The sequence below is a fragment of the Mesoplodon densirostris genome, chromosome 10 (assembly GCF_025265405.1).
Source record: "Mesoplodon densirostris isolate mMesDen1 chromosome 10, mMesDen1 primary haplotype, whole genome shotgun sequence".
In the NCBI taxonomy this organism is placed as follows: domain Eukaryota; kingdom Metazoa; phylum Chordata; class Mammalia; order Artiodactyla; family Ziphiidae; genus Mesoplodon; species Mesoplodon densirostris.
The window spans coordinates 38,034,499-38,178,677 of record NC_082670.1 but is presented as its reverse complement, the minus strand read 5'-3'; the positions used below and the strand labels follow the sequence as shown (position 1 = coordinate 38,178,677).

General features: G+C 41.3%; 3 protein-coding genes across 6 annotated transcripts; 1 reads left to right on the top strand and 2 right to left on the bottom strand.

The window, feature by feature from the left end:
* Positions 1 to 27,603: 27,603 nt before the first annotated feature.
* On the bottom strand, positions 27,604 to 48,633 carry PXT1 (peroxisomal testis enriched protein 1). Its single transcript, XM_060110793.1, has 3 exons — positions 48,465 to 48,633; positions 34,480 to 34,610; positions 27,604 to 27,708 (listed from the first exon to the last, which is right to left on the bottom strand). Exons 1-3 carry the CDS (start codon positions 48,631 to 48,633, stop codon positions 27,604 to 27,606), a joined length of 405 nt encoding a protein of 134 aa, XP_059966776.1.
* Positions 48,634 to 64,224: 15,591 nt separating this feature from the next.
* KCTD20 (potassium channel tetramerization domain containing 20) lies at positions 64,225 to 93,116 on the top strand. 3 transcript variants are annotated; one of them, XM_060109618.1, is made up of 8 exons: positions 64,225 to 64,339; positions 79,317 to 79,522; positions 82,119 to 82,392; positions 84,791 to 84,893; positions 85,254 to 85,374; positions 86,472 to 86,669; positions 88,066 to 88,176; positions 89,516 to 93,116. In XM_060109618.1, the coding sequence occupies exons 2-8, from the start codon at positions 79,363 to 79,365 to the stop codon at positions 89,806 to 89,808; spliced, it is 1,260 nt and encodes a 419-aa protein (XP_059965601.1). In that variant the 5' UTR covers positions 64,225 to 64,339; positions 79,317 to 79,362; the 3' UTR covers positions 89,809 to 93,116. The 3 variants fall into 3 exon arrangements, with proteins under 3 accessions (XP_059965601.1, XP_059965603.1, XP_059965602.1); XM_060109619.1 differs by lacking the exon at positions 64,225 to 64,339 and adding an exon at positions 64,346 to 64,564; XM_060109620.1 differs by lacking the exon at positions 88,066 to 88,176.
* Positions 93,117 to 97,952: 4,836 nt separating this feature from the next.
* On the bottom strand, positions 97,953 to 139,333 carry STK38 (serine/threonine kinase 38). Of its 2 annotated transcripts, none has more exons than XM_060109376.1 (14): positions 139,034 to 139,333; positions 134,887 to 135,022; positions 121,970 to 122,021; positions 120,934 to 121,056; positions 119,128 to 119,211; positions 115,129 to 115,252; positions 112,758 to 112,912; positions 108,467 to 108,569; positions 107,543 to 107,604; positions 101,461 to 101,578; positions 100,304 to 100,427; positions 100,039 to 100,134; positions 98,977 to 99,071; positions 97,953 to 98,479 (listed from the first exon to the last, which is right to left on the bottom strand). In XM_060109376.1, exons 2-14 carry the CDS (start codon positions 135,015 to 135,017, stop codon positions 98,349 to 98,351), a joined length of 1,398 nt encoding a protein of 465 aa, XP_059965359.1. In that variant the 5' UTR covers positions 135,018 to 135,022; positions 139,034 to 139,333; the 3' UTR covers positions 97,953 to 98,348. The 2 variants fall into 2 exon arrangements, with proteins under 2 accessions (XP_059965359.1, XP_059965360.1); XM_060109377.1 differs by having other exon boundaries at positions 134,887 to 135,019.
* Positions 139,334 to 144,179: the final 4,846 nt, after the last annotated feature.

Below are 144,179 nucleotides of genomic sequence, written 5' to 3'. Positions count from 1 at the left end.
TTGCACCATTTTCCATTTCCATAATAAGGTTTAAAAGTTTCAGTGTCTCTGCATTGTTGCCAACATTTGTTATTTTTAATTTTCTTGATTATACCCATTTTAGCATGTGTGAAGGCATTATTATTGCATTGTGGTTTTAAGTTGCATTTCCATCATATCTTTTCAGCTGCTTGTTGACCATCTGCATGTCTTGTTTGGGGAAGGGTCTATTTAAGTCCTTTGTCCACATTTAAAATTGGGTTATTTGTCTTTGTTGATGAGTTGTAAAAGTTCTTGATACACCTGGATAAACACTTATCAGATATAAATGTAATGTGAAATTATTTTCTTCCATTCTGTGGGCTGTCATTTCACTTTCTAAATTACATTTTTTTGATGCACAAAGGTTTTTAATTAAAGGAAATCTAATTTTTTTCTTTTGGTTGCTGGTTATGAAGGTTTATCCCTGTTTTATTGGAGATTTTACACAGTCATCCTTCAGTATCCATGAGGGATTGGTTCCAGGACACCCCACAGATACCAAAATCCATGGATGCTCAAATTCTTATATAAGATGATATAGTATTTGCAAATAACCTAGGTATATCTTCCTGTATATTTCAGATCATTCCTAGATTGTGTATAAGAACTAATGCAATATAAATGCTATATAAATGTTGTAGAAACAATGTGAATGTTATGTAAATAGTTGCTGGAATGTGGCAAATTCAAGTTTTTCCTTTTGAAACTTTTTGGCATTTTTTTTCTAATAGTTTTTGATCTGGCATTGGTTGAATCCATTGATGTGGAACCCATGGATTCAAGGGGCTGAGTAAAATTTTACTTTTTACATTTAAGTCTTTTATGTATTTTGAGATGCTTTTTGTATGTGGTATGAGGTAAGGGTCCAATTTCATTCCTCTGCATGTGGTTAGCCAGTCACCTAGCACCATTTGTTGAAAACACCATTTCCCCCCATTTTAATGCTGTTGACTGTAGTCTGAAATCCGTTCATCATAGATGAATGGGTTTATTTCTAGGATCTCCATTCAGTTGCATTCATCTGTATGTATATCTTCATGCCAGTATCACAGCGTTTTATTTAATGTTGCTGTGTGCTGTGTTGATTTTCTTTCTAAAAATTGTTTTAGCTCTTTAGGTTCTCTTGAAATTCCACATTTCAGGGTGTCATATTCTGCTCCCTTTCACATGGATGTACCCCAGTTTGCTTATGCATCACCTACTGAAGACATCCTAGTTCCTGTAAAGTTTAGACATTATGAGTAGAGGTTCTGTGCATAATAGCATCCTTGTTTTTGTTTGGATACAGTTTTCCAAAGCAGTTGTGTGAATACTGGAGGCATGATGGATGGATCTCAAGGTGTGAGACCTGTTTGGCTTTGGAAAATACTGCCAACCTGTATCTCAAGAGGCCGTCTGTGCGTTCCATCAGCAATGAAGAAGAGTTGCTGTTGTTCCCCATCCTCCAGTAATCAGTATTGTCATTTTGGGAGGAGGTTAGCAGCTCTAATAGGTGTGTGGTGCTGTCTTGTTGTTTTGTTTATTTATTTTTTAAACTTATTTATTTTTTTATTTTTGGCTGTGCTGGGTCTTTGTTGCTGTGTGGGCTTTCTAGTTGCGGCGAGCGGGGACTACTCTTCGTTGTGGTGCGCGGGCTTCTCATTGCAGTGGCTTCTCTTGTTGAAGAGCATGGGCTCTAGGCACACGGGCTTCAGTAGTTGTGGCACATGGGCTCAGTAGTTGTGGCTCGCAGGCTCTAGAGCACAGGCTCAGTAGTTGTGGCTCACCGGCTTAGTTGCTCCTCAGCATGTGGGATCTTCCCGGACCAGGGCTCAAACCCATGTCCCCTGCATTGGCAGGTTGGTTCTTAACCACGTGCCACCAGGGAAGTCCCTGTCTTGTTGTTTTAATTTGTAATTCCCTAATGATATACGAAATTGATCATATTTTTGTCCACTTATTTATTATCTGTATATCTTCTTTGGTCAGGTGTCTGTTCAGATCTTTACCCATCTGTAATGAAGGTGTTTACTTTATAGTTGTACAAAATCTTATCAGATATGCATCTTGCAAGTATTTTTTCTCCCAATTTGTGGCTTGTCTTTTGGTTTTCTGAGTTTAAAGTTTAAAAATTTTAAAGTCCATGTTCAAAATGTTATTTCTTTTGTGGATAGGCTTTTGAGGTTTTGTGTTAAAATTCAAGTCCAAGGTTATGTAGATTTCCTTCTGTGTTTTCATCTACAATTTTTATAGTTTTGCATTTTAAATTTGTCTATGGACAATTTTGAGTGAATGTTGGTGTAAGTTGTAAAGTTTGTGCCTACAGTCTTTTGATTGCATATGTTTTCCAATTAACTATTCTGTAACGGTTTTGGAGAAGTCATGGGATATGTGGCTCCATTTCAGTTTGAATTTCCAAATTTAGTGGTTTCTACAGGCTTGCCAGCTGGGAGCATGGGCTTCACATAACTGAGAGGTTGCGGCCTGCACTTCCCAGCTGGCCAGCAGGTGGGGCCAAGCCTGCCTCTCTGACCGTTGAGGTGCATACGCATTCCCTCCCTCCTGTCACAGCCCATTGCCTTTCGACAATGTTGAAGGTGACCTGAAGGTCCAGAAATCCCCTTACCCTCTGTGTTTGGGAAACTGCTTCCCTCAAACACCCTTCACCGCAAAGACTCTGCTGAGACTCAGGATCCCCCCTTTCCTGACCAGGCCACACAGACCCAGTCCCTCCCCCAGCTCATCAGCCAGGAAATGACGTGCTCCTTCCCAGGATCAGTCAGAACAACAGCTGGTGACCACGCATTCCCCTCCTCCCCAGCCCAAACCGTAGCCACTGCCCTCCACCTTGGGCAGAAGCCCTGCTCAGGACATCTCCCCAGTCGGGGCCTCTGATCCACGTGCCATCAGGCCACCTTTCATGCCAGCCCCATACCCAGACCTTTATACTTGTGTTTACACCTCTCCATGGAGAAACCTCCTTTACCCCAAATATCCAGATGTTTACAGACCTTGTCTCTTTTCCTCCAGCTTTTCAGTCTCAGAATTACCTGACTATCACCACTCACAGTCCCTGCAGAGCCCAGAGATTTCTCCTTGAAGGAAAGGTTCTGGAGAAATCAGAGGGATAAATAAATATGCCCAAGAAGGTGAAGAGTGAGTGTTTTCTGGTTAGAATTTTAAAGTCCTCCAACTAATAGATCATTTGCATTCTAATAACATTTTGTTCCTGAATTTTAATGGGGGAAATTCTTTATCTCATAAATATGCCAAGTGGGAAGTCCATTTAAAAAAATGTTATCGAGGTAACTGAGGGTTTACAAAGAATGAGGACACAACGTCCTTTGTTCAGACACTGGCTGAGAGCTTCCCACCAGGAGCCTCAGCCCCTCGGAGGGCGAGGTGGCCATGACCCTCCTCCCACAGGTGGGCCTCCTCAAGTGCACCCTGCACACGGGCCCAACGCCATCACAGAATCCTGGATTGGCCAATGGCAGGCAGCTGGCTAGAGATGCGGACAAGAGAAAACTGCCCGACAGCCTGGGACCACCCTGTGGCATGGCCTCAGGACCCTGGTCCAGCCCAACAGCACCTCTGCGTAGCCACACACCAGGCCAAGAGCTCTTCTGGTCTGGGATAAGGCAGGAAACCGTGAGTTGAAAGGAGGAGGAGATAGCCTCATCCACCAGAGGGCAGACAGCAGAAACAAGAAGAACTACAGTTCTGCAGCCTGGGGAAGGAAAACCACATTCACAGAAAGATAGACAAAATGAAAAGGCAGAGGACTTTGTACCAGATGAAGGAACAAGATAAAACCCCAGAAAAATAACTAAATGAAGTGGAGCTAGGCAACCTTCCAGAAAAAGAGTTCAGAATAATAATAGTGGGGGCTTCCCTGGTGGCGCAGTGGTTGAGAATCCGCCTGCCAATGCAGGACACACGGGTTCGAGCCCTGGTCTGGGAAGATCCCACATGCCAGGGAGCAGCTGGCCCCGTGAGCCACAATTACTGAGCCTGTGCATCTGGAGCCTGTGCTCTGCAACAAGGGAGGCCGCGATAGTGAGAGGCCCACGCACTGCGATGAGGAGTGGCCCCCACTTGCCACAACTGGAGAAAGCCCTCGCACAGAAACGAAGACCCAACACAGCCATAAATAAATAAATAAAATTAAAAATAAATAAATAATAAATAAATAAATAAATAAATAAAACAACTTTATATTAAAAAAAAAGAAGAATAGTGAAGATGATCCATGACCTCGGAAAAAGAATGGAGGCAAAGATCGAGAAGATGCAAGAAATGTTTAGCAAAGTCCTACAAGAATTAAAGAACAAACACCTAGAAGAATTAAAGAACAAAAAAAACAGAGATGAACAATACAATAACTGAAATGAAAAATACACTAGAAGGAGTCAATAGCAGAATAACTGAGGCAGAAGAATGGATGAGTGACCTGGAAGACAGAATGGTGGAATTCACTGCCATGGAACAGAAAGAAAAAAGAATGAACAGAAATGAAAGACAGCCTAAGAGACCTCTGGGACAACATTAAATACACCAACATTCACATTATAGTGGTTTCAGAAGGAGAAGAGAGAGAAAAAGGACCGGAGAAAATATTTGAAGAGATTGTAGTCGAAAAATTCCCTAACATGGGAAAGGAAATAGCCACCCAAGTCCAGGAAGCTCAGAGAGTCCCAGGCAGGATAAACCCAAGGAGAAACATGCCGAGACACATAGTAATCAAATTGACAAAAATTAAAGACAAAAATCATTGAAAGCAATATAAGGGGAAAATGACAAATAACATACAAGGGAACTCCCATAATATTAATAGCTGATTTCTCAGCAGAAACTCTGCAAGCCAGAAGGGAGTGGCATGATATATTTAAAGTGATGAAAGGGAAGAACCTACAACCAAGATTACTCTACCCAGCAAGGATCTCATTCAGATTCTATGGAGAAATCAAAAGCTTTACACTCAAGCAAAAGCTACCAGAATTCAGCACCACCAAACCAGCTCTACAACAAATGCTAAAGGGACTTCTGTAAGTGGGAAACACAAGAGAAGAAAAGGACCTACAAAAACAAACCCCTAACAATTAAGAAATGGTAATAGGAACATACATATTAATAATTACCTTAGGGCTTCCCTGGTGGCGCAGTGGTTGAGAGTCCGCCTGCCAATGCAGGGGACACGGGTTTGTGCCCCGGTCCGGGAAGATCCCACATGCCGCGGAGCGGCTGGACCCGTGAGCCATGGCCCCTGAGCCTGTGCGTCCAGAGCCTGTGCTCCACAACATGAGAGGCCACAACAGTGAGAGGCCCACGTACCGCAAAAAAAAAAAAAAAAAAAAAAAAAAAAAAAAATTACCTTAAACATGAATGGATTAAATGCTCCAACCAAATGACACAGGCTTGCTGAATGGATACAAAAACAAGACCCGTATATATGCTGTCTACAAGAGACCCACTTCAGACCTAGGGACACATACAGACTGAAAGTGAGGTGTTGGAAACAGATATTCCATGCAAATGGAAATAAAAGAAAGCTGGAGTAGCAATACTCATGTCAGATAAAATAGACTTTAAAATAAAGAATGTTACAAGAGACAAGGAAGGACACTACATAATGATCAAGGGATCAATCCAAGAAGAAGATATAACAATTATAACTATATATGCACCCAACATAGGAGCACCTCAGTACATAAGGCAACTGCTAACAGCTATAAAAGGGGAAATCAACAGTAACACAATAATAGTGGGGGACTTTAACACCTCACTTACACCAGTGGACAGATCATCCAAACAGAAAATTAATAAAGAAACACAAGCTTTAAATGACACAAAGACCAGATAGATTTAATTGATATTTATAGGACATTCCATCCAAAAACAGCAGATCACGCTTTCTTCTCAAGTGCGCACGGAATCTTCTCCAGGATAGATCACATCTTGGGTCACAAATCAAGCCTCAGTAAATTTAAGAAAATTGAAATCATATCAAGCATCTCTTCTGACCACAATGCTATGAGATTAGAAATCAATTACAGGGGAAAAAAAAGTAAAAAGCACAAACACGTGGAGGCTAAACAGTACGTTACTAAATAAGAGAGCACTAGGGCCTCCCTGGTGGCGCAGTGGTTGAGAGTCCGCCTGCCGATGCAGGGGACACGGGTTCGTGCCCCGATCCCGGAGGATCCCACATGCCGCGGAGCGGCTGGGCCCGCGAGCCATGGCCGCGGGGCCTGTGTGTCCGGAGCCTGTGCTCCGCAACGGGAGGGGCCACAGCAGTGAGAGGCCCGCGTACAGCAAAAAAAAAAAATAAATAAAAATAAATAAATAAATAAATAAATAAGAGAGCACTAAAGAAATCAAAGACGAACTGAAAAATACCTAGAGACAAATTACAATGAAAACATGACGATCAAAAACCTATGGGATGCAGCAAAAGCAGTTCTAAGAGGGAAATTTATAGCAATACAAGCCTACCTCAAGAAACAAGAAAACTCTCAAATAAACAATCTAACCTTACACCTAAAGGAACTAGAAAAAGAAGAACAAACAAAACCCAAAGTTAGCAGAATGAAAGAAATCATAAAGATCAGAGCAGAAATAAATGAAATAGAAACAAAGAAAACAATAGCAAAGATCAATAAAATTGAAAGCTGGTTCTTTGAGAAGATAAACAAAATTGATAAACCTTTAGCCAGACTCATCAAGAAAAAGAGAGAGAGGACTCAAATCAATAAAATTAGAAATGAAAAAGGAGAGGTTACAACAGTCACCGCAGAAATACAAAGCATCATAAGAGACTACTACAGGCAACTCTATGGCAATAAAATGGACAACCTGGTAGAAATGGACAAATTCTTAGAAAGGTATAACCTTCCAAGACTGAACCAGGAAGAAATAGAAAATATGAACAGACCAATCACAAGTAATGAAATTGAAACTGTGATTAACAATCTTCCAACAAACAAAAGTCCAGGACCAGATGGCTTCACAGGTGAATTCTATGAAACATTTAGAGAAGAGCTAACACCCATCCTTCTAAAACTCTTCCAAAAAATTGCAGAGGAAGGAACACTCCCAAACTTATTCTGTGAGGCCACCATCACCCTGATACCAAAACCAGACAAAGATACTACAAAAAAAGAAAATTACAGACCGATATCACTGATGAATATAGATGCAAAAATCCTCAACAAAATACTAGCAAACAGAATCCAACAACACATTAAAAGGATCATACACCATGATCAAGTGGGGTTTATCCCAGGGATGCAAGGATTCTTCAATATATGCAAATCAATCAATGTGATACACCATATTAACTGAAGAAGAAAAACCACATCATCATCTCAATAGATGCAGAAAAAGCTTTTGACAAAATTCAACACCCACTTATGATAAAAACTCTCCAGAAAATGGGCATAGAGGGAACCTACCTCAACATAATAAAGGCCATATGTGACAAACCCACAGCATATCATTCTCAACCGTGAAAAACTGAAAGCATTTCCTCTAGGATCAGGAACAAGACAAGGATGTCCACTCTCACCACTGTTATTCAACATAGTTTTGGAAGTCCTAGCCATGGCAATCAGAGAAGAAAAAGAAATAAAAGGAATACAAATTGGAAAAGAAGAAGTAAATCTGTCACTGTTTGCAGATGACATAATACTATACATAGAGAATCCTAAAGATGCCACCAGAAAACTTGTAGAGCTAATCAATGAATTTGGTAAAGTTGCAGGATACAAAATTAATGCACAGAAATCTCTTGCATTCCTGTATACTAACAACAAAAGATCAGAAAGAGAAATTAAGGAAACAATCCCATTCACCATTGCAACAAAAAGAATAAAATATCTAGGGATAAACCTATCTAGGGAGACAAAAGACGTGTATGCAGAAAACTGTAAGACACTGATGAAAGAAATTAAAGATGATATCAACAGATGGAGAGATATACCATGTTCTTGGATTGGAAGGATCAATATTGTGAAAATGACTCTACTACCCAAAGCAATCTACAGATTCAATGCAATCCCTATCAAATTACCAGTGGCATTTTTTTAACATATTATTATTTTTATTGATATTAGTATAGTATTTTTTATAAATTTATTTATTTTTATTTACTACTTTTGGCTGTGTTGGGTCTTCGTTGCTGTGCACAGGCTTTCTCTAGTTGAAGCGAGCAGGGGCTACTCTTTGTTGTGGTGTGTGGGCTTCTCGTTGCTGAGCACAGGCTCTAGAGTGCGCGGGCTTCAGTAGATGTGGCACGTCGGCTAAGTAGTTGTGGCTCGTGGGCTCTAGAGCGCAGGCTCAGTAGTTGTGGTGCACAGGCTTAGTTTCTCCGTGGCATGTGGGATCTTCCCAGAGCAGGGCTTGAACCCATGTCCCCTGCATTGGCTGGCAGATTCTTAACCACTGTGCCACCAGGGAGGCCCACCAGTGGCATTTTTTTTACAGAACTAGAAGAAAAAATCTTAAAATTTGTATGGAGACACAAAAGACCCCAAATAGCCAAAGCAGTCTTGAGGGAAAAAAATGGAGCTGGAGGAATCAGACTCCCTGACTTCAGACTATACTACAAAACTACAGTAATCAAGACGATATGGTACTGGCACAAAAACAGAAATATAGATCGATGGAACAGGATAGAAAGCCCAGAGATAAACCCATGAACCTATGGTCAACTAATCTATGACAAAGAAGGCAAGGATATACAATGGAGAAAAGACAGTCTCTTCAATAAGTGGTGCTGGGAAAACTGGACAGCTACATGTAAAAGAATGAAATTAGAACACTCCCTAACACCATACACAAAAATAAACTCAAAATGGATTAGAGACCTAAATGTAAGACCGGACACTATAAAACTCTTAGAGGAAAACAATAGGAAGAACTCTTTGGCATAAATCACAGCAAGATCTTTCTTGATCCACCTCCTAGGGTAATGGAAATAAAACCAAAAATAAACGAATGGGACCTAATGAAATTTAAAAGCTTTTGCAAAGCAAAGGAAACTACAAACAAGATGAAAAGACAACCCTCAGAATGGGAGGAAATATTTGCAAATGAATCAACAGACAAAGGATTAATCTCCAAAATATATAAACAGCTCATACAGCTCAATATTAAAAAAACAAACAACCCAATCAAAAAATGGGCAGATGACCTAAATAGACATTTCTCCAAAGAAGACATACAGATGGCCAAGAAGCACATGGAAAGCTGCTCAACATCACTAATTATTAGAGAAATGCAAATCAAAACTACAATGAGGTATCACCTCACACCAGTTAGAATGGGCATCATCAGAAAATCTACAAAGAGCAAATGCTGGAGAGGGTGTGGAGAAAAGGGAACCCTCTTGCACTGTTGGTGGGAATGTAAATTGGTACAGCCACTATGGAGAACAGTATGGAGGGTCCTTAAAAAACTAAAAATAGAATTACCATATGACCCAGCAATCCCACTATTGGGCATATACCCAGAGAAAACCATAATTCAAAGAGACACATGCACCCCAATGTTCATTGCAGCACTATTTACAATAGCCAGGTCATGGAGGCAACCAAAATGCCCATCGACAGATGAATGAATAAAGAAGATGTGGTACATATATACAATGGAATATTACTCAGCCATAAAAAGGAATGAAATTGGGACATTTGTAGAGACGTGGATGGATCTAGAGACTGTCATACAGAGTGAAATAAGTCAGAAAAAGAAAAATATCGTATATTAATGCATATATGTGGAATCTAGAAAAATGGTACAGATGAACTGGTTTGCAGGGCAGAAATAGAGACACAGATGTAGAGAACAGACATATGGACACCAAGGGGAGAAAGCAGCAGGGGTGGAGGGTGGTGGTGTGATGAATTGGGAGATTGGGATTGACATGTATACACTAATATGCATAAAATAGATAACTAATAAGAACCTGCTGTATAAAAAAATAAATAAAATTCAAAAATAAATAAAATAAAGAAAGGAGAGGTGTTTGCGGGGGTGGGGGAGCTTTCAGCTGAAAATCGTTTCTGTTCCCACCCCTGCCACCGGCTTGGTGTTTGGCCTCCAACAAGCCTCTTCCCTGCTTGGCCTCGTTTTTCTCACCTGGGGAGAAATGAGTTGGATGACAGCTTACTGAGTTTCCTCTGAGTTTGTGGTGCCTCTGCGAGACCCCAGCCCCACAGGCACCTCCCTCCCACTCAGGCACCTAGTGATTTGGGGTCCTCAGCTGATACAATTTTAATAGGTTTCCATCATTTCTTGAGGGAAAAGTGGAAAGGAGGGTGGTTTGTTGCCAAGACGAATCTCTCAACACCTGGGAAGGCAGGACGCTCATTTCCCCTTTAGCTCCGCTGATAACCCTCCACTTTCATCAGCAGGTGAGTGAGTGTGGCTCTTCTTTCCAAGTATGGTGCAAAATGTAGAATTTCTCCCAAAGAAAGTTGACTTTAATGAGAGACTAGATCATAGGAGAGAGTAATTATTTGGATGGTATGCACGTGCCAGGTTAATTTTAAATCAGCTTTTAGGTCAGTCTGTCTTAATTATTCCATTAACTGTTTTCAACTAGCAATTTCAATAATTGTATTAGCATAATGCCTGTGTAGTATAATTGCTTTTTGGATCCTGTTCATTGTGACCTCAGAGTCAGTGCCTGGGCGGTCTCCCCGGGCTGGTGTTAGTATGAGTGTGTGTGTGAGTATGAGTGTGTGTACATGCATGCTGGTTGGGGGGAGGGCTTTCTCCTTATTTTATTTCTACTGTAGGACCTTGTGTGTTTATCTATTTTATATATAGTAGTTTGTACCTGCTAATTCCAAACTCCTAATTTATCCCTCCCCACCTTTCCCCTTTGGTAACCGTAAGTTTGTTCTTTATGTCTCTGAGTCTGTTCCTTTTTATGTAGATAAGTTCACTGTATCATATTTTAGATTCCATGTATAAGTTATATCATATGGTATTTGTCTTTCTCTTTCTGACTTCCCTTAGTATAATAATCTCTAGGTTCACCCATGTTGCTGCAAATGGCATTATTTCATTCTTTTTTATGGCTGAGTAATATTCCTTAGTAGTTATATACCACATCTTCTTTATCCATTCATCTGTCGATGGACATTTAGGTTGCTTCCATGTCTTGGCTATTGTAACTGGTGCTGCTGTGAACATTGGAGTACATGTGTCTTTTCGAATTAGAGTTTTCTCTGGATATATGCCCAGGAGTGGGATTGCTGGATCCTATGGCAACTCTATTTTTAGTTTTTTGAGGAACCTCCATATTGTTCTCCATAGTCACTGATTGATTTAAAGCCAGCTCACCTGACTTAAAAGGCAGGGCTGACTGATTTAAAGTAGTGGGATGGTCTAGGGAGGGGTGATTGCCCTCGGAGACTTTGAGAGAGAAATACCCCCTCTGTAGGGCACTTCATTGCACTTAGAGGGAGAGGAGGTACGAAATCAGGCTGCAGGTGCCCAAGTCGAGTGCAGCCCCCAGGGCTGGGGAGGGAGATAGGAGGAAGGGCTGAGAGTTGGCATTAGAGAGGATGGCCACTAGAGGGCGCCAGAGCACCGGCAGAGCCACCCGCAGCTCCCCGACTGGACCTCCAGGCTGGGCAATAGGGTTGGAGATGGGGTTGGCGGAACCCCAAGGACGTGCCCAGGGAGGAGGGGTTGGTTACCGGGAGCTTCTGACTCACCGGCCCAAATTGCCTCCCCTCACAGAGGGAAGAGAGGTCTGCCTTCAGCATCTGATGGGGGCACTTCCAGCCTGGTCAGGTTGCCCAGTGGTTGGACAGCCTAAAAGGCTGTCTGCGGTCTGGCTGCCCTTTGTGTCTCCAGAGGCGGAACTCTGGACCCAGAAATACCTGGCTTGACTCTTAGGCTTGCAGTTTTCAAGCTGCAGGCCTGTGTGGGTGTAAGCATCTGCAGGCCTGTGTGGGTGTAAGCATCTGGAAAGCGGGGCTGGTGGTTGTGAACATGGAGCATGTAAAAGCGGCATTTGGGTGGGTGGGCTGTGCTCACCCCTGTGCCCTTTCTCTCAAGAGTTCTCCCCAAACTTCCTTCTTCCCTTTCTATCTGAGCCTCTTCCTCCTGTCCCCACACCCCTGCTGGGGGGACCTGACCTAAAGCTGGGTCACATGACTTAAAGGTGTCTGATTTAAAGCCAAATCATGTGACTTAAAGGGTGTGACTTTGTTTTCTTCTGATTTGAAAAGAAACTGGACCATTTTCATGGGCCCCTAAAAGTATCAGGGGCCCTGACACTGTGCGTGCTGCGATGAGTCAACCTGGCATTTCAGTTAGTGTGGTGCTTCTCCTCCCCAGAGCTCTTTATCCCTCACAGGCCCCCAGCTGTGTAAGAGTAGAAGGAGCTCAGGGCTCATCAGGTCCAGCCTGACAGGTAAGAAAACTGAAGCAGAGGAGGGAAGCAACTGTCCGAGGCCACACCTTGACAGTGATAAGGACTAAGCCAACCTCTGACTGACAGGTCCCAAAACAACACAAGAAAGAAAACTAGTTTTCATGTTAAGAAAAAAAAAAAGACATGCATTATCACTCCCTCACTCATTCCACCACTGTCTATTGAGCATCAGCCATGTGCCAGGCACCATACCACTGCTAGGGACACAGCACAGGGTGAAGCTGGCAGGAGGGAGGGACCCCATAGTAACCTATGACTATCTAATGACCATCCTGATCAGCGGCACAGAGGGAAAGTGCACTGTGTTACAAACACAGAAAGCAGAGCAATGTAACCCAGCGTAGGAGGAAGGAGAGGCTTCCGTTATTTATTTGGGGACCTAGGAAAGAATAATAAGAAAAAAAATATCTGAATTGACCCAAAAATTATTAAAGGGGAAAAAAAGGAATAGAAGTGACAATTGGCCTTTGTGATGCTACAAAGCTGCATAATCAAGATCTGATGATATTAACCTAAGATTGACAAGTATCACTGGAAAAGAGGAGGGACCCCATGTGTGTGTATTTGACATTAATTCAGTGGGAAAGGATAGCTAATTTAAGATATGATAAAACCACAACTGGCTCTCTACCTGGAAAAATCTGTATTTGGACCCTCACCTCCCACCAGTCACAGAAATCAATTCTAGATGGATTAAGGCCTAATGAATTGAACAACAGAAACCCAAATAGAAGTGGGAATAAGAAACCATATGACTGAACAAGGGTAGCAGAGACTCAACCATGACAGGAAATGCAGAGACTGTAATAAAAGTGAAGCACACATTTGACTACATTAATTTTTGCATATGTGTCAAAAGATACCATAAACGAAACTAGAAAAGGATGGATTTCGGGGAGACACTTGCAATGCAGATGATAGATAAAATGCCTGTGATAGGTCAAGAGCATCTCTAAATTGATTTTTTTTTAAGACAGAAAAACCTTACCAGCAATTCACAGTGCAGCAGAATTTCTCAGCCTGAGCACTATAGACACTTTGGACCTGACAGTCCCTTGCTGTGGGCGCTTTGTAAGATGTTTAACAGCATCCCTGGTGTCTACCCCCTAGATGCCAGCAGCACCCCTCCCCCATTCATGAGTTGTGACGACCAAAAATGTCTGCAGACATTGCCACGTGTCCCTGGGGAAGGAGAGAAAAACCGCTCAGTTGAGAAGCTCTGCAGTAGAGCAAATCCACTAATAAACACGTAGCAGGATGCCTCAATAGTCAGGGACAGGCACAGAGAAGAATGAGATGTCATTTTAATGATAATATCTACAGCTGGCACTAATGCAAGGAAAAGGATGCATGGAGGATGGAAATAGGAATTTAGAGCCTCAAAGGGAGATCAGTCTGGTGATACACAAAGCTGTGTGGTGTAAAACTCGGAGACTGCTTGATGGTGTCATGCAGGTGTCAGGGGCAAGCCTGCATAGCCAGCCAGGATTTCCAGGGACTCTGGAGACCAACTGCCAATTGCATTTTGTACATGGTTCCCTAATCCATGGTATTTGAGACTATCAGCCTGAAAATTCAAAACTACGATTCCTGAGTGAGAGGGGTCTATTTTCCTGTGTTTGGCCAGAGGATGACGATGGATTCCACACCCCTCTGGCTGTTCTGCCTCCATGAAAACAGAAAAACTACACTGAGAGGGAAAAACCTTGAATTTTGAAGACATGATCAACCACAGATGAGGTCCTGCTCCCAGGTCCAGAGAGATGGGCAGGGGACTTCCCAAGCTGTCTCTGAAGGACCCTGAGGTCACACACAGCCCACAGTAGCACCTGAAACTTTGAAGCCTGTCATCTTTCTGGAGTGCAGTTTGGTTTTTCTTTCATTTCTTCGTGCTCACTCCTACCCTCACCTTTCATCCCCTTGCAGTCAGCTCCTCCAGTCCAGTGATAAATAAAAGGGACTTTTTTAGTCTGCAAATAATAAATGCTGGAGAGGGTGTGGAGAAAAGGGAACCCTCTTACACTGTTGATGGGAATATAAATTGGTGCAGCCACTATGGAAAACAGTATGGAGATTCCTCATAAAAACTAAAAATAGAGCTGCCATATGATTCAGCAATCCCACTCCTGGGCATATACCCAGACAAAACTATAATTCAAAAAGATATATGCACCCCAATGTTCATAGCAGCACTAGTTACAATAGCAAAGACATGGAAGTAACCTAAATGTCCATTGATGATGAATGGATAAAGAAGATATGGTATATATCTACTAAAGAATATTACTCAGCCATAAAAAAGAATGAAATAATGCCATTTGCAGCAACATGGGTGGACCTAGAGATTATCATACTAAATGAAGGAAGCATTTACAATAGCCAAGATATGGAAGCAATCTAAATGTCCATTGACAGATGAGTGGATAAAGAAGATGTGACACACACACACACACACACACACACACACACACACACAATGGAATATTACCCAGCCATTAAAAAGAATGAAATTTGCCGAGAGATTATCATACTAAGTGAAGAAGTAAGTCAGAAAGAGAAAGATGAATACCATATGATATCACTTATATGTGGAATCTAAAATACGACACAAATGAACATATCTACGAAACAGAAACAGAGTCACAGACATAGAGAACAGATTTGTGGTTGCAAGGGTGGGGGTGGGGGAGAAATGGATTGGGAGTGTGGGATGAGTGGATATAAACTATTACATATAGGATGGATAAACAACACTGTCCTACTGTATAGCACAGAGAACTACATTCAATATCTTGTGATAAACCATAATGGAAAAGAATATGAAAAAGGATAGATACATGTATATGTATAACTGAATCAGTCTGCTGTACACCTGAAACTAATACAACATTGGTAATCAACTACACTTCAATATAAAATAAAAAGTTTTTAAAAATATGAAAAAGAATATATACATGTACAACTGGGTCACTTTGCTGTACAGCAGAAATTAAACACAACATTGTAAATCAACTATACGTCAATAAAATTTTTTAAAAAAGAGACTTTTTTTGTTCCTTGCATCTTCAAAGAATATTAAGGTGAAAAGGCTTTTCCCATAGGACTTGAACCCCAGGATGGGCCAGGTTCCAAGCACTGGGTCAGCCACCAAAGTCTCCATCAAACCCAGCAGTGGGTCGAAGCCCCTCACACCAAATTGCTGTTCACTGGATCAGCCACCTAGCTCGGGGCCAAATCCCCAAGCTGGGGTCTGGGTTCCAGCTCAGCCCCTTACCAGCCAAGTCACCTCATTTAAGCCACTCATTCTCTCTCAGCCTCAATTTCCCACTCTGTGAAATGGGATAATAACTCTCCTCCGTTGGGCTGTTTGGGGGGCAGTGTGCTGCAGAGGTTAGGCACCCAGGCCACATACTGTACAACCCAGCATTCCCACCCCCAAGTAAAGACCTAAGAGACATGGTGAGTGCATCCACTGAAAGACATGCATGTGAATGTCCACAGTGACTCTGTTCACAATAGAAAAGAACTGGAAGCATCCCAACTCTCCATCAGCCAGAGAACCGACAGTCAAATCGTGATGTTTTCATGCAATGGAATGCTGCCTGGCAATGAACCAGAATGTACAAATGACTTCGACTCATGACACATGAATGAAGCTCAAAGATGCTGCATTGGAGAAAGAAGGCAGATATAGAAATACCATCAAGAATAGACAGTGCTGGTACTTCCCTAGCGGTCCAGTGGTTAAGACTCCGCGCTTCCACTGCAGTGGGGGCACGAATTCAATCCCTGGTCAGGGAACTAAGATCCCGTTAAGCCACACGGCGCAGCCAAAGGAAAAAAATTCAGAATAGTGGTGGCCCTTGCAAGCAGAATTGACTGGAAAGAAGCACAAGGGAACTTTCTGGGGTGTTGGAAATGGTCTAAATCTTTATCTACATCATGGCTACGTGGGTGTATACATACATAAAAATTAGTGGAGCTGTACACTTAAAATCTGTCCACTTGACTGTATATAAGTTACACGTCAAAAAAAAAAAAAAAAGTAAAAGTAAAAACATACAACAACAACAAAAACGACCAATGATGGTGCCAGGCCAGCTGTAAACATTGAGACCTAAATGACTCCCTCAATTTCCTCATCTTCAAAACAAGGACAATGACAAAAATAGTACCAGCCGCACAGGACCATCACGAGGACCCTACGAGTTAGTCAGTTTAAAGACCAGCGTCTGGCATGCGGTGTGTGCTTTCTGAGGCAGACGGAGCTCTTGTTGGTTGAGGGGAACCCTGTAAAATGCTTGGCACTGCCCAGCACACCAAGGAGCTCAACCAATGTTGGCAAGTGTCATCTAAGACTCCCCCAAGAAGTCTCCCTGACCTAGTGACGGATGAGCCTAAACAGTTCTCCCCTTACCAATCTAACCAAACCTCTGGGACCAGCAGAACAGCCCATGGCTTCTCCTTCTCTTGGTAACAATCCACTGTATTTTCAGTTCCTTCACATCAACCATCTTTGTCTCTCAAAACTCCAGGCAGATATCACCTTACTCTCCCTGCCCCGGGGGCCTGCTCACTGGGGATTTCCAGCTTGGCAGGCTCCCAGCTTCTGGACAGATATAAACAGAGGTCCTGGCTGCCTGCCCAGGACCCAGTGCCGGGGCTCGAGTGTCTCCCTGAAGAGTCAGCACTCCGTCCCCCTGCCTTCCAAAGCACGGCTGGCTCGGGGGGGCCCCCCGTTCCCCCCGCCACCACCACCAACTGGCTCATTGCTGGTCTTCGCGCTTCCTTCTGTACTCACTGCATCCACCACTAGGAGGGCAGCTAACTCCACAAGGCACACACTTTGCCAGTCTCCGTCACTGCTGTTTCTCCAGCACCTAGAGCAATGCCTGCCACATAGTGTAATAGATGCTCAGTAAATATAAATTGTCCAAATGAGTGAGATGAGCAAATCAGTGTGGGGCTGGAAAGGCCTCTAGGCATCCTGACCAACCCCCTCTGTGGACACCCAGATGGCCCTGACCAGGTCTCTCTTCCCACAGCATCCCTTTACTCTCTTGCTCAAGAAACTAACATAACTTCTAACTATCAACTCCATCAAGTCACAGCCCCTCTGTCTTGGTTTCAAGACTCCCTCAAGCTGCCCCTCACCCAATCGAAACTACTTCTCACTACTCTTCACCACATCTCTGCAGTTTACTAGGTCGAGTGACCTCCAGGAGCAAAAAGAGCTGGCAATCTTTAGCAACCTAATCTTTGGTTGCTAATCTTTAGCAACCAAATCAGACCTAACAGCTGGCTTGTACCTACCTATCAGGGTCCCCAGGAGGAATGCAGATAACAATGTAAAGTGCTCGGCTGGCCCCCTAAAAATGGGAGCTGTCACCATCTGATGCTGGAGGCTCTTGCTCTGATTGAGTGACAGCTGTAGGGTCTGCGGGACATAGGTTCAAATCCCAGCTCCACCATTTTGCTGGTGGGTGACTATGGACAAGCTAATTCACCTCACAGGCCAGTTTTCACATCTGTAAGGTGGGGATAATAAAAGAGCCTACATCCCAGAACTATGGAGGAATTTAATTAGACAGCATATACAGTATGCCCAGCACGATGCCTGGTCAAGAGTAAAAACTCAACAAACGGCCTTTGTTATGATTATCATTATCCTCTTTGGGGAACCTACCTGGAAACAGGGACTAGCTTGTTTCTCTGTCATGATGACTTTGTAGCACTACCATTGTCCTCAGTTTCTTGCATGTCACTGCCTATTCAGAGTCCCCTCCAATCCGTCACCTCATTGCTTACCCTGGTTGTCTTGGCTGATATTGCTTTTCTTGGTCATCACACTCAGTTTTATGGTTGTCACCAGCAGGGCCAGCACACACAGTTGTGTAGTGACCTGCACAAGGACACCATCTGTGGCGAGGCTGGGGACAGTGGGGAGGCTTGTCTTGGCTTCTTCCCAAAGGAGAGGTCATTTCCATTTGCACAAAAATGCACACGGTCTAGCCCAGCCCCTGAGTTTAGGGAGGAGGAAGCTCTTTGTCCTCAGATGGTTAGTTTGGGGAATCTTTCTTCTGTTTGTTGTTTGATATGTTCCTTTCATTTTCAGGTGATGACATCACTGTCAATACTCACAGCGTCCAGAACATTTACTTCTAGTCCCCATTCCTCCCCACTCCTCCCCGCCTCTCTCACCTCGCCTGCATCCATCTAACTTACTATTTCTAACATGCCATGATCTAGGACAGTGATTCTCAAACCATTCTGACCTCAACCCGCAGTAAAAATTACATATTATGTCATGACCCACACAGCCATGTATACATAAAGAGCCAAAACAAAGTATTCATGAAATCACTGCTACCTTTACTCTTTATGATGTACTCTGATATATATTCTATTTCTTTTCTTTTCTTTCTTTTTTTTTTTTTTTTGGCTGTGCCACACAGCTTCTGGGATCTTAGTTCCCCCACCAGGGATTGAACCCAGGCCCTTGGCAGTGAGAGTATGGATTCCTAACCACTGAACCCTCATTTATTATTATTATTTTTAACGGTATTTTTAAAATTATGTATGTATATATTTATTTATTTATTTGGCTACATCAGGTCTTAGCTATGGCATGCGGGATCTTCATTGTGGCATGAAGGATTTTTCGTTGCGGAGCACGGGCTCTTCATTGCGGCGCGCGGGCTTCTCTCTAGTTCTGGCGTGCGTGGGCTCTAGAGGGCCCACGGGCTCAGTAGTTATGGCACGCAGGCTCTCTAGTTGTGGTGCACGGGCTCCAGAGCTTGTGGGCTCAGGAGTTGCGGTGCGCGGGGCTCTCTAGTTGTGGAGCTCAGGCTCTAGGGCGCGCAGGCTTAGTTGCCCTGCAGCATGTGGGATCTTACTTCCCTGACCAGGGATCGAACCCACGTCCCCTGCACTGGGAGGCGGATTCTTAACCACTGGACCACCAGAGAAGTCCCTCCCTCATTTTTAAAAAATACATATCTTGACCCACCAAACTGATTTCACCTCCACAGAGAGACTGAAAATCGCTGTTGGGACAGCTGCGTAAAGTGAGATCCTCGGATGCATTTCCAGCAGCCACAGCATCACCCAGCAGTTTATTAGAGATGCAGAATCTCAGGCCCCACCCAGACCTACTGAATCAGAATCTGCATTTCCACAGAACTCCCAGGGGATTCATGTGCACATGAAAATTTGAGATGCCCTGGTCTAAGATACCGGGAAGCCACGCTTGCCAGAATGGTATCTATTAAAATAAGTACCTGGGGACTCTTATCTGTGAAGGATGTGAACTTGAGCAGGGGCACAAAAAATCTGCTGGAGCTCCCCAAGGGCCCTTTCCCCTATTGTACACCACCAGGGAGTTGCCTAGAGGTGCCTTTCCCCTGCCTGTGACATCTGAAAGTCAGAGGTGGCTCTGTATGTCTTTTCATGTGGTTTAGTCACAACTAGGAGCTTCAAAAGCCAATTTCAAGACACAAAGATGTCTCAATCCCTCTACATCCAACAGTGGGAAGTTCACAGATTTTTCCAGGAATAAGCTCCTGGAAAATGAAGAGACTCAGGACCAAGAATTAAGACTCCTCTAAGGTTCTCCTCAGCAGCAACACTCAGGGTCTTCAGGTCTGACCCGAAGTCCTGTTTTCCTCATCACCACAGCTTGAGCCAGGAATGGAGCCCAAATCCTACCCTCTATGTAAGCGTTGCCAGACATCTCCGTAGAGCATTCCTGAGCCCCAAGCTACTGGTCAGTCTTGGCATTTGGACGAAATGAAGCCACAGAGTTTCCTTACAGAGCTCCCTGCCCCTCTCCCCAAATCACACTGCCGCTTCCCTCTGCTGCTCTGAGGTACCAGGGCATCCTCCACGCTCTGGGGTTCTCCTACACTCTGGGGTTCTCTCATGTCTGTGAGTCCCCACTTCCCTCTAACCCTGAAAAGATAGGCTCTGTTCCCCATTAAAAGAATGCCAGTTGGGCCTCCCTGGTGGCGCAGTGGTTGAGAGTCCGCCTGCCGATGCAGGGGACACGGGTTCGTGCCCCGATCCCGGAGGATCCCACATGCCGCGGAGCGGCTGGGCCCGCGAGCCATGGCCGCGGAGCCTGTGTGTCCGGAGCCTGTGCTCCGCAACGGGAGAGGCCACAGCAGTGAGAGGCCCGCGTACAGCAAAAAAAAAAAAAAAAAAAAAAAAAAAGAATGCCAGTCATCTGGGGGCAACAGTGTCATCCCAAGGCCTGTGAAGTCATATACCACATTCTGCTCAATCCTGTCAGCAGCTCAAAAAGCAGGTTGTGTCCAGAAAATCAGAAGGGTGTGAAAATATAAAGCAGTGTTCCAGCCCCTGGGGCAACCAAGCAGAAAGTGACTTGGATGCTTCACAACCCAGGTCAGACGTGCCTGCCCCTAGACCCCCACCCAGATTAAAGACCCCACTGGTGGTCAGCTAGCTGCCTGTCCTATGATTTCCACAGCTTAGGAAGTGCATGTGAACATCTCTTAGAAGATTATCCACAGAACCAAGGTTTGACCTTAGCATGGAAACCTGTGTGATCTTGAGCTTGTCATTTAGCTTTTCCACCTCTCAGCTCTACCACATAAATACATTAATCTACAGCCTGCTCCATAGTTATGAGTTTCCTTGGGCAAGAGCATTACTTAGGAAAATGAAATGAAAGGATATAGCCAATATGTTTCCTGTGGTTATCTTTGAGTGTATTTGATTGTTCTATGTATTCTTATGCTTCTCTGTCATTTCCCTATTTTTGATAATAAGCATGTGCTACTTTTGTAATAACAAAAATTAAATATAATTATTTGGGGGTTCCCCTGGTGGCGCAGTAGTTAGGAATCCGCCTGCCAATGCAGGGGACACGAGTTCGTGCCCTGGTCCGGGAAGATCCCACATGCCGCGAAGCAACTAAGCCCATGTGCCACAACTATTGAGCCTGCGCTCTAGAGCCTGCAAGCCACAACTACTGAAGTCCACACGCCTAGAGCCCGTGCTCCACAGCAAGAGAAGCCACCACAATGAGAAGCCTGCGCACCGCAACAAAGAGTAGCCCCCGCTCACTGCAACTAGAGAAAGCCCGCACACAGCAACAAAGACGCAACTCAGCCAAAAATAAATAAATAAATACATTTTTTAAAAAAGAATAAATTTATTTTAAAAATAAATGAATATAATCATTTGAAAGAGGGTTCTACGTACATACAACTGTTCACTGGTTAGCCCTGTCTGGCTTCCTCACTGGCAACGTCCTCAACTCTTTGTCCTTAGGCTGGAAAGGACCTAATAGCTCATCCAATCCCAGTCCTCCTCTCACCAACCAGGAGACTGCCTGTCCTCAAGCTTGGCCATGTCAGCTGCATTCCCTGCAGGAGAATTCACACTGACCTCCTCTGACTTCCTCACCAAGGAAAGGTTAAAGAAAACCTAGCAAAGGGACTTCCCTGGCGGAACAGTGGTTAGTATTCTGCACTTTCACTGCCATGGCCCTGGGTTCAATCCCTGGTCGAACTAAGATCCTGCAAGCTGCCTGGCGCAGCCAAAAAAAAAACAGCAAAGAAATAGCAAATGGGGACGTCCCTGGTGGCGCGGTGGTGAAGGCTCTGTGCTCACAACGCAGGGGGCCCAGGGTTCAATCCCTGGTCAGGGAACTAGATCCCACATGCATGCCACAACTAAGAGTTCTCATGCCACAACTAAGGAGCCCACGTGCCGCAACTAAGGAGCTGGCAAGCTGCAACTGAGGAGCCCACCTGCCGCAACTAAGACCTGGCACAACCAAATAAATAAATATTTTTTTTAAAAAAGAAATAGCAAATGGGGGAAGGCAATTCCTTAGATAAGAAGTTTATGCATCACATTTACATTCTGTAAAAACATCAGCCTTTCTCCTCCCCTCTCTCACGGAGTCTTCCCAGCAGCTTGTAGATTTCCCCCCTCACCCAGCAGCTTCACTGGAGCTTCCCATCTGGCTTGGGCCTAGGTGTCTGGGGGTGGTGTGGCTGCCTCGGGATTCACAGGAGAATCAGCTCCCTCCTAGAGAGAGGGAAAACCAGGGCAGTCAAAGACGAGCATCTTGGTGAAGGCTCAGTCATCCTTAAATATATTAAGAATTTTTTTCAGAGGGGAGGAGTGTCCATCCCTGTGTCTACCTTACAGGGAGGAACCATATATGTCTTCAGCTTGGTACCATCAACATCTTGTACGCCAGCAGTCCCCAACCTTTTTGGCACCAGGGACAGGTTTCATGGAAGACAATTTTTCCACGGACCAGCGGGGGCGGGGTAGGATGGTTTTGGAATGATTCAAGCACATTACATTTATTGTGCACTTTATTTCTATTATTATTACATTGTAATATATAATGAAATAATTATACAACTCACCATCATGTAGAATCAGTGGGAGCCCTGAGCTTGTTTTCACTTGCCACTCATTGATAGGGTTTTGATATGAGTCTGCAAGCAGTTGATTTATTATGGTCTCTGTGCAGTCCAACCTCTCTGCTAATGATAGTCTGTATTTGCAGCCGCTCCCCAGCTCTAGCATCACTGCCTCAGCTCCACCTCAGATCATCAGGCATTAGATTCTCACAAGGAGCACGCAACCTAGATCTCTCGCAGGCACAGTTTACAGTAGGGTTCGAGCTCCTATGAGAATCTAATGCCACCACTGATCTGACAGGAGGCGGAGCTCAGGTGGTAATGTGAGTGATGGGGAGTGGCTGTAAATACAGACAAAGCTTCGCTCGCTCCACCGATGATCACCTCCTGCTGTGTGGCCTGGTTCCTAACAGTCCATGGCCCAGTACCAGTCCGTGGCCCGGGGGTTGGGGACCCCTGTTGTACCCAGCGGACACTCAGTAAATTTCATCTTTCCAATTCAAGCTTTTCATGCCTCTGCCTAATCCTACCAGAAGCCTCCCCTGACAATACTTGACTTGTAAGCTGGAAATCTGAGAGCCCAGGAACCTTGGTGAGGACACAGGGAACCTGAGAGATCAGGATAAAAAGACCTTCAACCAGAAACATATAAAAAAGCAAATGCTATTTTCAAAAGAGAGAAAGAAAGGATGAATTTCTGAATCCCAAGGTCCCACCAAGGGAAGTCTTTATCTTTACAATGTTACAGTCATCCTGGCCCCTAGAGGTGATTTGGCTCAGCCATCAGAATGAGGGGATGAAAAAGTGACAGAATTTTGTAGAAACAGGGGGCTCCTTGGGGCTCATGCCCCGCCACAGGCTGCCACATTGTGAAAAGTAAAAGTGAAACCAGGGAATTCCCTGGTGGTGCAGCGGTTAAGAAGCCGCCTGCCAAGGCAGGGGATATGGGTTCGAGCCCTGGCCTGGAAAGATCCCACATGCCGTGGAGCAACTAAGCCCATGCGCCACAGCTACTGAGCCTGTGAGCCACAACTATTGAAGCCCGTGCACCTAGAGCCCGTGCTCCGCAACAAGAGAAGCCACTGCAATGAGAAGCCCGTGCACCACAACGAAGAGTAGCCCCCGCTCACTGCAACTAGAGAAAGCCCGCGTGCAACAACGAAGACCCAACACAGCCAAAAATTAATTAATTAAAAAAAAAAAAAAGAAAGAAAGAAACCAATCCCAGCAAGAGTCATTTTCTCACTCTGGGATCTCCAAGAGCATTATGTTCATCTCTTGGTGTCTGAAGACGATGTGCAGTGAAAGACTGTCATCTGGAGCCAGCAAAGCAAACTCAAGAAGCCGTGGCCACTGCAGAAGAGGATTCGACACTTTTGGGGATACTTCTCACTGCATGTCTTGTCTGCTTCCCCCCCCACCCCGTCGCCCCACTTGGTACTGTACCCAGGTAACCCTGCCTCAGAGGTTGCAACCCAGCAGAGGGGGCTTGCCAAGCTGGAGAAGGGGGTTCAAGGCCTAGACTCACCTGGGACTTGCAGGGAGCTCCTTGTCTACTCCTCTGCCCTCTTCCAAGTGTGAGGAATGGGGAATTCCAGGCTGTGACTGCCTGGGAAATGCCAGCCAGGGAGCTGCAGAGAGAGCTCAAGGTTCCACATGAAGGCAAGGAAAACGTCTGATTTAAAATTTAAAAAAAAAAGTGTATGTGGATATGGATCTTGGAGAGAGAGGAATGGAGAAGGACCTTGGAGGTGGGAAGGGGGCCCAGCTCTGGGGGCTTCTGAGGCTCCTAGGGAAATATGTCCAATGGAGAGGGACTGCTAAGGAGAGGAGCCCCTGCGTAGTTGCATCTGCCAGCTGTGAGAGTGTGGCTTGTGCAGGAACTGCATCTGATTGGTGTAGAGGTGAGCAGGAGGGAGGAGGAGCAGTATATGACACAGAGGGGTTTCGAAGGGATTGAGTGAGAGGCTGGAGATGAGTGAGGTGGAGGAGAGTGAGAGGCGGTGAGGGATGGGTGAGGTTTGGGAATGTGCTGGAAAGTGAGATTCCAGCCAGGCAGAAGGTCTGATAAAATGGGTATGGAAATTGAGGTGGTGGAGAAGAGGCAGAGGGCAGGTGGCTCTGTGTGCACACGGCGTGGTTCAGCTGCCAGGCTCTTACCTGCATTACAGATGGAGGTGAGGGAGCCACCCGGCTGTCCATCGTGAGCGCACCGGTGGCTGCAGCTGCTGGGCCCTAGGCCAGCGCTCTCAGGCCCTCCTTCCCCAAACCCCTAACTTGGCCCCCAAAACTGGAAGGTCTCATGGGATGGAATCTCAAATAGCTCTGGGTGCTGTGTGCTCAGGTTCCCCGGGCGAGCAGGTGTGCAGGGTGCTCTAGTAGTTACTGTCCTTCCAGGAAATGAAAACGAAAGAGCAAGATCCAGCTTCCACTCCCATCCTGGTCAGCTCGGGGGAGCACAGGGGCTGGCCCCTGCAGGAGGGGAGACCAGGGTGCCGTGGGCTTGCCCACTGGGATGCATCGGTCCTGCTCGTATCCTTTTGCAGATGGACAGCCCCTCGGGCATCCTGGCACTGGCTTCCAGGGGGACAGAGGTGGGATTCTGGGGGATCTAGAGAGCTGAGGGAACCCCTGGTCCTGGGCTCGTGACAGCGACAGACCAACTTCATGGCACCAACTTCCTGTTCATCTCTGCAGATGGATAGGAGGGGGCCTCCCATGCTGTCCGCCTGAACCAGGTGCCTCTCCCCTTACGGGTGAGTGACATTCCCAGCTCCGACCCGGCCGCGGCCTGCCCTTTGGCCAGGTGGAGGCCCCACCACCCCACGCCCGAATGCCAGCATCAGTGAGGCTATAATGCTCTTCTGACCTAGACCCAAGTACTCAGTGGATCCCAGCTGCCACCTTTTCCCAGGCCTCTGGCTGCTCCAAGTGTAATACCCACCCACCCATCACCCGTGTGTACCTGCCTTAGCTCCCTCTGCCTTGAGGAGAAGCCCAGAAAGCTTGTAAGCACTAAAGCAAACCCATACACGCAGAAGAAAAGGAGGCAAGAAGCCTTAATAACCTGCCAAAAATCTGAAAGTGTAGATGCTGTTGGCTTAGCATTGATAAATCATGAGCTCCTAGAAACCAGCAAGAACAAGACCAGAAACCCAATAGAAAAATGAGCAATAGAAATATGTATGTGTTTATACATATCCAAAAGGAACATGGTTATTTATTTCAGCATTGCTTATAATACCGAACGATTAGAAACAACCCAGGCATCCGTTAAGAAGGGGCTGATGAAATAAATGATGCCACATCCATTTAACAAAATTCTGTGCATCCTGTCTGACAGAGCTCTCTATGGACCGTGGCAAGCTCTCCAAGAGGTAGTACAGCACGTGCTTAAGAACCCAGACTCTGAGAACAGCCTGCCTGGCTTGGTAACCCAGCTATGTCACTTACCGGCTGTGTGCCCTTGAGCAACTTAGTTACCTTCTGTACTGCCTCTCTCTACTTACTTCTGCCTCAGTTTCCTTAACGGTAAAATAGAGCTAATAATACTGATGATACCTGTCTCATAATGTTCTTAGGAAGAGTAAATGAGTTAACGTTTGTAAGACAAGTAGAATGGTGCCTGACCACCATGCTAAGCAAAAAAATCAAGGCACAGAACAGTGTATATTACATGCTACCTTTTGTGTGTATATATATATATATTTACTGGTATTTGTACAGAGAAACTCTGGAAGGATATGTAACAAATTTACAAACATAATTGGGATTCAGTATAGAAAATAAGAGCAAGGGTTTTCACTGTAAACCTTTGTATACGGTTTTGATTTTTTTAACCATATGAATAAATAAATGCCTACTCAAAAGAGTTAAAAAAATAAATAAGAAAGACGTTTTAGGATCTGTTCCCTGCCAGGAAGCCAAAACCTAGGTGATAATAGGCATTGCCTGAGACAGACCTAAAAAATGAGGACATTTCCCTTTGGAAGGAGGAAGGCGATGCTATATATGACCAAACTACAAAATTATGACCCCATATGAGCAGGAACAAGTGGAATCCCTCCTTCACAAAAGAAATATGCACAGGTGTTTCATGCTCAATAAAATAACCATATTTATTTCATGTTTTAAATTATTAATTTTTTAAATAACTCTTCTCCTACAAAGAACTCAAAATGCATATACAGAAGTTATAATTTATAACAACAAATTTTCTTAACACTTGCCATACTTCTCAAAGGGTGGAGGGAGGAATATGAGGTAGACAGAAAGGTAAAAAGAGGACGGGGCACTGCAGGTCTGGACGTGGGCAATGAGAGTGGGGTCAACAGGCTGCTGGAGGGCCTGGCACCCAGGGAGGGGACCCAGGAGAAAGCACCCATTCCGGTGACCTCTGGTTTGGGGATGAGGTTCAATTTCCCTCATAAGAGGAAATGTTCAAGGTTTCCTTACAAGGAGCACTGGGACTATCCACAGCGCTGGTGTTTCCTAAGCAACAAGGCCTCCTGGGTTCCTAAGTTCCTTGGGCTCTACCATGAGGCAGTCATAGACATCTTATCGCTGGCTGACCAGTGAACAGACAAATGGCCAGTGAGTCCGCAGTTCTCCAACAACCAGGCACAAAGCAACAATGATGGGTGAAAACAGAGGAGGTAGAGACGGGCCTTCTTCCCATCTGCCCCGGTGGGATGCATATTTTCTCAGAGGGTAGAAGGAAAGCAGAACCTGACATTTACGTTCCTTTTACATCACATGGTTCTTCCAGAGAAAGTGCAACAACATGTGAACTCCTCCAAAGAAAAGTAAGACAAAATGAGCCAGGATAGCTCTGTCTTCTTGTTGAAAATCCTGTTTAAAAAGAGAGCAAGAAAGAGGTTAAATTTGTTTTTTAAGTGATAAAATAATCCAAAGTTAGAAATTTGGTATTGATATTAATTCAATCAGTGCCACAGACAAGCAAAGCATCTAGGGCTGCTTCATGAAGTGTATGAGTGGAAGAATATCTTAGTCTGTTCCATAATGTCCATACCCTCCACAGAACCTTGGGAAGTTTTCCTCTGGATGTTTTCCCGTCTTCACCATCAGCAAATAGGGGCACTCTTTTCAGGGTTGATTAACCTCTTTCTCTGGCTTCCCAGAGCACTTTCTTAGTCCTTTCAAAGAAGTAAGGGAGTCTGCTTTGGGGTTGGAAGAACAGACTTAGATGATGGAGAGGGGTGAATATGAGCAAAGTTGGAAGTGATGAAGACCACAGCAGGTTTCTGGAGCTGTAAGTAAATGCCACTGGTTTTATGGGAGTATCAGGAGAAGAAGGCTGGGTGCCAGACAGAAAGGGCTCTCCCTGGCCCTGCCCTCCTCCTGCAGTCTGTTCTCAACCCAGCAGCCTCGGGGACTGTTGCGATGCAGCCCCTCTGCTCAGTGCTCTCCAGTGGTTCGGCCGCACTCAAAAGAGCCCTTACAGTGACCTCAAGGCCCTGCCACCCACCCCTCTGACTGTATCTTTATGGCTTTCTGCATTACTCAGCTTCAGCCACCCTGGCCTCCTTGCTATTCTTCAAATATGCCAGACATGCCCCTGCCTCAGTCTTTGCTATTCACCTGCCTCCACTGCTCTCTCCCCAGGTCCACGGACCCTCCCCTACCTCTGTCAAGGTTTTGCTCAGAAGCCACCTTCAGTGAGGCCTTCCCTTAAAATTGCAAATCCCCCAACACTCCTCATGACTATCTGATAAACTATTCTTGTTTGTTTGTTTGTTTATTGTTTGTCTCCACGAGATCAGGGAAGTTTTCTCTTTTGATCACTGCCATATCTCCAGCACTTAAATGGAGCCTGACACATAGTAGGTGTTCAATAAATATTAGTTGACTGAATTAATGAATGCGTGATAAACCATTAGCAGCAGGCTAAGGAATTTAGACTTTGTCCTATCAATAACTGGAAATCATGAAAGAACTTTTTTTCTCCCTTTTATAGTTGATATCAGTTACAAGAATTGAATGAATTTCCTTCCAGCAAGGCAGACAAGAAAATGTATAGAGCACTGAGTCAGATGCTCGTATATTTAATTTTATTTTATTATTTAATTTTTATATTTTTTGCGGTACGCGGGCCTCTCACTGTTGTGGCCTCTCCCGTTGCACAGCACAGGCTCCGGACGCGCAGGCTCAGCGGCCATGGCTCACGGGCCCAGCCGCTCCGCGGCATGTGGGATCTTCCCGGACCGGGGCACGAACCCGTGTCCCCTGCATCGGCAGGCGGACTCTCAACCACTGCGCCACCAGGGAAGCCCAGATGCTCGTATATTTAAATTCCAGTTTTGCCACTTAGTTGCTGAGTAACCTTGGATAGGATATCTAATCTCTCTGAACCTCAAATGCCTCTCCTGAAATACTATTCCACTAATTCATAGAGTTATTTGGAAAATTAAATGAAACACATAAGAGTATCTCAGAGTACGTGGAAGAAAATGTTTAATAAATGTTCGTTTCCCTCTTATCTTTCTAACAAACTAAGAAATTCCTTATACATTACTGTCAGGGTCCCAGAGAAAACAGATGGCATACTCAAATTAGGAATAATTCAGGGAAGGTCAGATAAAGACACTGCCTACAAAAGTTGGGGGAGGAGGCATAAGGGTAGGCTGGCAACAGCAGAGTTGTTGCCACTCCTAGGCCTGTAGGGACAGGGAGGGGGAAGTTTCTAGAACCCAGGAGCGAGTCCTGTGGAGAAAAATTTCAAAGACACATTTAAGATCGTAAAAGCGATAGGAAGACTATATTTGTTATATTATTTATTTGTTTGCACCAGGTCTTAGTTGCGGCTCACGGGCTCCTTAGTTGCGGCACGTGAACTCCTTAGTTGTGGCATGCGAACTCTTAGTTGTGGCATGCGTGTGGGATCTAGTTCCCTGACCAGGGATTGAACCTGGGCCCCCTGCATTGGTTAGTTAGTTAGTCTCAAGACTAACTTTTTTTTTTTTTTTTTTTTTTTTTTTCTTTTTGCGGTATGCGGGCCTCTCACTGTTGTGGCCTCTCCCGTTGCAGAGCACAGGCTCCGGATGCGCAGGCCCAGCGGCCATGGCTCACGGGCCCAGCCGCTCCGCGGCATATGGGATCCTCCCAGACCGGGGCACGAACCCGTATCCCCTGCATCGGCAGGCGGACTCTCAACCACTTGCGCCACCAGGGAGGCCCTCAAGACTAACTATTTTTAAACACACTTTGGGCTTCCCTGGTGGCGCAGTGGTTGAGAGTCCGCCTGCCGATGCAGGGGACACAGGTTCATGCCCCGGTCTGGGAAGATCCCACACACCGCGGAGCGGCTGGGCCCGTGAGCCATGGCCGCTGAGCCTGCGCGTCCGGAGCCTGTGCTCCACAACAGGAGAGGCCACAACAGTGAGAGGCCCACGTACCGCAAAAAAAAAAAAAAAAAAAAAAGACCAGGTCCTTGAACCAGAACCCCTCAAAACTAGATGGCAAAATAGAAGATGTTATTTTGAGAATCAAGGCCTATTTGAAAACACAGAACACTTGCTTAAGTGCAAAAAATAAGAAGTCAAGCTATGTGATAGCTCAAGGACAACCAATTTGGTAGACAAAAATACACCTTGGTGAGCTCCTTGCCGGGGAGTTCCAAGAGCAAGAATAAAAGTTTCTTTAAATACATCAAAAGCAGGAAGATATCTGGAGAATCAATGTGACCGCTTGATTAAACAAAGTACAAAAGGTGAATAAATTACTATATGAAAGAAATATACCATGCCAGATTTGAAATTCTGTTATAGTGCCTTGAGGTAAGCCTTAAAGTAGCAGAGTAAATCATGCATTTTACTCTTTAGCATTTTAGAGGCAAACTTAGGAGGAATTTTTTTTTTTTTTTTTTTTTTTGCGGTAGATATAGATCAATGGAATAGAATTGAGAGTCCAGAAATAAACCCCAAAATTTACAGTTAGTTGATTTTCAACAAGGGTGCCAAGGCAATTCAGTAGGAAAAACGTAGTCTTTTCAACAGATGGTGCTGTGACAACTGAATACCCATATGCAAAAGAATGAAGGTGAACTTTTAATTCATACCATATACAAAAAATTAACTCTAAATGGGTCAAAGACCTAAATTTAAGAGCTAAAAGTCAATCTCTTGAAAGAAAACATAGGTATAAATCTTCATGACTTTGGCTTAGGCAATGGTTTCTTAGATATGACCCCAAAAGCACTAGGAACAAAAGAAAAATAGATAAATTGAAATTCATCAAAATTTAAAACTTTTACACTTCCATGAACATCAAGAAGGTGAAAGACATAAAAGGAGGTGAAAGACGAACTTCAGAATGGGAGAAAATATTTGCAAATAATATATCTGATAAGGAACTTACATCTAGAATATATAAAGAACTCCAACAACCCAATTTAAAAATGGGCCAAGGGGGCTTCCCTGGTGGCGCAGTGGTTGAGAGTCCGCCTGCCGGTGCAGGGAACACGGGTTCGTGTCCCGGTCCGGGAAGATCCCACATGCCGCGGAGCGGCTGGGCCCGTGAGCCATGGCCGCTGAGCCTGCGCGTCCGGAGCCTGTGCTCCGCAATGGGAGAGGCCACAACAGTGAGAGGCCCGCGTACGGCAAAAAAAATAAATAAATAATAAAAATAAAAATGGGCCAAGGATCTGAATAGACATTTCTCCAAAGAGTTACACAGATGACCAATAAGCACATGAAAAGATGCACAACATTAACCATCAGGGAAGTGCAAATCAAACCCACAATGAGATTCTACTTCACACCCACTAGGCTGACTATAATCAAAAAGACAGTTAATAAATTTTGACAAGAATGTGGAGAAACAGGAACCCTTGTACCCTGCTGGTGGGCCACAATGTAAATAGTGCAGCCACTTTGGAAAATAGTCTGGAAGTTCCTCAAAAAGTTAAATATAAAGTTGTCATATGACCCAGCAATTCCACTCCTAGGTATGTACTCAAAAGAACTGAAAACATGCCTACACAAAAACTTCTATACAAATATTCATGGCATCATTATTTATAATAGTCAAAAAGTGGAAACAACCCAAACGTTCATCAAGTGATGAATGGATAAACAAAATGTGATATATACATACAAAAGAATATTATTCAGCAATAAAAAGAGATGAAGTACTGATTCATGCTACAACATGGACGAACCTTGAAAAAACTATTGTGTTAAGTGAAAGAAGCCAAACATAAAGACAACATATTATATTAGTCCCCTTATATGAAATTCCAGAATAGGCAAATCCAGAGAGACAGAACATAGATTGGTGGGGCTAGGGGGGAAAATGGGAGGAAATGAGAAGGGACTACTATTGGATTTGAGGTGTCTTTCTGGAGTGATGAAAATGTTCTAAAATTGATTGTGATGACTGGCTGTACAACTCTATGAATATACTACAAATCATTTATTATACTGTTGAAATGGGTGAATTGTATGTTATGTGAATTTTATTTCTCAAAGTTATTATTTTTTTAAAAAAGAAAAGTGTCAATTTATTAAGCTGCAGCAGTAAATTTAAAACATAAGTAAATTACAACTTAAAAGGTAAGGGGAAAAATCATTACCAAAAAAAAGGTAAGGGAGAGAAAGAAAAGAAAAATGGAAGAATGGAAGAGGTGGTTACATGGGGAAGTGACTTCCTGATTGGGTTGAGGTAAACTTAGAAAATAGGTGTTTGTGATTTGTCCTACTCTGTCCTCCTCTTCAGAGAAAAGATTACAAGGAACCAGGAGTATTCAGAGTGTTAGCTAACAAAGAAGCAGAAAAGTTGAACTAAGGACTTGCCCAGAATTCATAAAGCACAGTCATCAGTGAAAACTATAGAAGAAGCTGGAGCATGGAAGGGAGGTGGAGAGTATCATGAGTGCCCTGTAATAAATGATACACAGCAAAGAAGTGTTCAACTCCAAATAGTGAAAGGGCAAAGGCCAGAAACAAATTAATATTTTGGCTTCAATAACATCTATTGATCATTTTCTGTGGGTCAGTCTCTATTCCAAGTGATTTACATAGATTATCTCTCTTAATGTTCACAACAGCCTATTCTCCACACCGTACAGCCAGGCTTCATTCTAAATGTAAATCAGCACATGGCACTCTCCTGCTCTCCTTCCCCAGAAGCTTCCTTTATACTTGGCGCAAAACCCAAACACCTTACCCCCGCCTCTAGGACGGAGGCCAACTCCTGGACTTCAACACCCCCGACTCCAGCCAACCTGGCCTCCTTGTTGTTCCTATCCCAAGGGCTTTGCCCTCCCAGTTTCCTCTGTCTGGAACACTTTCCCCCCAGGTATTCCCATGGCTCACTCCCTCACTTCCAGTCTCTGCTCAAATATCGCCTCCCCAGAGAGGGCCTTCCCTGATGGCCCATCCAAAGTCACTCTCCATCACTCAGTATCCCCTAGAGTCTAGTCATCTGCTTTACTGTTTGTCTCTCCTACATTATGAGTCCTATGACAGCAGGCTCATCTTCCATTCCTGCTCTCTGCCTGGAACTGAGTCTGGCACATAGTAGAAACTCAATAAATGTTTGTTTGAGTGAAATTGGTCTATCAGTGCCTGGAACTGAGTCTGGCACATAATAGGCACTCAGTAAATATTTGTTTGCGTGAAATTGGTCTATCAATATTTTATTTGTGTTTGTTTCCTTCTTACTTTCAGTAACATTATTGTTGGGACCTTCCATCCTTGTTTTGTCTCAGGGAATGTTTTATTTGAGGGCATGGCTGAGTACTGCCACATTTGGACCGGAGCATAGAAGAGGGCCTGGCACTCCCTGAAGTCAGCATGATGGCAGCAGCAGTGATATACAAGAAATCACCACAGGTACCTGTCCTGTGATGCATTTAAGGGGAGGAAGTTGGGCTCTGAGGGGCAGCCCCCCCCACCACAGAGCCCCATGTGATCATTCTCTAGCTGCTGCCAACTACAGGTTGTTCTGGAGGAAAACTAAGTGGGCTGTGGATTTCATCACCCCTAAGATTTGAAACAGTAATCATTATTCTTTCCTGTTTCCCTTATATCTCTTACAATAATCAGGAGAAACAAAGAAATCAGGGGGAGTTGGGCTTAGATCATAACCTGGTTCGGTTCAAGGAGGATGACCACCATCTAAGGCAAAGGTTCTCCTCCCTGACGGAGTGTTAGATTCACCTGGACTAATCTCTCAAGGTGGGGCCCAGCATCTGTAACTCTTAAAACTTCACAGGTGAATGTAACATGCATCCTAGTTTGAGGGTATGGAGCAAAGTTTCTCACACTTTAATGTGCACTCAAATACCCTAGGGTGTGTGTAAAACGGTAAATTCTGATTCCAGAGTTGTTGGCTGGGGCCCGAGATTATGCACATCTGACCAGCTGCCAAATGATGCTGATGCTGCTGGTCCATGGACCACACAGTTTGAGTAGCAAGTGTGAGATCTAACACTGGGTTTGACCCAGGTTCACAATTTTCAGATCTAATGCTTGGTAATCCAGTCATCATTAATCTATGTGTTCTGCTAATTCCTGGGCATCCCAGCCACTTGACAGCCATTGGTCTGTTTATTCTTTCCTCCTCCCTGACAGGCCCTTACTGGGGAAACTGAATTCTCACCTCTTGAACCATTCTATGATCGATGCTGTCCCCGATGTTTCTCAGCTGCCTGGCCAACTTGTAGATTATTTCCTCCTGGTGATGGTTCTGGCCAATGCTGTTCTCCTTGGGCTGAGAAGGTGGGTTGTGATCTGCATAAGAATTCAAAGAGAAAACTCCATTAGCTCTGTAAATAACTCACCACTAGTCACTAAAAACTGTCTTAGACAAGGAGAGGGATGAAATCCCAGCATCATAATGACTATCGAAAAGCAAAGCCTTGCACTGGAATAGATCAACTCTGTCCAGTAGAAATATAATTCAAGCTACATATGAATTTTAAATGTTCTACTGGTAAAATCAGGTAAAAATAATTTTAGTAATATATTTTACTTAGGACAATATATCCAAAGTATTATCACTATAACGCAAAATCAATATAAAATTATTAACGATATGTTTTACACTTTCTATTATATTTAAGTTTTCAAAATCTAGTGTTTATTTTATATGTAGAGCACATCTCAATCCAGATATCAGCTAATTTCACTGGAAAACCTTGTATTTTGATTTCATGAAGTTTACAGTTAAAAAGTAAATTCGTATATCCAAGTTGTTCCAAACATACCTAAAACTTCTCCAACAATTAAGTATCAGTTTTTTAAACTTAAATTAATTAAAATTAAATAAAACTTAAAATTCAGTTCCTCAATTGCACTGGCCACATTTCAAGTGCTCTATTATTTTCCAAGTATTGAATTTTTAATATCCAGAAGGAAAAAGTATCTCACTTTATGCTGAAAAGTTGTGTGGATATATACATATCCACACAGAGTTCTGAAAATGAAATTGTAGTCTAAATGACCTAGTGGGGAATTTGGAAAAATCTCATGGTTAATCTTTTTGAAAGAATAATTCCTTCATAAAGCAAATAATAAGCCTCAATGTATTGGAACTCTTAAAAATATTGTTGTATGTTGAAAATCCTTCAGTTGCATTTAGGAAAACTTTTAAGCCAACATGCTTCTAAGGTTTTATAAGTGCTTTTCCACTGCCAGCTATAATGTGAATATTTTATTTTCTCAAATGATGGTCATCCTTTTATAATCTTGATTTTATTCACTAAAACTAGAAGTCTAGGGCCTTCTGGTTCAAGACTGAGCACAAGCACTGACCTCTCCCATTTCTCCTAGTCCTAGTCTTCTCCCCAAATGAAAGTATAAAAAAGAGTAAAACCACAACAGTGAAGAGAATGGGAAGCAGGGTCAAGAGCAGATGGGAGATCTGTGTATGTTTCTAGGAGGCAGAAAGCAGAGAAGACAAGATATGGACAAGTGAGCCAGACAGAGAAAGTGCCAAGAACCCACGACAGGAAACCTATTTACTCCACCAAGACCCTGAAGCTGGGAAAGGGAGACATGCCATTGACTATAATTCTGATGAGGATCAACTGTACCACTTGGTACCCTTGACAGCCCCAGCCCACTAGACCCATCAGATTTCAGGTAAAAAATCCAGATCACTCTTCTCTAATAGAGGAGAACAAATCTTGTGGAGAAAGCTAAAACTTCTTTATGAATGTTGGTGCCTTGGGTTAAAGGTCTCCTTGTTCTGGCATTTGAGGGACCTGGGGCCAGAAAGCCAGCTGCCCTAACTCATCACCCTAAAGCTCCCCCAACTCAGAGCCCCCACTTGAGTCCCCACTCAGTGAGGAGCCCTGGAGAAGCAGTTAGGCATAGTGGTAAGATTCTGAAGCCAGATCATTTGGGTTAAAATGTAAAATCCACTACAGATAAAACTATGTAACCTGGGAAAGTTATTTAATCTCTCTATTCCTCAGTTTCTTCAACTGTAAAATGGGAATGATAATGTATTATTTTATCAATTCTAAGATTTTTTAATGCCTCCAAAACAGAATGTGTTTTATAGTCTATGGCATGTCATAGTCCAACAGCATTGTTTCCCTTCTTAGCAGGGAACAAAATTATAGTACATTTTACAATTGATGGAATATTAAACTTAATGAGATACCACAGTAACTACCTTGTAGAGGTGTTATTGAGATGATTAAATGAATTCATATATTTAACCTGTGCAGGACAGCACCTGGAACATGTGGCTACTGCTACCACCTGGGGAAACAGTCCTACTCACATAACAACAGAAAAACCCCACACCAGCTAACTGGTCAGTATTTCTTTAAAATAACAAAAGATCACCAGGCAACTGAGAAGAACCACAGAATGAAAGAGAAATGCCAGATAAACAACCAAAACAGTAACACTGAAGAAAACAGATATAATTCAAGGAACAGAAGGGAATGTTTGCGAATTCTAATGTATATGTTTAGAGAGAGTTAAGAAAATATTACATTTAGGAAACAAAAGAGAATGCTATGAAAAAAGAATAAACCTACAACAAAATCTTTCAGATTTAATAATATGATTGCTAAAATTAAAAATACAATTGATGGTCTGAAAAAATAAAGTCAAGGAAATCACTCAGAAAAAAATCAGAAATTTTAAAATATGAGAGAAAAGATAGGTGATACAGAAAACCAATATGGAAAGACCAGCATCTGATTAATGAGTCACAGAGGGACTTCCCTGGTGGTTCAGTGGTTAAGAATCCGCCTTCCAATGCAGGGGACACGGGTTCGATCCCTGGTTGGGGAGCTAAGATCCCACATGCCATGGGGCAACTAAGCCCACGCACCACAACTACTGAGCCCGTGCACTCTAGAGCCCACACACCACAACTACTGAGCCCGTGCGCTCTGGAGCCTGTGCACCACAACTAGAGAGAAGCCCGCATGCCACAAAAGAGCCTGCACACCACAACTAAAGATCCCGTATGCCACAATGAAGATCCTGTGTGCCGCAACTAAGACCCGACGCAGCCAAATAAATAAATATTTTTTTAAAAAATGAGAGTCACAGAAAGAAATAGAGGGGGGAAATTGTCATAAGACAACTTCCCAGAGCTAAAGGACACCAAACTTCAGATTAGAAAGTCCCACCAAAAAACAAAAAAACCCACCAAGTTCTCAGGACAACAAATGGGGAAATAAAATCCTCACCTCTGGAGCATATCGATATTTCAAAACACCAAGCATAAGGAGATGCTAAAATTCTCCAAAGAGAAACATGGATTAGCTTGATGACTGATTTTCCATCAATAATGGGTACTAGAATATAGTAGAACAATTAATGCCCTCAAGGATTTTATAAAAAATTATTTTCAACCTAGAAGTCTCTGCCTATCTAATTCTCAATAATCTGTGAGAGGTGAAGAAAGACATTTGCAGACATGCAAGGACTCAAGAAGTTGTTCTCCCATGCACAATTTCTTAGGAAGCCTCTTGAGAAAGTTTTCCAGTAAAACAGAGTATGACTAAACCAAGAAAAAGATTAGCAAAAGGTGGATCCAACAGTGTACCATACCTAGAGAGTGATGAGATTAGAGCAAAAGAACGGCTCTAAAATGGAAGTCCCTGAGGAAAGGGAGATTCGGTAGAAGAGATAGCATGGTTGAAAATTTGGGGAAACTTGAAGATACCATAACTACAAATCATGTGAGGAGGGGCGGAGAGGCAATGAGAAAGTCCAGAAAACAATAAAAGTTCATACAGGAAGTTTATGGTCCAAAGTGAAGCCAATTAAAATGTGGCTTAGTTTAAACTGAAGGAATTGTTTTATAGTTTCTTCCAAAAGGGTATTCCTCTGTGTTAAACTTTACAGTACTTTACCTGCATCACTAGTGATGAAATAAAATTCATATTTTATGGCAGACAAGAAAAATTTAAACATAAAACTTTTCTTTGCCTGTTTCGGCCTCCTCCTTCCCTTTTAGTGTGTATTGTGAATCTGCGGTAACTAGACTTCCCTAGGAGATAACCTTCCTTGTTACTCTTGTAAGGGGCCACCATAACCCATGACCCACTACTTGTAGATCTGGGTTATGTAAATTGTCAACAATATGTCATTTAATGTACAGCCTCCTGTCTCAAAGACTTATATAACTGTGCTTTGATCTTTAACAGGCAGAACAGTTCTCAGAGCTTTCTGAGAGGCTGTTCCCCAGGTTATAATCCTCAATTTGGCTTGAATAAAATTTTCCATTTCTTTCTTAGATTGACTGATTAATTTTTTTTTGTCACTAGGCATAATTTTAAGCAATCACAGCTTTAATCCCCTATTTCATTACTGGGAGGTGATTATTCTCAGGGAACATCATTTCAGTACATATGGACTTCATTGCTGGTAGTGATCACTCCTGAATCCCAGAGCATTAAGAGAGTATGAAGAGTATTTGCACAACCTTTTTTTTTTTTTCTTGTTTCTTGAGGTAGGCTTGTATTGCTATAAACTTCCCTCTTAGAACTGCTTTTGCTGCATCCCATAGGTTTTGGATCGTCATGTTTTCATTGTCATTTGTCTCTAGGTATTTTTTGATTTCCTCTTTGATTTCTTCAGTTATCTCTTGCTTATTTAGTAACATATTGTTTAGTCTCCATGTGTTTGTGTTTTTAACATTTTTTTCCCTGTAATTGATTTCTAATTTCATAGCGTTGTGGTCAGAAAAGATGCTTGATATGATTTCAATTTTCTTAAATTTACTGAGGCTTGATTTGTGACCCAAGATGTGATCTATCCTGGAGAATGTTCCGTGCGCACTTGAGAAGAAAGTGTAATCAACTGTTTTTGGATGGAATGTCCTATAAATATCAATTAAATCTATCTGGTCTATTGTGTCATTTAAAGCTTGTGTTTCCTTATTAATTTTCTGTTTGGAGGATCTGTCCATTGGTGTAAGTGAGGTGTTAAAGTCCCCCACTCTTATTGTGTTACTTTTGATTTCCTCTTTTTTTTTTTTTTTTTTTTGCGGTATGCGGGCCTCTCACTGTTGTGGCCTCCCCCGTTGCGGAGCACAGGCTCCGGACGCGCAGGCTCCGGACGCACAGGCTCAGCGGCCATGGCTCACAGGCCCAGCCGCTCCGCGGCATATGGGATCCTCCCAGACCGGGGCACGAACCCGTATCCCCTGCATCGGCAGGCGGACTCTCAACCACTTGCGCCACCAGGGAGGCCCTGATTTCCTCTTTTATAGCTGTTAGCAGTTGCCTTATGTATTGAGGTGCTCCTATGTTAGGTGCATATATATTTATAATTGTTATATCTTCTCCTTGGATTGATCCCTTGATCATTATGTAGTGTCCTTCCTTGTCTCTTGTAACATTCTTTATTTTATTTTATTTTTATTTTTATTTTTTTAAATTTATGGTTGTGTTGGGTCTTCGTTTCTGTGCAAGGGCTTTCTCTAGTTGTGGCAAGTGGGGGCCACTCCTCATCGCGGTGCGCGGGCCTCTCACTATCACGGCCTCTCTTGTTGCGGAGCACAGGCTCCAGATGCGCAGGCTCAGTAATTGTGGCTCACGGGGCCAGCTGCTCCATGGCATGTGGGATCTTCCCAGACCAGGGCTCGAACCCATGGGTCCTGCATTGGCAGGCGGACTCTCAACCACTGTGCCACCAGGGAAGCCCAACATTCTTTATTTTAAAGTCTATTTTATCTGATATGAATATTGCTACTCCAGCTTTCTTTTGATTTCCATTTGCATGGAATATCTTTTTCCATCCCCTCACTTTCAGTCTGTATGTGTCACTATGTCTGAAGTGGGTCTCTTGTAGACAGCATATATATGGATCTTGTTTTTGTATCCATTCAGCGAGCCTGTGTCTTTTGGTTGGAGCATTTAATCCATTCATGTTTAAGGTAATTATTGATATGTATGTTCCTATTACCATTTTCTTAATTGTTATAGGTTTGTTTTTGTAGGTCCTTTTCTTCTCTTGTGTTTCCCACTTACAGAAGTTCTTTTGGCATTTGTTGTAGAGCTGGTTTGGTGGTGAATTCTCTTAGCTTTTGCTTGTCTGTAAAGCTTTTGATTTCTCCATCGAATCTGAATGAGATCCTCGCAGGGTAGAGTAATCTTGGTTGTAGGTTCTTCCCTTTCATCACTTTAAATATGTCATGCCACTCCCTTCTGGCTTGCAGAGTTTCTGCTGAGAAATCAGCTGTTAACCTTATGGGAGTTCCCTTGTATGTTATTTGTCATTTTTCCCTTGTTGCTTTCAATAATTTTTCTTTGTCTTTAATCTTTGCCAATTTGATTACTATGTGTCTCGGCATGTTTCTCCTTGGGTTTATCCTGCCTGGAACTCTCTGTGCTTCCTGGACTTGGGTGGCTATTTCCTTTCCCATGTTAGGGAAGTTTTTGACTATAATCTCTTCAAATATTTTCTCAGGACCTTTCTCTCTCTCTTCTCCTTCTGGGACCCCTATAATGCAAATGTTTTTGCATTTTATGTTGTCCCAGAGGTCTCTTAGGCTGTCTTCATTTCTTTTCAATCTTTTTTCTTTATTCTGTTCCACGGCAGTGAATTCCACCATTCTGTCTTCCAGGTCACTTATCCGTTCTTCTGCCTCAGTTATTCTGCTATTGATTCCTTCTAGTGTATTTTTCATTTCAGTTATTGTATTGTTCATCTCTGTTTGTTTGTTCTTTAATTCTTCTAGGTCTTTGTTAAACATTTTTTGCATCTTCTCGATCTTTGCCTCCATTCTTTTTCCGAGGTCCTGGATCATCTTCACTATCATTATTCTGAATTCTTTTTCTGGAAGGGTGCCTATCTCCACTTCATTTAGTTGTTTTTCTGGGGTTTTATCTTGTTCCTTCATCTGGTACATAGCCCTCTGCCTTTTCATCTTGTCTATCTTTCTGTGAGTGTGGTTTTTGTTCCACAGGCTGCAGGATTGTAGTTCTTCTTTGCACAACCTTTTACCTTTGTATAATAACAAGTGGACAAGAGGGTATTGGAAGTCTTGGCCTCTCCACATGCTGGACCATCTGCTTCCAGATTGGAAAACACATGCCTCCCTTTTTCAGAAACACACCACCTCAATGGAACTCAAGGCTTTGTCTCAAACTCAGTGTGACCTCTTCTTCAAGTAAAGGAAAATGGCTTCTTTTAGGAGAGCGTTAAGCCATTAGCTAGTGCTTAAGAGTCAATCATTTTGAACATTTTAATCTTTCAAGTATAAAATCAACAGTAATTGCCCCATCTCAAAGGACACATCCTCTCAGAATCAATTAAACATATTATAGTTGAATGTCCGATTGTTAACAGTACCTAATCTGAATAATAATTTCCAAGAAATGTGCTTACATTTAGCAGGACTACTAGTCAGTCTCAGGAAGGCTCAGAGTCTCTTACCAAGGACACTCTGCTCCTTTAAAAAAGGATTACCAGTATCACCCAGGATTGAAGTACAGCAAAAGGGAATTAGTCACGCAATGAGAATGAAAGGAAGTTTGCACAACTGAAGCGTGAATTCGAGCTACCAGACTAGACTTGGCATCAGTAAGTGTAGACCACTCTTCCAAGAGGTGCCCTGATGAAGGAATGAGAGAGAATGGACAGTAGCGAGAGGAAGCGGTGTGTTGAAGGAATTCTCTAAGTTGGGAGTCTTGAGCAGGTTTGTAGGTTGAGGAGAGGAATTAGCGCAGGAGTGATGGAAAATGGAAGGTAGAGTAGGGCAAATTGTTGAGGTGGAGTCCCAGAGGTTTAGGAGAAATGAGAACGAAAACGTGAGGAAGGATACATTTTGAGTGGGGTGGGGGGGGTTCTTCCCTTCCTTTGAGATAGGATAGAAAGAGAGAAGATGTGATGCTCATGTAAGGAAGACTACAATAAGGGCTAAGAAGATTAAGGTGTTTACCCCCAATGACATCAGTTTTGTCCATGAAGCAGAGAACTCAACCATCTGCTGAGAAAGAGGGGAATCCTGAAGTAGCTAAAATTAGTCACCAACAGAAATGGAAAAAAAGAAAACTGACCAGAGCTAAAGACCACCATCACCCCCCAAAAAAAGAGAAAGAAAAAATATGTATATATGACCTTGATGTGCATTCTCTTTCCAGCTGGCAAGAGTCCTAAACTTGGATCTAAAGAAAAGAAAATTTTATCCTATCCTCACATAGGAGAAAGTCTTGACTCAGTTACTTTCTAATTTCCTGTTCTTAGATTCTCTGTTCCTCAGTTTCCTCATTTGTCAAAAGGGACTTTAAGATTATTCTGAATATTAAACAATAATGTTCATGAAGTGCCTGGTATACAATAAGTCCTATGTCATATGTCTTAGCTACTACCACTGGACTTGGTGTTAGACTATATTTACATAGATACAATAATGTAAACCAAGATTGTTGGTTTTTAATTTTAGAATCAACTGATGGAAAAAACATGGAAGAGTTGGTTGTGGCTGGAAGACAGAATGTATGTGTTAAAACTCTGGCTAATAAAAATTAAACAGTACAGTTGTGCCTTGGTATCGAGGGCCATTGTTTCCAGAACACTCTCCCCTCCCCTGGCAGATACCAAAATCTGAGGATGCTCAAGTCCTTTATATGAAGTGATGAACCTGACTGGATTCAAAAGTAAAGAGCTCTGAGGCCAAGGGTCCCCAGAGCTCCAGGACGCTACACAGAATAGAGTGGGAGGGATGAGATGGGGTCAGGGAGAGCCAGGGTCTCAGTGCATTAATTCACCTCAGCCAAGGGTAAGCTCCTAAGTAGGTGGCTTAAATAGTAGGTGAAATATATGGCCCTTTGATCAAAATTGCAACCATATTTCCTGTCATTTCAGTTTCTACTGTTGTTTCAAGATAGCTATCTCACCTCAAGCCATTTTGAAATGACACCCTAACAATTAACTGACACCCCAGCAAGGATAATTTGACAATTACCTGAGAAAAGGTGAGGGCACCAGTGAGGGCTGAGAGTTCACGCAAGAGGGAAGGTGCCCAGAGAGAAAAAAGGGCAACCGAGTGGGGACACCCTCCAAATGAATATCATCTACTTCAAAATGGGCTTAGGGCCAGCCCTACCTGTGCCAATCAAAAGCATAATGATTTGCAACTATTATTTTACCTGATTAATTGTCACCTGGGGAATACAAAATCTAGTATCTGCAGTAGAAAGATGGAATACAAGTTGGATAAGTTTCAGTAATGGATGTTGGGAGAAATGAAGGAGCTGTAAGGATGCCAACAAGCCTTGGGTATCCCAATTGGGTAGGCAAAGGGGCAGAGAAGGAAGGACCTAGAGATAGGATGCAACAAAAGATTGTGCCCAAAGCAAGAGGTGTGTTTTGCATTCTGGAACTCAACATAATAACTATTTGTACTTTGTGTATGTCTGACCAACTAAGTGGCAAAACCCTTGAGCACATGTATCTATTTCATAACTGGAACCTAGCTCAGTGCCCTACACAGATATTGTTGATTATGATTATAAAGTTGCATAAGGGGGTGGAGAGAATGGGACAGAAAAGAGTTGGAGGAAAAATGTTGGCTACTCTGTAAGTTGATCTAAGGACAGCCCTACCTTTTCCTTTGTCATGAAGACAGCTCTCCTTTCATTTAAAGTTGCAAAATAGCAATAATAATGCACATTCACATATTTTAAACTCTTGGTATAGAACCTTATCAAAATCCTGGAGACCCTCTCACAATTGGTGGTGGAAGTGTAAATTGGTACTACCTCTGTAGGGGGCAATGTATCTAGTTATCAAATTTTACAAATGCAAATGTGCTTGAGGTTATATATTGTAGCATTGGTTTCAATATTAAGTGTTTGGAAACAACCCAAATGTACATCAGTAGGAAACTACTTAAATAAATGATGGTGTATCCACACTATGGAATATTATGCCACTATAAAAAAGAATTAGGAAGCTCTGTAAGTATTAATGCAGAGAGATCTCCAGATCATAGTGCTAAGTGAGAAAACAAGTAAAAACGGTGTGTTGAATGTGCTACCTTTGTCTAAAAAGGGAGGGGTATATAAATTTATATTCACAGTTGTTCATATTCGCAAAAAGAACCTCTGGAAGGATACCCAAGAATCTAAGAATGGTGGCTACCTATGATAGGAATTGAGCAGATGGGGGACAAGAATTCAGGAGAGACTTTTCACTATATGCCTTTTCTTATTCTTTAGTTTCCCAACCTTGAAAGTGTATTTTTTTTAAGAAAACACTTATATAGCACTTATAATGTGTCAGCCACTGTTACAAGCCATTTAAAATAAGTAATGCATTACTATTATTATTAACATAAATACTTATTCCCATTTTAATTTTAAAACTATCCCAGAATTGTCATCATTGTACTGAGATTATGCAGAAAAATATCTTTGTTCTTAGGAGACAATATGTGGAATTACTTGGAGATCAAGTTAGTTATGTCTGCAACTTTACCTCAAATGGTTTAGCAAAGAAAAACATCTGTGTATGCATTCATGAGTATGTGCCTTTGTGTGTGTATGTGTGTGTGGAGAGACAGAGAGCCAGAAAGCAAATGTGGCCAAAAAAAAGGTAAGTCCATGTTAGGAGTATATGCATAACCATAGACTTATCTGTAGACTTATCTTTTTTGTAGATTTTAAATTTTCCAAGGTCAACATTGGAGGGGAAAAGTATCTTAGAAAAGTCCTTAAAACTTAAATAAAACATTTCCATTTAGTTTCTACAGAGTCTTTGGACTGGTTTTCAATGCCCTTAAAATAATCTCAACTTATCTGTCCGTCCTCCTCACTCTTCTTCTTGAACCTTATGCTCTAACTAAACTGTATCTCCATTTGACCAAATCTTACCTGTGAAGCATATCTCAAAAATTACTTTCTCTAAGTTACCTTTTTTGAGTCTTCCAAAATAATATAATCTCTCACCACTTCGAATATCTATAACACTTTCAGTTCTATTGGATACATCGTAGTCTAGATTTTGTTACGATCATTGCATGTTTTCATTACGTAAAATGACAGATGATTATGCATATTAGATGTGTATATTAGCATACTTACCTATTGGATACACATTGTCTATAATAATAATTATGGGTTACCATTACTCCCTAAGAACTTGGAATTGAAAGAAAAAATTGTCTTCTGACAACTAAAAGGCAAGGTCAATGTGTGTTTAGTGGAAACAGGTGAGATGGACAGTCATTGGAAGGGGAGAGGCTACTAGCTTTTCCTCGAGCAAGCCATTCCCTCTGCCTGCAACTTGCACCCTCCTTAACCCCCTCAGGTCTCAGTCTTGGGTTACATCTCAAGGGAAGCCTTCTCTAACCTCCCTAGTAGGTCAAAGCCCCATTACAGCATCTGGACCTCTTCTTAGCACCTATCACATTATATTTAACATTGGTGTGTGTAATTGACTGCTATCTGCCTCCTTTACCAGACTGTCTGCTCTAGGAAGGAAGGGGCTGTTACTGTTTTTGTTCACCATTGTCACCCCAGAACCTAGCACAGTGCCTAGAATATAGTAAGCTCTAGTATTTTTTTTTTTTTTTTTGATGAATAAAAAAAGTAAATGTGTCCATCTAGAGGAGGAAAGGGAGAGGTGGTGAGCCTTAGAAGCACCAAAAAGAAAAAAAGGCAAAATGAGCATCCAGGCACTCTCAAAGGGAGAAAGAAGCTGAATAACTGGACCCTCTACTGACTTCTACAATTAATATATCCCATTTACACTAGCTATACATATGTGTATGCATACATATATGTGTGTTTATATATATTTATTTTATTTTAAATTTTTGGCCATGCCACGCGGCTTGTGGGATCTTTGTTCTCCGACCAGGGATTGAACCCGGGCCCCTTGCAGTGGCAGCACAGAGCCCTAACCACTGGACCACCAGGAAATTCTCCTATGTGTGTGTAAATATTTTTAATTCTGCCCTTTCCTATCAATACTTATTACATTTTTAGAGGTGGGCAGGGCCTCTTTCCACTTTTAATCATTTTTGTTTTCCCAAGAGTGTCTAATTTATCTTAAATGACGTATCAGGATGGTTGCTCTGGACTTCCCAAAATCCTACCCACCACCTCAACTTTTCTAAGAAGTGTCTTTAATTCCCCATACAAATACTATGGGTTGTTTTTTTCCCCAAAGAGTTATGTTCATACGTGTAGTGTACATGTCCCCAAAGTAACAGAGATAAATTTGGGCTTCAGTGCAGTGAGTCAGTTTCCAGCCTCCCCAAAGTAACAGAGATAAATTTGGGCTTCAGTGAGGACAAAAGCCACTAAGGGGAGCAAGGGACCTTCTCGATCAGCTTCTTCATTAAGAGTTTTACTTTGGGCAGTACTTGCGGTGTCTATCTTAAATAACCTATCTATCTAATCTATCTCTATCATCTATCTATCTCATCCATCATCCATCCATCCAATCAGGCTCCCAGCAGGATAGCTTCGCAGGGTCGTCTGCGTGACCTCCCACACGTGGGCGGGCTCCGCGCCCAGCTGCGCTGCTCAGACCCGCTCTCGGGCTGGCAAAGCGCTTGGGGCGGGGCTGGCGGTAGAAGTCACGTGTGCGGCTGTGACCAATGGGAAGCGCAGACGGCGCGCGTTTGCCGGAGGCGGTCTCCCGCGTCGGAGGTGGTGCGTCTTGCTGGTTCCCTGCCTCAGAGTAGAGAGGGAGGGAGGCGGGGCGCCCGGAATATACTTACTGGAACCTCCGACGACCCTGGCGTTAGCGTTCTCGACGCCGGAATAACAATTCTGTGTCTCTCTCCCACCGCACCTCTCAGTCTGCACATCCCCCATTCCTTTAGTGATACCGTAAAATATAAGGGGGGAAAAGCACTGCTTCCTCCTGAGCCTGTGAGGGAGGGAAATTGGGCGGGGGGAGGTGGATTGTGTCTGCTACCACCTCTAATCGGGGCTTCCCTTGTTCCTGTTCGGCGGTCGTTGAATGCACACCGGTGATGCACCAGTCGAAAATGCCAGGCGCAATTAAGATTTTACATACATAGTAAATCGAGAGCTCTAGGCGAGAACACAAACAGGTAGATTAGGTTGTTGGCTGTTACTCCCTAACTCGAAGGTAGTAGCATTATTAATTCTTCACCCTGCTTCTGCCTTTGAGGTGAAACTGTAATTAGGAAAGCTTTGGGGGTAAATGTGGCAACCGCGCACAGTGAATCTCAGTTTCGTGAGGGTTCTGTGAGGCTTAAGTAGTATAGTGGGTGTGAAAACATTGGAAAAGGTTTACAATTAAATGCAAGCTCTAGAATAGTGCACAACTTTATGAATATACTAAAAACCATTGAATTGTGTGGGTTTGAACTTTATGGTGTATGAATTACATCTCAATTTAAAAAAACAAAATATACGTTCTAGAAGGTATTCATAGATGACACAGTCTCAGGCTTTGAGAAATCATTGTTGACACCTGCCCAGATGAAAATTCGAAATTTTAGTCGATTGAGTTCTTTTCTAGAAAATGGATACCATATTTGATATGGTGGCAAGCGTCTATCAGGATGCTTGAAATTTCCACTTTCTCAGTGGCATGTAATTCTTTTAAATTGGAGAATAGTTTGAGATTAATTTTAATAATTCCTTTCAGGTGTCTAGCATATTTTTAATCTAAAATCTTTTTTTAAAGTCTAAAACCTCATACATATAACCCTAACGCTCTTTAATGCTTTTCAAAACATAACACTTTAATTTTCTGACATTTTGGGACATTTAGGAATCACACGTTTTTGAAAAACAAAATTTCACATTTATCTTTCCCTCATGTTCCTTCCTATACTGACAAAATCAAGAAGGAACCTAAACTGAATTTTCCCTACCTTAACAATGCAGATATTTTCAGGTCAAGTTTAAACATTAATTTTTATTAAAAGATAAATTTGATCTATTTCAGTCAATTTGGGATCCTCTTAATTGTCACATCAATGATTCAGGGCTAATAGAAACTAAGAGATTTATACCATGAAGCAAAGTCAGTTTTAGATTTTTCTATGTAAGAACTTTGATGAATAGATTTATGATTCACTACTTATAGTTAATGTTTAATTTTATATCCTCAATATCAAGAAAAATACAAGCTAAGTAGAATATTGAACTTAGTTTAATACAAATAATATCTTACCTGGGTTCCTTGACATGGCTGAAACTGGCTGGGAGCTGACAAGTCGAGTCATGTAAGCCTTCTGAAAACTGTATTTCAACCACAGTGATTTGCAACAATTTGTTACTTTGGGAGAGAGATTCAGAAGTTGTTTAGGTTCACAAACAATGGCATCATGTTTTTTCTTCATGTTTTTTCACTGTTGAAAAAATATATTTTCAGAGGATTTCCCCCATTTCTCAGTATATATTTGGTATGTTAGATGAATACTGATGTTGTAACACAGGCAGCCTTTATTCCATATATGAAAAGGTTTTGGATTTGGGTGGGAAATGGACCAGGGTGATCTCTAAGTTCTTTTTCAACTTAAGTAAACATCCTTCCATGTTGTTTGGTCTTTAGATCTGCTACACCACGCTGCATCCTCATCTCCCAGCAGTTTTTCATCAGTTGTTTTTTTTTGTTTGTTTGTTTTTTTGGGTTTTTTTTGCGGTACGCGGGCCTCTCACTGTTGTGGCCTCTCCCGTTGCGGAGCACAGGCTCCGGACGCGCAGGCTCAGCGGCCATGGCTCACGGGCCTAGCCGCTCCGCGGCATGTGGGATCTTCCCGAACCGGGGCACGAACCCGTGTCCCCTGCATCGGCAGGCGGACTCTCAACCACTGCGCCACCAGGGAAGCCCCGTCATCTTTTTAATAGCTACATTCCATCAAGGGAACAGTCTAAATTAGTACACATTGAAGAAAAGAGACAAATTAGAAGCCAAAAGAAAAATAGATTAAAAAAAAAACAAAAAAAAAAACCAAAAAAAAAAAAACCTAGGGAATTCCCTGGTGGCACAGTGGTTAAGAATCTGCCTACCAATGCAGGGGACACGGGTTCGAGCCCTGGTCCAGAAAGATCCCACATGCTGAGGAGAAACTGGGCCCGTGCACCACAGCTACTGAGCCTGCTCTCCAGAGCCCGCAAGCCACAACTACTGAGCCTGTGAGCCACAACTACTGAAGCCTGCGTGCCTAGAGCCTATGCTTCGCAACAAGAGAAGCCACCGCAATGAGAAGTCTGCACACCACAACGAAGAGCAGCCCCCGCTCACCGCAACTAGAGAAAAGCCTGGGTGCAGCAATGAAGACCCAATGCAGCCAATAAATAAATAAATTTATTTAAAAAAAAAAAAAAACCCTAGACAGGTGGGGAAGGTTGGAGATGGAATATATTCTTCATCCTATTTTGGTGTGTCTGTGCGTGCGTGAGTTTCCTCCCCAGAATGATTCTCGTATTCCCTCTTTAATCCTCCATAAACACACAGTCCATCTCTACAGACACTAATGAAGGCTATTCTCCTGTGCTCACTCCTCCCCCTTTTTTTTCTTTTCTTTTTTTTTTTTTTTTTTTTTTTTTGTGGTATGCGGGCCTCTCACTGTTGTGGCCTCCCCCGTCGCGGAGCACAGGCTCCGGATGCGCAGGCTCCGGATGCGCAGGCCCAGCGGCCATGGCTCACGGGACCAGCCGCTCCGCGGCATATGGGATCCTCCCAGACCGGGGCACAAACCCGTATCCCCTGCATCGGCAGGCGGACTCTCAACCACTGCGCCACCAGGGAGGCCCTCCCCCCTTTTTTTTCTAATATTGAAGCACCAATCCAATAATTTGAAGAATTGAAGCTTTTCATTGTCTATTAGTGCATTTAATTATCTTATTCTAAAGGTTGGCCACAGAGTTTCACTTGCTATTTTACCTTGTAAATCTAAGCAGTTACCAGGAAGTAAAGGAATGGATGAGAGGTCAGACCATAAAAAACAACTAAAGAGGTAGCAGGGTAGGTCTTCAGGAGCCTCAGATGAGTACTATCCAATAAAAATTTGTGAACCACATGTGTAATGTTAGGTTTTCTAGTGGCTACATTAAAAAAGTGAAAAGGAACAGGTAAAACTTTTTAATAATATATTTTATTTAACCAAATGTATCCCTAAATAAATCCCAATGTTATCATTTCAACAGGTAGTCAATATAATTATTAATGAAATATTTTATATTCTCATGAATGTAAGTCTTCAAAATCTGGTATGTATTTTACACTTGCAGCACATCTCAATTCAGACTAGCCACATTTCCGGTGCTCAGTAGCTACATTTGGCCAGTGGCTACTGTACTGGATAGTAAATGCAATAAAGCGGTATTGCAGCTTTAGAGGAAGAAGCAAGAATTGAAAAGAAATGGCTTTTAGAGAAAGACAATAAGCAGCTATCTCAGCTAGAAAAACCAAGGTGGGGGAAATCATCAAGTAAAATTCTGATTCATCATTTTTCAAATGTACCACATTTTCCAGTGTAGAATGCTATTACAAATTTTGATTATTGTAATTTGGGCCAGATTAGGGGAGAGGGAGTTGTGGGATGAAGGGTAGTGTGTGCCTGGGCATTTTTAGTGCCTTAGGCTGCCTGACATTTTAATTATACTCATCAGGCAATCTTCTAACCTTAATTTGATTTCTCAAGTAAACTTTTCAATGGGAAAAGGATATCCTCTACAGCAAATGCATCAGAGCCAGATCAGCCCTGGATAAAATTATTAAATTACTAAATGGGCAAAGTTGACAATCAAGATGTAGTTTCGGGGCGAGAGTCTTACCTGAAAGAGCTTGCTAACAGCCTTACCCATCAGCACATTGTGAAACTGTCAGTACTGGGTGTTCACATGACATTGCTAGATAACTGAGAATAAAATATCTAACCATGGTCTTTTTTTTATTAGTTTATTTATTTTTAAACTTTGGCTGTGTTGGGTCTTCGTTGTTGTGCACGGGCTTTCTCTAGTTGGAGCGAGTGAAGGCTACTCTTCGTTGCGGTGCACGGGCTTCTCATTGCGGTGGCTTCTCTTGTTGCAGAGCACGGGCTCTAGGTGCGAAGGCTTCAGTAGTTGTGACACGCAGGCTCAGTAGTTGTGGCTCGAGGGCTGTAGAGTGCAGGCTCAGTTGTTGTGGCGCATCGGCTTAGTTGCTCCGCGGCATGTAGGATCTTCCTCGACCAGGGCTCCAACCAGTGTCCCCTGCATTGGCAGGCGGATTCTTCACCACTGCACCACCAGGGAAGTCCCAAACTGTGGTCTTCTTTTTTTTTTTTAGAAATTTACATTAAAAAAATAAATTTATTTATTTTGTTTATTTATTTTTGGCTGCACTGGGTCTTCGTTGCAGCACTCGGGCTTTTCATTGCGGTGGCTTGTTGTGGAGCACGGGCTCTAGGCGGACGGGGTTCAGTAGTTGTGGCACGTGGGCTCAGTAGTTGTGGCCCACGGGCTCTAGAGTGCAGGCTCAGTAGTTGTGGCGCACGGGCTTAGTTGCTCCACAGCGTGTGGGATCTTCCCAAACCAGGGCTCGAACCTGTATCCCCTGAATTGGCAGGTGGACTCCCAGCCACTGTGCCACCAGGGAAGTCCCTAACCATGGTCTTTTAATATAAACAATCGAGAATGTTGGACTTTATTTTCCCCAAATAGGTTTGTATTTTAATACAATTATTACCAAACAATTCTACAGGATATTATGAGATATTTATTGAAAAATAATCAATGCTAATTATACAGCCATCTTTCAGTATCCATGGAGGATTGATTCCAGGATCCCCCTTGGATATCAAATCCACAGATGCTCAAGTACCTTATATAACATGGCACAGTATTTACATATAACCTATGCACATCTTCCCATATACTTTAAATCATCTCTAGACTACTTATAATACCTAATACAATGTAAATGCCATGTAAATAGCTATAAATATAATGCAAATGCTATGTAAATAGTTGACAGTCCGCAGCAAATTCAAAGTTTTGCTTGTTGAACTTTCTGGAATTTTTTTTTCCTGAATACTTTCCATCTACAATTGGTTGAATCCAAGGATGCAGAACGAGTGGATACAGAGAACCAACTATATTTTTCATCTAAAATTTATTTTAAAATATATCTAAGAAAAACACTATGCTCTTTTATATAGTTGTTAGTATAACTGCCTTTAGAAAATGCTGTGCCTACCTGAAAACTTTAGGAAATCACAGGATTCTCGAAAGCATAATAATGGGAGGCACATGGAAGCCTAAGCAATCGTTGATCTGATATATGTTGTCTATTTAATAATCATTGGTTTATGTTATTAGGTATCTTATTTCAAAATATATTTATGATATTTTTCACTTAATAAAGTTGTTTTATCTACTTTGTTTAGAGGTTGTTCTAATATAAAGTTTTAAATATATGTGAGTGGAGTTTTTATCATTTCTTGCAGCAACTAATTCATCTATGGATTCATATTTTGCTGTCTATGTGTGGTAGGCTGAATAATGGTCCCCCCCAAAGATGTCCACATCCTAATTCCCAGAACCTGTGAATATTGTCCTTTACATGGCAAAATGGACTTAGCAGATGTGGTTAAATTAAGGCTGTTGAGAAGCAGAGATTATCCTGGATTATCTGGGCCTGGCCTAGTCATATAGGTCTTTTTTTTTTTTTTTTTTTCTTTTTGCGGTATGTGGGCCTCTCACTGTTGGGGCCTCTCCCGTTGTGGAGCACAGGCTCCGGATGTGCAGGCCCAGCGGCCATGGCTCATGGGCCCAGCCGCTCCGCGGCATATGGGATCCTCCCAGACCGGGGCACGAACCCGTATCCCCTGCATCGGCAGGCGGACTCTTAACCACTGCGCCACCAGGGAGGCCCCATATAGGTCTTTATAAGAGGGAGGCAAGAGAGTCAGAGTCAGAGAAGGAGATGGAAGCAGAGGTCAGAGTAATTTGAGAAAGGGTCTATCATCACTTCTCAGCCTTTTGGCTAAGATCAAGTGTAGAAAGGGTCTATGAGCCAAGGAATGCAGGCAGCCTCTAGAAGCTAAAAAATGCATGGAAACTGATTCTCTCCTCAAGCCTCCAGAAGGAATGCAGCCCTGCCAACTCATTTTAGACTTTCAACCTCCAGAAACATAAGATAATAAATTTGTGTTGTTTTAGGCCACTCAGTCTATGGTAATTTGAAACAGAAGGAATAGAAAACTTATAAAATATGTTGATTTGAGCACATATTATATTATTGCCAGTACATGATAATTTAAAAAGTGTTCATTATAAAATAAATTTGGGAGATGGACAAGAGTCCATATTATAGTGTTTTCATATCAATAACTAGACAGTTATAATAACTAGGATTGTTGAACTCTAAATAACTACTTATTGGTGGTGGCAATACATTAATTATTAAATTATTTAATTTATTTAACATTAATTTATAAATTAAGCTACAAATCTTTATAGCGAGCAATGTATGTTATCAACAATGAAAAACATATATGGACCCCCTACTGAATGCCAGGCATTACCCTAGAAGCTAGCAGTCAACAAGACAGAAATGGTGCCTTCCCTTGTGGAGGTGACAGTCTAGCAGAGGAGATAGGCATATATACTAATTAGAGTCATGGCAGGTATTATGAGAATCTACCATGGGGAGTGTACCTAACCTAGTCTGGGTGGTCAGGAAGGATTTATCTATGAATGATGTTTAAACAGGGACCTAAAAGATGACTTGGAATTGGCCAGGAGGGAAGATGAGGGAGGGAAAAAGGTCTCAGAAAGCTGGGACACCAAATATAAAAGCCCAGCAGCAGTAAAGAATTCAAGGCATTTGAAGAACTAAATAAAAACAGTGAAGGCTTTTCAATTCAAGGTAGTTGAGATCTCCCCCACACCACTTTCCTCAAAAATAAAAAGGAGGGAAAAAAACCCAGAAACACAAATTTCATCTTTATTGAACTGGTAATCACCCCAAACTACAATGCATGAAAATGGAAAATGGATGGAGGGTGATAAAGGACTTAGCAGACCCAAGAAAGTTCACGTCTAAGTGGTGGGGAAGACAAAACCAAGGAGAAGCAAGGCAGGTCACCAGAAGGGACCCTGGAAAGACTCAGGAATTGGAAGCAGGTAAGACACGGGAGGAAATTAGAGGAGGGGAGATGGAAGGAGTGTAGTATTGAAAAGAGAGATTTGTTTGAAAATGTGTTTAAGAAGTGGTCAGATCCCCAGGTCCCGACTCCACCTGATATAATCAGGCTACTACTTTTACCTTCATGTGAAACAAGAAATGTCACCTCTGGAGAAAGTAAGCCTGAGGAGTTCTAGATGTGGGGACACCAGCATACATCAGAGTGGGAGTGAGACATCTTACTGAATAGAGAGGAATTAAGTCTGAATCTGAAAATGAGACACCCAGGCCTCTTCTGTTGCTCACATACAGAACTTCACAGCCAAGTTCTACTCTCAAGCAGAAAATAAAGTGTGCTTCTCAGGAAAAATTAACCATGCCACAGAAAAGAGCCCTGACATTTAGGGGACCCATAGGAAAAGCCTACAGTGAATCCCTTCAATTGACAAGACTCAAACACACACTTGGGACACCCAATCAGCTTTTAGGACTTTACTCTTAAAATATAAGTGGACAAAAATCATCAGATACTTCAACATAAAAAAATTAAAAACCTTCAACATGTGAGAATCAGGAGGGAAAGGAATCACAGGAAATAGAGACAATGAAAGGAGCATAAAAATACTTCAAAGAAAGCATAGTATCAGAAAAATATATCCATGAAACAAGAACAGGATGCTACAAGAAGAAATAACCTAAGAGCAACTGGAAATAAAAATACCGTAATAATTAAAATTCAGTAAAAAATTATATACTGAAAGATAAAGACAAAGAAATCCTCAAAGTAGAATGGCCTTGGAAATTGTTACAGGTCTGAAAGAATCATGAGAACATTCTGCAAGCTAACTGATCTCTGTTTTACAATTGGTATTATAGGGAGATAAAATGGTGGGCAGATGGGGAACACTACCCTAGATTAAAAGAGGCTAAAGAAATAAAACAACCAAATGCGATATGTGAACTTTGGATCCTGGTTTAAAAAAAAAAAAAAAAGGCTATAAAAAAGTGTTCTAAGGTCCTTGCATTGTCCAAGGAGAGGTAAAAGTATAAATTTTAATTTGTTATACTTAGAGAGTTATACTTTTTATATGATATAAAATTAGATATATGTGATTATTGGCCTCATTTCTTTACCCTGCATCCACATCTCTGCCATGGTTTCATGAGACTGGGGCAGGAGTCACAGTGTGCTAGTTTTAAACCTAGGCCCGAGGAAGCCTGATGTGTTTCTGCTTGCCCTTTCGCACCTCTGCCATCTCCATGGGAAGAGTTTTCCCTGGGTAACTGCTGCCCTTCAGACTGAGCATCAGAAAGAGTGCAAAACAAAAGACAGCAAAACATCAACAGGCTAGAATTAGAGATTCTTTTTTTACCCTGCCTTTCTCCCAGAGAAGGAGAATTAGCGCTTCTTTATTCCACTCCCTATTTTCCAAATTTACTAAAGGAGCATAAATTAGTTTCATTCTCAGAAAGAAAAAAAAAGTTACTAAAGAAATGAAATCATGAATTCTTTTTGCAGAGTAATGCATATTTGTTTCTCCCAAGAAATGAATTTATCAGAGTGCCTTGCACACAGTGGATGGGCAATAAATATTTGTAGAATGAAAAAAGGAACTCCCTTAACTCACCTCTCCTGGCTTCTGCTGCGATTCTTTGTTCTTAGCCTTTCTCTCCCTTCTAAGACTAGCTTCCTCCCTCTCCCACTCCCAGTTTCTCTCTCCCTTTCTGATTCTTCCTTCTCCTTTCCTACCTCTTTGTCATTCTCTCTTTTCCTTCTCCCTAACTCTAATTTTCTCCTCCTATACTTCTCTCCTTTCCTTTTTCCTTCCCCCTTTTTTCTTTTTAATTTGATATTGCCTCCCCCTTTCCTTTTTCTCTCCTTTCCCCTTCTCCTTAATTGGGATTTCTCCTTCTTAGCTAGACATAATAAATAGTTATTTATTATGTTTATTGAAAGTGTATTATTTATAGAAATTTATCCTGTTTTTAGCATTTAAATAATTTTAAAATGTAAAAATATATCTGTATGTGTACTTAATTTTTAGGAGCTATTTTAATAACACATTAAAAACTAAATTAAGTTGCTTTTTAATTATGTGTGACTCTCCTTTGACTTTTCAGTGGTTCAGTGGTTCTGGGTAGAAGAGTTTCACCCCCTTATTATTATTATTCTTTTATTATTCTTTTTTTTTTTTCCTTTTTTGGCTGCATTGGGTCTTCATTGCTGTGCGCCGTATTTCTCTAGTTGTGGTGAGCAGGGGCTACTCTTCATTGCAGTGTGTGGGCTTCTCACTGCGGTGGCTTCTCTTGTTGCGGAGCACAGGCTCTAGGCAGCAGGCTTCAGTAGTTGCAGCTCGTGGGCTCTAGAGCGCAGGCTCAGTAGTTGTGGCGCACGGGCTTAGTTGCCTCGTGGCACGTGGGATCTTCCCGGACCAGGGCTCGAACCCGTGTCCCCTGCATTGGCAGGCAGATTCTTAACTACTGCGCCACCAGGGAAGCCCCAACCACCCTTATTTTATACCTTTTCAAAAAAAGGAAATGTTCAGGATTTCCCTGGCAGTCCAGTGGTTAGGACTCTGCACTCTCACTGCCGAGCGTCTGGGAACAAAAATCCGCAAGCCACGCAGAGCGGCCCCCCAAAATAAACCTTAAAAAAAAAAAAAAGAAATGTCCTCCATGACCTTCAGATCTTCAAAAGTCTCCTTACTTGGACAGACAATATTTTCACATGTAACCAAGGTCATCTTTCGGAACTTTTGGAGCCTAGGCCAAATTCCACTTCCTGACCCACCTTGCCATATATATTTCTCTCCAAGTAGAATCAGTTTACAATGAGCATTTTGGGCAAACTTGAAAGAAAATAAAGCACAATCATGCGTTGGTCACTGATCCTCTTAAGACCTTAGATTCCTTCTCATCAAGTGAAAAACTTGGCACTGATGATTTGTAAGGCCCCTTTCACATTTGGCATTTCATGACTGAATCCTAAAGAATGGAATTTCTAAAAGGGAAACATGAGGCCCAAAGGGTAGATTTTCTAAGGAATCCTAGAATTTCAAAGCTTGAAATTGCTCTCTTCAACCTTGTTCATATATTACTATCATGTGATTAAAAATCAAAGAGCAGCTAAGGAAGGACGCAGTAATTCCTAATAATTCCTTCCAGATCCAGCCTAGGAGTGTGTGTGTGTGTGTGTGTGTGTGTGTGTGTGTGTGTGTTTGCAACCTCTTAAGAATTAGAATCTATGAGGGTACTTACTGTTCCATTAAAAAAAAAAAAAAAACGCTAAGAGGGGCTTCCCTGGTGGCGCAGTGGTTGAGAATCCGCCTGCCGATGCAGGGGACACGGGTTCGTGCCCCGGTCTGGGAAGATCCCACATGCCGCGGAGCGGCTAGGCCCGTGAGCCATGGCCGCTGAGCCTGTGCATCCGGAGCCTGTGCATCCGGACCCTGTGCTCCGCAACGGGAGAGGCCACAACAGTGAGAGGCCCGTGTACTGCAAAAAAAAAAAAAAGAAAAGATGTTAAATTATCTTTAAAATAATAACTATTGTCTGTGATTATGAATAAAAGGAGGAAATATTGAAAATATCTTTTCACTATAAAATATTTTTATTTTCATTCAAACTGCATCATAAATGCTAAGGAAACATATATATATATTTTATTGGAGTATAATTGCTCTACAATGTTGTGTTAGTTTCTGCTGTACAATGAATTGAATCAGCTATATGTATACCTATACCTCCTCCCTCTTGGACCTCCCTCCCACTCCCACCATCCCCATCTATGTCATCACAGAGCACCAAGCTGAGTTTCCTGTGCTTTATAGCATGTTCCTGCTAGCTATCTATTTTACGCATGGTAGTGTATAAACCAGTATATTTTGATATACAAACAATTTACAATTGACATTAAGGAAGTCAATTTTATCTCACAAAAAAGTCTTTCGGTGTTCCTTTTAAAGATAATGTTGGTTTGGATGGAGTGTGTATATAACATTAATACTAATAGAGCCTTAAAATTTTCTAGTGCTTTGAGGTTATAAAATACTTTCATATACATTTTGATTATGTTTTCTTCCTTTCACATCCTCATGGCAGAGGTAGGTCAGTTATCTTACAGATTGGGAAACCCAAGCTTATGGGTGACTTGCTCAGTTGGTAACTGGTGGAATGGCTTCAAACTGAGGACATCTGGCTCTTTTTCCAATGTTTTGTTTTTTGTTTTTTCACCACATCATACTGCGTTATGAATCTGATGCCACTTCATGTTTCTATACTTCCTTTTCATGTACCTTGTACATTCACAAACGCTGGCTTATTTCCAGGTAGGCGTCACAACTCCAGATAAGCAAGGAGAACAGTTTGTTTGGGCTCCTTGCTGACAAGCAGAAGAAACCTTTCTGAATTTGCCTAGTTCCTATTATTTATCTTATTGTTTATCTGTTTGTTTTTCATTACAAAGTTTCTCAGAGAGCAAAGGTAAGGGGCCAGGACACGTGCTTTGGTAAACAGATCTTGTCTTTTTTTCAGTTATTGAAAGTTTGGCGAAAGGAGGAAGTGTGATTTGAGCAAAGTAAAAGAACCTGGAAGTTTTATGTGTTGGCTCAGTGGGTGACTGGAATCTGTTTTGTGAGCCTAAATGTCACTGGTTCAAATCCTAGTTTGAAGAATGTATATTTTGGGGCTTGTCTTTTTGTTTGCTTTTTCAAATGCAGTTGTTGTTGGTTTTTTAAAATATGTATTTATTTATTTATTTGGTTGTGCTGGGTCTTTTAGTTGTGGCAGGTGGGCTCCTTAGTTGTGGAATGCAAAAACTCTTAGTTGCAGCATGCATGTGGGATCTAGTTCCCCTACCAGGGATCCAACCCAGGCCCCCTGCATTAGGATTGCAGAGTCTTAACCACTGCACCACCAGGAAAGCCCCTCATAAATGCAGTTTATTTAAAACACATGTAAGGATAACAAAAAAAACAAAACTTCCCAGCATTCTCAGTATTGGGTTCAAGAATGAGACTTGTGGGGACTTACCTGGTGGTCCAGTGGTTAAGAATCCACCTTCCAGTGAAGGGGATGTGGGTTTGATCCCTGGTAGGGGAACTAAAGTCCCATATGCTGTGGGGCAACTAAGCCCACGGGCCTCAACTACTGAGCCCTCTGAAGCCCACACACTGCAACGAAGAGGCCACGTGCCACAACGAAAGATCCCGCATGTCACAACTAAGACCTGACACAGCCAAATAAATAAATTAAAAAAGAAAAAGAATGAGACTTGTGTGTTCGTAAACAGGGGCACTGTGAGTGGTCAGAGCTGGTGCACCAGATTGGAAGGTCAGAGTCTGTTTGTAAACTGATAACAAGAGTAATGAGAGATGAACATATCATCACTTTACACACAGCCCCTGCTGAAGCCCCGGCTAACATGTACATTTTCTGACTCCCCATTCTGAACCCCACAGGACTTCTATTTACAGAAGTTTATTTGATTCTTGAATCTCAAGTTGAGCATTCTATTCTATGTACTTTTTAAAAGTCATAGAGGGACTTCCCTGGTGGCACAGTGGTTAAGAGTCCGCCTGCCAATGCAGGGGACACGGGTTCGAGCCCTGGTCCGGGAAGATCCCACACGCCGTGGAGCAACTAAGCCCATGAGCCACAACTACTGAGCCTGTGCTCTAGAGCCCGTGTGCCACAACTACTGAAGCCCACGCGCCTAGAGCCTGTGCTCTGCAACAAGAGAACCCACTGGAATGAGAAGCCCGCGCACTGCAACCAAGAGTAGTCCCCACTCTCCGCAACTAGAGAAAGCCCACGCAGCAACCAAGACCCAATGCAGCCAAAGATAAATAAATAATAAAATAAAAATTTAAAAAAGTAATAGAATTCTGAGATGAATTGTCTTGGCATGTGGGTGGGAAAGGGAGGGAGCTCATGCCCCCAACAAAATCACAATGGGAAATGTTAACAGATTACTCTCCTGACAGTTATTGGAATTTAACCATTAAGCTTCAAGAAATTGTTTTAGTATCCTTACCTTTCATCATTCCATTTTACCCCTTTTCTCTAACACTCAAAATACACTCTACTACCGACATGTCCATTACCTTCTAAAAAGAGGACAATATCTAAATTAAATTCCCCAATTATATTACAATGTGGAATATCTTTCAAAAGTTTTAAAAAGCATTTATTTTTCTTTTTAAAGTAATTTAACCTTAATATTGATATTTTCCCAGGAAACCAAATGGATACATTTGCAAATAGCTCAGTGTGAAGAAAATATATTTCAGCTCTTGGGTAGGACTGGCCTCTAGCTCCAAACTTTTTCTTTAAAAAATTTTTTTAGGGCTTCCCTGGTGGCGCAGTGGTTGAGAGTCCGCCTGCCGATGCAGGGGACACGGGTTCGTGCCCTGATCCCGGAAGATCCCACATGCCGCGGAGCGGCTGGGCCCGCGAGCCATGGCCGCGGAGCCTGTGCTCCGCAACGGGAGAGGCCACAGCAGTGAGAGGCCCGCGTACAGCAAAAAAAAAAAAAAAAAAAAATTTTTTTTAGCACAAAAAAACCCACAGACACAGGAGACAACACAAAGAAAATGTTTGCCTTAATCACTTATTCTAAGGCAAACACCCTTGTAACTACCACCAGGTCAAAAACAACTTCCCTACCTACCCTTGGAAGCCCCTTCTGTAGTCACTTCCCAGTCACAACTGTTTCACCACCAACAATGGCAGTGAATAAGTAACCATTATCCTAATCTTTACAGTAAACATTTCACTTCCTTTCTCTTACATGGTTTTACCACCCAAATGTTCTCCCACAGACAAAATAGTTTCCTCCCTACACAAATATATACACTTTTTAAAAACTTGAGATATCTTTTGTCTTTTTTTTTTTAACTTTACAATTTTTCTCCTGAAGAAAAGAGGTCTTTTGACCTATAGGGTCTCCAGTCAGGACTTTGCAGATTGCGTGATCACGGTGCAGTTCAACCTGTCCCTCTGTTCTCTGTTTCCTACGAATTGGCAGCTGGATCTCAAGTCTAGACCCGATTTAGGTTCGATCCCTGTAGCAGCATTTTAGGTGGTGGTGTGGTCTTCCCTCAGGCACATAATGTCTAGTTCTCTCTCTTTTTATGATCTTAGGAGCTGTTGATGCATAATGCCTATATCTATTAATTCACAGGGGCTTGCAAAAGTGGGATATTCTATCATTTCTTTTTTACTTAAGTGGAATATTTTGATGTAGATTCACTTCCCCTTATCTCCTATTTGGTTACCCAAATAACCAAACTTAACATTTTTAAGTTCCCTTAGAGGAGAGATCCTGCAATCACCATCTATGTAACTCTCTTGGGGTCCTACACCTTTGGACTGTGGCTATATGTTTGTTGAATTTGCAGATGAAACAATCCCTATAAATGAGACTAAAAGCCATGGTGAAGTTTTATGTAAAGCAGATGTACATTAATAAAGATTTAGTAGAAAATTCCAGCCACTAGAAACTTAAAATTCTTGCCTCTCTGGTTGATTATGTACTCAAGGTCCAGTCTGTTTCCTGCTGGTCATAAAGCTTTGTGACTTTCTTGAAGAGATTGTTAATGAAGGTGAACTGATGAAAGTGAAGTGAAAAAGATTCTTGTGAATCTACTTTGGGTCAATACACAGGTTTCTGGCCGCCCTCTAAAAAGTCAAAAATTAAATAATTTACATCTGTATTTATATTTCATCTATATTTGAGCACAATTTTGGACTTCCAAACAAAAGTAATTATTCTTTCAAAAAGTCTCATTTGATATGTCTGCAGTGATGTAGAGATTATACAACCTAAAGCATTTAAAAAATTGTTTTTGCAAATGTAATTATTTTGAGAGAGTTCAAAAATCTTGGGATTTTGGGGGTTTTTATATTTACTACATATGAAGTAGTATGCAGAAAGGATAATTAGTTTTTTATATGATAATTGATAATAGCTATTACTTTTAAAATATTTTCATTCTAAGATAAGTCAATCTTAAATTAGTTAGTTTGTGTTAACAGCTGATGACATTTAAGGAGCCACCTGGAAGTGCTCAGTTCACCTGGAAGTGCTCAGTTCACCTGGAAGCAGTTAGGTGGAGCTGCTGAGCAAGAACTCTGGGGTCAGATGGTCTGAGTTAGCCCACCAGCACCACTTAGTAGTTTAATGACCTTAGTCACTTTACTTGTTTATGTCTTGTTTTCCTCATTTGTGAATCTGAGTAGTAAAATCTATCTCCCAGGTGTCAACCAAAAAATAATGCAGGAGGCTGCAGATAAGAAAAGTTTATTTGGGGTCTTAAGAATTGCAGTTAGGGAGACACAGATTTGGGTAACCCTAAAGGAGTGTTCCTGGGAAGAAAAAGAATCATAGGCTTACAAAGACAAAAAGCCACGAGGTTGATAAAAGTTGCCTTGCGAGAATTGTGATTGACTCCGACTCGAGTCATACAATATTTGTCCTTAAGGAATCATGAGTTTGGGTTTTTGGTTTTTTTTTGCGGTACGCGGGCCCCTCACTGTTGTGGCCTCTCCCGTTGCGGAGCACAGGCTCCGGACGCGCAGGCTCAGCGGCCATGGCTCACGGGCCCAGCCGCTCCGCAGCATGTGGGATCTTCCCGGACCGGGGCACAAACCCGTGTCCCCTGCATCGGTAGGCGGACTCTCAACCACTGCGCCACCAGGGAAGCCCATGAGTTTTTTTAAGGTAAGGGTCCAATAAGTAGACAGACTTGTCAGGAGTTTCTGTCAGATGCTCTGGATTACTTCATCAGGTCAAAAGATAAAATTACAATGAACAAATTTATAGCTTCAGTTTTTTTAAGTTGTTGCTCTTAATGAGGCAATTTTACTATACAAGTATCTGGCAACCATTTGCAACCTACTGGAATGAGATATTTTCTTATATTCCTTCCATTTCAAACCTAATCATAATCATTAGCCCCAAATTAGTTTTTAGACTCTTAAGTAATGAAAAAGAAGTTGGCTCAAAATTTAAGAAATCGTGCTATTATTAACTTAATTGGTTTTCAACAATTTTAAAACAAAAGTTTGCATAATCAGTATAACTTTTTATTTAGTATAACTTTTTATTTAACTAGTATAACTTTTAAAAGTACAAAAACCAGTAGAAATCATGACAGAAAGGACTGATGCTATTTCTTTCCTTTTACGCTTTATAGGTCATGGACTATACATAGATAATTTTTTGAGTGTTGAAATATTTTACTAGTAACACAACTAATTTTCCAATAATTTGCTTCAGGTTGATTAAAAATGTGTAATTCAGCTTTGTTTGCTATACTATGTAGTTTCCTTAAACTCAAGGTTTGAGAAAAACGTGGAGTTTTCCCCCTCCTCTAGGTCAGAATGCATATCCAGGAGAGGGATTTCCAAGCAAAAGGTGTTTAAGGAACTCCATTATTCTCACTACCTCCTCCCCCCAAACGTAGGTAAAGATCCGGGCTCCACAATTTTCTAAAAGCACTGGCTGTCCCGGGGCTGCGCGAGCTTGTTTCACAATTCAGATAACTACTAACTTTTCCTTTCAGACTTTTAATAATTGAAAGAGGGTATCCGCAGCTCAGAAATCGATCTACCGTGGCTGTACAGCAGTGAGAGCGTCCTCCGTGGGACGGTGGGGCGTGTCGGGAAGGAAAAGGGACACCCTGCGCCGCGCTGCCCAGGGGGCTGGCCGGAGCCCGGCCTTCCCGGCGTGCTCCGCGCGCCGAGGGGGGACTCTTAACGTGAAGCGCCGGGTGACTCAGCTGCGTGGCCGCGCGGGCCGGGGCGGGGGCTGGGGGGCGTGCGCCGCTGCGGCCCGGGCCGTCCAAGGGGCGGCTGCTCGCGGCGCCGTGTGCGCGCGCCTCCCGGGCGGATTCGGCCCCCGAGCGCGAGAGCGCGGCGGGGAGCTTCAGGTAAGTGGCGGCACGAGACCGTTCGCCTCGAAGACCCGGCGGGCCGAGTGCGGCAGCGGGCCTGGCCCCGGAAGGTGCCTTTGTGTCGGGGGTAGGGGACCGACTCCTCAGGACGCCGCTCGGGCGGCAGCCCGCCGGGTCGGACCCCCAGTTTGAAAGCTCGCGGGGCTACAGTCATCTCGAGGCACAACGTTGGCAAATGGGTTCCAGGCGCCAGTTTCCGTGGTGAGGGTAAAGCTTGGTAATCCGGGGAAGAAGGGGGGTCGCCTTGTGTGGAAATCGTCAACACAGTCGTGGGGACAACTAAAGTATAACTTGACTTTCCTGCAGGCCTTTGGTGTTTTTAATCCCAACAGAAGGGGAATGATGAAAGCCCCGGAGGGTTTATTGATAAAACATTTGCAGATGTGTTTTTTCTGGCAGTTAATTGAATTCATTAAAAATTAGGTAGTTGGTCGGACTTCTTGCTCTTTGCACCCCTGCTTCAGTCTTCCTTCTTTGCCACCCACAAATTACTAGCTTTCATCAGTGCCTCTGAGCGCAAAAGAGCTGGGGGAGCCTGAACTGGTAATTTTCTTTTAAATCCTTACTTTTTATAGCGTTCAGTGTTTTCAGGTTTAAGAGCCTAGTTCTGCACTATCAAAAAAAAAAAAAACTCTTCTATTTTAGAGTTTGTGATTCTTTCTGAAAATTCCTGGATTGATCCGATTTATTTTTAAACGAGAAACCAGTGAACAAACTAACAGGATAAACAGACTGGGAAACTGTTTAACCAGTTTATGAAAATGAATTTTCCAGGCTCTTTAATTGTGCCCCTGTTAGCTGTTAAACAACTAGCTGCAGCTGTTACCTGAGAAATTAAAGTTCTTTTTTTTAATGGTCCCCCAATGTTGTAGTTATAGCAGTTGAATTTGAAGAATCTGGTTGAAGAACTCCACCCTTAACTCCTCTTCCACACACCCCGACCCAAATTCTGGGACAGTAGTTCTCAAACATAAGTTTGCTCCTTAAAAGTACCAACACCCCTCCCAGAAATTTTTTTTATAATTTTTAGAATTGTTTATACAATTTTTAAGGTTACTTTCCATTTACAATTATTACTAAATACTGGCTTTACTCCCCGTGCTGTACAGTACATCCTTGAGCCTTACACCCAATAGTTTGTACCTCCCACTCCCCCAGCCCTATATTATTCCACCTCCACCTGGTAACCACTTGTTTTTTCTCTGTCTGTGAGTCTGCTTCTTTTTTGTTGTATTCACTGGTGTGTTGTATTTTTTTTAGATAACACATGTAAGTGATATCACACAGTATTCGTCTTTCTCTGACTTTTCACTTAGCATAATGCCCTCCAAGTCCATCCATGTTGCTGCAAATGGCAAAATTTCATTCTTTTTTTATGGTTGAGTAGTAGTCCATTGTGTGTGTGTGTGTGTGTGTGTGTGTGTGTGTGTGTGTGTGTGTGTGTGTGTGTGTGTATCCTACATCTTCTTTATCCATTCATCTGTTGATGGACACTTAGGTTGCTTCCATATCTTGGTAATTGTAAATAATGCTGCTGTGAACATTAGGGTGCATGTATCTTTTCCAAATAGTGATTTTGTTTTCTTCAGATATATAGCCAGGAGTAGAATTGCTGGGTCATATGGTAGTTCTGTTTTAGTTTTTTGAGAAACCTCCATACTGTTTTCCACAGTGGCTGCACCAATTTACATTCCCACCAGCAGTGTACGAGGGTTCCTTTTTCTCCACATCCTTGCCAACATGTTTTATTTGTGTTCTTTTTGATGATAGCTGTTCTGACAGGTGTGAGGTGATATCTCATGTGGTTTTGATTTGTACCTCTCCCAGAAATTTGATTCTGGAGATCAGTGATGGGTTTCTGAGTCTGCATTTTAATTAAGCAAGCACACCCTCCCTTGGTCTGTTATTGGTGATCCAGGGACCACACTTTGATAAACACCAAACTAGGGCTGGCCTGAGAATTTTTAGAACTGCCCAACTTCCTTATCCCTTTATTGATTTACTCTCCCCTGCCCCCTAACCAATCATAAGCCAAGAAGATCTGACTCTTTGGAAGGAAACTTTAGAAAAGATAGTGCTTTCTTGGACTCTGACACCAGGGTAGGAAATACTTTCATACATATTATAATATTGCCTTAGAGATGGTCCGTGCCTGTTAATCTGTCCTTTTACCTTCTGGGAGCTGCTTCCAGTAGCATCAGCTCATAAATTATGCCATTAGGCCAAATCTTACCCCCTCCCAACTAATTTAGTCTCCTTTCCCTTAGAACCAGGACAGCCAGTGCCTTGTATTTCCCATTGCCTTGAGCTCTCAAATTTCCTGGTATGTAGCAGTACCAGTAGCATTTATGAGGGCTTTCAGGTCATCTGAACATTAATTCAGTCATCAGATACCCCAGTAATGCCTGTTTTGTGCAAAGCACTGTAGTAGGCCATTTTAGCAACAACATTGCAAAGATGTCATAGAGTTGCCTTGCTCCTTTGAGGTAGATATGAGGGCTGGATAACCTGTGCTCCCAAAGCTTTTTGTTTCTTAGTTCTTCACATAGATGTGTAGGGATGAGATTAGAGTTAGACTGTGTGTTTCTGACTTTTTTTCTGTCTTTGGTTTCTTCTTGGCATCTCATTTTTCTTACTAATCTTTTTCTGTTGATTCACAAAATACCATGTCTTTCCTTCTATAGCCCTGGGCTTTCCGATTATTGTGTCTTCCTCTGCCCCTGAATCTGAACATGCCTACTCCTCCTTGGCTAACTGGAGTAAAGTTTAGGGAAATTGTTGGCATACTGAATGATTTCTAGTTGGAAGACCCAGAGTCATGGAAATATGAGGCTTAGAGCTATAAGGGAATCTATTACAAATTTATCTATTGCAATCCTCTTGCCTTTTTTTTTTTTTTTTTTTGGCGGAACGCGGGCCTCCCACTGCCGTGGCCTCTCCCGCTGCGGAGCACAGGCTCCGGACGCGCAGGCCCAGCGGCCATGGCTCACGGGCCCAGCCGCTCCGCGGCACGTGGGATCCTCCCGAACCGGGGCACGAGCCCGCGTCCCCTGCATCAGCAGGCGGACCCTCAACCACTGCGCCACCAGGGAAGCCCCTCTTGCCTTATAAGATGAGGAATCTGAGAGATGAGACGGCAGAGTGAGGACTCCTGGCTCCTAGCCCAGTGTTCTTTCCACTAAATCATCTCAAGAAAAATGCTTCAAAAATGGAAAAGGCTTAGAGAAGTTCAGTTATAAGTAGATAAAGAAAACTGAGAGACTTTCACATGAGTACAGAAGCAGTATTTGGAAAAATGGAGATTGAAGGAGAGTATTTTCTAACCACATAAATCAGGAAGATTGGGAACACTAAAATAAGGAACTCTGAAACTTGGAATAAGTAGTAATAGAACAAATAAGAGCAAATAGTTATCTTGTAATCCCAAGAAATGTTATGAACTTGGTATTTTTTTTTAATTCGGTAAAGGCTAAAGTAAGTACATTGGTGAATTTTTATTAAATGTTAGATGTTTGAGCAATGTCCGGAATCTTTTGAAGTTGTCGCATAACTGTACTGTTGTCCTTACCCAAGTTATTAGGTATCTCTGTGGGAGACAGAATATAAGACTGATCTAACTGCTAATCTGATTCAATATACTTCTTATGAGAAATGAGATTATTGGAATAGTATATGCATTTCTGGAATCATAGGAAGGAAAGAAGTATGGATGAAAGAAAAGAACCCTTTGCTATTTTTGCTTAGAGTCCCCAAAGTAGACATTTTTTTTTTTGTTTTTTTAAATATATTTATTTATTTTTGGTGGCATTGGGTCTTTGTTGTTGCGCCTGGGCTTTCTCTAGTTGCGGCGAGCAGGGGCTACTCTTCGTTGCAGTGCGTGGGCTTCTCTTTGTTTCAGAGCACAGGCTCTAGGCGTGTGGGCTTCAGTAGTTGTGGCATGCGGGCTCTAGACCACAGGCTCAGTAGTTGTGGCGCATGGGCTTAGTTGCTCCGCGGCATGTGGGATCTTCCCAGACCAGGGCTCGAGCCCGTGTCCCCTGCATTGGCAGGTGGATTCTTTTTTTTTTTTTTAATTTTTATTTAATTTTATTTATTTTTTTGGCTGTGTTAGGTCTTTGTTGCTATGCGCAGGCTTTCTCTAGTTGCGGTGAGTGGGGGCTATTCTTTGTTGAGGGGTGCAGGCTTCTCATTGTGGTGGCTTCTCTTGTTGTGGAGTGCGGGCTCAGTAGTTGAGGGGTGCGGGCTTCTCATTGCAGTGGCTTCTCTTGTTGTGGAGCACCGGCTCTAGGCACGCAGGCTCAGTAGTTGTGGCTCGGGGGCTCAGTAGTTGTGGCTCATGGGCTCAAGAGCGCAGGCTCAGTAGTTGTGGCGAACGGGCTTAGTTGCTCCGTGGCATGTGGGATCTTCCCGGGCCAGGGTTCAATCCCGTGTCCCCTGCATTGGCAGGCAGATTCTTAACCACTGTGTCACCAGGGAAGTCCATCCCAAAGTAGACATTGTTGGATTGTTCTTGTATATTCATGAAAGTAGAATTAGAAATAGTAAGGACTTAGTAATTAGTAGACATTGTTATGTTCCAGACACTGTGCTAAATGTTTTTACATCCATTGCCTCATTTAATTATCTCCATTTTATAGCCAAGGAATCTAAGACACAAAGAGCTTAAGTTTGCCCAAAGTCATACACTGTGTAAGTGGCAGAGCCAGCGTTCAAATTTAAACTGACTCCAAAGCCATTACAATTTATGCTCAATGGTGCCCTCATTATACTTCATTGGGCAGTGGTTAAGAATGTGGGCTTTGTAGCCAATTTTAACTGGGTTTAAGTCTTAGTGCCTTCATTTACTAGCTTGGATATTCATCAGTTTCTATGTCTCCGAAAAAGAGGTTGTAATAGTACCTACCTCAGAGGGTTATTAGGATTGGGTTAATTTATGTAAAATGCTTTGATTTGCACCTGACTATTGTGAGTTCCCAGGAGATGCTGGCTGTTAACATTTTTTTTTTTAATATTTTAATTTAAGAAGATATTTTATTTAGATTCAGATTGTCCTTTCCAGCGTTGAAATATTAAGGCTTTTATGATAAGTATAGATATAAATTAAACTTTATCTCTCTTCTTACTATAACATGGGGGCGGGGCTTACTAACATTTTGGAAAGCACTGGGGTGTAGTAGAAAGATCTGTGACATGATTTGGTTAAGAAGATTATTAAAGAAAGTTCACCTTCCTTAGAATAAAACAGCTAATGATCTACACTTCTATATGAAGATCACAGTCCATACCTTAAAACCATGTAAGACGCCTTCAGTGTTTTTGCCCTAAATCTCTTTTTCTGTGGGAGAGGGTAAAATTTAATTTTTGCAGTTGCATCTGTGTATTCGTTTGCTAGGACTGCCCTAACAAAGTACCACAGACTGTGTGGCTTAAACAACAGAAATTTATTTTCCCACAATCCTGGAGGCTGGAAGCCCAAGTTCAAGGTGTTGGCGGGGTTGGTTTCTTCCAAGGCCTCTCTCCTTGGCTTGGAGGTGGCTGCCTTCTCCTCCCTGTGTCTTCACATGGTCAGTCTTCCCTCTGTGCCTGTATGTGTCCTCATCTCCTCTACTTAAAAGGACACCATTTGTATTGGATTAGGGCCCACCCTAATGACTTCATTTAATCTTAATCACCTCTTTAAGGCCCTATTTCCAGTCACATTCTGAGGATTTAGGGTAACGGACTTCAACATATGAATTTTGAGGGAAACACAATTTAATTTAGCTCATAACAATCTGTTTAGGGCATTAAATGTCAGGTAATCTGAATGTTCCATTGCCCTTATTGTTGAGCACCCTCTGACTTGGGATTTGAGCATCATTCTTTATCCTGTGCCTACCCACCTGTCCTACCTTCTACCTGTTCCTTAGAACCATGCTTGCTGTTGAGTACCCTAAGAAGCACACCATGCCTCCACATTAAGCCCTTGTGTTGGATTTAAAGCTACCAAGATTATTCTGTCATCCTATTGAATAATCTGCTTGAGAAACTATTTCATGTTTTTAACCTGAATTCCTAATTTGTCTTATATTCCTAATATTTCTTCTTTAATCTAGACGGAAAAATGTCCAAATCTCTTTAGTAATATATCATTTTCTTCTGAAACTTTAAAAAATTTCTTTTAAACTGTCCTAAGCTTTAAAAATACTCCAACATTTTCTTGAAGAGTTCCCTGTTTTTACAGATACATTTTCCTTTCTCATTTTAAAAGTAATAACACATTCATTTTAGAGACTTTGGCATACTCAATAAAACAATTTTTAAAAATCACATATGATAAGCCTACAATTAAGGGAGAATAGTTGTTTATATTTTTAATCTTTTATTCTGTGACTATATTTATTGTTTCAACCTGCCCTTTTTTTTTTTTTTTTTTTGCGGTACGCGGGCCTCTCACTGTTGTGGCCTCCCCCGTTGCGGAGCACAGGCTCCGGACGCGCAGGCTCAGCGGCCATGGCTCACGGGCCCAGCCGCTCCGCGGCATATGGGATCCTCCCAGACCGGGGCACGAACCCGTATCCCCTGCATCGGCAGGCGGACTCTCAACCACTTGCGCCACCAGGGAGGCCCTCAACCTGCCCTTTTTAAGTCTAGTTTATCAATACTGTTTCATGCTATTTTAGTTATTATTCTAAAACTGTTTTAGCCTTTCAATGTGGTGAATTATATTGATTTTAGAATGTTAAGTCAACCTTTGCCATATGTATTATCCTTTTTGATGTATCTGGGTTTGATTTTTTAATAATTTGTATAGGATTTTGTGCTTATGAGAAAAAGTCATCTGTAATGCTTTTTGGTAATGTTCTTGTCAAGTTTTGGGTCAGTATTATGCTGGCCTCAGAAAATGAATTGGGATATAGACCCTCTTTTTCTGTTCTCTGGAAGCGTTTGTATAAGATTGATGTAATTTCTTCCTTAAAGGCATGAAAGAATTTGCTAGTCAGGCCACTTGGTCCTGAAGTTTTCTTTGAAGTACGGTTTTAACTATGGAGTATGGTTCTGTGTAGTATTTATATATCATCAAAATAATCTATGTCATCTATCTACTTGTATATAAATATACACATGTATATATTAAGCTGCTTATTGAAGGGAGTTGGTGTATACATTGTGGAGACTGGACTAGGCCATCAGGAACGGCAGGCTGGGACTCTTGGGCAGGAGTTGAAGCCGCATTCCAGTCAAATTTCTTCTTCCTCAGAGAAACCTCAGTTCTGCCCTTAAAGCCTTTCAGTTGGTTGGATCAGGCCCACCCACATTATCTAGGATAATCTTCCTTACTTAAACTAAAATGATTAAAGACTTTAATCACATCCACCAAATACCTTCACAGTAACACGCAGATTAGTGTTTGACTGAATAACTAGGACTGTAGTCTCGAGGGTTGCTGTATAAAACTGACCATCACGGCTTCTCTGCAGTCTTGGCTATCTTACTAGTTGTCTAATGCCTTCAAACAGATGGGGTTTTTTTTTGGTTTTTGTTTTCTGTTTTACCCATCCCATTCTGATGGATGCATTATTCCAGGGCATAGGACTTGCCAATGCGTGGAAGTCACGGTGGGTGTGGGGAGGAAGGCAGACTTCAGCTCGGCACAAGGAAAAAAATTTTTTTTCCCTTGAGGATTGCTGGCCACCAGTAGGGTAGCTAAGCAAGAGATTCTTTATTTTGGGATATTTTTAGGTAGACTGGACTGAATTAATAGAAGTGTTTTTGTAGTCCTAGATGGAAGGTGATTGGGACCCAGATTTTTTTTTGAGATTTATGATTGGTAAAATTGGGGGGGGGGGAAATTGGGAGCCCATCATCAGGTTGCCAGCCTTTTAGGACACTAAAAAAAAAATCTGACTATCATTTTCTGTCACCATTATGTTGTAAAAGAAAAGACATTTAATATCAGAAAAGAAGTAAAGATTTAATTTAGGCACCAAGAAAGCATTACACTAATATATACCATAATTTTCAATTCACATTTTAATATTTTTGAAATCAGGCTTTAATATAATAGTGCTTTCCTGAAACACTGTTATTATATTGATGTCTTAGTCAATGTCACGTGTCTTAGAACTGGGATAATAATTGTGTGTGTGTATGCCCGCCCCCATGTGTTACATCATCTCCACTATCCTCATTTTTGCTAAGAATCGGTGAAAACTTTTGATGCTAATTGATACTGGTCCTTGAACCATCTTCTGACACAGTGATTTTGGATTGTCCCCAGAATTTTCAGTGTTTGTTCTATTGCTACAGTACTGATCCATGGATCTGTCCCCTAAGACCTTCCAATCTTTTCTTACTGTACAAAAACTTAGCTCTTTCTTATAAAATGGCCTACTGTATTGAGTAATACGTTTAAAATTTTTAAAATTGCACTCCCTTGTACTCTTTAAAGACATTATTGCTAATAGTATATCTCTTGGATATTTCCTGGAAGTTTGCCATTAAGTAATCTTTAACAGCTTGTGTATCTCCTCCTATAGAGGGTTTTAGATAATAGCAAGCAGAAGAGTGCCCTGGACATTAGGGACCTCATATGTTGACTGGCTTTTTCTTAGGAGTCATGAGCTTTGCCTGGTCTGTTATGTACCTTGGATTGTTCCTAGCTTAAAGGTGTCATTAGAATGACCATAACTAGTTGAATCCATCAAAAGATAGAAGCACCTGTGTGGAAATTACAGAATTTGATCTACCCTGTTTTTAGGTAATAAAGTTGAAAGTTACAGCAGAATTAGGTAAGGTCTTAATTTGAACTCGGGGAACTCAGATTGTAAAATCACCCCCTATCTGGAGTTAATTGATTTAGAGGTCATCTCAAAGCAACTATTTAAACAGAAAAGGTGCTAGGTGTGCCTGTTACTGGCACAGAAAGGTCATATGTCCTGGCTCCAGATCTTGGGCTTGAAATCATATCTCCAAACCTGTGAAACTTACGTAGAATTCATGAAGTAAATCAGACCTATAAGGAGAGGTAACACAGCTTAAGGGTAACATGCATTTGACTCTGGAGCCAGAAGCCTGGGTTTTGAAGCCTGGCTCTACTATTTATTAGCTATGTGACTGTGGGAACTTAACCTCTTTCTTCCTCAGTTTCCTCATCTGTAAATAGGGGTAATAATAGTACCTACTTCATAAAAGTTTTTTTTTTGAGTATTAAGTTAAATAATATAAAGTACATAGAATAATATGTAGCACATGATATATGTTAAATCAGTGAAGTTTAAGTCCATCTGGACTTAAGATGGAATGTTTGTGGTGATTCGGCATATTGAAGAATCTCAACTGATTGATTTGGTTCCAGTGTAAAATGTGTCCTTGAGTAACTGGGTTTAGATTTGATTATTAGTTTAAGGATATAAGAAAACTTTTCATTTTGAAAGGGTGTTGCAATATTTAAGAACTTCTTGAGATATACTAGATTCAAAAGTTTACTTTTTTAGAATTTACTAAAGGTTTTTTGAGTACTTAAAGATTTGCTTGGGAAGCAATTAAAGTGCTAAAACAAGAAAAGAGAACATATTAAGATGAAAAGTATAGTTTAAAATGTTTGGCAATATCAAACTTAGGATCGTGGTTTTAGGGGATTAAACTATATTTGTCTTATTTTATATTTTAAACTGAGTAGTGAGTAAAAATGTTATTGTTATTTAAGTCTTTTTTAAATAGGTAATTTGATAAAGTTGTAAAGGAAACTGTTTAAAGGCCTTTAGACAGTTATAAATTGAATGTAAGTTCTTAAGTCTTAATTTAAATCCAGGTAACTGTAATATAGTCTCTTCTGGCACAAAAGCTGTTCTTGGGCATAAGTTATATTGACAAAAAGGTACTAAGGGCCGTAAGTTAGGGATGTCAAGTAGAGAAGACAGGAAAATATATCCAAGCGGTTATAATCTTGTCACTACTGTCCTTGTGCTTTTATCTGCCAGCTTGCTAGCCTGGCCTCAGCAATTCATAGAGGAAAATGAAGGAGAAGGGATGTGGAATCAGAGGCGTTCCTGCCATTCTGTGGAATTGGAATGCCCTCTTCTCTCCTTTATCTCTTCTCTTGTTACGGCTTTCTTCCAAGGTAGACATGAGGAAGAGAAATGGTTCTGGCAACAGATATCTTCAAATGTTATGCCTTGCCCAACTTGTGTAGTTTTTTTGCCTTAAATTCTATTTCCTAGCCTATTAATGTAGCTTCACCAAGTTCTTAGGTATTTCCCTTTTCTCCCCATCCTTTGCACATTTTTCTGTTGGGTTAGTTTCATGCATTTTCATAAGCCCTTGAATATTGTGAAAATAACTCTTTGTAAAAGTCTGTTGCAAATACAATTTTTCAAGTTTTTTTTTTCCTTTATAGGATTCCTTGCCATACAAAAGTTTAAAAAAAATTTTATAGTCAGATTTGTCTTTCTCTTCTTTTTTAGCTTTTGGGTTTTTTGGTCTTGATTAAAAAGGCCTTCCTACTCTAAGTTTGTAATCTCCTAGAATATTCTTCAAAAAGAATATTGTTGTGATTCAGTCTCTCATTCATGAGATGAAAGGGTATACCAGATGAGTTGTTCCCAAACATAGCTAGTCCACAGGATCAGCTGAGGAGTTTGTTAAAAATTCACATTCTTGGGACTTCCCCGGCAGTCCAGTGGTTAAGACTCCGCACTTCCACTGCAGGGGCACGGGTTCGATCCCTGGTCGGGGAACTAAGATCCCACATGAAAAAAAAATTCACATTCTCAGATCCACCCTAGACCTACTAAATCAGAATCTCTGGGGAATAGGGCCCAAGAATGTTTTTAACAAGTTCCGCTAGGTGATTCTGATTATCAGCTAGACTTGAGAACCACTGGACAAAATAATCACTAAGGTCTCTTCTGATCCTAAAATATCACTTTTCTGTATTATGTAACTCTTGTGTTTCACATTCTCAACAACTAGGATTGTAAGCTCTTTGAAGGTAGGCAGGACTGTGTCTTAGGTACTACCCTTCTTGCTGTTAACCCACTGAGATCCTTTCATGCCTAGACAATTTCAATAACCTCTTACTCTTCTAGTCCACCTGTGGTTGTATTTATCTTAAAGCAACATGTTGAACATGACACTTCTCTGTGTAAAAACTTTGGCTACAAGACAAAGTCCTAACTTTATTTTACTTTATAACTCAAGGCCTCCATAAGCTAGCTCCAGCTTGGTTTTCAACCTTATCTTCTAGGGCTGTTGTATACAGCCATCTAAGTTGTGCGTTGTACAGCTCCTTAAATGATGGTGTGCATGGGGTTCCCTGAAGTCGTATGGTATGGTGATTCTGATTTCTCCCACCCTTCACTCTAACCTGGTTGCTCTCCCCACAGCCCACACTCCTTCATATAGTATAAAGCCTGTTCACGCTTACTTTCCTGCTTGTTATACACCATTCACCCTGTCTAAAATGCTCTTTCCTTTTTTCTCTATCAAAGTTCTACCTATTAACATCTAAGAGTGGAGTATTAAACAGCCATTAAAAAGAATGAGGAAGACTTCTAATCACTCCTATGGAGTGAGTTTGAGATATATTGTTAAGTAAAAATAGCAAAGTACAGAACTGGATATGGTATTCCATCTTTTGTATAAGAAAAAGAAGAATTAAGAACTTATATGTATATACACACATTATGCTTATTTCTATAAATAGAAACATGAAAGATAAACAAATTAATAAAACTAGTTATCTGTAGGGAATAGCTAGGAAAATATTGGAGGGAAAGGGGAAGGGAGAGACACTTCTCTGAGCATTCCTTTTCTGTAACACTAACTTTTGAAGAATGTAAATGTTTTACATATTCAAAAATTAAATTTAAAAATAATGAAAAATAAGCTATAATTGAGTGTTAGAAAATGAACCTAAATTACAGGACATACAAAGAAAAAATAAAAATAAAATAACTTGAATGTAGCACACTGACTGTACATCCCTAGTGGGGTATACTTTAAGGACAAAAAGAATTGACCCCCAAAAGACTTAAACTCAGTAGGTTTATTGTTAGTAATATTAATGTTATAATTTAAAAACTATGAACCAAGATTTTCATTGTGAGAGAAAAGATATAGTACTAATATAAAGTAAGTAAAAAAACCATAATGTTGAATTTGAGTTGAAAATATCAATATAAACTCTTTCTTTTTTTTTTTTTTTTTTAATCCCCAACTTTGCTTCTAGACCATTTCAGGAGACGATGACATCTCAATAGCTATGAAGACACCTAGTGCTCAGATCCTGATTTATAAATGCTTTTGTCCACTAAAAGGAACAAAGGCTCCAGGGAGGAATAGCTGATTCTAGGTCTGGGTCAGAGATGGTAAAAGGTGAGCTTAGACAAATCTTGTACAAAATAGAATAGAATAGAATAAAATAAAATAAAATTCCTCTCACGCAAAAAAAAAAAAAAATAAAGCTGCTATGAACTTTCATTAAAAAAAGAAAATTCTTGTACAGGAAGTAGCCTCATCAGCCAGTAGAATTAGGGTTAAATGACACAGATGAAGGCTTGAAGGGAACCATATTAGCCATAACTGGGACTATTTATTTATTTATTTTATTTGGTTGTGCTGGGTCTATTTGGTTGTGGCAGGCGGGCTCCTTAGTTGTGGCATGTGGGCTCCTTAGTTTTGGCTCTCAGGCTCCTTAGTTGTGTCATGTGAGTTAGTTGCGGCATGCATGTGGGATCTAGTTCCCTGACCAGGGATCGAACCTGGGCCCCCTGCATTGGGAGCAAAGAGTCTTAACCACTGTGCCACCAGGGAAGTCCCACCTGGGACAATTTGAACCAAAAATTGGACAATTTGAAAAAAAATGATGGTAATGGATTGTTATAATACATTAGATTAAAACAAATCTTTGAGTTCATAATACTTAAAAGGAAGATAAATGGAGAGTGAAGAAATAGTTCTACTTAACAGAAGAATGCTAGACAATAAATGTAGGAGGAATGATAAAATTAGAAAGTCATCATTTTGTAGTCCCAAATGTAATAATTGATTCAGGCAGGAATCATCAATAGATGCTAAAACCACTGGGTGAAAAGTTATTGGGAGATAGGGTATTAGATCTCTCTTTACAATGGATAAACCTATAGTCACCACTTTAACCACATGATCAAGCTTATCCCCTGTAGTGGGATAGCCTGGCATTATGTGCCTCTGATGTGATGGTATTTGGAAGGACTCAACTGTCACCTATACATGTACATATTCTTGTTTAAGAAAATTAAACTTGTATCTAATCACGTGGAAACAATCAGATGGATGTTAGAACTGACCTAGACTTTAAATTTTAAAAAAATTTATTTTTATTTTATTTTTTTATTGAAGTATAGTCTATTTACAATATTGTGTTAGTTTCAGGTGTACAGCAAAGTGATTCAATTATGTTTTTTCAGATTATTTTCCATTACAGTTATTATAAGATACTGAATATAGTTCTGTGTTATATAGTGAGTCCTTGTTGCTTATCTATTTTATGTATAGTAGTTTGTATCTGTTAATCCCATACTCCTAATTTATCCTCCCCCCCTTTCCCCTTTGATAGCCATAAGTTTGTTTTCCATGTCTGTGAGTCTGTCTCTGTTTTGTATATAGGTTCATTTGTATTATTTTTCAAATTCCACATATAAGTGGTTCATAATATTTGTCTTTGGCTTACCTTAGTATGATATTCTCTAGGTCTAACCATGTTGCTGCAAATGGCAATACTTCATTATTTTTTATGGCTGAATAATATTCCATTGTGTGTGTGTAGATATCTACCAGTCATCTGTTGATGGGCCCTTGGGTAGTTTCCATGTCTTGGCTACTGTAAATAGTGCTGCTGTAAACATTTGGTCAACTTCTCAGGTAGCTCTCATGTGGCATTCAGGTTTTAAGATAAACATAAAAGTTAGAGAAAATCACCTCTAGATAGTATGGTTGGGAAAATGAAGTCTTCATATGAGACAAAATCTGAGCTGGGCTCTGAAGTAAAGATAAGATTTTCTCCTCAACTTTTTATTTTGAAACTTTTCAAACCTACAGGAAAATGGAAAAAATATTACAATCAGTAAAATCTTATATATCCGCCAGACTTACCAATGATTATCTGCCTCATTTGTGTGTGAGCCTGTGCTCTCCCACCGCACACATTTTTCTGAATCACTTTAAAGTTACAGACATCACAACACTTCACCCAGTTACTTTAGCAAGCATATTCTGAGAACATTCTCTTAAAAAACACAATACCGTTTTCACATCTAAGAAAATGAACAATTCCATAATACTAATATATAACCCATAATCAAATTTACTCAATTGGCCTCATATTTTCTTTCAGAACCTTTTTTTTGGATCCATAATTCAATCAAGGCTCATTCCTTACATTTGGTTGTTCTGAGTCTTTTAATCTTGCATATTCTATACCACCACCACCCCCCGCAATTTGGGGGGGATTGTTTTGTTTTACATGAAATTGACTTTTTAAAAAAGCCTAGGTCCGAAAAGGGAACACTCCTACACTGTTGGTAGGAATGTAAATTAGTGCAGCCACTATGGAAAGCAGTATGGAGGTTCCATGCTAAAAATAGAGCTACCATATGATCCACTCCTGGGCATATATTCAGAAAAGACAAAAACTCTAATTCAAAAAGATACATGCGGGCTTCCCTGGTGGCACAGTGGTTGAGAGTCCGCCTGCCAATGCAGGGGACACGGGTTCGTGCCAGGTCTGGGAAGATCCCACATGCCACGGAGCGGCTGGGCCCGTGAGCCATGGCCGCTGAGCCTGCGCGTCCGGAGCCTGTGCTCCGCAACGGGAGAGGCCACAACAGTGAGAGGCCCGCGTACCGCAAAATAATAATAATAATAATGAGAGCTGTCTGTCAGTCCTCTAGTTAGGAGAGAGTTCTAAATTATGCATATTCTTGTCTTCCAGGATTTCTCCCTGATCAAGCAGACAGTTCAGGATACACAGTCCGAGGATGAATGTTCACCGTGGCACTGAGAGCGACAGGTTATTGCGGCAGGAGGCCAGCTGCCTGATGGATGAAGCCTCAGCTGCAGCCCAAGAAAAAGAAGCAAATAGCCCGGCTTCTTCTGGTCTTCAAAATCTTGCTTATCCTCTAGGTCCCAGGAATGATGGTACGATGATTAGATCTTGACTTAATGTGGAGGGCTTTCTGACACCTCAGCACCTATTCTGCCCAGAAGGCATAAATGTTCTTAATAAATAAAATATCCAGTTAATTAGCTTCGCTTATATACCACAGTTATATAAATCTGACTATCACAAAAAATCTCCACTTATTTAATCAGTTTAGTACATCTAACTTGGTAATGGTGTAAGAAAAACAGTCTCGGGCTTGGAGTCAGAAGACAGATTCACATTCTAGCTCTGCTCCTTACCAGCTGTAACCATGGACGAGATCCTTAATCTTTCTGAGCCCTGCTTTCTTAATCTAGAAAACAAGGTTGTTAATCATTCTTCTTACCTCACAAGGCTAGAAGACTGTTGAGTTAATGGATGTGAAGGCTCTTGGTAAATTGTCAGGTTCTTTTTAACTTTTAATGAAAACAATAGCAACAATAATAGTAGCAATTACCATTTATTGAGCATTCACTGTGCTAGAAACTTTACTGTTTTTAGATCAAGGGTGGCAAACTGTGGTCAAATCTGAACCACTGCCTGTTTTTGTAAATAAAATTTTGAAACACAGCCATCATGCCCATTTGTTTACATACTGTCTATATGGCTGCTTTCCTGCTATGGTGGCGGAGACTGTGACCCACAAAGCTCAAAATATTTACTTTTTAGCCCTTCACAGAAAGTTTGCTGATCCCTGCTTAGATTAATCCTCCTGTTACAGATGAGGAAACTGAGGCTTCAGAAGCTTAGGCATAACTTGCTCAGGTTCACACTGCCAGGAGGTAGGGGACTGGGTGGGATTTAAACCTCTGTCTTTCCGGCCAGCGTTCGCTGTTATTTTATACATATCAACGGACAAAAAAGCAGAGTGTGACTGCCACCCTAGAGTGCCCCATTATGGAGAATTTATGCAGTGAGTCTCTTTTCCTACTCACCCACTTAAGCAGGGTGGAATCTGAGGCATCCTTCAGGAATCAACCCAATTTAATTGCATCATAGCTGGGGGAAAATCAAGTGCTCTAAAGAACTGAATAAGTTAGGTGCCTACTTTCATTTTTAAGCATAGCACTTCGAGTGTTGAAAGCCTGTCTTGGTGATGAAAGCATTTCTTGCTACAAGCTTGCCCATGGATTGTGTGGAAACTTAGCTCTTTGTAAGTTGAAAATTGATCAGAAGCTCTAGGATATGATCCCTAAACAGGTTTTTGGTCTAGATTTTGGTTTCCTTTTCTCTAGAAGCAAATGGGGAAAAAATTGAGTGTACTCTAGCTAACAATGAATTATTGTATACAAACTTAAAATACATGAAGGGCGGGAGTGAGACATTAAGTTGTATCTATAATATTTTATTTCTTTCCAATGTAGGAAAATGTTAGCTAGCCAAATCTAGGTGATGTATACATATTGTATTAACTCTGCTTTGGTATATTTGAAATTTTTCATAAAATAAAAAAACATTATTTTAATATTTTAGGAGAACCCCCTATTTAAAAGAATCTTCTAAAAAAAAGTACAGCTATATAATAAAAACAGCAAACATCAATTTAAAATAAAGAATCTTCTGGTAATCCTTTTGAAAATACTTTTCCCTGATTCTCTTCTGTGTACATCCAGACTTCAGGTATTTAGTTTTAAGCCTGTTTACATGATGTGGTATTAATACATTTTTAAGTGCTCTCACATACTTTCAGTTGATAGTCAAACCAATCCTGTGAGGTAGGTGGAGTGAATGTTATTTTCATTTTACAGATGATGAATCAGGTTTAGAAAAATCAAATAAATTACTTAAAGAAAATGGCTCTTTGGTGATACTAGGACAAAAACTCAGATTCCATGAATGAATCCTAATCCAAGACCATATGCACTGGAACTTTTCTGTTGAGAGCAAGACCTGCCTGTTCAAAAAACGGTGTTGGTAATGTTAGGATTCTCCTATGCGTAGTGAAAATGCATTTTTCAGTGAATTTCTAGGAGAAGTGACAATTAGAGACTATCACTATCCTTTCTGGAAAATAACATTTAGAAACGTTTTCTAAGAATGTGAAAAACAAATAGTTTTGGCTAACAGAGTTATCAAGTTCCTTAAATAAAACACAGGAAATATGAGTGTTATTTAGAGATAGAAGTGAAAACGGAAATAAAGCGATGCCTCTGTGAAACAAGACTAGGGAAGGTTAAGCAGTATGGCAGAGGATTGCTTGTTTTCCACAGAAATGCTTCTCTAGTGTTTAATTATTTTTAACCATGTGTGTAGTTTACTTTAAAATTGTTTAATCGTTCTATTTTAAAGTGTAGGCATTATTGCCTTGATTCTCTCCTCCCCAGCGCGCGCGCGTGTGCACGCGTGCGCGTGCGCACACACACACACACACAGAGAGAAGGAAAAGTTCAGGGGGATCCAGTATGAGTCTCTAGTTTGTGTTTTTTCTTTACGTGTTTTAGGCAAGAGTTTTTGCATAAGGATACTTAAAGTTTGGGGTTTTTTGTTTGTGTCATGGTTTTTGTTCTTGTTTTTTTTTAAGAGGACGAGGTTTATTTTTCCCCAGGGCTTTCTGCTGTGGAGTTATTTTGGTTTGTTTGTGTGATCTTTTAGACCTTCCACTTGACTCTGCCTCTCAGCCAGCAAATCCTCAGTTCCCTCACATGATGCCACTTCCTGAAGACATCAAAGGCTCTTGCTTCCAAAGTGGGACTAAACGGAACCATGAACCCTTCATCGCTCCAGAACGATTTGGAAACAGCACTGTGGGCTTTGGCAGTAACATTCATTCTCAGGCACCAGAGAAAGTGACACTTCTCGTAGATGGCACACGTTTTGTTGTCAATCCACAAATTTTCACTGCTCATCCGGATACCATGTTGGGAAGGTAATTGATAATTTCCTTCCAAATTCACTCTGTTCTCTGTGAATAGAAACACCTGCTGTTTGCCTTGCATTAGATTTGAGAATAAAAACATTTCATTGCTTATTCTACCTTCATACTTCTGCGAGACAGAGGACATAAAAACCTTATATGTGTTGGTGATTTTGGGGGGTGGGTACCTTCATTTACAAAGCCAGTATAGTGAAATAACCCCCCCTACAAAAGGGAGTGCAAAAAGGTCCAAATGGTGTCAATTTCTAATGCCTCCACTACTATTCAAGTTTTCTGAAACTGGATCTTTGTATCTGGCTGTTTTGTTTGACGATTGCTCTCTTAATTCTTCGTGTTCCTTCCTCTGTGTTGCTTCATTCAGACTATAATCTTACCCTCCCTCACCATCTCCTGCCTCCAGCTTTTTAGGGTTAGAGTTTAGGAATGGAAGGAGTCTACTGAGGAGGAGCGCTGTCCAGGAAGTACTTTTAGAGCCTGGGCTGGGAGTTAGAAGATCTCTTTCTGGCCAACAGTAGACCTTAACATGAAGAGCAGATTGGGATAAGAGTAAAATAATTTGAGTGTATACACACACAAACATTTGGCTTTTGAGGATTTCATCTAGTACTTGAAAGTGGATCTAACCTCACTCCGACTTTGAACTAATTTGAACTGAATTAGAAACCAGAATGGACCACACTAACTTGCTGAATTTTAGGCTGAGTGGACTCTAGCTGTTCAAATATGTGTGTACTTAAACATATACATACAAATTCATGATGAACCATTTTTAACCAGAGCCAAACCTATATATTTCTTAAACATCTGAATTAAGATTAAGATAGAAGATTAAAACATTTTCTAAATTGGCCCTGTATCAGACTTGACTTCATGTCCTCAGTCTTGGTATCGCCACCATTTCCCCCCAGGCCCTTCCTTCCAGAAAGGCACTCCTCAGGGTAGGCTGTCTGCCTGAAGTAGGTTGCCTCCAAAAGTAGCGCTCAAGAAAAGCAAAGCAAGCATTTTCTGGGTAATAGACCCCTTTATCTACATGGTTCATCAGCTGAGTCAGCCGAGGTCATGAATTCTGAGTTTCTTAGGTTTGTTCTGTCCTGTGGCTATGTAAAGTATTCATAAGCCTGGCCAGTGAGTTTACACATGTGGGCCACTGGTCACAAGGGGGACAAACTAAGAAGCTGAGAATGGATTAATGCAGATCCATGCCACTACTGGATGAATGACTCTGAGGGGGGATTATATTTATGGCATGTTGTTCACTATTTTGATTCATAGCTGTCTCGGCTACGCTTCAACCAGAACATTCCAGAAAAATGTCAGCATCCTTTGAGGACAACTTTTATCTAAATGGATTTCTTATGTATGGTGTAGTGATTTGGAAAGCACTTGAGTCTTTTTCAGACCTTGGAAAACAGCCAGTTCAGGGTGGAGGATAACAGTTTTGAACAGTTGGACAGCAGGGCTTCCCAACAGGTTAAGGAAGGAAAAGGCAGTGAGTCCCCAGTGGGCCAGCTGAAGATACCAGCACCTGCCCTGTCCTGGCTTCTCCATCCACAGCTCCTACAGAGATATGCAGCAGGAGTAGTAGAAGTCATGGGGCCAGTTTTACTGGAGGGTATCTGAGAGAGAGAGGAAGGATGGGAAAAGATGAATATAAAAGCAAGACTTCCTCCCTGTGCCCTCGTGAGCTCTGAATTCATGCCCAGAGCAGGCCTGCCTCTCTGAAATATGTCAAATTGCTGATGATCCTAATACCTACCCTCCTTTTCTACTTGACCTGAAATTCCCGTCATTAGTTACTCCTTGGATTGAGGAAGGGCATTTTTTCCAGAGTTACACCATTAAAATCTACCAGGAAAGGGAAAGCAGTAACATCTGCACCTACTAATACAGATTCATCTATCAGATTAGATATTGAAAAGCAAAACTCAGAAATATCAAGGATGGTGTGCTGGATAGGTACATGTTGATGGGTGAGGAGGAGGAGACACTATCTTCCTGAGCTGCCAGTGCGTGGGCAGGTTCCTGGGTGCTGCGGAGGGCGTGAGAGGCGACTGTCACACACTCCAGACGCTTTCCAAGGGCCACCTCTCCAGGTGCTGTTCTACTTTCTTTGCTGTCACAGAAGTTCACTACGGTGAACTGTGAGGGCTTGCTGCTTTGTTCCTCCTTGCACTCAAACACTGAAAGCAATTGCTGCCTTCTTTTCCTATCTGAAGGGAGTTTCCTAAGACTTGAGTGTGTTGTATAGGGGTTGAGTCCTAGTGCTGTGTTTTTAACTTACACTGAAAGAGTGGAACGGAGTCTTCCAGAATGAGGTGAAGAAGGGAGAAGTCTCATCTGTGAAGAATCCTGCTGCAGCGGGTAACATTGTTGCCTGGGTATCTTTCAGGATGTTTGGACCAGGAAGAGAGTACAACTTCACACGGCCCAATGAGAAGGGCGAGTATGAGATTGCCGAAGGAATCAGTGCAACTGTATTTCGAACGGTGCTGGTGTGTAGTGGCCTTCTTGTTACATCGTCTTCCCTGGGGGCGTGCATGGTCAGAAGCCTTGAGAGTTCCATCAGACTGTGTTCTGACTTCAGGGTTTCTCATTTCTAGTTATTGCCTTTCCCGCTTTATTTTCTGTTTTTATAATTCTTAAGTCCTTCTTGCTTGTGTGAGCTCAGTCAAGTATCAAGTTGTGATTAAACATGTCAAGATGGCCAGGAGCCACTTTGCTATCTAATGAATCACCAACTTGGTGATAGTTCTAGTAACCCACCACTTTAATAGAACCAGGAATGAGTAGGGGGTTGAAGAGGGAATTTTTCATGTTGTTCTTTGCCTACATTTCTTCTTCCTAATTTATAGGATTATTACAAAACTGGTATCATCAATTGTCCTGATGGCATCTCTATCCCAGACCTTAGAGATACTTGCGATTATCTCTGTATTAACTTTGACTTCAACACTATCCGATGTCAAGATCTGAGTAAGTACAGGAGAAGCTGCCAGCTGCGTTTGAGCAGCTGAACTTCGAGTGTGCTTGGAATTGACATTTTAAATTACTAAACAGAAAGCGTTTCAAGTGTGGGTTGAAAATCATCTGTAGAGACAGAGACGTGGTACTAACCATTCCCTCTCTTGTTTCAAAGCTCTGTGAGAAGTGGAGTAAACAAGAGAACATGTAGTGGGTTCTAAGTCTAGCTTGACCCTGTGAGTCTCCAAGCTAATTGCTTCCCCTCTTGGGACCTTGGCGTCTCAACTCTTTAACAAATAAGGATACTGATCTCAGATATGAGGGAAGGTTCACTGATAAAGTCACACAACATAAATTGGCTGGGTTCTTCTTACAGTTTATCATTATTAACTTAGTGTTTAAGTGCTTTATATATGTGAACTTGCATAAGTTTCACAATTAACCCGTGAAAGATAGGTAATAATCTCACTTACCAAATGAGAAGATGGAGAAATTAGCTTGTTCAAAGCTCTAAACATTAAAGCTGGGATTAGAACTGATTGTCTGAATATAAACTCCATGCACTTATCATTACCTAGGCTTCCTGAAATGATTTTAAAGTTCTTTGAAGTTCATGGTACATTTCCCTGCATATTCCATGAAGTTCTCTAGATGTGTGGTGTCTCTACTGAGTCTAGTACACACTTAGAGCAAGTCCCTTGGTGTCGCCAAACTTGAGATCATTCCTCTTCTGTGGTACTCTATGAAGTTGTGGTCCAGAGCATCTTCAGAAGAGGTACTATAAAGACTCATCCCCAAATGATGGTTCTGTCTCTTGTAGAATTAATGTTTATGTTCTGACATTGCATGTCAAGACATGTCAAGACATGTCAAGACTGACATTGCATGTCAGTTGATCAGAATGCTCAGGGTTTATTAAACAGGAGGAGATTGGTAGAATGTGAAAAATATCTAACATTATAGCCTTGGAGTAGGAGACATACCCTGCCTTTAAATGGGCCACTTCTCTGGAACGTATCAATGATAAAAGCTGTTACCTCATAGTCTTTTCACTCCAGTAATACCTGCATTTGAGCAGAGAGGATGTTCACTTGCCTTTTGTCTCCCAGGTGCTTTACTGCATGAACTGTCTAATGACGGTGCTCACAAGCAGTTTGATCACTACCTCGAAGAGCTGATCCTGCCCATCATGGTGGGCTGTGCCAAGAAAGGGGAGCGAGAATGCCACATTGTCGTGCTGACGGATGAGGATTCTGTGGACTGGGATGAAGACCACCCCCCACCCATGGGGGAGGAGTATTCCCAAAGTAGGAGCCCCTTGCATGATGTACCTGTTTCCAGCAAGAAATGTGCTGCCCAGAGTGGCAGCTAAATCCTAGAACCAGTGTGACTGTCGCTGTTGAGCCGGTGATGAGCACACTCACCTGGATGAGGGTCTTTCCTGCCGGGGAGCACAGGGAACATCGTTATACTTCCCATGTCTGCCTCTGGTGTCTGGTGCTGTGTCAGTACTGCGGCAGCACATTAAGTGGTGGTGTCATTCTCCTCTCCATTTGTTTCACTTTAAATCCTTTCGAATTGGTAGTAATTCAAAATTCAGAAAATACAAAAGGATATACATTGAAAAGTCTTATTCCCACCCTGCCTCATCTACCCAGTTTTCCTCCTCAGTTTCTTTTATATTCTTCCAGATTTATTCAGTGCACATACATAAGCAATTACATGTTCTTTTCCCAAATGATACCATATTGTAGAGACTGTTCTATATCATGTCTTACATTAAAAGCTTCCACAATCTTTTTTATGGCTGAATAGTATTCCATTGCATGATTGTGCTATAATTGATTTAACCAGTCCTTTTGATGACCATTTAAACTATAAATTATAAATAATGCTGCAGTGAATATCTTTTTAAACAAAGTCTTTCACACATGTATGTCTCTATAGAATAATATTCCTAGAAATGAAATTTCTGTGTCAAAAGCTTTGTGCTTTTATGATTTTGATAAAATTTGCCAAATTCTCTTTCATAAAGGTTGAGCCAGTTTATACTTACAAGACAATATATGATGGGTTTGTTTCCCATATGCTCACCAAGACAGAGTTTCACTGAACTTTTATCTTTGCCACTCTGATAGGTGAAAAACAGCATCTCACTTGAGTTTTAATTTGCATTTCTCACTTCATGAATGAGATTGAACATCTTTTTAAGAGCCATTTTCATTTCCTTTTCTGTTAACTGTAATCATGCCTTTTGCCCATTACAAAATTGGATTGTTAGTCTTTTCCATAATGATTTGTAAAATCTCTCTATTTGTGACCACTCTCTTTATAGATATCAAGGAAATTAGCCCTTTGTAATATGAGTTGCAAATATTTTTCCCAGTTGGTTGTCTTCTTAGCTTTGTTTGGTGTTTTTGGATAAGCAGAGATTTTTTTTTATGTAATCAACTGTATCAGTTTTTCTTTTATGACTTCTAGGTTTTATGTCATATCCAGAAAGGTCTTTCCTACCCTGAGACTATAAAAATTTCTTGTATGGTTTCTTTCTTATGGTTGATTTATTATTTAACATTTAATCTGTGATCCATATGGACTTTTTGGCATCAGGGCTCAGGTCATTAGTCTGAATCTGTTAGCTCATCTCCTTCCTCTTACAGAGGTATTCACTCCGTGACTAACCCCAGATTTTTTTTCCCCCAGTTCTTTATAGCTCTAAGCTCTATAGATTTTTCAAATATATTGAGAATCGGGATGTCGCTAAAACAGTGTTAAAGGAACGGGGCCTGAAAAACATTCGCATTGGAATTGAAGGTAAAGAACATCCCCGTCAATATTCAGCTTGCATGGCTCTTGGAATAGGTTGGATCTATGGCCACAGCTTTTGTCCTTAAAACCTGGCTTCCGAGGGCCTAGAGAATAGACACACATGGAAACTACATTCCTACCCAAGTTCAAAGATTCCTATTTTTGTTTTAGTTTGCCCTTACATTTCCTTGTCATTTTATTTCCAGTTGAAAATGCTTTAAAGCAGCTGTGGGAATAAGTCCCAGTTTACTGCCTCAGGGTAAAGAGCAGTGAGGACTAGGCACTGGGGGGGTAAATGTAGCAGGGCTTGTGGGTTCACCAAGTGGGAGGGCCAGCTGTTTAGCCAACAATCTTGGTGAGGATCTTTCTGGGATCTGGAAGGGTCCTTCTGAAAACTATAACTTGGAGACTCATTTTATTCCACTACATACCTTTGGGGAGTGTCTGGATATATTGACAAAACTGCTTTAAATGATTTGAGCAATGGCTCCCAACCTGTGGTCTCCGTGGAAGGGTATTGGAGACTGATTCCCAGAGAGTGCTGAAGGCATTCTGGTCTCCCCTCCATGGGTCTTTGACTCTTGTGTTTGGCTACTCTAGCTGTCTCAATATTGCTCACAGAACCCGTCGCCGTGTCCAACTTAGGTTGGAACTTAACATTGGAAGAGATTTTTGAGATCATCTGTTAAACCTCTTTCTACTGTGTCCTCCTTTGTCTTTTCGGAAACCACAGGGACAGAGTGACAGGGATCACTCCATTTCCCACAGCAGCCCATCAAACTGTCCTACCATGAGAATATTCTTCCACATATATAATAGATAACCTCCTCCCTCTTCTGTCGTCCTTCTAGTTCTAGCCTGTGAAGATATATGCTCTGCATAAGATTTCTCCCATATCCCTGTGACAGACTTTCAGATATTTTAGGCAGCATCCCAGTTTTTTCTTTAGGCTTAAACATTTCGCATTTCCTTAACTACTTCTCATACAGGTTGCCCTCTAAGCAATAGAATTAGAGGACTAGAGTAACCATGCCCCAGTAGGATTTTTGTTCTATAGTATTGAAGCCAGTAAAATAAAGACTTCTGAAATTAGTAGTTGGCTTCTCCCTCTTCCATTAGAAAGGATACAATTTTTGTTACTTCCCTTCTAAGGACAAAACCTACTAACCTGAGCAGGAGAGAAGCAAGCATGTAGGTGGCTGGGCCTCAGAGAACGTGGTCACTTCCCTGTAGTTTTCACATAGTCTTGGGATTTGGGAGGAAATTCATGTGGTTAGGAAGAAGGAAGTATGGAAACCAGAGTGAGCAATTTGCTGGGGTCATGATGGCTTTTTTCCCGTTTCAGGTTATCCTACCTGTAAAGAAAAAATTAAGAGGAGACCTGGTGGCCGGTCTGAAGTGATCTATAATTACGTGCAGCGCCCCTTTATCCAGATGTCATGGGAAAAAGAAGAAGGAAAGAGTCGTCATGTGGATTTCCAGTGTGTTCGAAGCAAATCCCTCACTAATCTGGTAGCTGCTGGAGAAGATGTCTTGGAGGACCAAGAGATACTAATGCACCACCCGCCCCAAGTGGATGAACTTGACCTGCTAAATGCCCCACTTTCTCAGATGGCTTCTAACGACTTTCAGGATTAGGGGCAGCTGTGGGCCCCTCTGCCGGCCTTTTCTCTGTCTGGGATGCCCACAGCCAATCCTCCCCATGGTTTGTCTCACACTAAGTAGGAGACATGCTTCTCCCCCATCCTTCCCTTTTCTGCCATAATTAACGTGTGTCCTTTTCAGTAAGTCTGTGCCTCCGGCAGGAGATGAAAAGGCACTCACTGGTAATTAAGCTACCAACTTTGCAGCAGCCCTGGTAACTTGAAAATTTGGGGTCTGGTGCTGTTCACTGAGTCTTTGCATAACTGCAAAGGCAGGAAAGGAGGTCAAGACTCCTATTGCCTCATATTCAGCAAAGCAGTTCTCGTCCTTTACACTCTGTTCTTGGCTTTTGTTTGTTTTATTTGGTTTTATACTAGGCAAATTACTTAGCAGCAAAGGGACCAAACTTAGAAGGAGACAATATCTTCTACAAGCAGGCACTAATTGGATGCCCATTAGAGGTTAGTGAAGATACCATCTTGGTGGCCTCTGTGCCCAGGTTGCATCTGGGAAGAAATAGGCTCTCATTCAAAATGTCCAAAGGAAATTCTTAGGAGCTTCAGTTCAGTTTTTTTTTTTTTTCATTACTGCAATGAACAATCCAAAACCTCACAGATTCTTTGACAGGAAGGATAATGTATAACAATGTTTATGAAACCTTTTCAGCTTCAAGGTTTTTGACCCTAAACAAATTATTTATTTGGAGTGAAATTCACACTTTGATTATCCTGGCTTGGAATCTGGTGTGAAGCCATAGGTCTTCACCCTAGGCCAGCATGCTGTGGGTGTGGCTAGGAGACCTTAGATATGGCTTAAAAGGCTTTCAAGATGAGGGCAGTGATTTCTCAGAAGTGCTCAGTTTCTCAGTAGAAAGACTAGTAAGAGCTCGGTGGGTAGGACTGGGGGTGAATCTGGGTGGGAAAATGTCACCTGCCTAGACTTTGTCTCAGTGCAGGGTTTTTCATTGTATATTCTTTTCATACTATGGAATATTTTTAGGTATCAGGATATTTTAATTTTTGAAATAGCCTGTCAGCTGCTCACACTGGGTAAGAAAACCATACTAATGTCACCTCCAAAGGAAGAATGAGTTGAAGGGAAATTAAGCCTAGTCATTTTGATTGATCTGTCAGCTCTGGGTTAACAGTACATGGTGTGTGACGACCCAGATCACTCCTCTGGGTACTGTAACCACCTCCCCTGATGTCTCCATGGCTGTTAACAGTAGAGCTAAATTTAGATTCTAGAGTCAGATGTGTCTTGAGATCTTTCCCATTTTATGGTAGAGGTTGGCCTTCCAATCACCTACCCTGAGCATGTACAAACAGACACATAGTTTCCTTCAAGTTCTCTAAGAACAGGACTGGTTTTCTTAAATTCCATTTCCACAAGATACTATAGGGCAAGCTACTTGATGCCATCTTATGACCGCCCTAGTCAGAATTCTCCAAAGGTAAAGTCAGATTGGGTGTTGACAGCTACTCTTTCCAGGCTTGAAGAACAAGAGTGTTCTTAAGGCGTGTATTCTCTGTGCATGTGACCAGGGCCAGTGTCACAGGGGACATCAACGCTGTGTTCCTTATTCAGAAAAATTAGTAGTAAGGGGTTAAACCGAGCCGTACCCCAGCTACAGAGTAATTCTGATTATCACTGGCATCCATTTGTAAGGCTGATGGCCAGGGTTAATGTTTAGGGTTAACGTTATTTTGTAGCCAGGGGTAGTTTTATTCCTGTGAAAAGAATTGGCTGTTTGAGGTCAGGTTTGGCTTTGACCTTACTGGTACTACATTCATACCCACGACCAGCCAGGATAATTGTTTAATGGTGCTTCCTCTACACTTTGTGGTTGCTTCCATGCCATCACAAAGGAAATTTAACTTTTGTGTAGACTATAATAAGTATGTATAATTTCTGTTTTATAGCTTAATATAACACTTAAGGGTAGACATGTCTCCACTAACACTCTAAAACTTATTAGTCATTGCTTAGGTAAAAAGCTAGGTATGAAAGTGTGGCATGTACTTAACACTTTGTTCTATGTAAATGATTAATTTCCTCTGACTTTCAAAAACCAGGTCTTTTTTCCCCCCAAAATTGGGTTAACGTGCTTTCGGCCCCAACCCTTAGGGTTCGAGTGAGCTGGAGTCAGTGGAAGTAAACCTGCCAGTGTTGCCAGGTGGTGGTGACGGAGGGAAAAACTGGGCCCACAGGTTCCCTCTGGTGGAGAGGACATTTCTTCTGTACCCCCCGCCCTTCCAGCCTGGAGGGCAGCATCACTGTCATTTGGTGGCTCCTTTCAGCCACAGCAGCTCTGTTCCCAGGGCCAGGACATCCCGTGGCGGCAGGACCTCGCAGTTCTCGCAGGAACAAGAGCTGGGTTGCAGTCATTCCCTTCAGAGTCAGTTACTGGCCAGCCGGGCAACAGGTATTTCTAATTAAAAAGGTGAAACTCAGGTTTGGTGGTTTTTTCCTAAGTGCCTAAATAAGTAAGCCAGGCTGATTATACAGAAACATTTTCATAAGAAAATGTTTTTACCCAGACTGTCTTATTCAGAGGTATCTATCTCAGCAGGCCAAGATAAACCTGAATTTGAGGTTTAGGATCTGAGTTTGTGTCTGCATCATATCATGTATTGTTGATTAGGAAACATTTGCCATTAAGGAATTGGGAGCAGGAAAGGAGACAGTGTTAAAATGTGTCTGATATTACTTAATGGTTTCTCCAAAGTGGAGAAAAGGTATTAAAAGGATGACAGTAAAAAAAAGGTAAAGAAGCTAGAAAGTAGCTGGATTTATTGCATGATATGCAGTAGCCAGTATTATTTTGAACTAAATTCCGTGTGATACCTAATGTATACAGGTCTATGAAAATACTGTGGCATAAGCCCAGAAAGGATGGATAGTGTTCCAGCAGGTCCTTCTGTAAATTAAAAACAATCAGAGCACAGGCTTTAAATTGTCAAAGTGTGATGGGAAGCCTTTATCGAGTAATAGTCAATAGAAAGTTAAGAATCAGTTAGTGACTTATTCAGTGCCACTTCTTGCCATCATTTTGAAATTGTTAAACTGAGCATAGTTCAGAAAGCAAACCTGATACCTTTATGGGAGATGGAGCCACATCCGTGCTCTGGGTAGGATCACCTCTGCAGGAGAACATTACATTTTCTCTTAAAGGCAAAATGCTTGTAGGTTTTGCCTCTTTACTTTGTATTTACTCTTAAAGTTGCACTTGTTCACCTACCAGTGTTTACGAAATCCTATATTTGGGATGCTTTTTCTATAATAAAATGTTATCATTTGTGTCCATGTTGTTGTTTTTTAGCAGAAAATAATATTGGAACTCAAGATGTTAAAGGGGATGGAGAGTAGCAGCACGCGGACTGCCCAGGAGAGGCTCTTTCCTACAGCAGCCGGCGGGGATGCGGCCTGGAGCCTGTATGTGCTTTTCCCACCCTGCTATTTCTTATAATTCACAGGTTCCAGAGCCATAATGGTCTGCTCTCTTGAGTTTCTGGTTAAATTGCATTCAAGACCCCTTGAACCCTCAAATCCAACCAAGTAGTACCCCACAAAACCAAATGTAAATTTGAAAGGTAAGATGACTCACAAACTTCTATGTTCTACTTTTGGTTTCAAGCAAGTGAGGAAGCATGGCAGGCATGAAAGGCAGCTAAGAAGGTAGGGCAGGGTCCAGGCAGGTCCCTGGGAAACACTGCTGTGGGGCACCTTGCTCATCCTCTGCTCTCTGATTCGGCCCTCTTCTAGTCAGGTGCCTCCCGAGCTCCCCTCAGCACACTTGGCCTGAGAGCTTACTGGTGACACTGACAACTTGAAGGGGTGCTGAAGCAAGCCAGGGCCTCCCTGGCAGGCCTGCCTTTGTCAGCACAGAGGTTAAGAACATGCTCTGAAGGCATGGCCCACTGAGTATGTTCAGTGCCAAGCGCTGCTTGATCACAGGGACATGCTGACTAGGACACAGTTCCTCCCTTCAGAGGGCTCTTATAATTGCACAAAGACAGATCCATAAATAGTCCAGGTCACTCAGGAAGCGCATAAGGATGGAGTAGCCAGTTTTTACTATGAAAATTAGAGTTCACAAGAGGGTTCTATACATGACACATGAACCAAACTGTGAAAGACAAAAACTAGTTGTTTTGGATTCATGAATCCAAAAGGAAGTATTCCAGGCCAACTCAACTATATAAGCAAAGATGCAAAGGTGAAATAGTTGCTTATTGTCATCAGGGAAGAGGATGGTGGGGGCAGGGGAGGATAGTAATGCATAGATAGATAGGCCAGAGTAAGGAAGGGCCCTTGTACCTCAGACAAAGGTGTTTGGTCTCATTATATAAGCTCTCAGGAGCCTGAAGGATTTTATGCAGGAGAATAACATGATCAGACTTGAAATTTAAGAGTTTCTTTGGCAGCAGAGAGGACAACAGACTTGAAAGGGGAAGGACCAGGGACAAAGGTCAGCTAAGAGACCACAACAATGGACTCAGCAAGGAATGATGAAGACACTGGTAGGATGGACAATCATGCCCCAGAATTATATATGTTTACTGATGGGAATCATGTAAGAATTTCTGGCTTGGACAGCAGGTAGAATGAGCTAGAAAAAAGGCTGTGGAGGCAAGAGGAGCTCCATAAGGACAGTTGGCACCTGTAAGAGGCCTTCCAGGTGGCAACTTCTAATAGGCACTTGGCTACATGGGATTTAGAGTTCCGGGGAGGGATCCAGGCAGGATGGGTCATTTTGAAGATCTCACCACAAAAACGGCAGCTGAAGCCACAGTATGGGGGAGATCACACGAGTGAAAAAAAGGCAAAGGCTTTGCTCTGAGGAGCACCAGCAGTGGCAGAGGAACTACCAAGAAGGAAGTCGGAGAGGTGGGAGCAGAGTTTTTTGTTTTAACTCAACAGTGTGAGTGCAGCCGGGTGGTCAGGTAGATGAGGGCTGAAGAGAAGCCAGTGGATGTGGCAGTTAGGACGCCAGTGAACAGGGGAAGGATTATAAAAACTAGTACTAGCACGTTTTGCACATGGGATAGTTAATACTAACGTGTTTCACACAAGGGGAAGAAACCAGACTGAAGTGAGAGGGAAATGAAGTAACGAAAGTGAGTTTTTCAGGAAGCAATACTTACTCATAGCTCCACGCCTCTGTCACAGCACAGGACCGTACCTACCAGCCTCCCAAATCCTGCACTGCTCACCTTCCCCTCTGCCAAACACCTCTGGGAAGCTTCCTCAACCTTCCCAACAACTCAGTGTTGGCTTAATAGTACTGTTACAGCAACACTAACATACTAATAACTTTATAGTTGATCCTGCAATTCTGTTAAGCCAACTTTGTGGCTGGGAATTCTCTCAAACTGATCTGTGGTTCAGAACCACAGTGGGCTTCCCTATTGCATCCCCAGTGTACCTGGGATTGAGCTCTGTATTTTATGAATGCCTAAGTATTATGTGGGCAAGATGTTTTTCTCTGAAAATACGCCTAAAGAGCAGTGTGGAGGCTTGTTTTTAAGTCAGTGTTGGTTTTGACAGATCATTCCAGGGAGATGGTTGCTAACTAGGAAAGGAAAATACCATTCACTGAATCCTTTTGCATTCAATTCAAAACACCGTTTGGGTTACACACAGAGGCCCAGGAGAGAGTAACAGGAGACGGTGATCCAGGAAATTTGCTTTCCAAGGAAATAAATGATTCAGAGAAATAGTAGCAGCAATCAATGGCAGAGGATTCCTACACTATACAGATGAGTGTTAAAATTAGCAATCTGCTTTCACAGCCTGACCATTAATCCCAAAGGATTCCCCTCTTACTTTTGAAATTCTTAAATAGGTGCTGAAGAAAATTCTGATGTACTCCTGAATCAAGGAGTCTGAATGACATCAGCATTCTGTTTCATTTTAGTATGCAGTACAGTTCAAGTTCTATTATTTTCTAACTTCTCCTAAGAGACAGGACAGAGAATTATCTGTGAATAGGACCAATACTGAGCCAATGGTTCCCGGCCTGTTTCTTGAAACTCATGAGCCTTGGAAAGACAATACATTGTTAGGCTGCATTGAACTAACCTCTGCCTGCAGGTCCCACCCTGGTTGGTCTTTGCCCCTTCCTCTTTGCCTGAGGGTCCTTTTCCTGACCCAGAGAAGGAGCTAAGAAGTGGGACCCATAAGACTTCTTAAATCTACATCCAGAGAGAGCCCTGCTCTGGTGGACACAGGGAGCTGAGAAGTCCATCCTGGGAGCTTGTGAGATTCCTGGTCAACCCCAGGCCGAAAAAAAAATGGGGCTGAGCTACAAACAAACAGTTGTATAAAGGGTCCACCGGTTGACAGAACTTTCGTCGGCAGGTCTCCCCTTGGCCTAACTGCACTTACTGCAATAGTGCCCACTGCCCAGTAACACTGAGCCAGGTGAAAGCACAGACGTGAGGCCAACAGAAGATAGTCTCTTTACATGAACTCCAGTTCAGAAGACTTGTTCTCAAGGAACAAAAAAGCAGGTCCCATCTTCCCTGAGATGGTAAAGCATTTTGCCTAAAGGTGGTCTTCAGTGTTTAACGGTATGCAGACAAAAGGGTGAAGCCATCAGCACTCTGGCTCTTTGAATTACGAGCCACAGGCTTATACTATTGTGTTCACACAGTTTATTCAGACATTTAAAAGTTAAAATGTGGGCATTCCCCCCCCAAAACAAATTATCCCCTGCCACTCCCCAACACACAGACTACCTACCACCCTCCCATTACCTCTCATTGGCCATGCTTACCACACACTCTTGCAAACCACATAGGGGTCAAGACCCCAACTATTTGGTAATCCAAAGAAGCTACAAAGTTACACAAAAGAATCTCACTTCCTTTTCACTAGCAAACCATGAATGAAAGAATAAGGGGAAACACATTACCTTCATCCAGAGTTAATATTTCCCTAATATTCTTTTTTCTTCCTCTAAGACATTAAAACCCAAAGCAGTTTCGTTTACTACTGTAACTTTGATAGTCCATTTTTCTTTTCTGAATGGCTAAGCTAGGACATACTTTCCTTTCATAGCTGATGTTAACAACCTCAAGACTGGCAGAAAGCAGTCTCCCAGCTGTGGCTTGGCTACGACACTCTGCAACAGGCAAAGTTACCACATAGGTGCAAATGATGCTTTAAGAGTTATCAAAATTTTTAAAAGTAATAATGCATTAATATGGAGCCTCCACATTTTTCTGATGCAGCGAAAGTCCTCTAAAGGCAGTGGCAGCTGTGAAAGAAAAGGCACTTTGTGCTAAAATTCAGAGGGTCTCTCTTGAGAACACCACAGCAGAGAGGCCTGGTTAGCCCAGGCCTGCATGTGACCCTTTAGGGTGAAGAGGACCATCCCCCAGCAAGGCATCTGCAAAGGAAAAATTTGTAATCATGATTCCAAGGCAAAATGGTTACTTAATGTTGGGAGAGGAGAAATACTAAGAGGATACAAATACAGTTGCACCAAAGATTGAGGCGTGAACTTCGCACAGATTTGCAGGCTGGCTCTGCACTTTGTATTGGGCTTGTTCCTTCACCACTTGCAGGGAGGTCTGGACACGGAGCAGAAGCAGCACCTTAGCCAAGAGGGTTCTAGGCCTCCTGCTTCTGCCTGGGCTCTCCTTGCTGTGTTCCCAGGAATTAACCGAGGTCCTTTTGGCAGCATTTGTGGGTATTGCTAGTCCACGGCAGCATCCAAAGGGATTTTCTAATACAGCCGTGAAGAGAAAGTGAGGATTTTCCACGTGATCCGGGACTCCTTGGCAATGCCCAGTGGCTTTTGGGGCCTTCTAAGAGCAACAAAGGATCAAGCTGGTATCTTCCCATCAACACTCAGAAAAGCAGCGTATTTCAGATGGGCAGAAGGAGATAAATCAAAATGGACTGAGGGTCTTTATCCTAGTACCATAAATAAAGTGCACCATGAATGGAGGCTATAAAAAGCTACTTGCCCGAGGCTGAGGTTTGGGGAGAAACTACCACCATCACCCACTCAGAATGGTGGATCATTTCCTTCAGCCAGAATGCTGGCTACTGAAGCTTTCTTTATTGCTTTATTTCCTTAGTACTATGGAACTTTTAGCTGTAAAGAAAAAAAAATACTCGGTGGGCTTGGTAGCAAGCATGTCACAAAATCACAGGAATTGGCTGATACTCAGTAAGTATATGTTACAATCTCCATGTTGGATGATGGCTGTTTTTCCCCCTTCATTCTGATGAACTTAGGAAAACTCAAGTTTTTTTTAAACATCAAATTGGCTCATGATACTTCTAAAGAAGCAGGATAGCCGTTACTGGCTGATGCAGTAGAAATGGTTGTCTTTGTTCTACAGGTCATCAGATGCATTATGGAAGAGAATCCACTTACTGTCACATTTCAGGAGTTTACCATGACACGTTGGTAGGTTCCATAAACTTCTTGGAAGCTCTTTCAAAACAGTTATGTGAGAAGAAAACCATGATGTTGTACAAAGAACTGCTCGATTTAGGATCCCATTTCAAGGAAACTATTTTGCTGCTTTCATGTAGGAAGGTATTGCCCCCCGCGCAGTCAGACCCTCAAAGCGCTTGTATGTGTAATTGATGAAGACCCAGTCTTTGTTCTTGTAGTCAGTGTCAGGGTGATTACTTGTTGCCACTGGGAAAGAAACAGATGTGAGAGCTGATTCACTGCCTTACCCTGATGGACTACTCAGTACTGACACTCAGTACATGACATTCTGAAGAACATACCACAGCTTCTATCTGGGAAAAGTTATTTTTCACTCTGCGAATTTTCTACATTTGCCTGCCTATGTTCTCTGAACCTCATGTTTTTCACAATATTTTAAAAGTTTTATCTTCTCATTTCTGTCATTTCAGATTATCTAACCTTTAATTTAATAAATAACAAGAGAATATATCTTTGTGGTTCACCCACCCAGCTGAGCAGGCTAAATATGGGCGTTTGTATTCACTACTTTCCATTCAACAAGGTCTCACTGCTGCTCTGCATTAACACTGGAAAAATACTTACAAAGAGCCTGAAGACCTGCAGTTCCTCTCCATGTTCTCTACCCTGATTTGTAAACATCACCCCCAAATTTGGGGGAAATAATGCACTTATAAGGCAGCCTGAGGCAGTGGTAGTATTACCTGTTGGCTTAAGAATGTCAGATTCTGGAAACTCATCGAAGTTTGAGGTATCATCAATGCTTTTGATTTCGATAGATATTGCAGCAGGCCTCTCTCTGCCAAGAACAGACATGCCAAAAAATTACTACGGTTAGTAAACATATGGATCACAAGTAATCAAGTCTTTCTCCAAAAAAGACCCCTGGTCTGACAAGGGAAGACTGTCCACTGGCAGGCAGCATTAATTTCCTTTGAAAAGCTTATGACCACTGACCAACCACACCAGCTGACTACAACCAAACAAAACTATGATGAAAAAAATGTAACAATTATTTATAGCTAGGAAGAAAGACAAGAAAAATAAGGAGAAATTAAAATCCAAAGTTAGTAAACTCCCTGACAGCCTGCCCTGTGTGCTGAAAAGGGAAACGGAACCTCTAAATGCCCCCTCGTGTAGGGCTCTGCCCCTCTTCTACCAGAAGTGCCAACGAGTAGAGTGGCTAAAAGGCAAAGGTAGAAATCACAAGCATGCGAATTAGAACACTATCATGAAATGGATGACAACTTCATCGTCTGCTCAACCAACGAATGCTGAGGACGGAGGTCTGTGCAGCACTGGCAGCTCTGCGAGCCCTGTCCGCAACAGTCTCACGCTTCCCCTCCACTCCCCCTCTGCGCCCTTCCCCACTCCACCCTTCCACTCCTCTCTTCCTTCTCTGTCTCCCAGTGACAGCCTCCACCCTAGGGCCAGGGACAGTCCTGCTGGTGGCTCCGAACACTAGAGAAGTTGGTGTGTTCTTGGGAAAAGCAAGTGCAACACAATGCTTAGGTGGTACTTTCACCGTGGAATCCAAAGCTCACTTCACTTTGGAAACGACTGCTGGCTTCAACGTGTCCCGTGGCACACGGGTGACAGGAAGCCCCAACTCCCAATCCTCGCCATGAATGAAAATCAGGAAAAGACCCTGAATTTCTAAGAAGCTCTCTTCCCATACTCGGCTGCCAGTAGTGGTGCTTCTAAATTAGTATTAAGCAAACTACAGACTTTCTGAAATTATCCTAAAACTTTGTATACGGATATACCTGATATGTTCCCAGTCAACACCTTCAAAAAAAGAATTACTTTTGATTTCCTCAACTCCAGGGGCTCCAATTCTATGTTCCCATTCACAGCAGAATCTGGAAAAGACAGAGGCCTTTCAGCATACCTCAAGTAGTCTCTTCAGAAAAAGAAAAGGAGAAATGGGAGGAAGGGGGAACCGACCCAGGAAATGATGAAAATTTTTAAAAATAGATTCACTCATGTCAAAAAGCCTGGCTGGGGGACAGGGGAAATGTTCTCTGATACCTCAAAATTAGATCCTTGGCTTTCTCAGAAATAGGAACTTCTGGAGGAAAAGTCAGAGTTTCTTTCCAGTTCATCACCTTCTTATATGTCTCTTGAGGGGTCTCAGAACAGAAAGGTGGGTAGCCTGTAATAAAAAGGGAACTTCGGAGCTTTTACATCCCAGAATTTTGAATCTGAGATTATTCCCCTTCATCTGATTCTAATATATCTTTAATGATCCTGTATGTCCTTCCCTACATGACATGGACAGGATTTCCACTCACCCCAGAAAACATCTAAACCAGTTGTTCATTTCCCCCCAAACTCCTAAACCCAAAGTGAAGTTGTGCTTCTGGTACCACTAGGGAGCCAGCTACTAGCTGGAGCTGGAAAAAGGAAGGAGGACAGAAGCAGAGCTGCAGAGGCGGGGCTCACTGTGCCCAAAGAGGAAAACGAAAGGATGAAACAACATCATTAAGAAACGACTCCATTCTAGGAAATATCCTTATTTGGGAAAAGTGACCACCATGCCTCTCTTTGAGAACTACAGGTGAGAAGGATAGTCACCATAATACTCCACCTGCCCTCTACACAGACCATATCTGCCTCCACAGGCATGCGTCCAGTGTTCCCAAAGACAACACAGCCAGACGATGCCACACCAGTCATCCACACAGACTCACTCAGGGCCACCACGGACAGATGGGCTCTCCTAGTGCTCAGGCATATGGCCAGCCCCACAGATGTCCCCTAAATACACAGATATTACCAAGCAACAGGGAGAGAGGTCCGAGGGGTCCATGCTCTGAAGGCTTTGAGAGAGAAGGGGGGACAGCAACTAAGAAGTAAAGAGTGCTCGAGACACGGCCCAGTGAAGGCTCTCTGTATACAGTGGGTGTTTAATAAATGCCAGTGAATGAAAGAGTTGCTAGATGGAGAGGATGGCAAAGTCGAAGAAAACCATGATAAATGATTAACAAAGCCACAAGAGGGTGCCAGGGAGCCAGAATATAGTGGGATACATTTGATGGCCCAGCGTTTTCTACCTAGGAAACTTCACTTTGAGAGACGAGGGGGGAAAAGTGCTCACTTAGATGACCCCCACCTGAAAGTCTATTATCAACATAGGACTCTTTCCTGACTGCACAGAAAAAGTCCCCTGAAAGCATGCAACTTACCGATGAGCATTTCATACATGATCACCCCCAGCGACCACCAATCACAGAGCTTGTTGTACCCGGTCTGCATGAACACCTCAGGAGCAATGTAGTCAGGAGTGCCTACTGTGGAGAAGGCCTGAAACACGTACACACATCAGGAAGCCCAGCAGGAAGGTGGGTGCCCAGAGTTCTGTTCTAGAGACCAAAAGCTACAAGTATCACCTAGAGCTACCCACAAACTAAATAAGCAGGATGGCTGAGCAGCTTAATGGCAAGCCTGGCTTGCCAGAGAACTTCCAAAATGAAAATAAAGCTTTGTCAGTGAGGTGAGAGACCACTCACTAGGTCAAAGGTATCTGTCGTAGCAACTAGTACCGTAACTGAGCACCCAGTGAGTGCCAGGCCCTGTACTCCTTTTATGCTTATGAGCCTATGACAAAACTCAGCAAAGAGGACCTTATTCGCCCAACTTTGCAGATAAAACTCTGACACCCAAAATGGCTTTGCCCAAGGCCTCAGAACTAGTTAACTGGCAGAGCCCGGTTTGGAAATTAAATATCTTGCTCAAAACCATCCCTCTTTCCACCTCTTTAATTTGGAAAATCATAAAGGGAAACTTTGTTATCAAAAGCTAAAGTTATAACCTATTGGTCAAAGGTTTATAAATGTCTGCTTATCAAACTGAAACATTTACGTAACTAGTTCTTAGAAGAGTATTTTCTAAATTCAAGTAATCTACTCTCATATACCAGGACTGCAATACTAGGGGAAGTACAGTCAAAAAGCCTTCCTGTGCTCAGCATTTGAGGGCTTACCACATGGAAGGCTCCAATCTAAGTGCTTTCCATATTATATAACTTCTAAAGTTAAAAGCTACAGCTCTGTGGACTTTTAAAAATACTTATTATGAAATACTGCAAACATACAGAAAAAAAAGCACAGACAATACAACATCCCTGTATACATTACCCATATTAAAGAGAGGTTAATAATCTGTGATATTTGTCTCAGATCATTCCTTTTTAAAAGAAACAAAACTACAGAAATGATTAAAGCCAGAATCCTTCTCTCCCCACTGAAGTCATAACGACCCTGAAATCATAACTACCCCTGTGCTATGCTTGTATGGATATTTGTATAAATGACATATAACTTCTTGTATATTTCAACTTTTAATAAAGGGTTTCATACTGTACTCCATTATTTTACAGTGCTAAAACTTGTTGTTACTCCATATTATGATTTTGAGATTTATTCATGTAGCTCTAGTTCACCAATTTCACTGCTGTACACTATTCCATTATACAAATGTCACAATGTTTTTTATACATTCTTCTCTAAATAAACACTTACATTGCTTCCAATGTTTCACTATAACAAGTAACACCTGAATTAACATTCTTGTAACACGTCCTGGGCACTGGGTAGTATTGCTGGGTCTTGCATCATGAGCATCTTCAACTTAATCAGACATCATCCAGTTGTCCTCCAAGGTGGTTACATCTATTTAAACATGCCCAGTGGGATGAGCTCCTAGTGCTCCACTTTCACCAACACTTGTCTTTGTCAGACTCTTAAATTTTTACCAATCTGATGAACATGAAATAGGATCTTGCTGTTTTAATTTGCATTTCCCTTATTTCTAGTAAGGTTGAGTGCATATTCATAATTAGCCATTCAGTTCTTTTTTCTGTGAATTACTACTGTTCAGATCCTTTGACCATTAGGGTTTTTTTCAGTTGAATCATCTTTTTTCTTATTGATTCCTTGGAATTCTTTCTTTTTTAGCTTTTCTTTTTGGCCTCACAGCTTGTGGGATCTTAGTTCCCCGACCAGGGATTGAACCCTGGCCCTGGCAGTGAAAACGTGGAGTCCTAACCACTGGACCACCAGGGAATTCCCTCGTAGTAATTCTTTATTAATCCAAGGCATTAATCCTGATTCAGAACATTAATCCTTTATAGTTTTATATATTGCAAATATCTTCTCCCAGACTGAGGCTCATCATTTTTATTATGATTTTTTTATTTGTTACATACCAAAAAATGTAAAATTACCAAATTATGAAACATAATAAAATGAATACCCATGAGTCCAAATGAAGAACCAAAATATGTATCACTGATATTATTCAAGCTAACAGTGTACCCACCAGCCCATCCTCCTGCTTCTCCTCCTAACCCCCATGCTCAATTTTATGTTTATCATTCCTCTGCTTTTCTTTTCTTTTTTTTCTTTTTTGGCCACACCACGTGGCATGCAGGATCTTAGTTCCCCGACCAGGGAACTGAACCCACGCCCCCTACAGTGGAAGTGTGGAATCCTAACCACTGGAACAACAGGGAATTCCATTCCTCTGCTTTTAAAAAGGAATTCTGCCACATGTGTCTCTCAAAACTGAGATCTTAGTTTTGTCTTTGAGCCTTGTAAAAATATTATACATGCAGTCTTCTGCTACCTGATTTTTCCTCTCAGTATTTTGTTTCTAAAATTGATCCATGATGTCACAGGTAGCTGTAGTTCAATTATTTTCACTGCTAAACAGTATTCTATTCCAGAATGTAACCATTTTCCTGTCCATGGACACTGGGTTATTTCCAGTTTTTTGCTATTATGAAAATACAATAAACATTCTTATACATGCTTCCTGGTTCAGAGGTACAAGAGTTTCTCCATGGCATCTGACTAGGGATAGAACTGCTGGGTTGTAGGGTATGCACATGAACTATAAGATAATTCCAAAGTAGTTGGACCATGTGGCTTGTCTTTTCATTTGCTTATTATCTTTCAATATATTGAAGGTTTTTTTCCTTTAAAGTAGTAAAATACACCAAGTATTCCTTTACAATTTGTACTTCTTGTACGTTATTTAAGAAGCCCTTCCTTTCTCTGAGGTCATAAATATATTGCCCAGTATTTTTTTCTAAAATTTTTAAAGTTTTATTTTCCATCTACAATTTATTTTTGTGTACATGGTAAGGCAGGAACTCATTTTTTCCATATGGAAAATTGTACACTGTTTTCTTTTAAAAACACATATTAAATAACATAAATGCCAACTGTGTTTTTCTTTAAAGCTTTGGAGTCTGAAACATGGATTGGGCCTTCCCCAAGAAGCAGAAATATTTTAATTCTCATTATAAAAGTTGAGAAACTACAGAAACCCTTCAATTTAGACTAAATATATTGCAGCAAAGCTGAATGTTAAGTAAATCTTATTTGTCCAAAGATTTCTACTATAAAACCAGAGACCTACTGCCACAAAAAAAGAATTTCTTCAAGATACTAAGGTGTAAAAAAACAAAAAAAAATCTTGGAGTTATAGAATGTAGGCAACAGCAGGTTCAAAACTGTGATATAAGGTAATGTTCTCACCTGGAAGCTAGAGTCCCACCTTGGGAGCCCATTCTCACTTTAGCACACGGTAAGTATAAATGATCCAGGTACTGCCCCCTTCCCAAACCTTTGTCTATTTTCCATACTGGGGTGTCCTCCAACTTGAAGCTCTTAATACCTCAAATCTACACCCTTCTTTTTCCTTTTGTTGTCTGGGTGTTCACAGTGTCAGCTAGAGCTGTGCTCTAAAAGAGTTTTGTTCATTGTTAATACTCACTTCAAACATATGATATGTTCCAACTTACGATTTCATTTAAGATTTTAGGGGATATAAAGCAATTTAATTTCCTACTTAGTGACTTCTGAAAATTCTACACTCAAAAAAATGAATTGACAAAGATTGGATGCCTGGATGTACCTCATCTTTTATTACCTCTGTGGTTTAATACCTTAAAGTTAACTCATACCTATTGCCTTAATCAGTTACTAGGGCCTAAGAGTTACCCAGGACCATGCTGGTACTACAAATATTAGAATAGGAATTAATCAGCCAAAGATGAAGCTAAAGCCTCTGCTTTTTTTCAGTGATTCTCAATGGACTGAAAAGTAGCAGGCAGGGTGAACAATTATATATGTTAGGCTTAACCTAGAGCAATAAACTTATATTAAGCATTAACTAATATTAACCTTCCATTTGGTACTAGCTGAATGGGATCACTTACAACAGGTCAAAAGCACAGGGCTAACTAACCTTTTGAAGACTGAAAGTTAGCTTTATTTTCTTCAGGTTATCAGAGGAGGTCATATGAGGATGACCACTTCTACTATAGATAGAGTAAAAAGGCAAGAACCTTAACCACAGCATGAGAACCTATGTTTATTCAGATTAAAAAACATTAACTATTAAAGAACACTTAACTCCAAATATGGAACTTGGGACATTTCCTTCCTTATAGACCTATAAGGGGTTCCTAGTAAGTCTGACATGACCCTTTGGTATATGTCAAAGGGCATAAAGCTCCTCAGAGTACAAGAATAATTTAAGGTATTTAAGCTTAATTACCCCCAAAATTAAAGTGGCCAAAGGTTAAATCTTAGTTTGCTTTAAAAAAAATTTTTTTTAATCACAGAAGATTCCTTACCTTTTGTTATCCTCCAAAACATAGATAATTATCAGTCTCCCCATAATGCAGGAGCTACTGTTTAAGAAATAGTCTCTTAGATAGAGGGTCTCAACTTTCACTGCACAGTAGAATCACCCAGAGCCCTTTTAAAAATCAGATACTGAGACTATATACCCCAAACCAACTGCATCAGAATCTCTTGGGGTGGGACCCAGCATCAGTAAGTTCTGAAGTTCCCTAGGTGATTCTGGTATGCAGCCAAGGCTAAGATCTACTGCTCTATGAGAGACATAACAGAAGCGCCTGACCAAATCTGCTCCTGACATCCCCTAATCCTTAACAAGCTATGAAAAGAAGGCTATGATGTTACTAGCTATACCAAACTTAAGTATCCCCAAGTTAATGTTAGAAAAGATATCACAGATTAATTTCATTTTCTACATTTCCAAAAGCCCAGGTTTAACATAAAAATCATAATATTCAAAGCATGCTCTTGAGACCCACTGATGGGCCTTAAATGAATCCAAAAAATGCAAGCCTTTCTTTTGATTCTTTCTTAATCCTAAGGCTTCCACTTTCACATATGACTAACAGGTACTTAGTAGCAACCTACTAAATGAGTTATTAAAGATACTATAGAGAACTCTAATTCACTATTTTACTAAGAAGTCTGGCCAAAACACTGTATTTGGCAAACCTGCCAAGTTACAACTGTATACACCCACAAGTAGAAGTGCCACTATTTCTAGCTAATACACATGCATGATCATCATTCCAAGTTAGTCATAGTTTTCCATCCCTGCTATTCTTGCTTTCTAATGACCAACTGCTATAGTTTAGTTTTACTATTTTCAATTTGCTATTGGGTTTCTAGAAAAGCCTAAGTATGTAGTGATACACATTTCTATTATATCTGGTCAATAATTCTCCAATAACTAGACACTGGGATATGTGCATTGCATCTTATGAACCAATGAGTCAGAATAAAAGTTTGCCTAGACAGCAATATTTCACTGGTGAATTTGTACTATTTAAATAAATTCCAACATGCTATTGATATCAAGGTAAATGCAATAATGTTACTTATTTTTAAGCTTGTAGGGCATAATTTTATGTGCATATACTCAAATACTAGTAAAGTAAGCATTTCCCTTAAATTTCTCTCCAGTTTTTATCACCAAGTTCCCTTTTCCACCATAAAGTAGGAAAGGGTGGGGCAGGTGAACTGATTTGACTCGGTGAATCAAACTTTTTAAAGTTTGAGAACCACAGCCTTAAAGCTCTGGGTAGGTATTTGTACTTAGTTTCATTCTGCGAGAACTCCATCTTAAATATAACCCCTTTACCACCATAAACATAGGGAAAAGGTAAAACAGGAAGGAAAGGGGTTGTCACCAATGTAGAAGGTCAGAATGAGGTCATCCACTGAAAATGTCACAACCAAAACAACCTCATATTATCTGCCCTCCTTCAAAAGATTACTTTTGGCGCTAGCAACATAATGACAGTGCTCTATTAAGGTAATTTAAAACAAGGAATAGGTAAGCTGCAAACATTTATCAAATGCAAATTTATGTGCATACTTTTAAACTGATTCATACTTGGTTTGCAGCATTTAAGAAGCCACAAATATTACTTACTAGCTGTCGTCTGTTTCTTTTCCAGGTTTCTGCTTTCCTTTTGGAATTCATGTTCTGAAAAGCTAAAAGCAGAGAAAACAAGTTCTAATCAAAGTTCAGGAATAAAGTTTACTACTTTTTTAGGTTCTTGTTCAAGCCACATGAGACCCTCAAGTCTTGCTTTTCTGCCCATACATCAATAACTCTGGATGACACATTTCCCAGCAAATTCATAAGCCCAAATCAGAGGCTCTAAAGCATTAACTCAAAGAATCACACAGTAAGAGTTGTAAGCCACACTTCTATGTGGATCAGGTGGCCAGAGAGGACACGGACAGGCCTTAAACAAAATTACAGGGAATTTAATCAGAATCACAGGGAATTCAGTCTCATCAGAAGCAAAGGTCCCAAAGTGGACCTAAAACATTCACAACTTCTCAAAATTACTATCAAATTTCCAACAGTAGTAACTGTTACATAATCAGAGACTTCTGAATATGTAATACACTATGGACATAAGCTTCTCAAGGATGAACTGTAATTTTACTACAGAGTTTCAATGGTTTGATAGAGTGAAAGTAACTCATAAACTTCTTTCTGCCATGACAGAAAGAAGCACCAAGGATAAATCTAATCTGGAGTTGTTCCCAGGACTCTTTCCTCTATTACTTTTGCTTGCCTGCTCCTTATTCATCCCTTGTAACCTTCTCAGTAGAGCTCCAAAGAATGCTCTTTTGGACATCTGCCTTTAACACATTTGGTAGCCGCCATCTTGCCTCACCAGATAGTACAAATCAGAGGCAAACCTGGGAAGGTATTTTTACTCTCTAAAGACTCAAACTGTGAGAATCTCCCAATCCATCCCACATATTTTGGTTACCAGGGGAACAGCTCTTCCAGGCCCAGTTAAGGGATAAAAAGGCTAACATCACTGTTAACACTTACTGAAATCACTGGGGAGGCTGTGGTTCAGATTCCTATAAAATTCTGTCCTATGTGCTTTTTTCAGTCCTGTGCAAAGGCCAAAGTCAGAAAGTTTCACGTGGCCCTATGGGGAGGAAACAAGGTAATGAATGGATGAACATTCATGGATGTGGAACAGAACATTATCTTCTCCAGCTCGGTGCAGTATCCATTGCAGCTCCACAGCCAAAGGATGCTGCTTTTTCTTTTACTACAGGGAGAAATATATAATAGCAAACAAATTCTTTAACGATCACCCCAAATCCTATTATACAAATAAAAGTATTTTCATTTTTGCACATTACTTTTGTTTTTGTCCAAATATAAACTTTAAAACTAGCTGAACCCTCCGTGGCATCTAACTTTTTTTTCACTTTTTTAAAACATTGAAATATAGTTGGCATACAATATTATATTAGTTGCAGGTGTATCCCCAGCATCTAATTTTACTTCTTAAACTAACTCAATCAAATATTCTTCTGTGTTTCTTCAAAATCATTTTTAATGTCTACATAATATTCAAATGACTTAGTACATCGCTGTCTACCTATCCCCCTAAACTGGATGCTTAATCCACTCTCAAAGCACCCCTGTGCCAGAGAGGGCCTGTGTTCCCAACCCTAATCACGCATGGTACAGAAGATGGTCTTAATAAATGGCTGTTAAATGATGAGTAAATAAACAAATCTTTGTTCATATAGCTTTTTCTCCACTTGAATTATTTCATCAGAATAAATGCCAAGGAGTAAACTATTCCAAAGACAAAGGGAATAAACTTTATTGCACAGTTATTGACAAATATTGCCACACTGTATTCCAATCATAAGTCTCTGACTTTATCCTTCTCTTCAAAGGAAACTCACACCTCCTGTGAGCCAGGCACCACGCCTTTACGTGTGCCGTCTCATTCTTAAGCCACACTTCACAGACTCGAGAGTCATTAAATGACTTCGGGGTGAAATGGCAGAACCAAAGCCAGAAATCAATGCTCTCTCTCTCCAGACCAGGATTACTTAACCTCTCCAACCCCCTGATCTCATCTGGAAAATGGGAATAATGATATCTTCCTGGAAAGAATGATGACAATTAATGCATGTAAGGCTCCTAACCTGGTATCTGGCTCATGACTAGCCCTAAGGAAGAGGAAGGTGTTCTTGGGGTGGTGAGATTTTCCTTGCAGGACATTTGGTCCACGCCAAAATATCCTTGATACTTGGCTCTGTCCAAAACCATTTGGCATGGATACTTTGGACTGGACCAAACTGCAAGGAGTTTTTTGCATGGACCAAACGTCTTATCAACATTTTAGACAGGACCAAATCTCCACTAACCAAAATTTTAAGTAGATAAGGAGGTAAAACCAAAAACAGGGGAGGGACTCCTGATGCTCAGGGATCTATACTGCTCAAGGTCACACAATTAAAAGTGATGTGGCCAAGGTCTGAGCTCCAATGACTCATCTGTGGTCTTTCCATGATACCACCTTCCTTCAGTCCGTAACATACAAACTTCCCAGCGTACAAGGCTACAGAAGCTTTGCTTAGGGTCAGGTTTTTGGAGGTTTTTTTATCCCATTAGGTTTGGCTGTGTGTGTGTGTATGTGTGTGTGTCTATCTGTCTGTCTGTCTTTGGTAAACTACCAAAGACAAAAGACAGCTTTGGGCCTGCTAACCTAGTATCTTCCTTTAAGACTTGCAAATAACCTGTTCTGCAAGCCAAGGAAGTGTTTTATAGTTCTCATAATTACTTGATTTACCTGGACACCTCCAAGAAGAAGTGTCTTAAAAAGCAGTGCCGGGGCTTCCCTGGTGGCGCAGGGGTTAAGAATCCGCCTGCCAATGCCAGGGACATGGGTTCGAGCACTGGTCCGGGAAGATCCCACATGCTGCGGGGCAACTAAGCCCGTGCGCCACAGCTACTGAGCCTGAGCTCTAGAGCCTGTGAGCCACAACTACTGAGCCCATGCACCACATCTACTGAAGCCCACGTGCCCTAGAGCCCATGCTCCACAATAAGAGAAGCCACCACAATGAGAAGCCCATGCACCACAACAAAGAGTAGCCCCCGCTCACCACAACTAGAGAAAGCCTGCACACAGCAACGAAGACCCAACACAGTCAAAAATAAATAAATACATTTATTTAAAAAAAAAAAAAAAAAAAGCAGTGCCTGGAGCAAATGATATTCAAACCTAAATTTTCAGGGAACTCTGTAGCTCTTTTGAGTATACAGCAGGAACTCAAAATGTCTGCATTTTTACTTCTATAATCTATATGGCTAAACACATATATGAGCTCTCCTCTACAAGTCTGGGCTAGCATATTGTAGAGAGCATGTCTGCACCAAACAGGGTTCCCAAATCCACCTCAGCTAGACTGGGTCCCCAAGCTCTTGGCCTTCAGTATGTTTGCTGACCTTGAACACAGACTACGGCCTACAACTAAGCGAGAACTAAGGCACCTGGGGTACAGGACCAAGGTATCTGAACCCAAGACCACACAAAGTAGGGCTACTGCTTTATTAAAAATATATCTGGGACTTCCCTGATGGCGCAGTGGTTAAGAATCCGCCCGCCAATGCAGGGGAAACGGGTTTGATCCGTTCGGTCCGGGAAGATCCCACATGCGGTGGAGCAACTAAGCCCGAGAGCCACAACTACTGAGCCCACACGCTGCAACTACTGAAGCCCGCGCGCCTAGAGCCCGTGCTCTGCAACAAGAGAAGCCACCGCAATGAGAAGCCCACGTACCACAACGAAGAGTAGCCCCCACTCACTGCAACTAGAGAAAGCTCGTGTGCAGCAATGAAGACCCAAGGGAGCCAAAAATAAATTAATTAATTTAAAAAAAAAGAAAACCCTTCTATCAGGCACAGTTTAAATATATATATGTGTATATATATATATATATATATATATATATATATATCTCTGAACTTAAGGACAGAAAAATAATTTCATATACATTAACATTTTAAAAGCAGAATACCAAGCTATTTACTTTTACGATGCTAACTGTACATAAACTGACACAAACAGAAAAGGTACTGAAGCCATTTTACTAAAATAGTGGTGATCTCTGAACGATAACATTATAAGTATTTTTCTTCTTTATAGCTCTCTGTATTGTTCAAATTTTCCACTACGTATATACATTATTCTTAAAATAAAGAAAAAAACTATTAACTAGAAGAAACTATCTGACAAACCTCCTACCCTCTTTAAACAGAAAGATTAAGGTTTTCAAAGAAAGTAGACCAAAACTTCAGATTTTTCAAAGACTGTTATCAAAAGACAGTAAGAGACAGCTTCCCTGGTGGCACAGTGGTTGAGAGTCCACCTGCCGATGCAGGGGACATGGGTTTGTGCCCCGGTCCGGGAAGATCCCACATGCCGCGGAGTGGCTGGGCCCGTGAGCCGTGGCCGCTAAGCCTGTGCGTCCGGAGCCTGTGCTCCACAACGGGAGAGGCCACAACAGTGAGAGGCCTGCATACCACAAAAAAAGAAAAATACCCTAGGAATTAAATTTACTTTCCTACTTAAAAGAAAAATTCAGTCTAGACAACAATTCTATGTACCAGAACACAACAACCTAGAATCTTAGAGCTGGAAGAGACTTTGGAGCTTCTCTGGATCAATATATTCACTTTATAGATAAGTGAGGTCCAGACAGTGGAGGAACTTGCCAAGGAGCATCCAACAGTTTAGCAGCACACGGATTCTCTTCTGATTTGTTGTGAGTTTAAGAATCAGGCAACTAATCTCATCTGCATGTCTAAAGATGACTACAAAAAGGCCATCACGGAGACTGAGCAGGACTCTGCCTTAAGCAGGGGGAGCAGGATTTGGAACCTGAACTTTGTGGCAGATTATTGTTGCTGTCGCCTTACTTCCTGGTTCTTGGCTGGGATCCTCAACAGATGAGGTTGCCCAACAAAAGCGTTCTTGATAGGTGATGCATTAGTATAGTTAATTATATGCTAAGAGAAGATGACTATCTTTGGTTTTATTACAAAATAACTTAAATCAATTTTATTCTTCATCATTTTCCAAAATGTTCTTTATCTTTACGAGGAACGTTCAGTCAAATTATGGAATTCATAAGCCTTTCAGAGAAAGTAAGTAACAGCAAACTTACCTGTAAGAAAAAGAAAAAAATGTACCGGGTAGCTCACAGCTCCCCTACTGTGATTACCGCAAGCCACGCAGGTGTTAAAGCAGAGGCTGCTCAGACAGGTAAAGACACGTTGGTCAGGCTGCTACTCCCCACAGTACCTTGCTGTCCAGGAGAAGGTTGTCTGGTTTGATGTCTCTGTGGATGAATCCGAGTTGGTGGATGGAGTCTATGGCTAATACTGTCTCTGCTGCATAAAACTGAGTCTCCTCTTCTGTCAGTGTGTCTTTCTTCATCAGCAGGGTCATCATGTCCCCTGGAAACAAGAAGATAGAAAGAACACACACACACACACACAAAACAACACACGAATAAATGCCAGTTTTCAATATGCCTTCCCTATCTGCCAATGTAAGGTGGTGCTAAACAGGCCTCTGCTCTGTCCCAGAGATTACCCACTACAGGCGGAAATGCCCAATATGAGCAGAAATGGTAAGCAGTTTCTAACACTTAAAAGGTAAAATTCACAGCCAGGGATTGCACATCCCTTTCACCTAAGCTAACTGATGCTGACCCCTGAGCTGTGATTTCCCTTTTACTTTGGAGAGAGAAAGGAAATTTCTCTCACACTAAAATAAATAAATAAGTAGACAAATAAATTTGCTTCAGATAATTTTTTGGACTAGGGGAAAAGCTACTTTACTTTTCACTTTGCACAAATATCTGCAAACTTCTCTCTACCTAGAACCAAATGGCATTTCCACATATGCTGTACTGCCATTATCAGAGAGGCTGAAATGCCAAACAACAAAAACGTAAAAATTCCGGGAGGCTGAGAACAAGCTCTCCAATGTTTCTTCACAAAACACTACAACATAAATAAAAAGGTGGGATTTAGGTAGCAAAGTGTTATTCAACAAAAGCTAAATATGAACTGAAAATGCTGCTACAGACCAGGATATGTAATAGCTGCCTCCCAAAAGTACACGGTGAACACCTCCCCAGATCAGTCGGGTTTTTTCTCCAGTGTTTTCTTATAGGTACTTAAATATACACCAAAATGCTTTATGCAACTTTTATAACACATCAGTATTTTAGCAGTTAAAAGGTAACCTTAGTTTTCTGCAAAGTCAAAATTTAATTATTTCTGCTTAATACCATCAACATAAAATGGTGAAAAAAAGATTCTGATCCTAACTCAACAGTCAGACAAAAGCAAAGCAAAGGAAATATGAATAAGCAGTTTAAAGCTAAAAGAAACAGGAAAGATTCAGTTTAGATCACATAGGAAGACATTTATATTAGAAAACAGGGAAAAGAGATAGAAACCTCTGATTTTAATAGAGCGCCATGTTGCTTTTTAAATTTAATTTAGAACTTTGAGGGAGTTTTTGTATTCTTGGAGAAAAGTGGATATTTTACCCTTGGGCAAAAATTAAGCCATTTATTAAAATGCTTTTTGCCCCAAAACTTGAAAAACATGATTGCCTTATCACTCCTGGCAGCCACTCATTCAATCTGGAGGCACATCAGAGACTCAGGCTGGCTCTAAGTTATCTGCAAGGCCTTAGTGCTGTGGCCCCACCTGTGTGGGCTTGCCCAGATGATCAGAGCACTCAGGCCAGGCGGCCTATGGCTCTGCAGGCCAGCTCCACCAGGTGCAAAGGGCAGGGTCCAGGAGACAAGAGAGTCTATGGAAGATGGTGCAGGTAAGGTTTGAGGAGACACATGTCAAGGGGCTGGCTGGTTACTGAACTGGTTCTTACTCCCATTTAACGACTGGCATCTAAATGTTAAAAAGTTTCTCCTCATTCTATCAGATAGGTTCTTTCCTAGCCTTCATCAGTTGTTAATAAAAAATTATTGATGACCCTAAATCTAAACTAAAGGTTGTCACAAGATCAAATATTACACCACAATTATATTAGTTTTGCTATAGAAGCAAAAAAGAAAAAGTTTTCTTTCTTTCCTACCAGTATGCTCACAGTTTGTCTGCTCACTGGGAAACAGACTGTGTTCCCCAGAACAGATGCAGATGCTCTGTGCTGGGTGTACTTTGGAGCTGTCTCAGAAGATGCACATGCCGAGTTACATAAAACTTGAAACCTCAGAAATGAGAAACTGATTGTGACTACTAATATAGGTAATGAGAAATTCACTTTTTAAAAGTTATAGAAAAAAAGTTGAAGCACAGAATGTAATAGCTTCAATTCTGTCACTGGGGTAACTAATTATACATGATTCCACTGAAAGGAGGGCAGGCAAAGCCCCTAGTTTATTCCTATATATTTAGAAAGAAAAAGAAAAGAAATATCCATCTGAAATTATGAGAATGAAGGAGGTTACTTTTATGGCCCTAAAGCTGTAGGAAGGTACCCCAGCACAGACAGGTTACTGACCTCCTTACAGACCTAAAAAGATACAGAAAGCAACTTTGTGAGCACGATTAAAAGTAGAAAGGAGGGTTAATTGATGTGATAGAGAAACCACAAAACAAAAAGGAAAAATGACCTTTCATCGTCAAGTAATTACCTCCGGGCAGGAACTCCATGATTAGGTAGAGGTTTAGCTTATCCTGAAAACTATAGAACATTTTCACAACCCACAAACTGTCTGCCTCCACTAGAATGTCACGCTCCGCACGAATGTGGCCAACCTGGAGGTACACGCATTTGATTAATGACAAGCCTTGCTCTGCTTTATTAGACTGTATATTTGTTTAAACAATTTAAATACTGTTTTGAGTATTAAACTGTGATGACACAAAAGATCTAATTTATGCTTAGGCAAACCTACTAACTCAAAATTGACAACATTTGACTTGAAGGTATTCAGTGATGAAAACTTGAGTGATGAAAAGCTTAAAAAATGGCAAAATCAATGGCTTGAATGCAAAGGGAAACTTTAACAGTGCTATAAATGGAACCTCTGATTAGTTAAAATTACCATCCTTTTGCATATCTTTTTGTCCTAATAATCCTTTTTGATAGAAACAAGTCCCCAAGATGAGACTCTCTAAACACATCCTCCCTCAGGTCTTCAGTGACATCTGCAAAGACAATGCCTTGGTTGACAATTCCAGAATACTCTGATGCCACAACATTCAGTTCACTGCTGTGCACACAGGATGTGCTCGATCAGTTCTTACTGAACTTAAATATAAGAACACCTAAGAAAAGTTGTAGATTCAAATTTATGACCTTGACGTTTTCCATTTTTACTGAAATATCTAGCTAGGAAGACCAAGTTGCCAAAGGTTTGGGAGAATTACTTCATTAATTTATTATTATCAAGTTTACCTTATCTACTTTAAGTATATAATAGTAATCAAAACACTGCTGCATATTATCAAGTCCCACCCCCTCTCCTCTTATATAAGCATCACAAGATGCAAAACTGGGTTGAATCAGGTCTAAATTTATTAAGACCCAGTCTAATCCTTGAATAGAGGTTTTGACCTTAACATATGTTCCAGGGCTGGACCTCCTAGAATATGTTCAGAGGTAAAGATATACCAAGTTCACAAACCAGCACTTCTATTGGCAAACTCAGCCCATGGTTTTTGTTTTGAGACAATGTGCTGTATGCTTGTTTGTTTTACTGGGATGTCTTTACCAAAGACACAGATCCCAGCCCTCTCTCCTGTCCTACACCTAACCTGCCTCATTCTTCCATGCTAACTCCCACAGGTCTAAAAGCATTTGAGTTTTCAGTTTCTACTAAAATTGTTCTTTAGGAAATTTTTAAATAAATTCAATGTCTTAAAACAGGGGTCTCTAGTACCAGTCTGCAGCCTGTTAGGAACCGGGCCGCACAGCAGCAGGCGAGCAAGCGAAGCTTCATCTGCTGCTCCCCATCACTCCCCATCGCTTGCATTACCACCTGAAACATCCCACCTCCCTCCGCCAGTCTGTGGAAAAATTGTCTGCCACGAAACCGGTCCCTGGTGCCAAAAAGGTTGGGGACTGCTGTCTTAGAAAATTTACATTTTTACATCTCTACTTATGGTATGAGGGTGGGAAAAATGGAAGAAGGGTGATAAGGAACAGTGCTATAAAATCATGAAGAAGCCAAGTAATGCTTTGAGGAAATGCTCATGCCAAAAATGCATTGCTAAAATGCAGACCTGGCTATGACCCAGTCAATTACTACACGAAGACCATACGCGGCAGCATTCACCCACCTCTGCTTCCCCTGTCTCCTGTTAAGGCCTCTACCTACTGCAGGGATGTATGGAAAAGAACAGACACTACCACTGCCACTTGTCACTCGCCTTAGAGGGCAGGATGGTGACTGCAACATTCTCAGTTTGTCACAGGGAAAGCTAGAAAGCTACAGGTACTGTGACCATACCTTGCCCTTCTCTCCTGGGGCTGAGACAGCAGCTAAGAACCTCAAGATCTAGGGGTGGAGTCAGGTGATTTTAGGGTAGGGGAGGGAAGAGCCAGAGGTGCAACTCACACCAGACTTCCCTTTCCCCTGTTTCATAAATATAGAACGGGGTGGGGGAATCACATGCTAGCTGCTACCCTGGGCACTAACTAGGAAAGCAGAGATGGAAGTCAGTCTTTGGTTCCATCCTAACACTATACTGGCATCACAACTGGAGGTTTTCCTTTTGCACTGGAAGAGAAACATGAAGAGACTAGCTACATGCTGGTCTCTTATCCTTTAAAATTTATTTTCCAGGCAGCAGAAATTTCCATCTTGTGGGACAGAATAACCACCTGAACTCTCAGTGGGTAGCTGTAATTCCTGCTCAGTTTTGTAACAGCAAGCAAAAAGTTTTCCTCTGGATAAGCCACCTATACCTACAAAAAGTTAGGCTCTGAATCTATACTTTGTCAGCCCCACCCAGAAGTGATGGATTTGCCCCACAAAGCTGCTCATGCTTCCTCAAGACAGCTGACCCAGGTAGAGTCTGTGGCCAGAAACTTTCATTGGACCACACTGAGATCAAACTTAAAGAGCTGAGTCCATCAGCAAGGTGAGCTACTAATTTAAGTTAATGCATCATTTAAAATCTTAATTTTAAACATTAAAATTTTTAACAGAACAGACATGTCCTTTATTTTCATGTAGAAAATTTTTAGAAACTGATTTTGAAGAAGGTACAGTACTTGAGCAAATGTTTTTACACAATGTTTGGATCATCCTGTTACCATTTCTGTTACCTCTGGCGCATGCTATGAAGGATTAATAAGTCAAACTCATGATGTGTACTTCTCTTTACGATTTTATTCTGAATGCTAATCATTTGATAAAAGAAGATTTTGAGTCTTGCTTAAAACTATAGGAAATATATCTTGTAAAAATAGAATTTACTTGTGAAATACAAAATATACTGACTAATCAATACAGCCTTAAATTTTCCTTTTCAAGATTAACTGAAACTCTTTCAGTGCCTACACCCATATCTCACACTAATTTTTAGATATAAATAGGGCTAGTGTGCATTTTGAATAAGGTTGGTGTTAGCATAAACTATATTGTCTGAAGATATACTGCCAGGGTATTTGATACTCTCGACCAAAATTCCTGGGAGTCTAAAGCTTCTGGGTAATATCGGAAAATTAAAGAGAAAATTAAAATTCCAAATTTTGAGCTGGCGCTTAAATGAAGGGCAGAGAAGCCTTGGTGATTACATCTCCTCTCGAGCAGCAGGAAGGACTGGGTGTGGGGCTGGCCTCCATCCTGGCTCTTAGGCTCTGTATCCAGAGCTCTTCTTTCCATGGGGTCTCTCTGCCCTCCTGTAGCAACTGGTATTCTACAGGATATTTGCAGGTGGCACGGATTACAATCTGTTCTTAAGCAACCTGCTAAATTAAACTACATTTATAGAAAGTCTGCATTCTCATTTTTAATGTATTGTCCAATATTTAAAATCTTAGTTATTCTACATGAAGTACTTAATGCATCTTATAAATCTATTTGCAAAGTAGGTTTGAGGTTTTAGAAAGTATTCTTAATCATTAAAGGAGAATCTGCATTGCTCTGCCGTTTGCATTATATTTTTTTCAAATGCATTCCAAAAGAAGACTGGTCTTAGGTAGTGATGAGCCACTGAGAAGACCCAACTTTTGTTTGCATGTACAGAATGAAGCATGGTAAGACACATTTTAGATCGCAAATTCTAATTCCTAAGCCTCAGTTCCAAGGTGTATATACAACTTCTATCTCTCAGCATTCAGTAAGGAACATGCTACCACAGTAAGAAAGACCTCAAAAAAAGGCTCCTGATGACAAGGACAGCTTGTGATCAACTGGGAGACACAAATATCAGATATTTCTCTAGTAGGTTTTCAAATTTAAAAAGTCTGCACATAATGTATAGGTATTATTTGTACTTTTAAAATACATGTAACTCCTTCTTTTGGGGAGAAAGAAAAGTAATATTACATGTATATTCATACATGACAGGGCTAAAGAAAACTAAAATAGGAATATACACTTCAATTAAGCAAAAAGAACAGTTCTAGGAGATAAAAATTTATAAGCTGACTAAAATCGCTGCTTCAATTGTGCTTTTACCTGTTCTTTTTCAAGCATATCTGCTTTACGGAGTATTTTCATTGCATACACATGCCCTGTATCTTTCTTCTGAACAAGCCGCACCTAAAAGTTATAAAGAAATGCCAAAAGTTCACAATGCCAAGCTAATGCTTTCATGTGTTATAGGAAGTAATATTTAAACTGGAAAAGTACTGCAATTTTTATATAAGCAACTAGCAATAACAAAGCAGAAGAAAATGCTTTTCAATGTCCCCAAATGGATATATTACACACAGTGAAGTCAGTGCTGGAAACATCCTCAAATATCTCCACATCTGAACAGCTCTGGCTCCCTAGTTGAACAAATCAATCTAATTTTAAACCCTCACTGTGGGAATTCCCTAGCGATCCAGTGGTTAAGACTCGGCGCTTCCACTGCCAAGGGTCCGGGTTCAAACCCTGGTCGGGGAACTAAGATCCCAAAAGCCACGTGGCGTGGCCAAAAAGAAAAAAACAAACCCTCACTCTGGAACTTAAGGGCTCATTAAACCCATGGCACATGTCAAGCAGTCAGCTCAGAAAACCTAAGGAAATGATTACAACAATGTTTAAAACAATAGCAAAAGCTCAGGTATAGAAAAAAAATGCCTGGCAGCATTAATAGGATAATAGCATAATTAGGGAAATAGCATTAATAGCATAATCAGGGAAGTAGGGTTTTCTGCAGTTCTCCTTCCTCTTTTCTATTTTCCATTTTTTTTTAGAGAGAGAGAACAGATAATTTATGATGAAAAGAAAATAAACGGTCTGCAAACCCAAACAAAACTTCTTGGAAATTTCCTGCACATCCTCCCCCTCTTCCCCCAAGATATGTATGTTTTCTTCTCCCTGCACCATTCTTTATGTTCTCGAGTCCCACATCCCCTCCTCACTGAACAGAGAGCTCTTTTAGAGGTGGTCCTGCACCTTTCCCTCTCTCAAGGGGCCAACAGGGATTCTGAACAATGAGGGATCAATTTAATCTTTCACCTGTGCCTTTGAATATGTACTCACATTTCCCCTAGGTACTGGTTTTTAATACTATGCTGCTCCTTTTATACAATGATAATGAAACTAATACATCAGTAGGTCATCCACTTTGGGCATTTTCCATGAATGGAGATGATCTTGCATGGGCTCATTCAAACCCTCCCCAACCAACAGACTGCTCTTGTGACCAAGCAGGATGCATATGCAAGACCAGCTGGGACAAAGTTGCAAATGCTTTCACTCTATACCACCACTTACATAACTTATTTCTATAAATTCTGTCACCTAGGGCCATCTTTTTAGAGCTGTACCAATCTGGCGGGAAGAAATAAAGGGTGGAGATATGCTGTGAGTTTGCTCCTGGAGAGGCAGTGTAGTGCAAAAAGCAAGACCTTCAAGATCAGGAAGACCTAGGCCCCGCTTCTGGTACCACTGCTCAATGGTTATGTGATGCTGGAACATTACATATCCCCTCGGAGTCTTAATCTCATCGTGTATAAAATGAGTTACTGTCATGATTATAGGAGAGAAGCACTCAGTAAGTAATAAATATTGATTTCTTTCTACCTTTCAACTCTCCCTCTAGATCAATACTTAAACCATCAACATCATCTCTGGAAAAGCAGAGAACAACCAGATCCCTAGGACAGTGAGGAGGGGAAGAAAAAGAAGACAGAACACTTAAGATGTGGGGCTGGCATGCACGACCCACACACTCCATACTTCAGTTATATCAAGAATCATGAGCTCATGGTGTTAGAAGCTTTGAAGTTCTGTGGTATTTCTGTATTTGACAAGTCGCTGTGGTTTTTTTACCTCACCAAATGCTCCTCTGCCTATTACTTTTAAGGACTCAAAATCTTCCAATCCAAGTCTTGTTCTCTTCAAACGAAGAAACTCTGTTTCCTTCCGAGCATGTGCTGATCTCCTGAGTCGTTTCTAATGTTTAAATAAAGAGAGAGAGGTGGGAAGGGGAGGAGTTGGAACTCTGAAACTCCGCAACAAAGCTGTATTTGTGGTTTAACCCACCTGCAAAGCAGGGCCACACCAGACTAAGCATCATCTGTTCACACATGAAAGCACCACAGAATGACCCTTACAAGATCACTCCTCCCTTCCCAGGCCTTCAGATACAATAACCAAGCCATACTAAACAGACGGTGCCTCCTGTGAGGGCTCTGACTAACCTATGTCAACAATCAACTTTTCTAAAGCTTCTAATGAAGGAAGGATAAACAACGAACATTTTCCTTTAACCCTTATATAAAAGTGTGGTTTTTAAATTTCCCTCTGGATTTTCTTTACACATTGTGGTTCATTTTATGCATTAACTTTCTACTGTTCCTACAAGTCTTGGGTATTTTTCACCATTTTCCTGGGTTCTATGATTCATTCCTCTTTTTGAAAGCATTTCCACTGCCATTTCAGTTCCTTGCATGGTTTCGAGTTAACTATATTTTCTGCCACATCTGTGGGCATTGGAGGGAAGGGCTGATTTGAGAGAGATTTTGCCTTGACAAAGATTTTAGAAACTTGCCCCACTTCTATGGAGCCTTTTCAGTGAATTAAAAATGCTATAATTTGCTTTTTTAAATTTTATTTCATCTCTTCCTTTTCTTGGAGTTCTAAAGCTAATTAAATACAACAGAGCATAGAGAAGTCATCCTCTCCCGGTACTTAATAATTAACTTCTCCTTCTGCATGAGTACGTAAATCCAGAAGCACACCAGCCCTCATAATTTCCTGTTATTGAGTCAAAACCATTCCCCTGTGCACCAAGGCTAACAACTTGGTGGATAAGATATGATCTGCCATGCTGGGTTTCAAGGAAAATATTTTCAATATTAATTACCTCTTCATCTTTTAGGCCTTCTTCTTCCATCACTTTTTCTAACTTCTTTTGTCTAAAAATAAATAAAGACATATGAAATAACATTTGAATGATAACTTTCCGTTATCTATATGCAAACAATATTTTTACTGATAAAAACAGGTAAATCTCAAAATGCTTCATTAAAACAACCAATTACAGTTATTAAAACAAATGAAAAGATTCTCACCCTTTGTCAGTTCTACATTTTGACAAAAATTCTATGTTAATGCAACAAAGAATCTTATTTCAAAATGAAAAGTTCTCTTTTTTTTTTGGTAACATTTCCTCCTTAACAAACCACAAACAGCTGGTGTTTGATAACTTCTTCTATCAGGGCGTTTCTCTCCTTGTCCCTGACTGAAATCTACTTCCTTTACTTTCACATCTTCCTCCTCCTCCCTGCCACAAGCAAAGAGTAATAACAACAAAGGTAAACACAGAATTTGGAGATTCAAGGGGGGGAAATGTTCAAAAAAGGTGACTGGCACTGCTGTTAAATCTTAAGACTCAAAGCCGCATGGCATGGCCAAAACAAAAAAACAAAAATCTTAAGACTCTAAATCCTTGGAGTGCTAAACTTTAGGAACTGCATCCAGGAATGTTTTTGCTCTATATTCTCATACTGATTTGATAAAACTAAAAGAAACAAGTAAAACTTCCTTACAACCAATTCCACACAACTTTTATTTATTTGGCATAACAAATGAAAGCACATGGGCTGGAATCTCCTCTATCACTTATCAGCATTCCAGACAACAGGCAAGTTGAGCAGAGCAGGGAAGAAGTACAAGGTACACAAAGCAACAGCCTGTGGTCTAGCGCAGCTGAGGCACACACAGCTTGGAATGCCACACTAAGAAGGCTGGCTCTTAGTCTGTAGACCTCAGAGCTATCAGAGGCTTGTGCACTAAGGAGTGGTGTGATGAGGTTTCTATTTCAGAATGGCAGCCCGAAGTAATGAGCTGATGGACTGGCAGGGAAAGCAACTGACAAAGACGGAGGCAAAATGGAAGTTATCGTGAGTCAGATGGACAGTAAATACCTGGAACTAGGGCTGGAAACCTAGAAAGAAGTGGACAGAGCTACTGCAAAGATAACCAACTGGCAGAAGGAGTCAAGGGAACAGTCTTAGAATTTCTTGTGTGGGAGGATAATGATGCCACTAACCAAGACAGGAAACACAGAGAGAGGAACATGGGAAGATAATGAGTTTTATTTTAGTCAATGAGTATTTACTGCTATAATAGTATTTAGTTAAAATGAACATTTTTATTTAATTATATTTAATTACTGTTAGAAATCATATTACAGTACAAATCCACAGGCTGAGATGATAAACAAGAATTTGTGTCCAAACTCCCAGGAAGTGAAAAGATCTACTCTGACCGTGACGGAAAGAAGAAAGCATTTGCATGGCTCCCAGTCTGCCCACTTTTCTTCTCCTAGTTCCCAGAATATTTTGGGATATGCATCTATGTGTGCATATGTATTGGAGGGAGAAGTCTGTACTATTGGCAATTTCAGGAGTGAAAATTAATTCCATCTCCATGGTTAAATAGTTGAAGTAGGGAAGAATAAGAAGAGTCAATGCATGGCAAGAACTATAAGAACTCAACCATGGTCAGCTCCTTTTGTGCCTTGAGTATCAAACACCGTCATACTTTCTGACTATATATTCTTTGAATGACCACACCAGACTGTGACAGCAGTCCAATGTGCTATCACAATGTGTGTCACAGGGACAGCCCAAATTTTAAAACTAAACTGGACAGTATTCTACAGCTCTGTTGCAAGCGTAATTAAACTGGTCTCAGTAGATAACCTGCCTGAGAGTAAAGTTAACAGAATCAACACCTTGAACACAATCAGATTCTTTTCTTCTTTTTTTTTTTGGCCGTGCCACGCGACTTACGAGATGTGAGATCTTAGTCCCCTGACCAGAGATTGAACCCAGGGCCTCAGGCAGTGAGAGCTCGGAGTCCTAACCACTGGACTGCCAGGGAATTCCCCTCAGATTCTTTCATTAGAGAAAGCATCCAGAAAAAGCCTCTATCATGCAAAATTATCCATGGTAATGATTTATTGGGACCAAGCAACAAAGATCTTGAAGAGAACGCAAAAATGGCAAACACAGTGACGTCTTACAAAAGGCTTACAAGTGACATCCTCTGTAAGACAATACCAAGGAATTACTAACTTTGTTAGACTCACTTTGGCATTGTGATGACAAGAAAATGGCCATATTTTTGGAGATGCATACTGAAGTACGTAGGATTGAAATGACAGATGTTTGAAATTTGCTTTAAAACACAATAGCAAGAAAGAATAAAATGGAATAAATGAAACAAATTTAGCAAAGTCTTGATAATTACTGAATCTGAGGGATGACGACTATATGGGGGCTCATTGTATTAGTCTTTCTACGCGTATGTTTAAAAATGCCCACAATGATTGAGAAAGGCAGGCCCCTCCACCACATGTCCCTCTTGTCGCAGGGCCCGGCTAGCTAACGCTCCAGCCTTTGATGAGGCCTCTTCAGCTCAACTCCAGTGTTCCAAACCAGAACCCTGGGAGGAAGAGGCACTTTCACACACAGAGGCCACACCCAACCCCACCCAGCAAGGCTTCCGTGACCTCCATTTATTATCGTGTAAGACCATTTCCCACATGAGATGGTATGTTCTTTTGAAGGAAGGGACCACATCTGAATCCTCCTTCTCCACTAAGAATAATGCTTTGTACACAGCAACTTTTTAAGATGTATGTTGCTCAATTAAAAAAAAAAAGAAAGAAAAAAGGTCGGAACATGTCACAATGTACACACACATTCATGACTACTTCTTTTAATTAGCCCCCTTTACTACACCTAATGTAGACTCACCTCCAAGCACAGCTTGATTCAGAGGCAGCAGGGATGGCAGGAAAAGGCTAGTCCACTCTACAAGCAAGTTGAGTAGACAGTATTTCTAATTTCTGCTGATGACACACTTAAAATAACCAGGAAAAATGGTATAGAAATAAACAGTGGGCATCTCCATGATCAAAACTGAATTCTCAAGAAATACCCTAAAAATGAGTATTACACAAAATTTTAAAAATCTCAACAAATTACTTTGGTTTGACTGATATCTAGTCAGTGAATATCATTAGATAAGTCTAGACTTAACCACTTCTGGGGCCCAAATAAAACTGACAACTTGCTCACTAGTAATAATCACACATTGCAACTCAGTATCAGATCAGACTAAAAGCAAACAGTTAGGAAAACCTGGGTAAGAATATGGAAGAGAAGTAGCAGAAAATGCTGGTTCTCAGAGGGTAAAATGCAGGATAGTTCTTATTTGATTTAGGGAGAGAGCATACAATTATTGCCTATTAAATTAGGCTTTTATGGCTTTAATTAATCCACCAAAATATTATTCATAAAGAACAGAAACAATATAGAATATTTTGTAAAAAGAAATGCCAGCTGCCTCAGTTTTGATTTCAAACTGCTCAAATTATCCAAACCATTCATTTTCTATGAACAACTAGGCAATTATCAACACCTATCTCTCTTATGTGTACCTAGGATCACATAAGAGAACAGGAGAATTGCTGTTCCTGGAGAAGCTTACCACAGAGGACACTACCGAAGGCAAAACACAGATTAAAAAAAGAATATGAACTTGCACTACTGAAGGGATTCAGTTTATCATCTATAAGTAGCTTTAATAAGCATTCTGCAACACTGTACAACGGGCAGTAGACTCAAGGAATTTAACTGTGTTGAAACCAATATGTAGAACTTACTGTAGTGTTTCTATGAAATAGCCCAACGTTCTCATATTCTACCTTTATACAGAAAATAATTTGCAAATGATTTTTTTCTTCTGCCTTTAGGCTTTGGTCTCATTTCCCCTGCAGTAAATCCTTTGTTCAAACATAACCCAGTGCTCTACTATAAATGGAACAGCACAGAAGTTGTATATAAGTGGGAGAAACACTAGAGATTTTAAAGGCAACAAGACAAGGCATATACGAACAAAATAAAATTTTGTATTACAACATGATCTTTTATTAGCCCTCAAATTTACTAGCCCAATATCTATTATTTTAAACTGCTCATCATATATTAGCCATATACCCATAATAAAATGTTTCTTTACCATCAATTGTCTCATACCATTAAAACTCTGCTTATTTATCAAGGTTCTGTGACTTTTCCCCCATAACATCAAAACACTTGAAACTCCATTTCTGACAGTTCTAATTTTAGTTTACTTACTACTGTGGTAGCACCTGCCAATCACTGTTTTTCTTTTTTTAATTTTTAATTTTTGATACAATTTTGAAAGCTTACAATCCATTTACAGTTATTACAAAATATTGGCTATATTCCCCATGTTGTACAATATATCCTTGTAGCCTATCTTACACCCAATAGTTCATACCTCCCACTCCCCTCCCCATACTGGCCCCCCTTACTGGTAACCACTAGTTTGTTCTCTATATCTGTGAGTCTGCTTTGTTGTTGTTGTTGTTGTTGTAATTTTATTTATTTTTGGCTGCATTGGGTCTTCGTTGCTGCACGTGGGCTTTCTCTAGTTGTAGCGAGTGGGGGCTACTCTTCGTTGTGGTGCGCAGGCTTCTCATTGCGGTGGCTTCTCCTTGTTGCGGAGCACAGGCTCTAGGCACATGGGCTTCAGTAGTTGTGGTGCACAGGCTTAGTTGCTCTGTGGCATGTGGGATCTTCTCGGACCAGGGATCGAACCCGGGTCCCCTGCATTGGCAGGTGAATTCTTAACCACTGTGCCAGGGAAGTCCTCTTTTTTTGTTGTATTCACTGGTTTGTGGTATTTTTTAGATTCCACATATAAATGATATCATACAGTATTTTTCTTTCTCTGACTTATTTCATTTAGCATAATGCCTTCCAAGTCCATCCATGTTGCTGCAAATGGCAAAATTTCATACTTGTTTATGCCTGAGTAGTATTCCATTCTGTGTGTATGTATATATGTAAATAAACCACATCTTCTTCATCCATTCATCTGTTGATGGACACTTAGGTTGCTTCCATATCTTGACAATTGTAAATAATGTTGCCATGAACACTGGGGTGCATTTATCTTCTCAAATTAGTGACTTTGGGTTTTTTTTCAGATAGATACCCAGGAGTAGAATTGCTGGGTCATATGGTAGTTCTATTTTTAGCTTTTTGAGAAACCTCCATACTGTTTTCCACAGTGGCTGCATCAATTTACATTCCCACAGACAGCGTATGAGGGTTCCCTTTGCTCAACATCTTCACCAACATTTGTTATTTGTATTCTTTTTGATGATAGCCATTCTGACAGGTGTGAGGTGATATCTCATTGTGGTTTTGGTTTTTTTTTTTAACATCTTTATTGGAGTATAATTGCTTTACAACAGTGTGTTAGTTTCTGCTTTATAACAAAGTGAATCAGTTATACATATACATATGTCCCCATATCTCTTCCCTCTTGCGTCTCCCTCCCTCCCACCCTCCCTATCCCACCCCTCTAGGTGGTCACAAAGCACCGAGCTGATCTCCCTGTGCTATGCAGCTGCTTCCCACTAGCTATCTATTTTACGTTCGATAGTGTATGTATGTCCATGTCACTCTCTCACTTTGTCACAGCTTACCCTTAGCCCTCCCCATATCCTCAAGTCCATTCTCTAGTAGGTCTGTGACTTTATTCCCGTCTTACCCCTAGGTTCTTCATGACCTTTTTTTTTCTTTTCTTTTTTCTTAGATTCCATATATATGTGTTAGCATACGGTATTTCAGAAAGAGAAAAACAAATACCGTATGCTAACATATATATGGAATCTCATTGTGGTTTTGATTTGCATTTCTCTGATGATTAGCTATGTTGAGCATCTTTTCATGTGCCTGTTGGCCATCTGCATTTCCTCTTTCAGGTGTCTGTTCAGTTCTTCTGCCTTTTTTTTTGCGGTACGCAGGCCTCTCACTGCTGTGGCCTCTCCCGCTGCGGAGCACAGGCTCCGGACGCGCAGGCTCAGCGGCCATGGGTCATGGGCCCAGCCGCTCCGCGGCATGTGGGATCCTCCTGGACCGGGGCACGAACCCGTGTCCCCTGCATCGGCAGGCGGACCCCCAACCACTGCGCCACACGGGAAGCCCACTGCCCATTTTTTAATTGTGTTGTTGTTGTTGTTGTTTTTTTTGCGGTACGCGGCTTCTCACTGTTGTGGCCCCTCCCGTTGCAGAGCACAGGCTCCGGACACGCAGGCCCAGCAGCCATGGCTCACGGGCCCAGCTACTCCGCAGCATGTGGGATCTTCCCGGACCGGGGCACGAACCCATGTCCCCTGCATCGGCAGGTGGACTCTCGACCACTGCGCCACCAGGGAAGCCCCTGTTGTTTGATTTTTTGATGTTGAATTATATGAGTTGTTTATATACTGTTTTTCTTTTTTAATTTTTTAATTTTCTAGGGGTGATAAAACCTGAAATAAAATAGTCTTATCAAATTGTATCAACAAACTCAAGACCAAGTATCAACTCATGTCCAAAAAAGAGGGCACTAGAGAAATGCAAAAAATACAATGAGATACCACCCCACAACGGTCAGAATGGCCATCATCAAAAAATCTACAAACAATAAATGCTGGAGAGGTTGTGGAGAAAAGAGAACCCTTCTACACCACTGGTGGGAATGTAAATTGGTACAACCATTATGGAGAATGGTATGGAGGTTCCTTAAAAAACTAAATATAGAGCTACCATATGATCCAGCAATCCCACTCCTAGGCATATATCCGGAGAAAACCATAATTCGAAAAGATACATGCACCCCAATGTCCACTGCAGCACTATTTACAATACCCAAGACATGGAAGCAACCTAAATGTCCATCGATAGAGGAATGGATAAAGAAGATGTGGTATATAAATATACAATGGAATATTACTCAGCCATAAGAAAAATAATAATGCCATTTGCAGCAATAAGGATGGACCTGGAGATTATCATGCTAAGTGAAGTCAGTCAGAGAAAGACAAACATCATATGGTATCACTTACATGCGGCATCTAATTTAAAAAATGATACAAATGAACTTATTTACAAAAACAGAAATGGACTCACAGATCTTGAAATCAAATTTATGGTTACCAAAGGGGATACGTGGGGGGAAGTGAAAAATCAGGAGATTGGGATTAACATATACAAACTACTATATATAAAATAGATAACCTACTGTATAGCACAGGGAACTCTACTCAATATTCTGTAATAACTTATATGGGAAAAGAATCAGAAAAAGAATGAATATACATATGTATAACTAATTCACTCTGCTGTACACCTGAAACTAACATAACATTGTAAATCAACTATACTCCAATAAAAAATTTTAAAAATAAAAAACAAAACAGCAACAAAAAAAGAGGGCGCTAAAAAGATTAACAAGGAAATACTAATTCTGAAAAGTTCAAAGTATCTACTGTTTTTTTTAATGAAAAATAATGGTGATTTGGTAACAAAAATTACAAAAACATTCTAATCCTGTTAAGTATCTAACATTCTCTTTTTACTGTCTTTTGATTAATTTGGTCTTCAAGAAAAGAAAAACCATGAAAACTTTTGGAAGGTCTTTGCATCTTGAGAATCCAAAACAAAAAAAGCACTGATTTCAACCGATTTTGGGGGTGCAATCTTAGTGTAAATCAAAATATAACACTTACTAACAAAGTAGATAAAACCATGTATCATCTTGTTCCTGGAGAATGTGATACATATCAATGATGCACCACAGGGCAGAGCCAGTAGGATTAAAAACCAACTGACTGGGCTTCCCTGATGGCACAGTGGTTAGAATCCACCTGCCAATGCAGGGGACGCAGGTTCAAGCCCTGGTACAGGAAGATCCCACATGCCACAGAGCAACGAAGCCCATGCACCACAACTACTGAGCCTACGCTCTAGAGCCCGTGAGCCACAACTACTGAGCCTGCGAGCCACAACTACTGAAGCCCACGCACCTAGAGCCCGTGCTCTGCAACAAGAGAAGCCACTGCAATAAGAAGCCCGCGCACCACAACGAAGAGTAGCCCCCGCTCACAACTAGAGAAAGCCCGCGTGCAGCAACAAAGACCCAACGCAGCCAAAAATTAAGTAAATAATTAATTAATTAATTTGGAAAAAACCCATACCAACTGACTATTATCAAATAAGACAAGTAACTTAATCAGAACTCATAAGCAATTGCTTTGTAACTACAATTCCAGAAGCTCTGATTTCAAGAGAGTGGCTGTATTTGAAAATAACCATCTCCAACAGGTTTCACATGCCTAGAGATAGAGTGCAAATTTATTTTTGAATTCCCCATGATCCTAACAAAGAGCACTGTACAGGCTCTTGTTTGTCCCAGTGAACAACAGCTAGCCACCACCAGGTATAAAGTATCTTGCTATTCCACATATAGAGCTGCATATTTAAGGTCAAGTCATATATCCCATTTAAATTATGATCTACACCCTCCTGCAGAAAGCTGTTGCAAAAAATCCTTATCCAAACGTTAGCACACTGAATCCAGCAACACAGCAAGAGAATAATGCATTATGACCAAGAGGGTTTACCCCGGGAACGGAAGGTTAGTTTAACATTCAAAAATCAGTTCATGTAATTCACCACAGTGAGAGAATAAAGGAGAAAAAACAGTATGATCATTTCAAAGATGCAGAAAAAGCATTTGACAAAATTCAATATCCACTCATGATAAAAACTCTCAGTCTCATAGGAACATAAAGAAACTTCCCTAACCTATGAAGAGCATCTTTGAAAAAGCTACATTATCACAACTAACAGTGAAATAGTGCTTTCCCCCTTAAATCAGGAACAAAAGATGTCTACTCCCACCACTTACATTCAACATTGTACCTGAAATCCTAGCCAATGTAAAAAGGCAAGAAAAAGAAAGAAAAGTTGTACAGATTGGAAAGGAAGGCATAAAACTCTCTATTTGGCTATGACATGATTGTTCACATAGAAAATCCTAAGGAATCTACAAAAAAGCTACTAGAATAAGTAAATTAGCAAGTCACAGGGTATAAGGTCAATATACAAAATTCAGTTATAGTTCTATATGCTAGCAGCAAACAAGTGGAACATGAAATTTTAAATATCCACTTACAATAGCATCAAAAAACTCCAAAAATACTAGAAATAAACAAACAAAAGACATGAAAGGGCCTCCCTGGTGGCGCAGTGGTTAAGAGTCCGCCTGCCGATGCAGGGGATACGGGTTCGTGCCCCGGTCTGGGAGGATCCCATATGCCGCGGAGCGGCTGGGCCCGTGAGCCATGGCCGCTGGGCCTGCGCATCCGGAGCCTGTGCTCCGCAACGGGAGAGGCCACAACAGTGAGAGGCCCGCATACCGCAAAAAGAAAAAAAAAAAAAAAAAAAAAAAAAAGACATGAAAGACCTCCACCCTAAAACTACAAAATACTGCTGAGAAAAATTAAAGACCTAACAAAATGGAGAGATAAGCCTCAGAAGATTCAATATTAAGATGTCAACTCTCCCTCAAACTGATCTACAGATTCAATACAATTACAACCATCAGGCTTTTCTATAGAAACTGACAAGCTGATTCTAAAATTTATATGGAAATTCAAAGAACCTAGAATATCCAAAGCAATCTCGGAAAAAAACAAGAACAACAAAGTTGAGGACTTAACAGTTTCTGACTTCAAAACTTACCACAAAGCTACCGTGATAAGACAATCTGATACTGGCATAGGGACAGACAAATAAATCAATGAAACAGAATAAAGAGCCCAGACACAGGTACACAATTACACAGTTCTTGATTTTCAAAAGTGCCAAAGCAATCTAATGGGGAAAAGAAAATCTTTGCAACAAATAGTGCTTAAATAACTGGATATCCATAAGGAAAATCAATAAATAAATCTCAAACCCCACCTCATACCATACACACTTATTAACTCAAGATGGATCATATAAATGTAAAAACTAAATCTATAAAACTTCCAGAAGAAAACGTAAAAGAATATCTTCATGACTTAGGGGTAGGCAAAGGTTTCTTAGAGGTCACAGAATGCAATAACTACAAAAGAAAAAAATGCCAAATTAGATGAACAGGAAAGCCACGGACTGGGAAAACTTTGCAAAACACACCTACAACAAAGGACCAGTATCTAAGATATATAAGAAACTCCTAAAACTCAATGGTCAAAAACTTTGAAAACTCCTAGAACTCAATGGTCAAAAACTTTGAATAACACTTCACAAAGGAAAATACACAAATGGCCAAAAAAGCACATAAAGAAAAATGTTCATCATCTTTAATTGTCAGAGAAATGCAAATTAAAAAAACGAGGGACTCCCCTGGTGGCGCAGTGGTTCAGAATCCGCCTGCCAATGCAGGGGACCCAGGTCCCACATGCTGCGGAGCAACTAAGCCCGTGCACCACAGCTGCTGAGCCTGCGCGCCTCAACAAGAGAAGCCACCTCACTGAGAGGCCCATGCACTGCAACGAAGAGTGGCCCCCACTCGCCGCAACTGGAGAAAGCCAGCAATGAAGACCCAACACAACCAAAAATAAATAAATTTATTAAAAAAAAAAAGAGGAAGAGTTTAAAAATAAAATAAAACAACAATGAAATGCCACTAAGCATCCACAAGAAAAGCTAAAGTTAAAAGACTGACAATGTAAATGTTAAAAAATATATATAAAGCAACTAGAACTCTCATACACTGTTGGTAATATTTTAGAAAAAGGTCTAGCAGTTTCTTATAAAACTAAACATATACTTATGTATGTTTACAAGCCAGCCATTCCACTCCTAAATATTTACCTAAGAACTGAAAACAAACGTTCACAAAAAGATCTGTACACAAATGTTCAGAGAAACTTATTCAAAACAGCCCAAAACTTTAAAATGCCCAGATTTTTATCAACAAAAGAATATATAGGGCTTCCCTGGTGGTGCAGTGGTTGAGAATCTGCCTGCCAATACAGGGGACACGGGTTCGAGCCCTGGTCTGGGAAGATCCCACATGCCGCGGAGCAACTGGGCCCGTGAGCCACAACTACTGAGCCTGCACATCTGGAGCCTGTGCTCCGCAACAAGAGAGGCCGCGATAGTGAGAGGCCACCGCACTGCAATGAAGAGTGACCCCTGCTCACCGCAACTACAGAAAGCCCTCACACAGAAACGAAGACCCAACACAGCAAAGATAAATAAATAAATAATTAATTAATTTAAAAAAAAAAAAAGAATATATAAACAAACTATGGTAGTCATAAAAGAGAATGGTACTCAGCAATATAAAGGAACAAACTATGCACACAAAAGCAACATGGATGAACCTTGAAAACATTAGGCTGAGTGCAAGATGCCTTATTCAAAAGAATCCATTATACATGTCCCATTTGTATGGAATAGACAATATTAATCTATGGTAGAAACAAAATCACAACCGTGGCCTGGGGTTGAAGGAGAATCTCCAGGGACGGACTTTCTGGGATGATGGTAATATTCTACATCTTGATAGGGGTTTAAGTTATACAGGTGTATGTATTTGTCAAAACTCCGAAACGTACCCTTAAGGTGGTGCATTTCATTGTACGCAGATTTTCCACTCTCTTAAAATATATATAGAAAACTCCATTTGTTATACAAGCAGAAATATTCAGAAGTAAAACATATAGACATCTGCAGCATACTTTGAAGTACAAGCAAAAAGTTAAGATGAATTAATGAATGGATAAAGGAATGGATAGATCGATATGTGATAAAACAACAGATGATAATAGTAGAATCTATATAATGTCTGTATGGGTATTCACTATAATTCTTTCAACTTTTCTGTACTTCTGAATATTTTCATAATAAAATATTGGGAAAAAAATTTAATTATCAGTTACTACATGGATAGTGCACACTAGATCAGTAACAATAGTTGCTACTGTAATAGGGAAGAACTTTTTGTATTCTATTACAAGTTAATCACTAAAGGGATGTTGCCTATAAGCTTAAATTATACATGAATGCCCATCTCTGGGAAACCAGGTAATGAGCATTAAGCTAAAATACCTTTGTTTAGTTCACAGGAAACATCCTGACCAGGCCCACCTGTGAATGAATGACTGCAGAGAGGGAGAAATTAACACAACGCCTCTGGAGGTTGATTGGAACCAGGAAATGTTTGACTTTACTCCCTTCCCTTTTAGTAGAAAAGGAGCTTCAGGCAAGATGGTTCTTTAGGGGCAAACCACCTTCTCGGTTTGCTGGCTTTCTGGATAAAGTCGCTATTTCTTGCCTCAACAACTCGTCTCTCGATTTATTGGCCTGTCATGCAGCGAGCAGTATGAGATTGGAGTCGGTAACGCTACTACCCCATTAACTATGTGATTACTGTGTGAAGCACTTTGGTGGGTACTCATATATGTTATATCTAATCCCCACAGCAATCCTGCAAGGCAAGTAGTAGTATCCCCATTTTCCAGATGGGACAGCTGATACGCAGGAAGACTAAGAACTTGTTCCAACCTCATACAGCTACTAAATGGTAAAGGCAGGATTCTAAACCCAGATCCGGCTCCATAAGGTTTGCTCTTTCCATTACATCACACTGCCTTCACAATGAACTCTAAGGTTTTGGCCCAATTAATTTTTTTATACTACCATGAAATTTTATGTTATTGATTAGCAGTAGAAATAAGTGGGTTAATAGCAAGGGCTTTGGAAATCAGTGACACTGTCACTCCACTGTACTCGAATAGGCTGTAACACGGCTGCTGCTATTCTTGTCTCCTTTCAACCATATTATGAATGTGATTTACGGTACTAGACCTGGATGCCAAAACCATGACACAATTTTCTCAAAATTCTTTACCTCATTTCTCGTTCTTCATGTTGAGCGATAAGGTTGCTATAAAAATTCTCCAGTGTCACTTTGGTCATTGTCACCCTTTCCTTTGTGTGATTACTCATGGCCGAGCAAGGTGTTGAGCCTGTCATTGCCATGGCTGCTAGAAACAACAACAACAAAAAGGTATCAGTTTTGGAGTTAGAATCCACCAATTATGCACTCTCTTACCCTATTGGTAGGAATGTAAATTGACCCAAGTTTTCTGGAGGACAAACAATATATAACAAAAAACAAACAGAATACTTGGTGAAAATAAGTATACATTAATGTTTTTTGACCCGGAAATATCATCCCTAGGTATAAGGCCTAGAGAAACTGTCACACAGGCTCTTAAGGGAACATGCACAAGGATGTGCATTACAGAGAATGTTCACTATGCCATCATCTGTGTTATGAGAAGTTGGAGGCAATTCAGTAAGCAAATCATAAATAAAATGTTGTGGATGCATACAAAGAAATACCGTACAACAGTCAGAAGCCAATCTACCTGTATCTAAAAGCAACATGAATATATCTTTAAAGCATAGTGTTGCATGTTTTAAAAAGAAGAGAACAAGATTACAATACCAGATACATATATTAAGAATATATAATAACTTAGTACAATTCTTTGCCATCCAGGAATCTATCTTGAAGAAATCAAAGACCCATAAGGATTCATACACAAGGGGATTCAATGCAGCATTGTAATGACAAAGAAAAACTAGAAGTAACTTGAATAACCAACAACAGAACTGATTAAATTATGGAAAAGTCCTACAATGAAATTAATATGCAGACAATTAAAATATGCTCCAATGTTTAATGTCAGGGAAAATATTTCCAGTTTAAGTGAAAAAGAATAGGTTAAAAAACAGAATGTATACCATTTTATGTGTTTACTGTATATGCACAGAATTATTAGAAATATATATCAAAATGTTATTAGTGGCCTAACTCTAGGCAGTGAGAATACAATAGATCATTTTATTCTTGTTTGTGTTTTCCACATTTTCTATATTTTCTTCAATGAGTGTGTACTATTACCATTAAGTTACCAAGAACTTTTAAATTTACAATTTCTATAGTTTAAAAAAAAAAATCTATGACTAAAATCTTCATCTACAGGTATATATGTACTGCGACATGGCTTATGGTTATTCGATAGACGTTTACCATCTAGTTGAATTGACAAGTTAAAACAAAGACCTATGATGGAAACAATATTACAAAAGAAAAAACCTGAATCCTAATTTTAGTGATGGAAGATACCTTAAAAACAAGAGATCCTAACCTCCTAGTTTTACATATTTGAAAACCGATACCAGCAAGGTTTAAATAGCTTACAGAACATTTTTCCCGCCTAAATTTAAACCTCATTTGCCCTAAATATTTTTTGCCAACCTACATTGTCACACCTCGCCAAATTGTTCACCAACCTTGACTTGCTCCAGCATTGGCAATAATGCTCAATATTTTATCCTTATCATGCCTTCCTCCTACAGGACCTGCCTCTAAGTCTATATTTTCATCCCAATATGAAGCTGAGTAAAAATCAGGAGGGGCCAAGGGCCATTTTCAAGGACTTTTAAATTGTTTTGTAGAATCAACTTAGGCTTTTAAGGAATGTGCAAACACTAAGAAAATAGGCTTAACATTAAGCAATTTTATAAAAAGATACTCAGGGAAAATCACAAAGAATACTGTCATCAGAGAAAAAAGATTCAAAATCAAGGCTCTACTTCAAAGTCAATCATTTTGATTCATGATGCGCCAAAATGATCAGTAATCACAAATTCAAGATATTGAACTCATCTCTACCTTACTATAAAACGTTACTTTGTATGGGAAAGTTTCTGCTAACACCAAAGCAAACTCACATGTTTTTAGGCTATCAGTAGAATTTTTTTTAAAAACCTCTGTTTGGTTTATGAAGCTCGGGTGTGGTTCCTTATTTGTCAGCCTGTACCCCCTCCACCCACAATGAAAACCACATGTACTTTAAGTTTGGTGAAGAAATTTTAAAAGCAGATTTAAAAACAAGTCTGAAGCGAGAGAGCCCTTAGTACTCCTTTGTCTGAAAATTTCTGGAGAATGTCTCTGTTTCTCTCTCTCTCTCCCTCTCTCTAGTTATATATATATATATATATATATATATATATATATATATATATATATATATATATATATATATATATATATTTACACTTTAACAAATGAAATTATTTCCACATAAAAATACGGCTAGAGAGTGTTTAAGACAAACAGCGCCTTCCATATAATAGGCAATTAGTAAACATAAGTTGAGCAAGTTAATGATTTTCAGGTGTCAACAAAGGTAAAGAACAAAATTACATGTACATTGATGGGTATATAAAAACTGGGGCACAAACGTTTTGACCCATTTAAGTCACTACCATGACTTCCTAACCTTTGTAAAAAGATCAACAGGAGATTAAGTGCACTCAAAGAAACACATACAGCAGGCCAACAATGTTCTAGCTGAATGGTTTCCAACCTTCATACAGTCTCTGATGTAATGGCAAAGGTTGCACTGTCCTTCCCTTTGATGATTCTTCAAACCTCCTCCCCCTCCTCTTCCTCCGCTCATAAAAGCGTTAGCCTAATTCTAATAACCTTTCATCAAAAGTTACAATTACTAGTGCCCTACAGCAATTTATAGGTTTACTGGGCCAACCAAGTACTTTACAGGGCTTTACCTAAAGCTTTTGACAATTCAAGCCTTCTTGCCCTGACCTATAGGCCACAGGAGGCCCTATTTGTTTCATTCTCCAACTCAGAATTAAGAAATAATAGGTACGTAAGAAATTCTTAAAAGTTAAAAAAAAATTAACAAAAGAATGTAATCCTCATAAGTCAGGGCAAACGTTAAAAGGAGATCAAATGAAAACTACTGTTATATTCAATCTAGATAGTTATGCATGGTTAGCTGATTGACTTTAAAATGGTACCCTGTTAACTCCATAAATACCCCCTTTTCTCACCAAAATTCTTTATTTCTTTGTGACTGACAACTCAATATTTGGACAATTCAACACTGGGGCTGAGACTATTCCTTAAGAATTACATATCTAATTTCTCCTACTGAACTAACTGTAAGCCACTGGAGAGCAATATCCTTCCCCATATCATGCACAGTGCTATGCATAGTTAAGTACCTTATAAAAGATCTGCTAGGAAAATACTGGTCTCTTATGTCCATTACCCGGAGCTGAAAATATATATATGTATGATTGGGGTAGGGTTAGGACATGGAATGGTTTTCTATACAGAGTTGGATAGAGCTGTTCTACTCGTCTTATGAAGAAGCTGCCATCTAACGCTTGGGTGGACAGTGGAGCCTGTTATTGTGGCGGTGGTTGTTTTGTGCTTAGGGAAACCACATCCACTGCCTGGCTAATTCTAAGTCAGAGCCAAAGGGAGCTGAAAGGGAGAGGAAGCACGGGGCTTCTTCACTCCAGCCTTCCTCTGTACACTTCAAAAAGAACAAGTTCCTCTTTGTGTCGTTTAGTCAACTGGGAGATCTGGTCTCTCTACTTGCCGTTCTGCATGCTTTCTCTAAGTCTTTCTGCACAGACTTTGCTCCAAGTTCTTACTGACATTCCTTCTCCACTCATCTTAAAAGAAGTGTCTTCACTAAATTTCCCTGTGGTTTAGAGTTAGCTTCTCTGAAGGCCAGTACCCTAAGACTGACCATCAGGAAGGGGGCAGACGCAAAGGTACCAACATCTCTGCCTCACACAACACCTCTCAGGTTCTTAGAAAAAAGACAAGGAGGTGAACATTCCTAACGACCGACATCCCGGAGGGTACTGAGCGGTGGCAGGGAGCAGACAAAGCAGGCAACACGGAAAGAAAGCCTGGCTCCCCGCCCCAACTGCACACGAAGACAGAGAGGACGAGGTGGGGAGCCTGGGACTGGGAAAACATGCAGAGGACCGACAAGGAGCCTCTGGAAGCCAGGAGGAGGGGGCCTGTCAGCAGGGGCCGAAAGGGCAGGGCTGGAAACAGGACGCCGGCGGGAAGGGGAAAACCCCAAAAAGAGTCGGGGGAAGAGGAGAGAAGGGAAAAGCCAGGGATGGACCGAAGACAACAGCAGCTAGACACTCACCAGAGCCCCAGGGAAGGCAGGGAGGGCTGGGGGCGGCCGACAGCCGCAAACGCCGGTCGGGCCAGCGGTCTCGACGTGCGGAGAAGCGAAACCCCAGCACCAGCAGCCAGCCGACCAGAAGAGGGGACGCGACGCGTGAGGGGCTCTGTGGTAGGCGCCGAGGGGCGGTTGCGGGTGCGAACAACAGGAAGCGCCCCAACTGCCGGAAAAGACGGCAAGCTGAGGGGCCAAGGCGGACCGGTCCCTCACGGCGCAGACTGCTGCTGCGGCGGCCAGGGCCCCAGACTGCGCAAGCGTTACTTCCCCGTGAAGCGGTGGGGATTTCAGGTCTGCGCGTGCGCGGCCCCGCCCCTCCTCGCCTTATTCCAGCAGGAGAGGCTGTGTTGAGCGCGGAAGTGTGAGGTGTGGAGCCTTCTGGTGGTGGGCGGAGCTGGGCTCGGGGGAGGGTCTTTTTATTTTTATTTTGAAATAATTATAAGCTCACAAAAAGTTGCAAAATTAGTACAAAGAGGCCCCTTTTACCCATCACCCACCCAGTTTCCCTCAACATCTTACATAACTAAACTACATTATCAAAACCAGGAAATTAACATTGGAGGGATACAATTGACTAGACCAATGCAATTAACTAGATTACAAGTCTGACTCAGATTTAACCAGTTTGGCATGAACTCATTTGTGCGTGTGCGTGTGCGTGTGGGTGCGTGCTCGCGTTCACGTGTAGCTCCATGAAGTTTTATCACCTGTGTAATCTTGGTCCCCCACCTTCTCTTGATTTTCATCATAAATAGGTCCGCTGGAGTCCTTGGCCCCGCCTACTCTTCCTTAAAGTGAGGATTAACACGCCTTGCCTTGGATGGGGTTTGGAATCGGATACCGGGAGGGCATCCCAGTGTGTACAGAAGAACCTGGTTTTCAAGGCTTCCCAGCCGCTTAGTCCATCCCACCCCTTGAGTTAAAGAGGTCCCAAGCCTTTGGGCACTCAATGGTTCCTTGAGAGTGGAGTGCAGTGCTCTTAACCGGAAGTGTCAGGCTCCTGGAAACAAAGATGAGTAAGATATGGTCCCTGCCTGCCTTCAATAGAGGCCATGTAGGCAGAGAAAGAAGCGTGTGTGCAAGTCACTCATTAGTGTGTTTTGTGATATTAGGGTACCCCCACGCTCTTGTGTAACTGTGTAAGACCATAGGGCTTAGTTTTATCCTTCAAGCTTGGAGTCCCAGGCTTTGTTTCCTTAATGGTCTTAAAAACATAGGCTTTCCTTGAGTACTTTCATCTTTCTAGACTTCAAAGCCTAGTTTCCTTTTGTCTTAGCACACAAAAACCACTTCGCTGGGGCTTCCCTGGTGGCTCAGTGATTAAGAATCCGCCTGCCAATGCAGGAGACTCGGGTTCACGCCCTGGTCTCGGAAGATCCCACATGCCGCGGAGCAACTAAGCCCAAGCGCCACAACTACTGAGCCTGTGCTCTAGAGCCCGTGAGCCACAACTACTGAGCCCACGTGCTGCAACTACTGACGCCCGCGTGCCTAGAGCCTGTGCTCCACAACATGAGAAGCCACCACAATGAGAAGCCCGCAAACCACAAGGAAGAGTAGCCCCCGCTCGACAAAACTAAAGAAAGCCCGCGTGCAACGAAGACCTAATGCAGCCACAAATTAATTAATTAATTAATTAATTTAAAAAAAACCCACTTCACCTTTCATTCTCCTTGCCCAGAGGCCCTTCTCCCTCAGTGCCTTTTGTCAAAGTCCTCCCCATCCTTAACACACTTAGTCACAGTGCCAGATGTTTGCATAGCGCTTTTCAGTCTACAAACCACGTGCAAACACTTAATCTCAGGTGATCCTCACAACTCTTCTTCCTTTTTTTTTTTTTTTTAAATTTATTTATTTATTTTTGGCTGTGTTGGGTCTTCATTTCTGTGCGAGGGCTTTCTCTAGCTGCTTCGAGCGGGGGCCACTCTTCATCGCGGTGTGCGGGCCTCTCACTATCGCGGCCTCTCTTGTTACAGAGCACAGGCTCCGGTCGTGCAGGCTCAGTAGCTGTGGCTCACGGGCCTAGTTGCTCCGCGGCATGTGGGATCTTCCCAGACCGGGGCTCGAACCCGTGTCCCCTGCACTGGCAGGCAGATTCTCAACCACTGCATCAACAGGGAAGCCCCTTCTTCCATTTTTATTGAGGCATAATTGACATACAGCACTGTATAAATTTGTGTACAACATGATGCTTTGACTTACATACCTCATGAAATGATTATCACAATAAGTTTAGTAAACACCATCACCTCATATAAATACAAAATTAAAAAAACAAACTTTCATATATAACGTACAGCAGTGTAAATTATATTTATCATGGTGTGCATTACATCCCTAGTACTTGTGTTATCCTATAACTGGAAGTTTGTACCTTTTGACCACCTTCATCCAACTCCCCCTCCCCACCTCTGGTAACCACAAATCTGATCCTTTTTTCTATGAGTTAGTTCATTTATTTGTTTTTGAAGTATAATTGATCTATATTATATTAGTTCCTGTTATACAACATACTGTTTCAATATTTCTGTACATTTCAAAATGATATAAGTCTAATTACAAGTGTCACCATACAAAGATATTACATAGTTATTGACTATATTCTCCACACTGTACATTTCAGACCCATGGCTTATTTATTTTGCAACTAGAAGTTTATACCTCTTAATCTCCCTCACCTTTTCCCCCACTTGCCTCCCCTCTAGCAACCACCTATTTGTTCTATCTATAACTCTGTTTCTGTTTTATGTTTGTTCATTTATATTTATTTTAGATTCCACACATAAGTGAAATCATACAGTATTTACCTTTGTCTTTAGATTCCACATATAAGTTAAATCATACAGTATTTGTTTTTGTCGGACTTATTTCACTTAGCATAATACCCTCTAGGTCCACCCGTGTTGTTGCAAATGGCAAAATTTTATTCTTTTTCATGGCTAAGTAATATTCATATGTATATGAATATTATACACACACACATACCATCTTCTTTATCCATTCATCTATTGATGGGCACTTAGGTTGCTTCCATATCTTGGCTATTGTAAATAATGCTGCAATGAACATAGGAATGCATATATCTTTTCTAATTAGTGTTCTTGTTTTCTTTGGATAAATACCCAGGAGTGGAAGCTGCATCAAATTCTAGTTCTATATTTTTAATTTTTTGAGAAATCTCCATACTGTTTTCCATAGTGGCTGCACCAATTTACATTCCCACCAATGCATGAGGATTCCCTTCTCTCCACATCCTGTTGTCTTTTTTTTTTTTTTTTTTTTTTTTTTGGCTGCATTGAGTCTTCGTTGCAGTGCATGCGCTTCTCATTGCAGTGGCTTCTCTTGTTGCAGAGCACGGGCTATAGGTGCAGGGGCTTCAGTAGTTGCAGCACGCCGGTTCAGCAGTTGTGGCATGCAGGCCCTAAAGCATGTGGGCTTCAGTAGTTATGGCTCCTGGGCTCTAGAGCACAGGCTCAGTAATTGTGGCGCACGGGCTTAGTTGCTCCGCAGCATATGGGATCTTCCCGGACCAGGGCTCGAACCTGTGTTCCCTGCATTGGCAGGTGGATTCTTAACCATTGCACCACCAGGGAAGTCCCCTGTTGTCTTTTTGATAGCAGCCATTCGATCTTCACAACTCTTCGGCAGGTCTCAAAGGATAAGATTTTTTTTTTTTTTAATTTTCAAGATCAAGGTCTTTCCCTTTACTTTTTTTTTAAGATTTATTTATTTATTTTTCGCTGTGTTGGGTCTTCATTGCTGCACTCAGGTTCTTCTCTAGTTGCAGAGAGCAGGGGCTACTCTTCGTTGTGGTGCACAGACTTCTCGTTGAGGTGGCTTCTCTTGCTGTGGAGCATGGGCTCTAGGCGCACGGGCTCAGTAGTTATGGTGCACAGGCTTAGTTGCTCTGCGGCATGTGGGATTTTTCCAGACCAGGGCTCGAACCCGTGTCCCCTGCACTGGTAGGCAGATTCTTAACCACTGCCACCAGGGAAGTCCTTGCCCTTTACTTTTATTTTTGCTTTTTTTTTCTAACTTATTTATTTTTTTAACTTTTATTTTATATTGGACTATATCTGGTTTACAATGTTGTGTTAGTTTCTGGCGTACAGCAAAGTGATTCAGTTATACATATATATATATATCCTTTTTCAAATTCTTTTCTCACTTCGTTTATTATAGAATATTGAGCAGAGTTCCCTGTGTTATACAGTAGGTCCTTGTTGGTTACAAGGGATACGTTTTTAGTGTTAAAGAGAAAACCACAGGCCCAAAATGGCATCACTTGTGCTAAAGCCCATGATAATAAACTTAGATTTAATACCTGATCTAATTGCAGTTTCCACCTTCCCTTGGTAATGTAATCTCAATCGTCCAGTCTGGAATTTTCTGGTCAGCACCAGTGAGGTAATCTGTCACGTGGACCCTCTCCATCTCCCCCACAACTCCCACAAAGGAAGAAGATGGAATCTGCATGATTGAACCTCACCCTTTCCCCAAAATATGGTGATCCGGCCTAAAGCAATTCTTTCTTTTCTTTTGCTAATAGCTTCCTTGCCCCACCCTCCTCCCGACCACAAAAACCTTCCATTTTGTACAACCCATTAGAGCACCTTTCTGTTTACTAGCTGGAATGCTGCCTGATTCATGAAGATTGAACAAAGCCAATAGATCTTCAAATTTACTTGGTGGAATTTTTGTTTTTTTAACAACAGATAAAGTAACTAACACTTGGGGAAGCAAAGTGACTTGCCTGAATTCTCACAGCTGGGAAGCCAAGTAGTGAAGCAGGGAACCCTATTTTCTAACTGAAAATTCACTGTTCTTTCTGCTTTCCCCTTTCCTTCCTCTAAAGCCCAGCTCAAACCTTATCTTTTCCTTGGAGCCTTCCCAGATTCAGGAGAGGAATTTTGTTCTCCACTCTCTATAGTCCTATATTAATGTATCTGTATCCCAACTCTAATAAATACTAAAGGTTTCCTCAAAATAATCTAGCCAAAATATGCTGAGCTAGCCCTTCATGGACCTAAATGGTGACATTTTACCATGACTCCATTAAGTGTAGTGGACATTTGTCATTCTTTTTGACGACCTAGCTCCTGAATCCCTT

Excerpts from the sequence above, each read along its gene's own strand:
- PXT1 (XM_060110793.1), bottom strand. The coding sequence starts at position 48,633 with ATGAAGAAAAAACATGATGCCATTGTTTGTGAACCTAAACAACTTCTG. Across the intron at positions 34,611-48,464 it reads AGCCATGTCAAGGAACCCAG|ATCACAACCCACCTTCTCAG; the intron begins GTAAGATATTAT and ends ATTCTTATGCAG. Across the intron at positions 27,709-34,479 it reads ATCATAGAATGGTTCAAGAG|GATTTTCAACAAGAAGACAG; the intron begins GTGAGAATTCAG and ends CTTTTTAAACAG.
- KCTD20 (XM_060109618.1), top strand. The coding sequence starts at position 79,363 with ATGAATGTTCACCGTGGCACTGAGAGCGACAGGTTATTGCGGCAGGAG. Across the intron at positions 79,523-82,118 it reads TCTAGGTCCCAGGAATGATG|ACCTTCCACTTGACTCTGCC; the intron begins GTACGATGATTA and ends GTGATCTTTTAG. Across the intron at positions 82,393-84,790 it reads CCGGATACCATGTTGGGAAG|GATGTTTGGACCAGGAAGAG; the intron begins GTAATTGATAAT and ends GGTATCTTTCAG.
- STK38 (XM_060109376.1), bottom strand. The coding sequence starts at position 135,017 with ATGGCAATGACAGGCTCAACACCTTGCTCGGCCATGAGTAATCACACA. Across the intron at positions 115,253-119,127 it reads ATATGCTTGAAAAAGAACAG|GTTGGCCACATTCGTGCGGA; the intron begins GTAAAAGCACAA and ends GTGTACCTCCAG. Across the intron at positions 99,072-100,038 it reads GTTGACTGGGAACATATCAG|AGAGAGGCCTGCTGCAATAT; the intron begins GTATATCCGTAT and ends TGTTCTTGGCAG.